The sequence below is a fragment of the Centropristis striata genome, chromosome 13, assembly GCF_030273125.1.
Source record: "Centropristis striata isolate RG_2023a ecotype Rhode Island chromosome 13, C.striata_1.0, whole genome shotgun sequence".
NCBI lineage: Eukaryota > Metazoa > Chordata > Actinopteri > Perciformes > Serranidae > Centropristis > Centropristis striata.
The window spans coordinates 4,066,193-4,192,161 of record NC_081529.1 but is presented as its reverse complement, the minus strand read 5'-3'; the positions used below and the strand labels follow the sequence as shown (position 1 = coordinate 4,192,161).

At 39.0% G+C, this 125,969-nt stretch overlaps 4 protein-coding genes and 1 non-coding gene across 7 annotated transcripts in view; 4 read left to right on the top strand and 1 right to left on the bottom strand.

Moving 5' to 3' along the window:
* The window catches only part of b9d1 (B9 protein domain 1), a 3,718-nt gene extending 2,387 nt beyond the window's left edge, over nt 1–1,331 (top strand). Inside the window, exons 6-7 of the mRNA XM_059347811.1 lie at nt 414–481; nt 846–1,331. Coding sequence (XP_059203794.1) covers nt 414–481; nt 846–1,003 — 226 coding nt within the window. The 3' untranslated portion in view covers nt 1,004–1,331. The remainder of the gene's footprint in view (nt 1–413; nt 482–845) is intronic.
* A 2,975-nt stretch (nt 1,332–4,306) lies between these two features.
* On the bottom strand, nt 4,307–28,542 carry epn2 (epsin 2). 3 transcript variants are annotated; one of them, XM_059347807.1, is made up of 10 exons: nt 28,368–28,542; nt 21,304–22,097; nt 19,085–19,239; nt 12,425–12,537; nt 12,129–12,233; nt 11,558–11,696; nt 10,864–11,013; nt 8,497–8,589; nt 6,646–6,873; nt 4,307–5,498 (listed from the first exon to the last, which is right to left on the bottom strand). In XM_059347807.1, the coding sequence occupies exons 2-10, from the start codon at nt 21,732–21,734 to the stop codon at nt 5,155–5,157; spliced, it is 1,758 nt and encodes a 585-aa protein (XP_059203790.1). In that variant the 5' UTR covers nt 21,735–22,097; nt 28,368–28,542; the 3' UTR covers nt 4,307–5,154. The 3 variants fall into 3 exon arrangements, with proteins under 3 accessions (XP_059203790.1, XP_059203791.1, XP_059203793.1); XM_059347808.1 differs by having other exon boundaries at nt 8,560–8,589; XM_059347810.1 differs by lacking the exon at nt 8,497–8,589.
* Nucleotides 28,543–41,100: 12,558 nt separating this feature from the next.
* Nucleotides 41,101–93,781, top strand: grapa (GRB2 related adaptor protein a). The gene is made up of 5 exons (XM_059347491.1): nt 41,101–41,478; nt 51,551–51,648; nt 53,855–53,974; nt 74,569–74,737; nt 92,489–93,781. The coding sequence occupies exons 1-5, from the start codon at nt 41,401–41,403 to the stop codon at nt 92,672–92,674; spliced, it is 651 nt and encodes a 216-aa protein (XP_059203474.1). The 5' UTR covers nt 41,101–41,400; the 3' UTR covers nt 92,675–93,781.
* On the top strand, nt 60,854–60,925 carry trnae-uuc (transfer RNA glutamic acid (anticodon UUC)). The gene has a single exon. It is a non-coding gene; the product is annotated as a tRNA-Glu (tRNA).
* A 10,946-nt stretch (nt 93,782–104,727) lies between the features above and the next one.
* LOC131982890 (mucin-2-like) lies at nt 104,728–123,123 on the top strand. Its single transcript, XM_059347478.1, has 5 exons — nt 104,728–105,418; nt 107,241–107,408; nt 112,556–112,680; nt 113,071–116,224; nt 119,987–123,123. The coding sequence occupies exons 1-5, from the start codon at nt 104,966–104,968 to the stop codon at nt 120,611–120,613; spliced, it is 4,527 nt and encodes a 1,508-aa protein (XP_059203461.1). The 5' UTR covers nt 104,728–104,965; the 3' UTR covers nt 120,614–123,123.
* The last annotated feature ends 2,846 nt before the right edge of the window (nt 123,124–125,969 follow it).

The window sequence follows — 125,969 nt, the reverse complement described above, 5'->3', positions numbered from 1 at the left end:
TAGGCTATTAGAGATGCAGAGGTGCACATCTGGATTTGGATCTGCACTTTAGATAGCAACAGTGGGAGCAGAGTTTGTTTTTCTACTTGATCTGAGAAAGTGTTACAAGTTAATGTAGGTGGTGCTTTCTTGCTGAAGCACTATTATTAATTGTAATATTAATTGTACCTTACATTACTTACATTAGAATGTCAAGACCACACGATTTTATGAATCAGTTTTTAACATCTGGACAAGATTTATCTTTGTGAACAATAGTTTTAAAACTCAAGAAAGAAAGAGAATTATAGCAGTTTATCAGTCTAACCCTTGTGTGTATAGTGTATTAAATGTATACAGGAAACTCAGTTCCCCTAAAAAGTTAATAAACCTCTTTCTCTCTCTCCTTTTTAACGTTTTTTCCTCTCGTTTAGCTGGTTGTTGGGTCGGCGGCCAGAGTACACAGACCCTAAAGTAGTGGCCCAGGGTGAAGGCAGAGAAGGTTTGTTGTGCATTTGTGTCTATTTTTTTTCTTTTTTAAACATTAACAGTGCCATGTAAGTTGTGCAGCAGTTCACATCTTCTAACAAACACATTTGATGGAACAAAAATGTGTGGAAAAAAATAACCAGAAAACTCCTTGAACCAGACATTTTAAAAATGAGTCACTTTGATGAATGTGGGTACTTTTGAGCTTATGTGGACCAGTTTAACAGAACTGGACCAACAACCACTTAATGGATATTGATGAGTACAATGCAAATAAAATGAAACCCTGAATAATTTAAATGAGGTACACGCATTTACAGGTTAAGATTGTGTTTTAATCTTTTTACATGCTGTACTATATTATTGGTGTGTTGCAGTGACGCGGGTTCGTTCCCAGGGTTTTGTCACCGTCTCCTTCCACATCATTACTAAAGACATGAAGAAGCTGGGGTATGACACAGGACCATCATGCACTGCAAATACACCGTCTGCCACATCTGGTTGGTCGACAGAGGAACAACCGTACACCATGTGATAACTCAAGAGACAATTATTGGACCTTTTAAAGTTTTTTTTGCCCTCAAGGATGTTTGGTCCCCGCCAAAACAAAAGCACAACACTCAAACTTACTATAAAATAACTTGTTTACTTCAAGTTTGTATGGAAATCCACAACACTACAATCCCACTGTCACTTCAGAAACAAAGAGTGCAGCTCTTTTTGTTATTTTAGTAAAAAGTATTTTGTAAATGAGATTTTATTAGATGTATTGAAATATAAGCGGTGTCAGATAATGTCCTGAATTTTTGTTTTACTATTTTTACTTTTTTAAATAAATGGCTCTGAATTGTTCCTGTTTAAAATGTATTCTGCATGCCTTGTTTACATACACTACTGGTCAAAAGTTTTAGAACACACCAACTTTTCCAGAATTTAATTGAAAATTATGCAGTTTAATGTCTCAGTGTACTCTGAAATGAATGCACATTTGCAACATTTAAAATTCTTTATTGAGCATGATAGTGTTTTGAAAGTAAAAAAAAGATTCAAAATCACATTTTATGTTGGACTAAAGGACTAAAAAAAAAAAGACACAAAATGACTTACAAAGACATGAAAATAATTAAAAAATGGACAAAATAGCCCAAGACTCCATAGAGTTAAGTTGTTAACCCATTTCTTGTTCCCTGAAAAAGGCCTACTTGTATAATTCTGAAATGTACATTATTTTTCAGTTTTGGTTCAGCTTACCTTTTTTTATTTACCTCTGGCAGTTCACCACTTACCTTTGTACCCTTTCTAGCTGTTCATTGTACTTGAACTGCTTGAATTTCAATAAAAAAATGGAAAAATTGGGGTGTTCTAAAACTTTTGACCGGTAGTGTACATCACTGTTGTTACATTTGGTAAAATAAATAAATACAAGGACACGCAGACACTGGAGTTACAGAGCTGAAGTGATACACATTTTATTTTGAACCAATGCAGCTACAGTTGTCCTCATCCAACAGGGTGCGGCCTGCTGCGTTCGTTTGTTTAAATGCCGTTAAAATACCACGGTGACTTTTCCTACAAAAACCCATTACACAGAATAATAAGGTATACAGAGGAACAGTATGTTACAATAGTACAAATGATAAATTATATTATACAGTTATAATGCCAACAGGTTGAGCACGTATCCAATAAAAAAAGCAGCCTGCTCCCAGTACTATGAGAAGGGTAAATAGATAGACATGGAAAAGATTAAAGGAGGCTGTTTATGCATATAAAGACAGACAGTCCATAAGGTCAGTTAGTCCTCTTGATAAAAGCATAGTGAATACATAGTAACACGCAGAGGAGCTCGCTACACACAGGCCACATTTTCACTGCACCATAGCCACGACTGTGAAACTGCTGCCAGGGATCAAGAAAAAGTGTTAAACTGCAGTGACATCTGACTGTTTGGGAGTGCTGAATTTGTTCAAGACAGTAAAGTTTTTTTTTTTGTTTTGTTTTTCAATGCATCTATAACAACCTTTTTCACAATCGCTGGAGTAAAGTTAAAGGTCAGGCCGCAGTGAAATCAAGGCCAGTGAGAAAGTGTCAGCTAGAATATCATAGTAGCATTTAAAAAAAAAACAAGACTTTATTAGCAAATCTAACTTTGCAAAACACATCAAGCGTTAAGTCTTCTTTTCTTTTCTTTTTTACTTATTCAACTCCAATTTTTGCATATATTTAGTTAGGATTAAAAACGTTTGCTGGTCTGCAAGTACATCCATTCATTCAGGACCCCAAGCATAAAAGTCATTATCACCACCCTCAGCATCATCATCATCATCATTAAAATCATACACACGGTTGAGCTGCCCCTCCTTTTGCCTGAGAGAAATGAAGGTCTGTGTTTAGTGGAAATACCAAAGGTCCTGCAGTGTAGCTTTCATACCACAGCAGACCAGGAGAGGGCGCCAACGCACACCAAGAAAAAAAAAAAAAAAACACCTCTTACACAGTAATAACATTGGCAGTGATATCAACAGAACTGAAAGAGGAAGTACAGTGACCTAAAGAGAAGAAGGGTCTATACAATGGGCGTGATTCATCAACCCACCTTTGTTCAACCAATAGAGACGGAGACGCTCAGCTTGCTGTCAGTAAATGTGCCGATATTCAGCCAACAGTAACACTTTCTTACACAAACTTCTGAACAAACTGTCAAATATTTAAAAAAAAATATAACAATGGATCCATAAACAGAAAAAAAAAATCGTCAGTGAAGTGTGACCCTACTGTTCAAACTACTCAAAAGTACGACATCCTCAGAAATCACAGTCGCTATGACTTTGGTAAAAGTTGTGCTTCTAAGAGAAGAGAATTACGTAGCCTACCCATAGGGTGAAAAAAAAACTACAATGACAGAAATAAAAGACAAAAAGAGAGAATGAAGATGATACATGGCTTAGCTAGTACACAGCTTCAAAACTCTGAAAGGCTTGGCTATGAATTTACATCTAAACGAGTAAATAACAACAACAAAAAAAAGTAACCAACAAAATTAACAACTGTTTTGTTTACGTGACATGTCTCGTTGTTGTTTGCTGTGGGATTCCCTGTGCTATCAATAGACCGATCCTGGAGCAACCCTGTGTGAGTGTGTGTGTGTCCATCAGGTAATCTTGTGGATAGATTAGCTGCAGGAAATCCACTCAGAGGTAAACTCTCTTTGCGATGCTGAGTGGCTCACATCCTCTTTAAACCCAGAGCTTTCTTCTTCGCAACGCTGTCACCATAGTAACACTCCTTGATATATGGTTGCGGGCACACACACCACACACACACTTAAGGCTGCAGATGTCTACATTATCCCTCCATTTTGACTTGCACTTGAGAAACAACCATCTCTAAGTCAGTCTCCACTTTGCTGAGTGAGAAATGGAAAACTTGCTCATTAAAGTACACTTGGAAGCTAAACGTATCTCTCATTCAAACTGCACACACACACACAACCCACCCTCTTCCCTTTGACCCTAAAAACAAACTAAAAAGAAAACAAAAACTGTCCCATGATGCCTCGCTGCATCCACATGTTCAGATAGCAAAATACTGACGACATCACAGTTCATGTCTTCTTCTCTAAACGCACTGTGGGGAGATTTAGTGACAAATACATCAACATGTGGCTGTTAGTATCTGAACATTAACAGTACACCTGCGCGTCAGCACACACATGGACAAAAATTGCGTTTACGCATCTTTTCGACCCCTAGGACAAGGGGTTCCATCCCCTTTGAGAAGTGTTCATTGTTAATCCGGTGACCCCTGGGGGTCAAAGTTCACATGGAAGGTCGGGGGGGGGGGGGGGGGGGGGGGTCCAAGTTGACGGGAAGTGACCAGACGAGAGTTGTGACTGAGTGGTACCGAGAGCCGAGGCAGTGTGTGTTGTTTAGGCCGTTGTAGCGGCTAGCCTCCCTCCCTTAGCTAAGGTGTAACGGTGAGCCCAACAGTCGCAGACAGAACAAAAAAAATAATAATTGTGCAAAATCCCTGCTTAGTAACACACACACAAGAGTATAAACACATCTCGCCATCTCTCATCCATACTCCAGTGTGTACAAGTAAAACCCACTGGAATATACACAGTGTAAAAGTACTGAGATGTGCGCTCAAACACGCTCGCACACACACACACACACACACCGGCTGACAGGGCTTATAAAAGATTAGCTCTAGTGAAGAGATAAGATCCTGGAGTTAGTATGGTCAGACTCTTCCGTCACTTCACCACAGAAGAAGAAGAAAAAGAGCAGTCCTAAGGTAAAAAGTAAGGGAGAGGAGACGAGTGAACGACAGGAGGAGACTGTCCTGCCTCTATGGAAAATCTGTAAACACCGCTGCTACTCTGTAAGTCTGTAGACAGATGCAAACTCTTTGTGGTCATCAACACCATCGTGGGATCGGCATGGAACACACAGGACTAGGCAGCTTGTAGCATTGAGACAAAGAGACGGAGGAGGAAGGAGTAAAGGAGTGTGTTAAGGTGGAGGGGGGGCCAGGCTGGGACTACGACCTGGCTAGGAGTCGGTTGTAAAGGGATAAATGGGATAAGACATCTCCTTGTTCATTTTGAAGCTTCTTAAGGAGCCAAAGTGGAAGAAAGAGAGAGGAGGGGTAACTGTGGGGCAAGTCGTCCCCCGGTCACCCTCACAAAAGGAACGGGTTGGTGGTTCCGGCGGGCTGCGTCCCGGCCTGGGGTTGCATGCTCATCAGGGGCTGGGGCATGGACATGGAGGCCGGGATCCCCGCAGTCATTCCCACACCTCCGACACTGGCGACCCCCATTCCGGGGATCACGCGGGCCATGGGGGTCATGCCTGCCATGGGGACCATGGTGATGGGCTGAGCGGGCCCGGTGGAGACGGACATGGGCTCCACCATGCCGAAGCCGGAGGGCATGGGGCTGACACGCATCTGGTTGAGGGTGGGAGGGGCTGGCTGGGTCACTTGGAAGGGGTTGGCGTGGGCTGCTGGAGCTGGAGCTGAGCCACCTGAAGGAATGAAAAAAAATTTTTGTTATGGTGTGATCGCACCAAAGGTGTCGCTGGGTGACACAAATAGCACAAATTCTGCATGACGCAAATATGCAATATACATGTCAGCCCTGAATTCAATCAGATTGAAATTCTTAAACTTGCACATACAATTGTGTGTGACAGTGTTAAGAAGTTTTTTTAGACATACTTTCTATCCATATTGAATTTAACCCATTGACGCCTAAAACGCCTGTAAAACCTCTGGGCGATTTTAAAATAAGCCCCTAAAACCTGAAGTTTTTCTGGAAATTCAACAGAAGTGTCAACGCTTCTACTAAATAATAGATTTTTCAGCCTCTGTAGCAGATAGAAATGAAATTCAAAAAGTATTTGAGAGCTTATACAAATACTACAAAACGACGTATCCGCTTTCCAGGATTCAATGGGTTAAATCACAACAGAATCAGCTTGGATTCATAATTCAGAAGGGGGTGAAATTCACCAAGCTATGTGCATCTCCAGATGATGTTATGAACCAATGTATGTTGGACTTCCACAAGGTTCCACAGGTACAAAGCAGCAAAAGTGGCTTGATGATGGAAATAAATGGCGGTTTTGCTTACACCACGGCAATTAAAGCAGATAAACACAATGGTCTTGAAGTTTAACTCGCACTTGGTGTGAAGACCGCATTACTGAGCTCTCATGGTGCCAGTACAGTATACAGTACGAGGTTCAAATGTTCATATATTTCTTACTTAAAGAGCTCATTTAATCACTATATTACTACTACTACAATACCTACAATTTTGTGAATTGAATCCAGTGTGATTCATCTCCCTGCCCTTGGGGTTTCCTGCTTGTAAAGACAGGGCAGGGTCAATGATTCAGCATTAAACTGTGCAGATGGGTGTGTCTAACTGTGTGTGTTCGGCCCTGCACGTGTATGTCCATGTCTCCTGGCTTACCGACTACACTTCCTGGCTAGAACACTCTTGTTATCTAATCGGTTTGAATTACCCAGTGTGTTTACCTGCTTAAAAAAAAACCACTCTGTACGTTCAAATAAAAAAAAACAATCCCCTAAACTGACATTTCTTACTAGAGTAGTAAGAGTAAGGACGTTCCGAGAACAACAGAAATTGTCTTTTTGTCTCCCTACCTGTTGAAGCTAAGAATGGGTTGATGACTGGAGCAGGCTGGGCTGGTTTAGTCACCAGAGAGTCCAGATTGACCAGGGCAGCATTGGGACCCAGGAAGGACTCTGGAGTCTTTCTGGTTGGGTTTGAAGACATAGACATGGAGCTGGGTAGGGGGTCGAAGAGGTCCAGGCTGCCGCTGCTAGCGAGGCTGGCTTGGGAGGGGAGAGAAGATGCTACGCCCCCATCACCTGGGGAACAAAGAGCAGTTGTGTTTCATAGAAGAAGAATCGTTTTAAACTTCTCTTTAGGGAACAAAAACATAATGAACACATAACATCAATGTATCATAAAGACAAGAAGACAACATTTCTTATAAGTTTTATACTGCTAATGTCATAAGAACTCTGTACTACAGTAGAAGAAGAGAGGTTCAGCTTACACAGTTACCTTTTTCACATGAATCGCTTGAACCAAACAATTTTTACAGATTTTTTCCACTAAGTTATGACTTGCCCCTCCTACCTGCTAGGAGCTAGTGTGAACAGCGAAGACAAACCGCGTTATATTAACTGTATTTGTGTTAATTACTGTATTAACCTAGCCCTGTGAGAAAAGCAGCCACTTTGGTGCTTGTTTCAAATCAGTTCTTTCTTCCCCAGCTCTCATCTCTAATGTGAAAGACTTGTTTACATTTGTGATACTGAATTTTTAAGTAAGTAAAGGTCTAGTGGTTATTCAAAGATGTATATTTTTGTCTATTCTTGCGTGAACTCCTCAGTTTGTGCTCTCACTTCTCATCATCGCCCAAGTACGCTGGAACAAAGCGCCCACTTGTACGTGAGCACCCCCACTCACATTTACTGTGAAATCAAATTGAGTTGATGCAATAAAATGATCAGAAGATACTTTTTATGAGAGGACATTAGAGGCAGACAGCCTGGCTGTTTTTTTTTTTTTTTTTTTCATCATCATCAGCAGCAGCAGCAGTCAGACAGCAGTGGAGACATTCATTAATGCACTCACACATGAACACAAACTCAGCAGCAACATACACAAGATGGAAACTATGCTGTCAGAACAGAAACTGAGACATAGCAGAGCCAAACAAAGGCTAGTGATAACATCAGTCAGGCCTGGTGTGTATTAGCGCCCCATAAAACCTATTAATTTCAGCCAGAGCTGATTCAAATCTCAACATTTCTACAAGTCATAATGCAGAATGCTGCTTCCTTGAAGTTTGTGTCCTCTACACACCGTGCTGCGACTTTCTGGGGAAAGAAGCTTTGTGCTTGCGTTCCTTCTCACCTTGTCCTTGACTGTATCAGAAGTGTTTGTGTTCAGCTGGAGCAGACACCAATGTCACCCTCCCACACCCACAGACGGCCAAACCACACGGGAAAAACACTCAAGACCTGTGTCAAACTGCTCACTGGAACCCTCTCACACACCTTCCTGAGTTGTGAATGAGTTTGATTAAACATGTTTTTGGAGTATTTGTTGTTTGTGCACCACACAGACAACAGCAGATCTAAAAGGGATTCCATAAACTGAATGACCCAGGTCTAATAATGCATTTAGCGATAAACACATAAAAGCTGTATCACATTACACCACAGTGATATGGGACCAGACCAGAGCAAACGGAGATTTCTCCCGCATTTGAAACGATTACTGCAGCATCTGATTGCATTTGCAGTGGAAAAATCATCAACTCCAGTGGTCTTTTGCTCGGGTCTGGTGATTTTTACATAGAAGACGAGACGTGTGTGTCTGTGCCCCGCAGAGACGTTGCATCTGCAGACGAGCATCATTTCAGACACAGAGGAAAAACAACACCGTGTCATTAGAGAGACGAAGACAAGGGTGAGTACCAGTAGGGACAGAGGAGGAAGAGCGCAGGCTGTCAAACTCTGAGAAGTCCTCTTTAGACGTACCGTTGGATGCATTGAACAGGTCAAAGCTACCTGAAAGGGGACAACACGTACACAAACACACAGACGAAATCATAAAAACAAACAGCAAACACACACAGACAGACAGATGGAAACAGACAACACAAGTACGAATGAGTATGGATAATTTGGTAAACAAACAAAGGAACACATTAAGCAAATGAAAGCATGCAGAAGTGCAATAGCATTTGTTCTTGTGTGTTATATGCGTCCCATTTTGAGTCTTTGAGACACTAGCCAGCCATTTATCGTATCAGAAATCTTTTTCATTTCTTAAGATCCAAAAATACTCAGTGTTTCCCCTATATGTATTCGACAGCACTGCTGCTCTATAAAAAAAAACCCAAACGCATTACACTCGCTATCTCTATTTTAAGCAGCCAAAGTCAGGGGCGAACAAGGACTATAAATGGTCTGTTATTAGTTATTGGTTCTTTAAAATCTAATTTGGTGGCAACTAAAGGCTCCGCTACCAAATTGAGTTCCACAAAGACATTTAGCAACATAGAACATAAAGTGTATTAGGGCTGGTCCCAGGGTAGGTATGTCAGTCGCCATTAACAGATCAAATATGTGGTTTATTATTCCATATAGCATTAGACTGATATGGTGTTTTCTGTTATGATTTGATTTGCAAAACTAAACTTTGTTATGTGGCAACAGCTAAGATTACTTGCCACTTCAGGAATTAGCAAACATCACCCTTGATTACATAATAGTAATTCTCACCAATGTTTTAATAAATGGCATATCTATCTATAAAAGCAAGAAGCGTGTGTGTATGTGTGTGTGTGTGTGTGTGTGTGTGTGTGTGTGTGTATGTGTGTGTGTGTGTGTCTAGGGCATATCTTGCTGACCGTTAGTCAGACTGACCTAAGGTTTCATATGTGGCTTGCACATGGCACAAAGGTGTGCATCCTCGATTTTGAAGATTTTTACGTAGGACGTTTTGTGGAGTGTCCAATCGGACGCCTTTTAAAGGAGCTCCGCCCCATTATGTGATAGGCCTACACCTGGTCAGTAACACAATTCATTTTGGATTTCCACGCCTGATTCATCTCCTCTTTAAGTTTATTTAGCCTACCTATCCTTCAGAGTTGTAAAGTGCGCTATAAGGTTCAATTTTTCAATAATATTCGAATAGTTTCCAGCGAATATCAATGTTCAATGTGTATGTTCTGGATGGTGTGTATCTTGTGATTTTGATTGATGTGATTGTGTTTTATGGAGTTGCAGACGTTGTAATGGTCTGTATGTAATGTGAAAATTCTGTTATTCACATCCATCTGTTGGTGCTGAACTTCTTCCCTCCTATATCTGTCTGTATATATGTCTAACCATGTTGAATGATGAAGTTTCTTTTTCTTAAAATAACTATTTCTGTGTCTCTTTATATCTCAATGTACATCCATGTATTACCCAATATACACTTTGTATATTAACACTACACAAGAGTATTACACCTCATTGTACATCCCACTTTAACACATAACATCATTTGGCCATAATTGAAAAATCTACTTAATCTCCGACTATATGAATACATACTTCCTATGGGCAGTGCACTAGTAAAACAAATATTAAACATCTAACATGAATTCAAATATATTCCAACTTGTGTATTTATTTTAGAATGGATGATTGTTCCTATTTGGCCAATACCAACAGATCTACATAGTGCAGAATGCAATCACTGTAAATCTCTAGTTCTTACAATAAGCTTGTTAGTTAAAAAACATTCTTTTGGATGAGTTTGTGGTTGGTAAGGAAAATAAACGCTGATGATGGCCATAATAAAGGTTAGTTGGATAAAGAAAGGCAGGTATTTTGTCTCCTGTATGTGAAATGTCAGAATGCCTAGCAGGAGTTGTTTTGATTTTCATTCTTGTAGAATGCTCAATCAAGCATTTTGCTTTGTGTATTCATATATTCGAAAGGACAACAGGTAGTACAGGTGAAACTGGAAAAGTTGAAAGGAGGAGAGGCAAAAAGTCTTTAAGCTAATATGTGTATAAAATCCTCTTCTGTCAGCAAACGCTATAAATCCCTTATGACAGCGCGAAATAAAATGAATGCACTTCAGCACCGCTGCTAGAAAATATCCTGGGGGAAACACTGACTTAACAATTCTACAAACATCTTGTAGACTCAAATACATAATTCCAATACCAACTATCAAGCCAGAACATTAACCTCTTTGAGGGAGGTACAGTTTTCCTGGTGAATACCCTACCAACTGATGCCCGAGCAGAACAGAAAACAGGCTACTTTTGCCCTGATGGTCACCTGGGTTGGAAGTCTTGGGGCGAGCAGCGGAGCTCCAGGGGTCAGCAGCAGGAGCGGGGTTAGATGCCCAGGGATCACTGCTCTTCATGGGTGGAACAGAAGGAGTGGCACCCCATGGGTCCACTGGGGCTGCTGGCTTAGGTGCAGACCCTGGGGAGAGGTTCAGAGTTGGTGAGGATAGAGGGGAGGGGAGGGTTTAGAATAATTGTGCAAAAAGTAAGGCCAGATTGGATCAGAAGAGGAGGAGGGACGGAGGAAAAGAGCAGGAGAAAGGAGGGGGAAGGTGAAGTAAGGTGAGTGATTCCATGCAGGTACTGATAGCAGGCATGTTTTTGATCTGACCCATTTGAAAACTACTGCTTATCCATGGTTCTTCATTTCCCCTTCAACATTTACATATCTTAACCACCCCACAGCTTCCTTTCCCTGCCTCTTTGTCCCCCCCCCCCACCCCACCCCTCCTTTCCTTCACACCATCTTCCTCTCACATTCTTCCCCCTTCCCCTCCTCTCTGTGCAGTAATGCTGCAGAGCCAGTGGAGCAGCATTCCTATTAAACAAAGAGTCACAGTCCTACGAGCTGCAGGTGGAGAGCAGCGACGACACACAGAGAAAAACTGACTCTCTACACAAATACTTCACAGACAGACAGTCAGTTTGTAGACATCATCTGATGTGACCAATTGTTTGTATACCATAAGACTGCCAGGGGTCTTCTGGTGCAGCGGCTGCCCCGGCTCCAGCTCCGGCTCCGGCTCCGGCCCCTGCGCCCCAGGGATCAGCAGTGGCACCAGGCTCAGGGACATCCATCAGATCCATCAGAGACGACTGTGGCTAGAAGAAGACAGAGAAAGTGAGCAAAAGAGTGCCGACAAACAGAAAAACGGGGCGAGTAAAGATAGAGAGGGAATAGATGAGGAGGAATAATGATAGGAAGGACCATCTGTTGGTCAGCCATTATCCTTTTTAAACATACTGACAGTGATCATGTTATTATGTGCCGAGATCAAACATAAGCATAGTCATGCAGCTGTACTTCTTTTTCAGTCTAGCTCTGCATGCACTCTAACTCCAGCCAGCCAGCTATTCAGGCAGAATAATGATGAGTAAACTGGGTAGTCTGCTGCCAGTTAGTGGTTTCATTACTGCTCATGAAGCAGCAGACGGTGTCAGGCAGAAGAAGAGGACGAGGAGATAGTTTCATGTGCAAGGTCATGATAACAGAATAACTGAGTCACAGGTCTCGGAGTTTGTGTGAATTTTTACCTCTCTCTTCTTCTTGGGCAGTTTCCCCGAATCTGGACCTCCTTTCTTACTCTCCTCCAAGGCCATCTGTAGTCTCAGGTCGTCCCCTCTGCGTAAGCGCTCCTCCTAAACACACATCCAGAGCGCAGTTAGCATAAGCAGCACATGCAACTTCTTTCATGATCTTTGGTGGGTAAAGAGTATCTTTTGAAATCTTAAAACTCTACTTTCCCCAGATGTAATGTAAACTGTTTGCGTGGTTTAAACAGTGAGAAAAGATAATGAGAAGCATGGATTCATGCTGCCAGCATGTGTACCTGCTCTGCAGCCTCTCTGCTCATAGCCAGAGCCAGTTGCAGCTGTAGCTCCTCCTCTCCGCTGGTCTGAGGTCTGGCCTGCTCCAGTTCTGAACCCGCGTTGGGAGATGTGGCTAACAGACACATTCAGAACATATGTTAACATCTCTGGGACTCACTCACATACTGTTTATACTATATTTATACTGAAAAACCAGTGCATGGTGTATTAACAGTCCAAAAATAAGCCCTACTGAATTAAGTTATACAAATACATATCAGTGTTGTCATATTTGAATTTCATTTGTACTGTATAGAAAATACAGTGTGTGTTGCTGTCTGTGATTAGAGGCCTTCGGTCAGCCTGCAAGGGATGACAGGTCCATGATTCAGCTTATTGGATTAGAGCAGGCCATGTGGCAGGACAAAAAACACACACGCTGCACGTGGCAAACACACACATACACAAAATATCTGGCTGGGAGAAAGAAGTGACACAGCCAAAAGGTAAGGTTCGTTAAGGTAGCACAGGTTGTGTTCTTTAATTGAGTTTGGAAACAGTGATTTTTGCTTTTTCCATTGGGACCGCGGCGTGGGAGGTGATGACAAGACAAGGCACAACTGGGGGCAGCACCGAACAGTTCGAAGCTTCATTCATAACAGCAGCATTTGAATTGTAAAACAACATTCAAATGTATTTTTTATTTGCATGTCCATTCATGTTTTAGTGTTGATAAAATATTTATTTGAAGAATTAGATTCCAGTCGTGACCTCCTCGTGTGAGCTAAGCTTTTCCACTAACCCCAGAGTGTTGTAAAGTCCAAAAGTCAAAATGTATTCCAAAATAAAACAACTAAAACAACTATTCCCCAACAAGTTTTATCAAACAAAACATTATGCTTTAATCCATATTTGTTGGTGCTTTGGTTTTAAAAAATAATATTTTAACTGTTTGCTCTCCTGCTTGATCCAAAAAAGGGCAGTCTAGCAGCTTTCTCAAATGTATTAAGGTTGGTGAAACTGACAAGTTATATTCATTAAAGGAAGTTGATATAATAAACAGGGTTCTTACACTTTTTCAGTGGTCAAATTCAAGCACTTTAAGGACTTTCAAGCTTTTCCAGTACCTTTCAACGGTTGTAAATGGTATGTTTTAGATGAGTACTTTGATACTAAAAGGGGTAATTTCTCTTAAACATACCACCAGCAATGGTATTACACTTTTAACAACTAAAAATAGTTTGCTAATCTCATAAAACATCATACTGGTATGGGAATCTAGAGGCAAGGAGCAAAAGTAAGCTCACAAAAATCATCAACCGGCAGCTGGTGGAAATATACACTACCCAAACTAGGAGAAAATGAAAAACTCCCTTCAGTAAGAAGATACAGGGTAGAGCAACAAGAAACATCTCAGAAACAAGAAGAGGGAGGCGAGACGCAGGCGGAGCGGTCTTCATTTCAGATAGGCTATGGGCTATTTGGTTTATATATTTTTTCCATTGAAAATGCGGTTATCTATAGTCAGATTGCAAGAGAAAAACAGTAAGAATTTCAAGCATTTACAAGCACTTAATCCATAAACTTTTCAAACCTTGAAATTCAACATTAAAATTCAAGCATTTTCAAGGATTTCAAGCACCTGTACGAACCTTGAAAAAAAAATAAAGACTAACTTCTTTAATCCAATGAATTATTCAAACTCAAATTTTTTTAAATGCTTTTATATGATCACAGACATTTGAACCTCCACTCAAAAAACCCCAAAAAAAAAAAAAAAAAAAAAAAAAGACAAACGTGTGTTTTCTTGGGCTTAATTTATGATGTGTTGATAAACAGTATGCACTGAGAGAAAAAAAGACTGTGTAATGTTTTGGTTGGATTTTTGGGGCTGACAATTCCTCTCAAACTTTAATGTTGGTCTGACACTGTCTCTCTTCTTCTGACTGCCTGATTTTTTCTCTCTCCTTCTCTGCTCCAAATAACAAAGACCAGTCATGACATGCCCTGCTGCTGATGTGGACACTCCCAAACACTCATCACAACATGACGATATTGTGTATAATGTTACACCATTTTAATAGCTATTCTGAATGAAACCGTTAGAGAGAGATACCTGAAGGCCTGAGAGCACAGTCAAAACAACAACACTGACATAGATAGCAGGGGAAACACTGATGGTTAGTTTCACAATTTGCCACGATCAATTGCCACTTTGACGAACATCCTGCTATACAAGACGTCTGCCACACCGGCAGCTTTCTATAAACACCACATAGTAAATATTTTGCCACAAATGTTTCCATGATGAGAAAAAGGCACAAATAATTCAATTCCTTTTTAAAAAAGGAATATGCTGACATTTACTTTTTACAGTTTAAAATGGTTCCTTGAGATGAGAGAATATATTAAGCCTATTGTGTGTTGATATCATTGTTACAAATTCATAAAATCACCAATAAAGACAACATTCATATTCTAAATAATTAGTTCATTGCTTGGGTCTTGGAACTCCATCCGAGTCCTTCTCTCCTCTCCTCTAATGCCTTTACTTGCAATGCAAAAAGTCTCTATTTCAGCACATTTTATTTGTGATAAAGTGTGTTTCGGTTGTTGGTGTAAAAATATGGAATTCCCAACTACAGGATTTAAAAGGTTGTACAGACATTTATAGATTTAAAAAAATGTATAAATGCAGAAAAAATTGTCAATATGTACTAGAATCTTAAACTGATTGTTTATGATCAGTTGGTTTTTGGTCTTTTGTTTTTGAGATAATAACATGTGCTTGTATGGGTTTTTGTTTGTTTTTTGTCTTGTTTGTTTTTGTTATTTTAAGTGTTTTGTTATAATCAAAATAATTTGTTGGTGTAGGCTACTGAAAATCCATTGTATGTGAGGTCAGACCATCTTTTTTTTTTTTATTGTTCAAGTAGGGGGTAGACAAACATAAGAAATGTTTTCTTCTTGCTGTTCCTTTCTAATCATGAAGGTGTAGAGTGTCTCTGTACACATTTTGTTGTCCACTTTCATGAAAGGAACAAAATAAATAAATAAATAAAAAATAAATAAATCTGTGTGAAAGTACTCATGACATAAACAACCGTTTGAAATATATATCTAAATGTGTATTAATCACATGGAAAAAATGCCCCATGCTGTGAAAATGCCTTCACTTGTTCCTTAGACCTATGTCTCCCTAGCTCCGTCTCCAGGCTGAGCTTCTCCAGGGAAAGTGACCAAAAGTACCAGGGGTAAAGGTGTGTTTGGTTAGCTGGTGGGACTAAAGCCACGGACTCGACATCAGCCACATGCCTGCTTTAAATAGACAGTTAACACAGAGGTACGAAGCATACACAGGGACAATGTAACCCTGCAAAATATGCTGGAATGACATGGTTTGATGTCACATGTGAGATATGTGGATGTGGATTGTGGATAAAATCCAACTCTTACAAAAAGAAGGCTCATTCATGCTTTAGACATAATCTGTATCTTCTATTCCATCATGTGTGCTAAATGCATTACACTCATTACAATCTGTCTTTAAAAGAGGGCTTAAACAACACTTTAACCTGCAAGCCAACACCATAAACACAGTTCAACACTTGACAGTAGCTAGTCAGAAAGACAAATAAACAAAACTCATAGCCAACGAAAACACAAGTTTCTTGCCCACCACTGTGGGAATGGACCATATATGGAAAATCACAATTTCTTGGATTTTCTCACAGACACAGCTCTGCCTGCCTGTAGAAAAATGCATTTAAAAAGGCTAAATTGTCTGGGTTTATGACTTTTTGCCCCTGAATTATGTGTCACCAGTTATTTATTTTCTTCTCATCTTAATTTTCTGTAGTGCCGTGTCCAATGACTGAGCAAATAGGCACATATCTTATAAAACCTTTCAAACTAAGCCAAGTCTCAAGAGCATGAATAGTTTTGGAGTGAAATAGGCTGATGACCACTAGTGTCATCTCAAGCAGATTTATGTGGTGATAATGGCGCAGAGGATTTTAATCTCAGGGTGTTGACCACCAACTACCACAACATTTACAGACACTCAGTCTGTTTTTTCTCTCGATAAAGAATTAATTGGCAGTTGCTTAAATGCACTTTCTAGATTATTTCTTTGTACATTTTGACAAACTATGGAGATGTACATTTTTCCCAACCGACGTCAAGTGTTTTGCGCAAAGGCAGGGGAGCACCAGTCAACAAAATAAATCTCCTCTATTTACACTTCAACAGAGAAAATACTTGGAGCCCTGAAGCCTCGAGTCTGATCAGACCACACATGCATGCATAAACACACACAACTGCATTAAACGTGTTGATTTGAAACTGCTGAACATTCAAGTCAAACTGAATGAAGTCATACAATGAACTATTTGAACTTTTGCAAGAACTCTTTTGAAAATTAAATGAAAAATAGAGCAAACGTTGCTTTAACTATCCACTCATTAACCTCAGGGAAGCTCTATCCTATGAATACATTTAGGGTCTTTCGCACCCATGCACAGGTCAATGCACATAGACACACAGGTGTGTGTGGGATGACAAGGTAGAATTTAAAATAAAAAATGTAGCCTAATCACATGGTTATAAATAGATCAAGCACATTTTTGACCTTTTCAATTACTTTGGGGACGGAGGCGGGTATGCTAGGTTCCCACCAACAGTCACACTTGCATGGCCGCTCATTCACACCCTGTCTGGACAACAATACTCGGAAAGTTCGACTGGAATCCCAAAAATCTCCCCTGGAAACGCCCACAGCGACACCCTAGCCTCACTCCTAATTGGTTGGTCTTTCCTTTACTTTTCTCAACTGATGACTCAGCTGCAGGAGCTTCCGCCTCTGAGCCGCACACTCAAACAGAATGCACATGCAGGAATGTGGGCCGCAAAAACCAAAAGATGAACACACGCTCCATGCAACACGTCGGATCCACGCAGGCTGAAACCACATGCATGGAAACAGACAAACACACACCGCAATCCTGCTGTGCACAAAGGACAGGGGGGGTCAGAGGATGAAAGGAAAAGAGGCCAAGGTTCACTCTTTCATTTTAACTTCTCCATTCTTCCTCTCTGCGTTACCCCATTTCCTGACTGGGATTTCTGTTTCTTTTCAACTCTACCCCTCTCTCACTGCATCTATCTTTTCAGCCCATTGAAACTCGGCTTTTATTCTCTGTTAAATTGAGCTATTGGAACTAGAAGAAATTAGTACGAGTAGAAATTCAAGTACAGAGGCACAAGAGGTACGATGACCAAGCACTTTCAAGGTGCCGAAATCAAAAATGTCCAGACTATTAAAGCCTTTATTATCCATTCTAAATAATTACTATAAAGGTAACAGCAGTTTGTCGCCCACAAGATGGCACAGAGTCGAATCGCAACTAAGGACTATATATTTCAAAAAGAAAGCTTAAGAGTTAAAATCTCATCAAATAATCATCTTTGACCTGAGATTACTTTCCTTTGAAATTTCTCAAGAAACTGTATATTCAAATCTATAAAAACCGACTCATCCTAAATAGGAATCCATTAAAAAAGTATCTTTTTTATGTCCTTTTTGGCTGCCGCAAGAACCCGTACCATAATACCACGAATAGATGAGCATCAAAATCCAAGCTGTGGCTTGCCAGCATCAGCTCACTTGACAGCAGCCAGTGGCAGGCAAGAGGCAGCCGTCACGTAGCTGTCGAGCCTCTCAGTTAGCAGAGTAATCCAGTTCTATGTCAGCTTTCACGTCCCATAGTGGCACTGAGAGAAGTCTCTCTCGACTCGCTGTCAACTCGGCAGCTACATGATGACATTGCCGCTCGCGACCACTGTCTGCAGTAGCAGTCGCAATTGTATCTCTGTGTTAATGAGGCTGATTTAGTGAGATCAGGCTGCAATACCGTAGCCTGTGTTTCAATATCGTAACACCAGGCTAGGTGACAGTTTTCACTTTCATGACGGAGGCTTCGCTCAATGGGACAAAAGCACCGTAACATTACATCAATGGGGTGAGGAGCAACTGCAATGAAAAAAACAATAAGAAAATAGTCGGCTGGTAATGTATTCATGTTTTGCCATTCAGCTGACAGCCGACACTTGGAAAACACATTGTCAATAGAAAATAAGCCTGACAAAAAATAATCATGCATATCATCTTTTTTCATTCATTTTTTAAATAAAAGGTTGTGCAGGCCTGGTTTCCATTCACTTCTTTATCTCAATCGTATATCTCTCATTGCAGAATTCATCTATCCACGTCTCTCTTGTTGTACTGTCTGTCACTGTGTGTTTCTATAACTCTTCCTCACTGTGTGTCTCTGGAGAAGTGAGCGTATCACTGAAAAGAGGAGCAGATTCCTCTGTCATGTGGATGATAGAAGCTGAGGGACGGGGGGGGGGGGGGTGAACTCTGCTTCCTCTTCTGTCTGTGTGTGTGTGTGTGTGTGTGTGTGTGTGTGTGTGTGTGCTGAGGAATGCAGCCCTACTGCGGGACTGCAAGCCAGAGACAGAACAGGGGGAGGGGCCGGTTTCAGGATGTAGGCCAAAGTTACACCAACTGGGACACAATGCTGAATAATGGAATATTCTGGATCAAATGTGTTACTTAAACATATGGAATGAGCCCTGTGTGTGTGCAGTCTATGTGGCAACTATAAGCCAATACTCACAGCCATGGTAGGAGGCAGGTGAGCCCTCTGATCTGCCGTACTCTTCGCTGTAGGAAGTAGAGAGGTTGGGCTGAGACGAGCCTCGGCCAAAACCCATCTGACTGCTCCCAGTGGACACCTGGGCCATACGCTCTTTGGTCTTCAAAGCCTGAGACCTAGTAGGATTTAAAAAAACACAAAATAGCATATCAAGAGTCATCTTGACTCAAGTCAAGATTCCATGTGACATCCAAAAGCACAAAATAAGCATGAGAAAAGGGCAATTGGTCTTTGGGGACATAGAACCAAAAATAATGAGATGATTTTTACTTTGAAAACCACCCTCAGAATCAGGGTTTTAAAATGGTTTAAAATTCTAAAATGTCACCACCTTATCACTAATTAGAATAAAAAAATCAATTAAAAATGATGCCAAGCATGATGAAGCTCTGGGTTATTATCAAATCCCTATTTTTAGTTTAGTTTTTAGAGATTTTTTTGTTATAAAAAGACAGGTGGGAGAACAAATGAGCTAATGACTCACTTTTGTATTAATGGAGTTATTAAGCAATACCTTCAAGTACAGCCACAGTAAATCACTGAAGAAGGCAACTCATGTTCACCGTGCTGTACTAGCCTAAGACTGCTCAGCTGGGAAAGACATCAGCTGTGTAGCCATCCTTCAAGTGCAGTTACTTTGTTTGCACTTCCTACCACTAGCAGAGATCTACTGTCAATTGCAAAACTGCAGAGATATATGAAGAAGCGTGACTTCTTAGAGATCAGTCTTTGTTTAGGACTCTGCTCAGACCAAGGTTATTATAGTTAACGAAAACTAACAAAATAACGAAAACTAAAATTGAAAAAACATTTTCGTTAACTGAAATAAAAATAAAAACAAGAGTTTTTAAAAAAACGATAACTAACTGAAACTGTATTGTGTGGTTACAAAACTAACTAAAACTACCTGAAATTATCGTGAAAATGTCCTTAGTTTTCGTCTTTGTCAACTTTTTTCATACATAATTCAGTGTTTCTATTTCAACATGCAGGAACACATGGTAAATATGTTTACTGAGACTGGGATGTTTACACTCCAACCAAAATACAAAACACCCCGAACTGTAAGAATTAATAACCTTATTGGGGCTGAGATGGATAAACCAAAGGAAATGAAGGCACATACCCATTACAAAAAAACAAAAACTAACACTAAAACTAATAAAAACTAAACTAAAACTAAGCATTTTCAAAAACTAAAAACTAAACTAAAACTAGCAAACTCACTCTAAAAACTAATTAAAACTAACTGAATTTGAAAACAAAAATTCACAACGAAATTAAAACTAAAACTAATGAAAAATCCAAAACTATTATAACCTTGGCTCAGACCTATTGGTTCCAAAGTACTGAAGAGATTCTTCTTCTATTGAAGCTTCTCAGTCAGTTGTAATAAACTTGCACACACTGAAAGCCAGCCCTACGTCATCTTGGAAATGCCCTAGGCGAAGGTGGTTCTTGTTATGAGCTTTACAGCACCCTTTGTCCGGATCTTGCCACTTCCCAGGTGGACCTAGTGTTCACTGTGGCCTGTCTTGAAACAAGGACCTCATCTCATTTACCATGTTTTATGGGTGTGACTTTTTTTGTCGTGTCATCCATCAATTATTTTAAGCTCAACAACTATATTTAACTGAAATTTCTCCCATTTGTGCAGGACATTGAAAGCTTCCAGATCACATGGAGTGGCAGAAAGCCTTAAGATCTGCAGCTTAATTACTGTGAGAAATGCAGGATCTTATTCTCTTCGTTCACAAGATCAATTGTTGCTTTCTGTCCCTTATGCTCGTACGGAGTTGGGTAAAAGGGCATTTGTTTACTCTGCACCTTATGCTGGAATATGCTACAGAAAGAATGGAAATTAACTGAATGTGTTTCTTTGAGCACTTTTAAATCCAAACTAAGAGTTATTGAGGCCAATTCCATAACATGCACTTGTTTCTCATGATGTGTTTAAGGTCTGTATGTTATGTAAATATGTAACTGTATTCTGTGTTTGCTGCCTCTTGGCCAGGGCTCCCTTGAAAAAGAGGTTCTTAATCTCAATGGGATATTTCCTGGTTAAATAAAGGTTAAATAAAAAGAAAAGAAAAAAAGACAAGTGCAAAATTATAGTTGGACAGGGTATTCTGTCAGAATTAGATAGGACTTTGATAGGATTTGATAATTAAAGCTCTTACCTCTCTCCTTTGAGGCGGTCCTCGTCTTTAAGTAGGACCACTAGCTGCTTGCTCTTCTCCCTGACATTGATGCCCTGGTCTTTGCCGTCTCTGTCAATGTACTGGAAGTCCTTCAGAGTCTGGATGGCGAAGATGTTCTCTTTGCACTGCAGCGCCACCCGCTCTGAGCCTGTCTTGATCAGATAGTCGAGCAGGGTGAGCGCCTTGTAGACGTGGCGCCAGTTCTTGCCGTGGTCGTTGAGCCGTTTCCAGATCATGCTCATGATCTCGCTGAAGGCCACCACGTTGTAGGTGAGGTCGGCGATCTCGGACATGAGCGAAGACGACGGGCCCCAGGGGTCGTTGGAAGTGGCCTCTCTGACTTTCTTCTCTGCGTCAGAGTAGTTGTTCACCATGTTCTTCATCTGCCGGCGGATGGTGGAGCTCGGCATGGTGGCGGTGGAGATGGGACAGACGGGAAGGAATAAAATGTGCACTCTCACACAGGAGAGCAGGTAGGACACCAATAATGTTTGGGTAGAGAGGCTTGCACACACACAGGGTGCAAAAGTGTGTGTCGTGCTTCAGGTGAAGCTTGTGTTATGTGTCCGTGCGCCTGTGTCCTTTCTCAAGGCACGGCGGTGGTGTGTATGTGTAAATCTTGTGTACAAGTTTGTGTGTGCGTTGTGTACGTGTGTGTTTTGTCTATGAGGCTTCTCCAGGCCAGTGCAGTGTTCCTGAGTCCTCCAGAACAGCGTCTGTTAAAACCATCTCCACACACACAGTGCTGGCTGCACACATGACCACGCCATCACCTGGGACAAACAGACAAATAACACGTTAGTGGAAGGAAGTGAAGAAAAGTAAAAGACCAAAAGGTGAGAGAATAAGAAGAGAGAAAAATGCTCCACATAGACAAGCAAAAAGGGCAAACACCTTAACACTTCCTTGTTGTCATCAGTTTCTGAGTAGCTGCAATCAGAATATGCCAAGAGTTTAGTTTGGTTTAACTAGTATGACAGCTTCACATTTCTCTCAAACTAAAGCCATTGAAGCATAAAATATTTAACCTACCTTTCATCAAAAAAAATATTTGGACACCGATTTAAATTTAAGACATAATAGCATGGGTCTAAACCGATTCTTTCTTTAAAAGGTGCCACTGTTATCCTGTATTCCCCACTTAAACAATAAGAACGCAAAGAAATTCTGTATTTATAGGAACAGCTGTAGTCCTTTTTGAAACTAGACAAAACAATACGTATCATACTTTCACACTTAGATAAGCAATTTCCATGCACTTACAGAAAACCCGCCTCCTTCTTTTTTACACAGGGCAGGCCAGGGTGTTGTGACCAAGAATTGTGTTTCCACTTTGTAATCTTTCTTGAGTTTACAGTAAATTACAAGGCAGAGTGTTGAAAATGAATAATTTCAGGGCAGTCAGGTCTGTGCAATGGTTAAATTGCTCATTGGGTGGGCTTGGAGGATAAGAAGTGGAAACAGAAAACACAAGACATTTAAAACAAACACAAGATTAGTGGGAGCCAATGAGAAGATCCATGCGATGAAATACACAACATAAAAATAATAATCACAAATGCACAAAATGGTCAACAAGATACAACTAGCGTTTCACAGTATAATAATGTCCTAATCTGTGTTTAACCAAGACTGCAAGGTGATGCTTTTCTCTAACTACTGAGAAAAATTATATTAATCCTAGCTGGCCTTAAATAATGTTTACTTTTGTCCATTTTGAAGCTAAATGCCATAAATGATATAATATATTAGATGCTACTGGATTTTAAATACAAAGCTGAAAACATAGTGTCTACTGGTAAGCCTAACACATTTATTTTCCCCTCCAAGCTCCAGTAAACTTCTACAGAAGCACCATAGAGAGCATCCTCTGCTACTGTGCCATGGTGTGGTATGCCAGCTGCACTGCCGAGAACCGGAAAGACTTGGTCCAGGTAGTAAAAACAGCACAGAGGATCTTGGGAGCTGAGCTTCCAAGCTTGGACACAGTATATGCCAGCTGTCTACACAATAAGGCTCGCAACATCAGCAAGGACCCAACCCACCTAGGTCACAGTCCGTTTGCCCCCACGCCATCGGGAAAAAAAATTCAGAATCATCAAAGCCCGAACAAACAGACTGGGGAACATCTTTTTCCCCAGAGCTGCAGCCTTTATTAACCCCTACCCTTCCACAGCCCAGTGGCCTTAAGCAACAGCTTATTTTAGCAAAGCTGGACTCAGAGCTCTCCTTATTCAATTTCAGATGAATTCAGGAATCATTCTCAAACAATTCATATCTAACCGAGCCTTTATCTATGCCTGTTCTCTTCATCACATGAATAACACTCAGTACATTATTGTGAGTGCCGGCAGAACAACAAGTGATTAAAAATGCGTTTCCACCTTTTGGTGGGTGGCAGGGGAGATGAACCATTTCCAGTCTGATGATGACGACAGGAGTGACTGATGACTCCTCTGTCCTGTTTCTAACAGATCAGCAGCGCAGCTACTAATCACTTCCTGACACACACAAGTATGGAAAGTATGTGGAGACTCACAGCTGTATGACCTACACATCTAATTTCCATATTCAAACTGCTGAGCATGAAAAAAGTCACTTTAGTCCCACAATAAATTATGGGGGTTAAAAAACACATTACAGTTAATGTGCCTCTTGTTTGTAAGTGGTGTCCTTATGTTTATGTGATATGGGGTTGCTTGGAAAGAAAAGTCGATTTCAATGAAAGACGATATTGTAATACAGTTTAAGCTCAGATGCAAACATGCTACACAGCAAGATCTCCTCCGCTTGATTACTCAGTCACACTTGTAAATTTAATTTATCCAGAGAACATTTCTTAAGTGCACACGTTGCTGTCTTGCACCACATTTATATAAACTGCAAACAAATCAAATCTTATTTAAAGCATCGCTCTCTGTATTAAATAGCGACTTTGGTCTTCTGAGATTATTTTGTGGCTACTGTTCCTGTGACTACCATCTAGGGAGACCCATGATGACTTATCCCGTTGAGTAATCTGATCCCTGCGCCAAGCATGCACCGACAAGCCCCACAACCTAGTGCTTTCACGAACAGAGGACAAGTGTTAAACCTGATTAGCAGTCTATGCTGCCTCTGTGCTAAATGCAACAGTTAAAATTTTTTATATGATAAAAGTAGCAAGTGGCAATGTATATTTACGCATGTATAGGACTATGCAGAGTTTCCTGCCTAGCAATGCCATGAAAAGACAGCTGGGGGGGACGAGGGTGAGGAAATGAGGAGGAGTGTGAGTGTATGTGTTGGGATGGTGGGGGGGTAAGAAAACAACTTGGCACATCCCCTAAATTTACTAAACGCTTGTGAAATGTGATTCCTGTGGAGCATGCCCCCCCAAACGATCCCTCGTCACCCTCCTCCTCACCCTGCATCCGCATGAATGCAGCTCAGACCTAATGACACATCTGCTGCTATAATCACCTATTCACCCATGGCAGACAGGACGAAGAGAGGAGAGTCTGTCTTGTCCATCCCACCCACCCCACACCCCGGAACAACCCCCACCACAAGACACCGCTGGCTCGCCTTCCTTCAGCCCTTCTGTGCTTAGATCACTCAAACCCCGAGAGACAAGACGTGTGTGTGTGTGTGTGTCCGAATGACTAAGCCTGTCATTCTTGTCAAATAACCATTATGCCTTGTTGTTTCTAGAATAGAAGGATAACCATCAAAACCATTTAGTCCAGGATCTACTTCTTGCAACTTCAGATGAACTCAACACACCTATTTTCTGCCACCACAATTACAGTATCCCACTTTCTCTGTCTGTCTGTCTGTCTGTCTGTCTGTGTGTCTGACACACATGGAGGTTGAGGAAATTTGAGAAGAAACTAACAAAATTGTGTAAATAATGGTATCTATTCATGCCAGTTCTCTTCCCTAATTTATAATAATAATTGTTATAATTCTATCAGTGGTCCTGCTCCTGGATTTGATATACTTAGGAGATATAGATATTTTGCAATACAGACTGCCTTGTGCCAATATTGGATTTACATTGGATTTCATTTAACATCATGGATTTTTCTCTACATCCTATACCTCTGCCTACATTTTGTTTCCTAATATTAGTCATGTCGACTTTTACACATTTGGCTGTCTTTTCGGCCATCAAGCTGCCAAGATGATGTAGAAATTCATGACTGTTAATGCTACAGAGCTGCAGCATCAGCAGAAACCCAACAGTGCCCAGAACTACACAAACAGTTGGTCTCTGCCCAAAGTGAGCCACAGTTTTTGAATGGGTAAGAGATGACAAGCTACCTTGTAAATATACATCATTCAAAACAGTAACCACATTATCTCCACAGTGGACAAGGACAAGGAATAGTGTTCACCATTAAATGCAAAGTCAGAAAATTTAAATTAAGCCCTACTGTGGAATCCTGTTTAATCAAATAAGATACTTGTGAATTAACTGACAACAAATTATCATATCCATGCTGCATATAGAATGGCTAATAGCAGCAACAACAAAAAACTGCCATATACTTTTTTTCTATGGCAAATAAACCACTCGGGGATCAAAGGGACTCACTATTGAAAATCTATCAACGTCACAGGTGATGTTTACATTTTAAAAATTAATTTAAAAAGTAGCTGCAGACCAAAGCATATGGACAACAATTGCAAAATGTCCTTGGGAAATTTTTGCTCACATTAAAAACAATTCAAGTATTTTCTGAAAACAAATGACATGTATCTAGTGTTGTAGTACTTTACTGTGAACAGTATATATATATTCCTGTAGCAGAGCATTTACAGCTTGAGACATCAAGATCCAATCTGCATAATTATTATCAGGGCTTGTTTGATGTATCACACAAACAATATAAAGTTTGATCACTTTCTGTTTGTTGATTCCAGTATGTCAGCTACCAAAAGTGCCCATTGCACTTGGTTAAAACACTGGAACCTTGCAGTGTTTTAAATGAAAGACCTTCACAACTACTGCAGAGCACAGTAACAGTAGATGATATGACAATGTCAAAAACTATACAAACAATTATATCAGGGTCTGTGTTGGCATCAAAAGTCTAGTGTGTGAGACAGCAACAGTCCAATATGAGAGTGAATGTCCACTAAGAAGAAAATGAACACCGGAAACAAGTGTACTGTCCGATGCAAGAACACAACAAGCAAAACCTACCCCAGTGTGTATGTGCCAGTGTCTGGGTGTGTCCTGGCAAAACCTAGGTAAACTGTGATTAGCATTAGGGTTGAGAAGCTGTACACTGAAAACAGGTCTACCTTGCCAGGCCAACACAAGAGTAAAGCTGATCTGGAGATAGAAGGCTTGCACAACCAGGTGCCTGTGTCTGTGTGTGTGTGTGTGTGTGTGTGACATTATCTTTGTGTGTTAAGAAAGAGAGAGAGAGCAGCATGACCTCAAGTTATCCAGCCGGTTCCTTCACCATCCATTTACTTCTTCTGAGCTCTATTTGAGTGTAACCACAAGCAGCATATACCAGTAATTAATCCTCAACCACTGAGCTACTCAAGGATTAAGTTCCTTCAAGCCAAACTAACAATCGTATCAAGTCTAACCCAAAGAAAATCAAGCCACTAACACGTGTCCCAAAAGCCTCAAAGTGACTAAGTGTATTTGAGTTAGGGGGAGCATCAAGCTAGAAGCAGGGAGGAAAGGACTGGAAGAGAAGCCACCTTCTGATCGGTATGTCACCCCGCCTTTTGTCCTCCCTGGCCGGCTGGGAGACAAAGCTAAGTCAGGGAAGGGAGGAGGACGGTGATGATGCATCTGTCACCCACTGTGACTGACTGATCATCCTGACAATAGACAAAGCCCTGCCCCTCTCTCAGGCCACGTTTATATGGGCTCAATGCAGCTCCGAATAGAAAGCTTACATCTAAAACACATGCATCTACCGGTTCTACACTATAGAATAAATAAACCCCACCACTGATCCGTGTCTTTCAGCAAAGAGTTAATGCCTGCCTGCCTACCTATTAGTAGGGTGAGCCGATTGGAAACCAAGTGAGTAAACAGACAGCGCCCACGCCGCAAAGAATTTCCCTAAAAATCTAAATAAGTCAAGTTTTACCTAAATGACTCACATTAGTATGGTTTAACTTGGATCTACTGGTTGCCAAAGCATGGCGTGTTAGTGGAGGAAATAGGAGCAATTAAGCTGCTCCTAAAAAAAATACAAGAAAAGGAACAAATCACTGCGTTTCATTGAACTGATGTGATTGATAGCACACAGGCTAAAGTAGCCTGAGCTAACATTAGCATCACATTCACACTTATTTCCCTCAACTGACCTGTTTTGGATTGCGAAATAATGTTGGGTGTCGCAGAGATCTAACTTTGCGCAACATCGGGTGGAATAACTAGCCCACTTGCCGCTAACGTTAGCAAGTTGAGTGCAAACTTGCGGCAAGTAGTTGTCATTAGCTAGCAAAATAAGCTAGCGGGCAGCGTTAACTTGCTTATGTTGTTTTAGTTAGTTAGTTGTCTCGGCTGGTTAGAAAAGTGTATAAGCCAGTTAAAGTTACTTTTTTTTGCATATTCTGTATAACTCGGGTTTGTCACTGATTTTGATATTTGCGCTGCTAGATACAGCCGCTGACTGAGCTAACGTCCATTTCTGATGGAGATCAAAACTTGGCTTTGAAAAAAAAGTTGGATCAAAGCTAGCTAGCAGAGCTAATGTCAGGTTAGCCAGCGGATAAAAAAACTCAACTGTTGCTGACTCGGCATGCAAATATTATTATTATTATATTATATAAATACTTTGTATTTATTGAGATCACAGTCAGCAGTGCGCCGAGATACACAACCATTCCGCTCATCTCCTAAAAACCCATTTTCAGTGCTAAGACATCCAGCTAGCATGCTAAGCTAGTTAGCTAGTTAGCAACCCTTGAAGCTAGCAGCCAAGACAGACGGGTGCTCGGTGGAGACATCACCGCAGCGGACTGGATCACAGGACACCCTGCTGGAAAAACAAAACAACTCGACTGGCTTAACGTTAACTTACCATATCTTTTGCGCTACGTCGGTTCAATTATTAGTCCAGGGATATGAAACCATAAACGAAATTCGCCAATTCCAAGGGAAAAATGAAGATAGAGTACTTATTTGGGCGTCCTGGGAGCTTGTTGCGCCTCCGCCTAGCTATGTGTTGCTAATGCTAAGCCAGCTAAAGCCAGGCTACACGTATCTCCTCCTCCAGAACATGGCGGGCAGAGCGGGAGGGGGGAGCCGGGAAGGGTGTGACCAAGGCGGCTTGACTTGCCAGAGGGGCTCAGAAAGACCCCGCTGAAAACTCCTCATGTCACCCATTAACAGTGGTGGAAGAAGTATTCAGATCCCTTATTTAACCCTACAAAGCCTGAACCATGAAATAATTGCCAGAAAATTCAATTTTTGTAAAAACTGAGTGCTTATTAACCTGCTGACGAATTTGAAAAAACAAATAAATTGCATATATGAATTCTTATTTGTATCATATTTGATACATCAGGTCTTTTTGTGCAATTTGTTGCTCACAGTTTGTTTTTCTCGAACTAACAAAAACATATAAACCCTAACATATTTAACCTATTAAGACTTTGACTTTTCCTTTTTCCTCAAACATGCAAAATACATATTTTTTCCATATAACACAACATCATACATCAGCTGATATGAAGTTTTTTAATGCAGCAATGACTGATCCACTCGTGGAACCTGCATATCATTTTTGCTACATCCGGTATTTTTGTGCAATTTGTTGCTCAGTTTGTTTATCTTCAACACATGTATACATCAGGTTTTTGATGATGTAGAGGTCTCAAAAATTACTGTATCTAATATGATACACTTGGCTTTATAGGGTTAAGTAAAAGTACTAATACCACACTGTGAAATTACTCCACTACAAGTAAAAGTCCTGCATTCAAAACTTACTTCAGTAAAAGTACAAAAGTATCAACATCAAAATGTACTTAAAGTATCAAAAGTAAAAGTACTCATTTTGCAGAATGACCCCACTCAGATTGTTAAATATATTCTCAATATATGATTTGATAATTATTATTGATGCATTTATATAAGCAGCATTTTATTTTCTCAAGGTAGGGCTCATTTTAACTATTTAATATGCTTTTATGAGGTCTAATTTAGAAAATGTCACTTTAAACTTTAAACTGATCATGTTTTTCATGTTAAATCCCGATCTGAAAAGTAACTAAAGCTGCTGGCTATATGTAGTGGAGTAAAAAGTATAACATTTGCCTCTAAATGTAGTGGAGTAGAAGTATAAAGTTACATAAAATGGAAATACTCAAGTAAAGTACAAGTACCTCAAAATTTTACTTAAGTACAGTACTTGAGTAAATGTACTTAGTTACATTCCACCACTGCCCATTAAGTCATAAATGTATCATTACAGCAACAGGGCAGACCTGTTTCAGAGTGCCACATAGAGTCACCATCAATTTCATCCAAAAATTTCAAAGGAATAACATGCAACAGGGTGGGCCTTATTTCTGGGGGAATGCAACTCTGAAATATGTCATAGTGTTGGGTTAGAATGAAGGATACTACTGCTAGATTTTAAGATAAATAGTTTCTGTCTCTTTGTTTTTAGCTTTTTAGCAACTGAACAGATGACTCAGGTAAATCAGGTTCTCCCAAGGATACTGGTTTTGGTTCCAAATTTTTTAAGAAAAGCTATGGGTAACACAATGCCTAAGCTCAGTTATTGCGTAACTATGTCATGATTTGTTAATGTCAAGGATATCCTGGTGTGTGTGTCTGTGTGTGTGTGTGTGTGTGTGTGTTACAGGTGTGTCTGTACAAGCCACAAAGATTGTAGGACAGCATTCCACTACTCAGACTTTTCCACTGTGTGTGTGCAACCGTCTCATCATTTGAATAGAGGGAGGGACATAGTCCCACATGTTTCAGACACACATGCATCACACACTGTTTGGTTTATGCAAATCAGCTTCTATGAATAGACTTGAAAGGTTCCCCCGAAAAAGTGTACACTGAGCTATGAATAGATTTTCACATGTTTTGATGGGGAGAGTGATTATTAAAAATAGAAGTAAGGATGGAAACGTCACAGTTTTAATAGAACGGTGAGAAAAGGTGCCAACACCTGAACTACAGTAGGCTACGTGATGGCCAGTGTGGTGTCTGACTTTGTTGACTTACTATTAATAGCATATGCTGTACCTCTTGGCTGGCAGTGACATTTTATTTTAGTCTTTTTGTTCTTTCATCCTCTCTGTCTTTATAACTAGCTGGGGCTTTACTCTGCTATGTTCAGAGCAGGATAAGCAAAAGAAGGCCTAAGCCAATTGAGTAACAGAAAGGAAGACAGACGTCATGGCACGAACAGGCCGTTTAAACAATACCTTTCTGTTATCAGCTAAACTACCCTTGTAGTTCGAAACAGAAAAGAGCTGACATTTGCAAGTCAGGATGCAAAAACACACAATGACTGATTATAAACTAACTCAAGACCTTTACAAAAAATGTCTTCTTGCAGTGTTTTTTTGATACTGATAGTAGCTCAAACCTGGCCACCCTTCTTTTTTTACTGTGTGAATTCAGTTGACTGTATTTGAACTGATGAGTCATTGCGAAAGACTTAAAGGGACAGTTCACCCCCAACTCAAAAATAGACTACATTTTTCTTGTCTTATCTATTGTGCCATTTATTAGATTGTTTTATAATGAATTGCAGTGTGTTGGAAATTTCGGCCGTAAAGATGTCTGTTGAAACTATGCCAGAAAGGAAATTATTTCTGGAGACATTGCTGTTGAGTTTTACAATTTTATTGTATTCAAAACAAGGCATCTCAAAGACTGATACCTCCAACAGTCGGCAGCTCACACCAAAACAGTCTAGATTTATAAGGACAGGAAGAGGAAAAAAACGTGTTTCTAAGTTTGGGGTGTACTGTCTCTGCTCCACATCTCCAAATTAAAAGCCTAAATCCTAAAACACACTGGAAAAGTCAATATTTAGTGCAGATATGATCATATTCAGGAGAGGATTATGTGCCAAAGCTTGTTTGTTCAACAACACTAAAGGTGACACGAGGAGGGCATTATAGCTTTGTGTTATTAAATATATAAATGTGTATTTCTCTGCAATACAGCTGGAAACTATCAAACAAGTATGACAAATGCTTATCTCCTTTGCAGCATGTGATCAAAGATAAATGTTAAGTTTAAGCGTGGGTCGGACCTTTTTTTTGTGTAAACAACACGTAAAACAAATTCCAAAACCATTTCCTTGCAACACCTTCATAGTTAGTGCTTTCTTATCACATCTGCCTCACTGTTATCATATTTTCCTCAGTGCTTTATCAAGCTTGTGCAAACATGGACGGTGCTATTCCACTCAAGGCAAAATACCTTCACTGCCCATGAGAGCAGTGAAGGTCATGCAGTGTGTGGGTGCCTCAGACCAGATCCCATCTTTCCCATGCAGGTACAATTTCAGCCAATAGAGGTCAGCAACACTCTACTTTTTACAACACTTCATCATAATGTAATGTAAAGGTGACTTGGGAGGTCCTTCTAACTGAACCCCTGCAGCCATGCATGTCCTTTAATATGTGATTAGCGCTGGTGACCCTTAATTTAAAAAGTCATTACAGCTAATTAACATTAAACACCGCAGCCTGCCTACTTTCATATAATTACCTCTATTCACAACACTCATACCCTTTTAAAGACTCACTGGGCTATTTGCTCTCCTATTAGCAACCTTAGGCCTAATGCACTGACTGAGGCTATTCCTCTTCACATGGAAGTGTCATCAGTAACAGGATTGGTCCAGCAGCAGAAAGCACAAGGTAGTCTCATAAGCATCTGCAGTTGATTTTCTTTTATGTTTATTGGTGTGAATGCTGGAAGCATTCAGCACCTTTGTTCTTCTATTTCTTCTTTGTTCTTCTATTTCAATAATTCTTTATCTAATATTTTTATTATTATTCTGTAGCCTTTTTTGGCACTCAACTCCTTCCGCCTTATCAGGCAGACAGACAGGCAGGAAGAGAGGCAGGCAGACAGACAGACACACACACACACACACACACACACACAGAAACGTGTCTTAGATATTTAAAAAAAAAAAAACCCATCTCTACTTTCTCACCTTTTAGCAAATATTCCACATCTTTAAACATTATTGTCAAACTTTTTAATCACATTTATACTTAATTATCCCATTACCATTATTCCAACTATTTCTACCCATTTAAACTTCTATTTTTTTTTACTTTTCAATGATATTCATACTAACAAGACCCATTCTCACTTATCCAACTATTACTGCTTCAGCTTCGTCCAACTAGTGTAGTCTTTTTTTCAAAAAACATAAAATATTTCACATCTTTTTACATATTCTGCTTTATGCAACTTTTCAATGCCAATCATAATAATTCCACCCATTTCCACTTTCTCAGGTATTCATACGACTTCAACTTCTTCTGTCACATTCAAGCTGTTTTGCAGTATAGCACGTCAGCATTCATTGCATTCTCCTACTTTATTTACTATTATTATCACTTTTTTATCTACCGGTAAAATCTTGTCCCAAGATTTGCCAATATTGCGTCCACATTATAATATTGAGCAGTTGCTTGTCCTACACCAGCATTTCAGGCACAGACTGCAGTAAATCACAGTTACAAATGTGAGTCATGTTAATCTGAATATCATTCAGCAGCATGTGTGAACACAGCGGTTCACATAAGGAAACCTGCACTGGCCTGATAGTTGCTGCATGAATTACTGGTGCATCAGTTTCAAAACCTACAAAGTTATGTAATGTGGTAAAAGAGGGAAAGACTGGCAGGATTCAGTCTTTGGCCCGCAGTAGAACACGTGGTTCCAGACGGAGCCCAAATCACAAGAACAGCAGCGGAAGACAGAAAGCATGAAACAGGATCATGTATAATACCTGCCACTCCTGCCAGCTTATTAGATAAATCTTTTCAGACGTGCAAATGGTATTATGCTTGCTGGGGGCTGGTTCAAACTCTACCTGAAGTAGGTGAGCAAGAAGAAAAAGTACTTTAACAGTTTCAACATTTACACATTTGTAGTTGATGTGAGTTAACCTCTGTGAGTTCACTTGAACCTTTTAGTTGTCAACCATTAAAGTCCAGTTTACAACTCTTGCAATGTATAGGTTTGTATGATATCTTACGGAAACTCATGGCTATTCTATTTACTTCTAGGTCTTTATACTGCACCACCTCATTTCCTGTTAAACTCCATAATTTATACGACCACTAGAGGACGCCACCTAATGACAAACGTCAATATGGGTTGAAACAAGCTGCGCCTCCTGGTTCACAATTAAGTTGGTTATTTGCTAATTAAGGACCCGTTTACACGAGGACGCTCGCGGGTAAAAACGACAAAATATTTTATCGGAAGTGCCTTTCGTTTAGACGGTGACGGCGTTTTCGGGGCTTAAAAACGCAAAAATCTGAAACCACCTTCCAAAGTGGAAAAGTTAAATACTGAAACTTTCACTGTCATTTAAGTTTTTAGAAACAAGTTCAGTTTCTGTATTTTTCCACGTGTCAAAAGATTTTGAGAGTTGTTTGACCACTGTACATGCAATGTCATCATCCAACCTGGCATCTGATAAGCTGATTCACTTTGTCCACCATCACAGAGCACCTGACAACAAATAAAGAATAGAGAGATGCACAATTTGAAGACAGGTCAGGCAGGTGATTGCAGAAAAACTTGGAATCCGGTTCCGACTGCAAAACAAATGATGTAAGAAAGATTAAACAGTAGATTGTGCTCAAGCAGCTAAACAATAACGTCTTGCTCATGTCATTCATTTGGACAAGCGCTATCCAAATTCAGTATCCAGCAGGCTTTGACTTGAATGCAACCTGTGACTGCTACCGTGATTTAGTCAATCATAAGCCTCATTTTTAACGTCAGTTGAAGCAGTAAGGGGAAAAATGCACATTTTCACAACAAATAGAATAATTAAAATGCATCAAACTCAGTGTGTTTGCACACGATGCTGTCGTTTTCAGCCCATCACTGTTGTTAACAAACTCTCAGTTGCACCACAAAATAACTGATGGGATATGAACCAACAGTTACAGAGGAAACATTAATAATACATAGTGGTTATATTAGCCAGCTGCTAAGAGCTACATTAAATCAAACACTGCCAGCTATCTCTGTATAACTTAATGCAAAATGGGATTTAAAAAAAAAAAAGTGTAATTCACCATTAATCATTGCAATCATGCATCCACTGCAGACACTAATAGCCTTGTGAAACTGCTGATGCACACAGAGGTCAATTATGTTTCCCCAAAAAAACAAACATTATAATTATAGACTGGCTGAGTAATTATTGTTTTACTTGACACATAAGTTTTCAAGGGTGAGCAAAGCAACACACATTTAACACATCCAGTATTCTATTATATTCCGTGTGGTTTCCTCTTCTCAAATTTTAAAAATAACAAACTCTTCTCTGGTACTCATTATTATGATGACTCAGTGATGAAATATGTCACTCAAATATGAACAGAAGAGTGAGCATCTGCTCCGTCTGCTCAGTGTTTGAGGAAATCCAAAGGTTTCTCAGTGAGTTCATAAAATTCAAAAATCAAAAGCCAACTTACGATATATATAAGGAAATCAGCCAGTCATTTTAATATGAATATCTCGCCAATGAGAGAAGTAATTTCATATACATAGCATCTTCAAAAACAACAGTGGTGGAATGTAACTAAATACATTTACTCAAGTACTGTACTTAAGTACAATTTCGATATAGCTGTACTTTACTTATATTTCCATTTTATGTTATTTTATACTTCTACTCCATTACATTTTAGAGGTAAATATTGTACTTTTACTCCACTACGTTTAGCTGACAGCTTTTCAGGTTAAGATTTAACATTAAAAAACAGGTTTTAATAAATTAAACCTCATAACAGCATATAAAGTAGTTTAAATGATCCCTACCTTGATAACAGTAAAATGCTGCTTACATAAATGCATCTATAATAATAATACAATAATACTTTTGGAATAAATATAACAGTCTGAGTGGGGTCATTCTGCAAAATCATGATACAGTACATTTAGTATATTTTAATGCTGATACTTTTGTACTTTTACTAAAGTTAGTACTAAATATAGAACTGTTACTTGCAGTGGAGTAATTCTGCAATGGAGTATTAGTACTTTTACGGAAGGGATCTGAATACTTCTTCCACCACTGAAAAACAGAGATAACAAAATGCTTTGACAAACAAAGTAATGCTGTAGCAAGATACCCAGAAGGCTAAAGACCAAATGAAAGCAGGATAGATTTAAGGTAAGGTAATGGTCATTTAATGTGATTAAAACAAGAGGACAAAAATCCATGATGAAGAGAAAGAGAGAAGACAGAGAGAGAAATACAAAACGTGTCATGGCAGCAATATGACAGGGGAAGAGAATCAGCGGACACTGACGACTTTATTTTTTACAGGATGTGGTGACAGAGAAGTAAAGAATTTTTTTTTTGTAGAATTTAATTTTATGAATTTCTGTGGGTCATCATATTAGGTACCAGTAAGGACATAAGAACAAAAAGAAATGAATAAATAAAACAAATATCAGTTTCATAATTTCATCAATATCAGTTTCATAGTATTTCATCAAAATCCAAGTTACTTCAGAATTTATCTGTCTTATAATGTTCAATGCTTCCCTCAATACTAATAATTGGTTGTACCGACCCTCCTTTACCAACCCCACACACACACACACACACCCATTAACCCACCCACCCGCACCGGATAGAGCTGACAACACCTAGTGCACAAGACTTCTCTATTTCAGTGCTGCATGCACTAAGCTACACATATAGATACACATACATACACATGCATACACATACACAAACGTATATGCACGTACATAAAATTTAAATAAATAAATAAAAAAATAAAAAATAAAAAATGGGTTCTGACGACATGCTCGAGAGGGCATTATAAATTTGGCTCCATTGACTATCAAATTGTTTCTTTTTATTTTTGTCTTCTGACAGAGAAGTAAAGAACAAACTACTGAGAAACTGGGCCTTCAGACTAAACAGATGGAGAAAGGCAGTGCTGTCATTGTCTTTGAAGAGAAGTTCAGAGACTTTGTGCCCACCTGCTTTTCCGCTGTGGCCCACTTGCTTCCTGCCCCACACACACACACACACACACTCACACACACACACACACACACACACACACACACACACACACTCACACACGCAAACCTGTGTGTACCCTCTGCTTCAGTGCCCCTGACAGGATGAAATGTTTCCATCACTCAGGCAGAAGAGCTCAAGCTTGCAGGTATGTTGTAGGTAACACAGCCTATGCACCAGGCTATGACATTTTTCAAGATGTAAGGTCAGAAAAAACATTCAGCCCAATAGTTCATGTGAAGTTCATAAAGTTAAGATTAAATAAAAAATGTTTCATTGGGCAGCGCGTTCACACTCGCTCTTCAAAACATCCGGCACTGTCTTGCTGAAAATGGACACAGGAAGTGATGTAAGTGCATCAGCTGAGTGAGCTGAGAAGAAGAAAAGGGTATGAACGTTGAACACCAGCATGGCTGAGCAGACAAAGAACAGAACCACCTACAGAAAATGCAACTTGACAAACAAAAGAACAATATCCAAAGAAAGAAAAAAAACAAAAGTAGCGCCCACGCTGTTTGTTTGAGAAGTGAGGCTGCAAAGTGCCAACAGAAACACAAAAGCAATGACCAATTAACACTAGTGTACTTAGAAATGAAACAAGTTATTCAAAAATATATGTGATGGGTTCTTCTGTTCCTATTGAGATATATACATGTCCTGATGTGTAGGAACTCAGGGGAAATCATCACACACAAGAAGTAAAGATCGTATTTTGGCCCTGCAGCTGAAAGCCAGTTCCACTTCCTCTCCCCTCTTCCTCTTCTATTCTTCCACCAGCCTTCCTCTCTTCCTCCTGCAGCCGCTCTTCCCATAGCTGAGTCAAGAGACCAGCTGACTGGGGATTTCCTGGACAGGTCATGCTATTCAAACCACAGTGCGTCCATGTTTTCCTGCTGTTTGTCCAGTTCTATGTAATTCTGCTCATGTTCCTCTTCATTTCTCGTGAAATGAAGGGGTTCTTTAGTCCCTAAAAGGATTGTACTGTTGGATAATCTCATGAAGACTAAATAAAAAAACTCAACTCAGCATTCTGAACAGCTACAGAGAGCCGCAACATTTCTCATGGCATATTTTGACAGGGGAAAAGGGCGAATGCTCTCTCATTCCGTGACAGCTTGCGGCCTCGATGTGCACTTTGGAAAATTCAGACCTCATAAATAACAGCTGACGTTCGTATGTTGTATTTTACACCAACAGGAGAATAACTACCATTGGATGGTATCATATTTTATGGTGCACCCATTTGTGCAATATTCTGCACTTTTCAGAGCAAGCCTCAGTGATTTTTTAGGCTAACATCTGAGTCCGCTGGGTTTCAGGACTGAATATGAGTCTGTTCTGAGCCGTGGTTGTAATTGCATTCGTTCATTCACTGTGATGTTTTTTTGCAGTTGAAATGGTTTGATGTGTGTTTGTGAAAAGAAAAAGATAACTGAGCCATTTTTCAACTTGTTTCATATGACTCTCAACAATCTCTGCTGACATCACGGACACACCAATCATAGTGGATGATTTGGAGGATTTGTAGAGACAAATGGAGGATTTTTGTGTTAATAATAACTGGGATAATGTACAGCGAACAGGTCATTATTGCAAAAATAATCCCCGGGGTTTATTTTGAAATAATGACCCGTTTGCTTTACATTCATCCCTCTCATTACACAGCTTCTTATTAAAAAATCAAGTTGATAAAAATATTGATTTAATAATGATTTTATTGCTTCTGCTTCAAGAATTGCGTCCATAGCAATGGTCTGATGCTATGAAGAATGCTGTAATTGACCAGCAGTGCATCTTTAATGTGTTTTTTTTTCTGACATTCTGTTCTACATTTGTTCTTTAAACCACTGGGTCAGGAGTGGATTAACTCACCGGAAGAATAATTTTAGAAGCAAAAACAAGTCTTTCAAAACTTTCTGTTTTGGTTAAATGTTGGAGGTGAAGTGAGGAAAAATAGAGTCGCATTTATGCTTCTGTTACACCCACAGTCTGTCAGTGTGATTTTCTCTGATCCTAAGTGTGTCCCTCCTGCAGTTTTGAAATGAAAAGCTCTTCCCTGGCAAACCTTATTCACTGTCCACTATTTCCAACTTTACTCCAGGGCACTGTTCGTAACAGTGAATTCAACAGTGTGAATGAATGAGGTTGGGACATATGGTCTGTCCACTGTTAGCCACCTTCTGCTGCTGTCGGGACCCTCTCTGAAAGTGGAAAAACCGACAATATAATGTTAAACTCAAAGCTGGATATATGCTCCATCCACTTTCTTTAACTTGCAAAGGTTCATCCAGCTGCCCACATACTCTTTTTGACATGTTGGTGTCTGTGACAATGAAAGTCGTGACTGATAGATGCTTCTTCTTGAATCTTCTTGAAATCTTGAATTGAGCTGACGCCACAATTAAATTGTAATGTAACAGGTGGAGGGCCTGTGTTCTGAAAAAAAAAAGCAGCAAAAGTGCCGTTTTGGATGATCCTATACGGAAGATAAAACATGATAAAGTGCCCTCTAGGGTGCACTTATAAGAAGAAAACATAAAGAAGTCCACTTTAGGGTAAGCTTTCAGTGGAGAAAATGTGAAGCAGTGTCCCCTGGGGTGCCCTCAAATGGAGGAAACATGATCCAGTGCTCTATAGGGTGACCTTTCAGTACATAAAATGTGACGCAGTGCCCTCTTTGGTGCCCTTAAATGGAGAAAACATAATAAAGTGCTCACCAGGGTGCCCTTCACGTGGAGAAAATGTGATGCAGAACCCTGCGGGGTGCCCTCAAATGGAGAAAACATGCTTAAGTGCCCTATGGGGTGACCTTTCAGTGGAGAAAACATGATACCCTATAAGATGCCCCATAAATGTATAGAACATTTAGAACAGGCCCTCTAAAACCCCTTTCATAGGGCGGTCCTGCAAATGTCCCGCTATATTGCCGGAAAGATCTGAGCCGGCTTTTTGCCTTAGGGCGTTCATAGTCATCCTGCGAAGGTGTGATTTTCGAAGGAGACAATAGTCGGAGGAGATCCGTTTGTTTACAACAAGCACCTGACACCCAGTGCACAGTTAGCGATGCCGGTTTGTTTACGATCAGCGGCGGACAACACATGTACAGTTAGCATGCCGGTTTGTTTACAATAAGCAGCAGCCGCAGTGAACAGTGATTCGATGACTGTCAGACCAAGTGGGAGGTGTGTGTTAGACGTCAAATATCCCGCTTCGCCCCGATGGCCTGTTCATAGTGGTCAACTCTTCCTACAGTCCCACCAATTTTCCACCTCTGCGACTACCTCTGGAGGCGGAAAATTGTTGGGATCATTTAATCCCGGCATCCCGATTCGGGCACGTTCATAGTGGAGGCGAGACATTACAGAGCCGTAAATGTCCCGGTATGAAACGGCACTATGAAAGGGGCTTATGGGTGGCCTTCTAGTAAAGAATACATGTTGAAGAGCCATTGGATTTAGCAACTTCCTGGAAAAGCACTGAATCTCCCACAGTTAAACATTGTTTTAACAGTCTTTCCAATGTTCTAGCCATGGAGAAGTTAACCTGCCACCAAGGGAAAAATACAGAGCTTTTTTAAGCTATGGGGACAATTTATTGATTATCTTGAAAGTCACCGATCAAGATGTTGAACACTTGAAAAGGACAATGAAGTGTATAAAGAAAATGTAATATTCAACACAGCAGCTACATAGGAAATACAGGGTTGTAATTTTTTTTGATTATTATTATTATTATTATTATTATTTTTGTATCTATTGTTTTTTTGTTTTACTTTGTTTTGTTCTTTGTTTTAGTGGTAATTTGCCTTGTCTGTTAGATTTTTTTTTATCTAAGAATGTGGGCATGTAAACCCTCATTAATGTATGTGTCATGTTAATTCTAAAAACCCAATAAATATAATTAAAAAAAAAAAAAAAAAGAGCCATTGGATTGGTCTCTACATGGTAGAAAAACCTTTGCATGCCAGTGCCCCGCCACATGCAGCTGGTTCCCTTTTTTTCTTTTTGCCCCTCCCGCCCCACAGACAGCCTGAGTCCACCACTGGAGATAAGGTAATGGAAAGAGGAGATGCCAGTTTAACAAACAAAATCAAGCCCTTGTTATGGCTGCTGGCCGATGAACAATGGATTGAAACTGAAACAGGAATCTGTAATTGAACTTCACATACTCGTAAATAATTCCAAAATGTTTCCATTTTTGGTTGAATCATTCCTTTACAGTTCACCTGCTCCTGACCTTTGATATAAAAGTTTATTTAAAGCAAGTATACAATGAACAGTATGAGCTGACTTTTGACCTGAAAGGTGTGAAACAAAAAGCGAACACTGTCAGAAGTGGAACAATAAACCACACACGCATACAGGCAACTGATTGAAGAATAACACACACACACACACACACACACACACAATCCACAGAAGCCACACCAACTGTGTGAGACAAATATATACACAGGAAGTGCCTCCCACTCCCTTGCCCCTACTTGCTGTCTCTCTCTCTCTCTCTCTCTCTCTCTCTCTCTCTCTCTCTCTCTCTCTCTCTCTGAGCGTTACTCATGATAGTGTGTTGCTGAGCAGCAGCCAGTCGTGTTTTTCCCCTCACCGAGCTCACTCTCTCATCCTCTGCTCCGACTCTCTCGCGCGCTCTTTGGCTCAGCGGACAGACGAGACTCCTCTCCTCTCTTACTCGTCTTCTTCTTTCTCTCTCTTCTTTATTGCCTCCTCTTCCTTTATCAGTTTTTTAACATTTCTCCCCCCCTGTGCCAGGGGCATTAGTGGGGGTCCCAGAGAGTGTGTGTGTGAGTGTGTGTGTGTTGGGAGGTTTCGGCATGGAAGCAGTGGCACTGTACACGTTTCGTGCCACAGAGGGTGATGAACTCAGTTTCAACAAGGGAGACTTACTCAAGGTAAGAGTTGCTGATTTTTCTTACTTGCTTCTATCTATCTATCTATCTATCTATCTATCTATCTGTCTATCTGTCTGTCTGTCTGTCTGCCTGTCTATCTATCTATAAATGTACAGCACATGTCTCTCACACATACTTCCAAAGTAGTGGACCAACAGATCAACCACCTCTCTCTTTCTTTCTTTTTCTCTCTCTGCCTCCGCTGTGATAATTACAACAATTATAACTTTAGCGTCTCCAGATCTTGACACTGTATCCAGGTGCTGCTGTTGCTGACTAAAGAAAGAGCAGTATGAGAAACCAGCCAATAGATGGCCTTGAACTTGTATCGAACATTGTAGCTGAGAAAGGACTTGGCAGCTAAAAACACTGTACAGTGTAAATAACAATGTGTTATTTAAACTTCCACTTCCACAACATAGTTTGACATTTTGGGAAATACTTTTGTAAATGAGTAGATTGATACCACTATCGTGTCTGTACGCTGATGTACCCAGCGAGCTTAGCTTAGCATAAAAACAGCTAAACTGGCTTCATTCAAAGATAACAAAACCCACCAAACATTCCCTCTGAAGCCCACAAATTCATACGTTATATCACATTTGTTAAAAGTCGGAAATACAAGTTTTATAAATGACTTGATGTGCTATGTTACGTGTTTTTTTGGCCGCCAGTTACTTCCTGGAGGTTCTGGTCTGCGGTCTCTAGTCTTTACGCTATGCTAAGCTAACTGGCTGCTGGCTGTAGCTTCATATTTTGCCAGCAGACATGACAAAATGAAAAAAAGAAAAGAAAAACAAGAATGGCACACAGGCAGCAAAGACTAAGTCTAATGGTGCATTCATGTGCTCCTTGGATGGTCCCATTTCCCGAGTTGAGAAGTAGTTCTTCTGACTTTGGTGCGTTCATGAGCTTTACGTTTTAATGCGGAAGCAACATGGACACCATAAAGAAGCTGTCTTGTACTTAATTGTTCTAAACAACAAGTTAATCCCTGCTTCCAGTTTTTGCTTGATAACAAAGCAAAGTAAACCGATCAATTGAGCCATGAAATATGACTGTGACCCTTATTTTTCCGATTATTCTGGCTCTACATGAATGCAGTACAAATGCCCCATCTCTCTAAAATGAATGAGTGTATCCACCCCATGATTCTGACTTGGTGTAAAATTTAACAGGTACTCCTTGGTCCATGCTGCACCCTTCCACCAAGTTTCATGAAAAACAGCTGAGTAGCTTTTCCTTAATCCTGCTGAAAAAAAGAGACAAACCACACCAAAAACATAGCCTAATTTTTGCTAGATGCTGAAAAACAAACATCTTCTGAATGCTACAGCTGTTGTATTTTTCTGATGGATACCAGGCGAAATGCAGTGCTGAGATAGCTCCCGCACAGCTGGAAATTGCTGTAGTAGAAAATTGTCCCTCTAAGACATCAGCAGTAAACCTCAGAATTAAACTGCAAGAGCTTCTCTCTAGACTTACACTATAGCACCAGCTGTTCCACGGTCATACCGTACACGGATAAATTCATGGCAGAAGACACACTGGGATCAATTTCTCCACAGGATTTAGCTTCAGAGTGCAATGCTGCTGCAGGACGAGTTTCAGGGGCAGCTTGAACTTTTTCATGACTGGGAAAACCCCCATGCTTTTATTTATTATGATATTGCTCTGGTCACTTCCTTGTTAATGGGCATTCTGGGAAATGACTCAAGGTAGAAATAAATGAGGCAGGTGGAGGGAAAGAAAAGGAAGAAAAAAACATGACATGTATTTAAGTACGTCTAAGAGGATAATAATGCCTGAGGCTGGAATTTACCTTTTATTGTATGCAGTAGACTGGTATATTATTCATCCCAGACACACTCTGTTCCAATATTAGACGACACATGAATAAAGCAGCTTCTCATTTCTGCTGCCTGCAAAGTCATTGTTTTGGAACTGAGTGTCAATGTATGATGCAGCCAAAATGGGGTGACATTTAGTTCTGCTGCTGTCAGTGCATTCTTACTGTAAATAAATGAGAATTTATGTGCAGATATTAGTCTTTTTGTCCTATTAACCTACCTGTAAGTCAATTAGTTGTTGACCTTGGTCAGTGAACTGCTACACAACACTGTACTTATCTTAATTGCGAGGTGAACAGCATCAAAGTGAACTGAAGGAGGATGCTTTATGGCCACAGCACAGATTTGCTATGACTAAACTGGGACTAACACTTAAAACACTGTTCAGCTTATGCGGCACAATTTCTTTCTTCCTGCTGTCTAGTCACAGCCAACCAGCTCTGGTTCAAACTTGGGTCAAACAGTTCTTTTAAATAATTTGTTCATTCCTGCTTGCGGCACCAGATTACCGGAGCTTTACAAAATCACAACAACTCATATATTGTCATGCAAAATGCTCATAATTTAAAATAATTCTAATCTGACTGTGACATGTTGTCCTTACCGCTGTTTTCCATGTATCATTCTATTTGGATATTTTGTTCCTGTCCTGTTGTGCACTGACTATGTGGAAGCAGATCAATCAGACCGGCTTGTAGACTTGTGATGAAATGATAAAAATAGCTTCATAGTTACATCTTTATTTTTAAGTAGATGCTATGACATTCTGTTTAAAGCTGGAAGACAGTGCAGCCAACTCTAACACAAGGGACACAAAAATAGAGCACCAAACACACGTTTGTTTTGTTCTCTAAACCCCAACACATGAATGTGACACTTTTGGATTTAAATTGGATTTGGACTGTGTGACAGACTCCTCTGTTATTGGCAGGAGTTAAAATCACAGAGTAGCCAGGTGGTACGCTTAAGAAAAGTGCTACTTTTCCATTTGTTCCCTATGTGGTGTGACATAAAAAGACCCAGGCTGTGGTGGAAAAGTAAAAAAAGAAAAAAGTCCCATTTCTTTTCTTGACCACTTTTCCTTTACCTTGATGGAAAATGTCATGAGGTCAAGAAAGATGTGAAAGACGAAATACAGGAAGTGCTAAGAAAATCGTACTGCAATTACAAAATTATACCAGATGTTATTGACGTGGGTCGGACATGGTGAAGCTATAGGCTGCAATATTCCTAAGATTGACTACTTAAAGTGCATCTTAGATACTTTGACCTGTTTGTTCTTACAGTATTGTATCACGCAGGCAATATAAACTCAATGTATTCTCAGGAACGGGTTTGTATGACGGGCTGCTGTCTAATCACATGAACTTGTGAAACTAAATTACTTAATTGGGTTTAGGCACCAAAACTCCTTGGTTAATGTTAGGAAAAAAGAACAGGGTCAGGCTACATCTGTACATTACCTACGATGGACCACAAACACTGGTCTCCTGGGTAACAGCAGAGGGCTGGTTTGATCAACCACCACCCCTCTCGCCCGCTCTATAGGAGACCGATATGGCTTTCACACCAGGTGGTTAAACCCTGGACAGAATTTGATGGGGTTCATTAGAATAGCCTGATAAATGCGGACAACCTAGTGAAAAATACAACTTCATTACAAAGGTTAGAACTAAAATAAAAGGGTAAATATAAACAGAATATAAGCTATGAGTTGTCTCATTCTTGTCAACATTAATCCAAATAAGTTTATGCAAGATAGGAATTTAATGTTGTTTACAACATCATCATTTGTTTGTTTTTCGTGAGCAGTCAAATGGTGCGCCACTTTAAAAGCTGCTGCTTCAAAGAATTGATATTGGGACAGCAGTATCTCCCTTTTCTTTCATCAAGCCTGGTCCAGTGTGTCCTATGCTAAAGGAGATAAGAAAAGAACCACTGGAGCACCTTTCCTTAGCATTTAGATGATACGACCAGCTCCTATCATGGCTACCACTTAGCTACTTCCAGGTCATGAATGAATGAATGAATTTTATTTTAGGACAGACAGTACAGAGCCATTAAACATTGCAACATGAGACATGAGAAGATGGTTGTACAAACAGGCTTAGCAGAATTGCTATATTTCACCCGGCTGTCCGTGAAGAGACCTGGGTAGGCAAGATGTTTTAGTAAGATTAAAATGTCTTGTCATATTATTAAAATAGCAAATTTAAAATGCTTTTTTGATATTAAAAAAACAGCGTTCAGTGGTTGGTTGTTTAAAATTGTTATGTTATAAAATAGCAGATTTAGCTTTTTGATATTACAAAAACAGCGTTGTTTTAAAATGTTTTTGTGTATTTGTCCCATTTTTCAGTGACTTTATGTGTTGGAGGAGTTCATTCCATTCTTTTCATCCTAAACAAAAAAAGTAGTATCACCTGGCCTGTTGCAGCTTCATTAAGGGTTCAGATATTTCCAGTCTCATGCAAATGTTCATGCCGGAAATGTTTTATTTTCTCTTGATGCATTTTGGGCTGATGATATGATTGCTATTTTAAGGGTTTATTATGTAATTGTTAAAACCATTAGTACGGTCTGGAAGGAGTTGAGTCAGTCAGAGCTGAATCAGGGGGTGGTCATGGATAAACATCCTATACATACACGCAGAAGAAAGAAAGACAATTTAACGGATTAAACAGAGCTCAGACTGTGTTATTTCCCGAGGAGCAAATAAACACAACATGGATGGTTTTGAATTCTGTGCACAATGGAGAAATTTAAGATTTATAACAAATAAAACTACTATTTTGCGTTGAATTAATAAATATTGGGGAAATATAGAAGAAAATTAGTTGTTGATGTATCTGGAATGTACCCAACAAAGTGGAATAAAGAGGCAAAATCCAAAAAATAGAAGAAGAGTCGAGTGTTAATCCAAATTTTGGTATGTATTTATGTAACGTTAAATAAAAACGCAATGTGTTGTGTGTACTGTATTGTTGAAGAGCACTTTCTAGCATTAAATATCCCTGGAACGCTGCATCTAAGACACCGTTTGTTTTTTGCCCTGCAGCTAACTGATGTGCCATTGAGCCCTCTGGTGCTCGTATCCCATTCAGAAGCTTTGTAATACAGCTTTGAACTGTAAAGAACACATCAACAATGATAAACCTCAGTCTTTTAGCTTAATTATTCATGATTCTGTGTTGAAAATGAAAAGCATTTCAACGCTTGCTGGTAACTCGCTGTCTATGGTGCCTTGGGTTAAACCTGTCAATCAGAGTCTGTTGGACAAGTACATTTGGCTTTCGGGCAAACACCAAATGTCTCAGTACACTGTAAAAAATGTCTGTAGATTTTACGGTGAAAAACTGCTAAACCATGACAGTAAAAGACCGTAAAATGATAAATGGGTTAATTCAGTTTCAGTAACAATGAAACATCGTAAATGTATATATCAGCCAAAACAGTATTTAGTATTACATTTTTTTTTTTAAATACAGTACTCCACTGTAAAATACACTGGCACCATGTTTGTCGTGCAAAAATATACTGTAATATAGATATATACAAGCCGTCATTTTAGCATTTATTTTTTGTAAAAAATACTTTTTTTCACAGTTTAATGTACTAAACACCATATCTCCAACAGAAATATACTGTAATATTTAATGGTAAAATCTGGCATTTATAAAGTGTTTCTTGTCAGTTATATGGCAGAGCAGCGTTTCTTTTGATGGAAAAACTTCTTATTTTTACGCTTAAATATGGACTAAAATGGCATCTTAAACAGGAAATAAACAGTGCTAATACAATTTTACCGTAATATTACAAAAAGTTGCACCGTATTTATAACGGTAAAGTTCTGGCAACCACAGCTGCCGTTTTTTTACGGTAAAAACAACAGGTTTATTTTTACAGTGTAGCATCTCGCCCTCCTCAGAGCACTGCAGCAAATTCTATACTGGTTATACTATACTAAATTTTCAAAATCTTGACCCATGCCTTATAATCAAATTGCCCAATTAAGACGAGAGTCTTGAAACAGTCCAATATGTTGTAATAAACGGACTAAAATACACCAAGGTGCTATTTAAAGGAACACTCCACCGTTTTTTCATATTAAAACATGTTATTCGGTCAAGTAAGACGAGTTGATACAGACCTCTTGCGTCTCAATGCGTGCACTCAATCGCCCTGGCGCGCGGCGCCACTTGGCTAGCACTTAGCTTAGCCCAGTTCATTCATTAGGATCCAAACAGATGGACAGTTAGAAGCGACTCGGCGCAGTAATATCATCACTCCTGAAAAATCTTCTCCCCTCAGGAGTGATGATATTACTGCGCCGAGTCGAAGTGCTCCCAAGTGCTATTCCGCCATACATTATAGTTATCCTTTTGATCCGCTTAGAAAAGCGCCACGTTTTATTTTGTGTCGCCATACTTGGTCGTTTAACTACTCGTGTAGCTGTATTTAAATAGGGAAAACGTGGAGGAGTTTGGTCGCTTCTAACTGTCCATCTGTTTGGGTCCTAATGAATGAACTGGGCTGAGCTAAGTGCTAGCCAAGTGGCGCCGCGTGCCAGGGCGATTGAGTGCACGCATTGAGACGCAAGAGGTCTGTATCAACTCGTCTTACTTGACCGAATAACATGTTTTAATATGAAAAAACGGTGGAGTGTTCCTTTAAGACGGGTTTCTTCTTATTCAAATGAACTGTTGTCTGGCCGACATTGAAACCAGGAGCTGAGTGAAAGGGCAATCACTCAGGTCTGTGATTGAACAATGATTGATGCTATGAGCAGTAAATCATTCCGTAGCCTGCAACACATTTTAAAATGCCCGTACAACTGCACAGTGCAACCATTAAAGTAGGTGGTGCATGAAATGAAGTTCCTAAAGGCAGAGATGGGGAACTTTTTTGGCAGATGGGCAACGTTGCCAAAGGAAGGAGTTTTACCATCATACAAAGTCCCATTAAAGGCAGGACACATATCAGCTGCACATGTTTTAACTGCATGTCACGGTCTGCTTGCTGTCAGTTATATTGTCTCTAGTTGAGTTTATGTGAGTTTGACTGATAACACATAGCAGCACTGTGATAAAAAAAAGAGATGAAGCTCAGCTCTGTTGGGGAGATAAAGAAAATAAGGGGTTTATAAATCACTGGAAACCAAGCAGAGCAAACAAAACAACAGCTTAAAATATCAAAATGACAAGGAATGTCACAGCTGGATTAGAATACTGAATAAAAAAGTGTCAACAGAATAGAAAGAGACAGCGACAAGACCAATGAAATGAGACAGGATGAAACTGGTAAACATTAAATGTCCTCCGCTGCAAACCTGGCCTCCTTAAAATGATGTTTCAGTACAACGAAACTGCATTGTCAAATATGTTTTGAGGGGAATTGATGATTTTTGTTTTTGACATATCAGTGTCAGAGTGATTTGTATGATGTCCTACGAAATGTGACATGTGACGAGTAAAACCGTACCTAAGGTTATAGAAAAAGAACAGGTTTAGGCTTAAAAAACACTGTTACAGAAATAACTTCCAACAACAACAGGACACAAACGCTGGTATCCTGGTTGAAAGACCAGGGTTCGCTTCATCCACCTCCCCTCCCATCCCCCCGATAGGCAACCTGAGTGGATTTAACATTACCCTGCTTAGTCAGTGAACTATAAGTGCCTATAAACTCCAGTGCATTACTTTTCATAAGAAATCATACAAACTATTCATCAATTCCTCAACAATCACCAAGGAGACTGTTCCTGTCCTCTGTGATATTGTAACTTAACTTCTGTCTTGCATTACAAACATAACATACTTAAAACTTGCACAATACATTGAGATTAAGAACCTCTTTTTCAAGGGAGCCCTGGCCAAGAGGCAGCAAACACTAAGTTACATATTTACATAAGACACAGACCTTAGAGAGAAACATGTGCATTTTGTGGAATTGGCCTCAATAACTCTTAGTTTGGATTTAAAAGTGCTCAAAGAAACTAAGTCAGTTAGTTTCCAGTCTTTCTGTAGCATATTCCAGCATAAGGTTCAGAGTAGACAAATGCCCTTTTACCCAACTCCGTACGAGCATAAGGGACAGAAAGCAACAACTGATCTTGTGAACGAAGATAATAAGATCCAGCATTTCTCACAGTAATTAAGGTGCAAATGTATAAAGGCAGCAGTGCCAATATTGCCTTATAAAGTAAAGTATAGCAATGACTAGCCCTTGGGGTGGCCAGAGCAGGCCATCCTACCCCAGAGTGTAATTCATAATCTTACAGTTAGTAATGAACCTCAAAGAAGCTGATAAACACTATCAATCATTCTAAGACATTGAGCAGCAGCATTCATGTACAAAAGATCTCCGTAATCCAACACAGATAAAAATGTTGCAGTGACAAGACTCTTTTTTACATAAAAAAAAACACAACTTATTTCGAAAATAAAAACCCAATTTTAGCCTCAGCTTCTTTACAAGATTTTCTATGTGTAGATCTTCAAACTTCATTAACAGAATAAATGCTTACCAAAAGCATGATCTCTTCCATAAAATGACTTTTGTTCAAATTCTCAGCATTAACCACGTGTTTAAAACTACAATTGTAATCTGGGAGAAAAACCTGGAAGACCTGGAAATCTAATTAAGAATGCACATTGATGTATGGGAACATCATTTTTAGGAGACAGGGTTGCAGCTGCCCATATGTTTCTAACAGCACGTCCTCCTGTCAAAAACGTCAATATAGGTTGTGTGTACAGGCAGCGAAAAAAAAGCTATATTTACATATTTCAATTTCGGCTGTATTGCGGCCGCCACCATCTTGCTGACGTAGTAGTGATTGACAGCCAAGTGAAGTTTAAAAGGGCAGATCCCCGCAGTTGTAGGGTGGGGTGGAGTCAAACAAGCAAGGGGCTTCCACCTGGGAGAGCGGGGGTCGTGTCCCGTGTGAAAACATCAGTAAACCTTTTTGGTAACACTTTACAATAACCATCATTTATAAATGGTAAACAGATTTTATTTATGTTTAATCACCATTTATAAACAGTTTATAGGCCATTTAGAATGGTAAATACATAATTTATTAATGTTTAACTAACTAAATCATTTATAAACGGCTAATAGATGGTATATTAATGTAAGTTTATAATTAATTTACCATACACAAACAATTAGATTATAATTAATAGTTTATTAATAGTTTTCGTTTCACTCATTATAACATTTTTAACACCATATTTAGTATGTTAGTGATTTTTGAAATGATTCATATACCTTTAAGAAATTGGTTGAAACCATTTAAAGATTAAATATGTATAGCACTTTGTAAATGGTTTATATTCGGTTTATAAACCATCTATAAACATTTCTTAGATGGTTATTGTAAAGTGTTACCACCTTTTTTTAACTTAAGTAATGATCTTTACGTAAGTTAGGTGAATCACATTTTTAAACGTAACCTATTTTTGTTTTTTATGTAACACGTTACCCTTGTAACTACTTCATTTATGGCATTTACGTACATTTATTTACGGTTTAATCTCTCTTTTATAACACTTTAACAGACGTTTTTGACCTAAACCTAACATCAGTGGTTTTACAACATAAATCCACAGAAACTGCAGTCTTTTTTTTTACAATCACAGACCTTATGTGTTTGTGTAATGTGCGCCATGATACGTTAATATGTGCCCTGAAACGCGAGACACGATACACGCCTACGTGCTGTGATTTGAGGTCCTGACACGCAACCTTTTCTGCCGTTTATGTTGGAGGACTTGTCGGTTTTTAACTTGTCTATAAACTGTCCGTCAGTAAATGTCACTTAACATCAGCACTCCCAGTTAGATTGAAAATGAAACTGAGGTTTAGATCCAACAATTCTGCTCTGTTATGTTCCGCGACATGGCTTAATACAGTTCAGATCTGTTTGCTGCCCCTCATGTGTGTGTCTGTGTGTTCTGAAGGGCTTTATGTGACATTTTGAACTTGCCAATAATCTCGTGTGCTTTGGAATCCGTGTGAGTGGACGAACGGCCTCGCTTCACACAGCGATGGATGAAAGCCACTGTAGCGGATAATAGAAGAAGAGAGGCCTGGCGAGGAGATTGATATACAGCGAGCGGGAGAGAGAGAAATGATAGTGGCCTTTCACCCGATAGTAATAGGCTGCATCAACATCATTATGGGCAATATTTCATCTGTGTGTGTGTGTTTGCTTCTAGATCACCAACATGGAGGATGATCCTAACTGGTACACAGCTGAGCTGCACAACAGAAAAGGCTTTGTGCCAAAAAACTACATCAACCTGCGGCCACACGCGTAAGTACACACACATACACACACATTCATGTCTTCAAAGCAGATGAATACATTTCACACGTCCACCACTGGTCTATCTAAACAGCTCATCAGTGAGTGTGTGCCACTCGAGGCGTTTTCTGCTCTGCTTTGGACATCTGCACTCCGGCATAAGGCAGCCTACCCAAAGGGACACACTCACTCGCTGCCTTACGTAATCACACATGATACAGCCATGTGTGTGTGTTCGTGTGTGTGTGTGTTTACAGTGAAGCTGCTGGTACTCGCTGTATCTCCATCAGATGGTCATACACCAGCTGGGCTCTACTTTTTTGCTGTGACAAACACTTAACTGGCAACACAGCTATCGCGGCGGCTGTGGCTCGTTAACCCTTGTGTGGTGTTTGGGTCTGTGGGACCCGTTTTCATTTTCTATTAAAAGAAAAATGATACAATTAATTAATTTTTCAAACTGAGACTCACTGACTTTGGCTCATTTTCTGTGAAGAACATATATCAGAATACATATTTAATGACCACACACCATACACCCCCCCCTACACATTTCTATTACATATAAGATGTCCGGGTCCACTGGACCCGGGGCTAATAGAAGTGTGGAAATTGATGTTCAGTCTGTCTTGACTGATATGTTTACTCTGTGTTCATGTGTTCAGCTTGTGTTGTGCATCATCTGTTCAGTATTTTAACATAAAAGTATTTGATTGTGAGGCATTAAAAGCCACAAAATGCAACGGGTCCATCAGACCCACAAACACTGGCTGAGTAACAACAATATGAACATTACACAAATAATAAGTTATAAATGTGACCTAACAAAGGTAAAGGGCAAATATTAACCATATATATTGTTTATACTGCTTGTAATTGGGATAAGGTAAACATCTGTTCAGTATTTTAACATAAAAGTGTTTGATTGTGAGGCATTAAAAGCCACAAAATGCAACGGGTCCATCAGACCCACAAACACTGGCTGAGTAACAACAATATGAACATCACACAAGGGTTAATGAACAGCGATGCGCGGTCCGGTTGGTGTTTGTGCACAGCGTAAGGAGATGTGTGTGTCTCTGAGTGTGTTTTTCTCCTCCACATTGCTTCACAGAGCCAGAATTCTGACCCCGTGACCTAAACCAAAGAGTCCCGTAATGTGCTCTCCCCTCGTTTGCGCCATCAATCTGACTGCGGAGCACACGCTCATGAAAGCAGAACGTCATTTATGCAAACGTTGCATCCAAACAAACTGCTCTACTAAGCAAGACTAATGAGCAAAAAACAGCATGAAAAATGGCACTATTACTTACGCTCAGCGGATGACAGCTGAAATCCAGCATTTTGGGAGTCGTTTCGCGTGCATATTTAGCAGCGTGTTTAAAAATAACTTCACAAATGTGCTAATTTTACTTTTTTTCCCTGTCCACCTCTCTTTTATCTGTCTGTCAGCAGAGACAGTACTGTTGTGAAAGGCTTTTCTTTTAAGCCTCACAATTTCTACTGAAAACACAACAAAAAAAGTTATGACATACCTTTACATATTATTTAATCATGGATGAAAAACTAAACGGGCCTATGGGGCACAGGCCCCAGGGACCAAAGAGGCCACAGGTACTGACTCACCTAATGTTGCTGAAAATAACACAAAACAATCAATAAGAGACAATAATTGACCACAGATATACACAAAATGACTACAAAGATGCAAAACGACCATAAAGAGACACTAAGTAACTACAAAATAGACACAAAAAACGTACACATAATGATTTCAAAGAAGTGTAAAAGAAAAAGATGCAAAAGGACTATAAAAACACAATCACCACAAAGTTACTAGAAAGAGACACATAATGACTAAAATAGATGAAAAATCACCACAAAAAAAGATATGAAAGACTAAAAAAAGATTTAAAAAAACTCACAGAGATGCAAAACATCAACAAAAAAGACCACACAAGGTACTAAAACACTTAAAATTGTTGTTAAATTACCACATCGTGGCTACAAAGAGACACAAAGTAGACTTCTTGAGACTCAAAGAGTATCTTTCTGTTCCCAGGGGCCCATTGGGCCATAATCTGTCCGTGAACTTAATGTGTGCAAAATTGCAATTATACCTCAGAATAACACAGTTCACACGCAAAAACTGTAAAAAATCAACGACTAGTTTCTTTCTTTCTAACTTGAATTCTGTTATCTTTCTTGGTTACAGCTGGTTTGCTGGTCGTATTTCTCGAGGTGTGGCAGAAAGTCGACTCAGACACAGGGAGTGTGGGGCTTTTCTGGTTCGAGAGAGCGAGAGCGCCCCCGGAGAGTTCTCCATGTCCGTCAGGTAGGAGCTGAAGGATCAATCAAGGCTTCATATTTTGCACATTCCTTCACTGTTATTGCCTTAGGTTGATTTCTACACACCGACACCAACACGACAAATATATATATTTTTTTTATTATTATTCATGCATCCTCTTATTACTGCATCAGCCCTGTTTCTCCGAACCTGGTCTCACAGAAACCTGTGAAATAGCCACGGATTTCGCTTAACTCAAAATCCGTGGAATAGCCACGGAATCGCTCAAATTTCCGTGAAACTGACACGGATTTCGCTACAATGCAAGTTAAAGACAGTCATATCCCGTGGCTATCCCATTGATATTTTTCACGTGTCACGTGACTTTCAAGGTCCCGGCGGTCAGAACAAAAAACATGGCGGACAGTTCTCTCATTTTTAGTGAAAAATCAATATTTTGACTTAGTTTCTGCATAAAAATGGATTTTGATCACATTTCTAGCGAGAAATATATGTTTTATTTTCTAAATATTCACTCAGTGAATGTACATAATCACTTTGTATGTTGGAATAGCCACGGGATATGACTGTCATTAACTTGCATTGTAGCGAAATCTGTGTCAGTTTCACGGAAATTTGAGTGATTCCGTGGCTATTCCACAGATTTTGAGTTAAGCGAAATCCGTGGCTATTTCACGGATTTCTGTGAGACCATGTTGCTTTCTCCACAGGGATCATTAAAGTTTCATTCAATCTCTCCTAATTCAATCTAATTCAATTAGCAGATCTATGCAAACATATACTCTATGCACAAATGCACAAATGCAGGCTTCATGTCTCGTTGTTTGATCGATAAAAACATTTGAGTGTGTGCATGTAGACTTTATGTTGGTGGCAGGGGATCAGAGGAGCAGGCAGAGGGGGATAAGGTGTGGGGAGGAGGGTAAGAGGATCTGCAACCCCTCTGGCCTGATGTGAGCTAATCCTGTCTGGCACACCGCGGCATCTGGAGCTGCTGATGGGGCCGATCGGTTGTCTTGTCGGGGGGGATGACGGTCAGGGATGCAGCTGAGGCTTGGTGTTGTGCTCCTGGGGGCTCTGTGGATATTGGAGGTGGAGGATGTGTGTGTGTGTGTGTGTGGTGGAGGGGACTCTGGACTCTGAAATTTTGGAAGTAAGGGTTGGCTCTTCTCTGTGCTGCCGGGGCTTTAAGAAGAACTGGCTCAAGTCTGGGGTTAAGAGTTTGATTTGTGGGTTGTTTTGGGTCTGATGTCTCTCTCCCAGTGGATTTAGGACAGGAGTTTGGAAGCATTAAGGCAGGAAAGGAAAGGAAGTTGTCTGCATTAAGGGAATCGAAAGGGAAAATTAGAAGGAAGGAAGAGCAGGGAGGTGCTGTGTGTCAAACAGGTTTGCCAAAACGGGACAGAGAGGATTTTGATGCTACTTGTTTTTTTTGGCTGCTTATTGATGCCTCTCTGGCTGTTGTTGCTGGATGGTGCAGCAGCTTGAAAATTGGGTCAGGTGTTTGTGTGAGTGTGTGTGGTCCTTGTGTGCTGACAGCTCCCCTGTCAGAGGAGACGCCCTGACAGCAGTAACTGTGGAAACTTCAGCCCGACTCAGCTCGACCCAGCTCGGCTCAGCTTGGTCCGGCTTTGACGTCAATCCGCGGAAATCGGATCCACTTCCACTGCCTCAGAGGGAGCCAAAAGGGACTTTGTTCCTTAAGTCAGAAACCATGCAACACTGTAAATCTGTTGTAGGGTTCAAATATAAATTTGTGTTGCCTGATATCAGACAGAATTGTCAACTTGTTACACTCTGCCTCCACTCTAACTGATTTCCATGGGGAGGGGGATTACATTTCCACCAGTGACTAAAGACCAACGTATCTGCCTGAATCTAACATCATTTCAAGGCAACACTGATGCAATGCCATGCAGGCTCATTCACTATTCAAAGTCATACCAATGAAATGTGATGGACTATAGTTTTCAGACAACCCATGTAATCGTGAGCCAGGATATTGACATTTGTTATTATGATAGGGAACAAAGGAGGACATAAGATGTACTATAAAGAACGAGAAAGTCTGTTAACCCATTGAAGCCTGGAAAGCGGATACGTCGTTTTGTGTATTTGTATAAGCTCTCAAATACTTTTTGAATTTAATTTCTATCTGCTACAGAGGCTGAAAAATCTATTATTTAGTAGAAGCGTTGACACTTCTGTTGAATTTCCAGAAAAACTTCAGGTTTTTGGGGCTTATTTTAAAATTGCCCAGAGGTTTTACAGGCGTTTTAGGCCTCAATGGGTTAAGGGCACATACTGTAGGAGCTGGGAACACAAGAACAGCAGTTGAAACAGCAGTCCGGTGTTGAGTCAAAAAGTCAACATTGTCTTTTAAATGAACTTGTTAATAAACTTCTACATCATGTTCTACATCAACTATGTAACTAGTTATGAATCGAAGTAGTTATTTTAAACCAAACCCTGATCTTTTTCCTAACCTTAACAAAGTTTCAAGTTAACCATGCCTTTAAAAGTTGTCGAGGGCATCAATTAATTATGTTGGTCTTTTCCGATTTCTATTGCATGTCTTTCCATCCTGGGAGAAAGATTCCTCCTCAGTTGTCTCTAGGGGTGTGACGATACTCTCAGCTCACGAGACAAGACGAGATTTTAAGAAAACTACAATGACATAATATATGACTGGACCAACAGACTTTTATTTAACCGAGTTGCACGTGCATTTTGAAATGTTTTATTATAACTCTTTACATGCATGATGTAGGCATGAGCTTTTAATAAACTTCTTCTTCCACAAATTGAAACTAAAACTAAAATTTATGAAAATTTAAATAAATAAAATTAAATATTTCTTTCTTTTTTCAAGTGCAAACAATATGAGCCAAACGTGTTTCCCTTAGGGGGAAAAGTGGCCACCGGGAATCCCAGGCCACGCCCCCTCAAATGTCCCCTCACTCTGCGTGTCTCCACTACAAAAAGGCCCCCAGAGGGATTTACGAGACTCCGGAGGTTTTTGATTGTCATGTAATCATATAAGCACAGATTAAACACGGGAGAAGCAACTGTGGCCACTGTGCACAAAAAAGCAGCATGGCTAATTATGCACAGCATCTCTGCTGATCATAAACCCAGCTGGGAGAGACTGCTGCACTTTGCCGCTTTGCTTCGTTCTTACTCTTCTTATGAGCCGCCGGCCCCTGCGACGTCATTATGGCTGCTTGCTGCTTCCCCTCCTTCTCCTCCTCTTTTAATTTTCCTTTTAGTGTCCCAACAGGTCACAAATAGAAGTTTGGATAGCTCACAAATCTTGCAAGACAGATTTTTTAACGCAACGAGAAATATCTAAATCTAAATATAATATCTAAATAAGTTTAATCTCGTGGCATGAGATCTCGTCACACCCCTAGTTGTCTCCATTTCAAAGAGTTTCTTTTGGGAAAGTTTTTCCTTATTCAAAGCGGGGGCCAAAGGGCAGAGCGTGTCGTATGCTGTAGGCCTACAGATTGTCAAACCCGCTGAGGCAAATTTGTGATTTGAATCAGTAAGATTGACTTGACTTGACTTTGATCACCTTCGTCTATCTTGGAAGTACTTCATGGGGTTTAAGGTCTTTTTGTAAGGCTGTTAGTACCGGCTGTCACTATTACATGTTGTGGTGATGAATAGTTCTATTACTACAAAAGTATTTGTCATAAACATTCACGTCATTGCCTCTTTAGTGTTAATTTGTTCTGGTATTGCATTTCTCAGGCTTCATTTCCAGCTAAATAAAATGTAATGAGCCATCAGAAAGCTGTTAATGGGCTATCGAACACAGCAGCCTTGTTTACCAATCCAATCCTATCCAATTATGAAAAATGCACACTGGGGACCAGGCCGCAGCAAGGATTTTTAGAAATAGTAAGGTCAAGGTGACGATGCAATTTTCAGATAATCGGGTAATTAAGAGGTTTTAAAAGCTTTATAATGCCCAAAGAAGTTGGCTCTTTTTCTCAAGCCGTGAATAAACACTTAATCCTTGACTTTAACCAAACACGTCTGAAGATACTGGGTTTTGGATCAAATTAAATTAATCTTATCATTATTCATGTATCTATTTGTAGATCTTAATATAGTAAGTGTCAAAAAATATGTAAAAATATATATATATATATATATTGACCAATGTAGATTTTAAACTTACTGCAGGTGTCAGAAAAAAACAACAAGAACTAAATCTCAGAGACAGCAACAGTGATTCTGGCCTTTAAGGTAATCAATCTTTTAATATGTATTAAATTATAGATGTAAAGTCCACAGACAGGGTAGAGGGGGTCTTGTTTAAGTATAGTTTTCGTTCAGAATACTTTTTTTGAAAGGTGGTTATGAAGGAATATGTGGCTGGGGACCAGCTTCAGACTATGCCAGTGAAACTGTCCCAATGGGTTATTTAGTAGCTTATTTTTGGAAAGTGGAGCAAAGTGATGCCAACCTAGACTTTTACAGAGAAAGATGAGGAATCCATTTTGCTTAGCTGGGCTTTCACAGTTCTCTTTGACTCAGCAGCAGATTCACCCAAAGGATGTTTTTTTTGAGTCTCCCACATTGCTGTAATATAGATCTAGTTTGAAAAAGAAAAAAATGTGTGAAGAAGAAGAGTTGTGGTACATCAACATTTTTTTGTTGGTGGGGTATGTTTTCAGACTGACAAGGGACATAACTTTCACTTTTTCTCAAATGGAAAATTTCACTTCCTTGTTCCACTCTGCAACAATCACTATCAATATCAGCCTTCCACCTACATGTATAACTCACCGCTGAATGTAAAAACAGTTGTGCACTGTCTCTGTGATTCATCAAAAGACACTCTAGGAAATCAGTAAGTGAGGCAGAAGGTGTGCACATGGATACAAGAGAGAATTATAATAATCATGACACAATATCTGAAGCAAAAACTTTAATTATTTAAGCTGTGTGGTCATTTTGTCTATCTGGGGCGTGTCGTGGGCTAGATTTTTTTCCCATGAAATGAATCAAAATGTTTTTTTATTTTCTTTCAGTCAAACTGTAAGAGCAGACGTCACTTTCGTTTTGATTTCTGGACATCTTGCCGACTGATAGAGCTCAAGGTTGTTTCACCGCAGCTTATTCCTCTGTGTGCCTCTGACACACAGGATGGTCAGCCCACGCGTGCACACACACATTGTTTTTTTCCCCCCGTGGTCTTTTTTTCGTATTCGCTATCACGCTCTGGTTTGTCTGAACCAAATGTCTGTCAACAACTTTGTGAGTCTGACGGCTTGAGCTCTGTGATTAAAACAAAAGTAACTTTTGCAGGCACATTTGAAAAGTCGGCTGTTTTCTTGGCCTTATATCCTCTTTAAGCCACATTTCAGACACAGTAAAAACCCTCCAGAAGCATCTCCTACTCTGAAAACTGGGAGCTCTGTTGCTTGCACTGCCATTTGTCTGTTGTTGTCGCATTTCAGTGTGGATGCCACCATTTTTGACATGGCCTCAGATATCACTGACTCATGCCTCCAGTGACTGATGGCTCATACAGTAAAGTGCTGAATCGGGCCGTTCATTCAGCTTCCTTGTCATCAGTCATCATTAGCCTCTTAACAGGGTCGTTATTTCAAAGAGGAACCATAAAGGGAAATGACCCTTAAGGCTGTGCTTGTTTTACAGCCACATAATCTTCTTTGAGCTTCAAGTACAACGCTGCAGGTTCAGCGTTCCATGAATGTCATAACCTCAGACGAAAGTAAAGTTGAGTTTTTTTTGGGATAAATGAATGCATTAGTCCGGTTGACAGCCCCTAGACCCCCATTGTGAAAATGGGAAAAGTTGAGTACACCAAAGTTTTATGATGGAAATATACAGTATGGGTTCCCAGCATGCAGAAACTGCAGGATGCTAATTTGTATATGTTGGGCAATTTGTGCAATTGAGCTAATTAGCATAATCATCTACTATATTGGTCATATTATGGAGCTGCTTGGCCAAATGATACAATGTTAGTATGTTTTTGGGGGTTACTTGGGATGCTGAATCCATTTGCGACATTTAAACATTTGAAATGGGCATTTTAAAACAATTTGTTATTGATCTGGGCAGATTTAAATTAAATTCCAAATTAATTTTGATGTAATTTACATACCTATACATTGCACTTTCAAGAGAGTTAAAGTACATCAGTGTAAATGTTGAGACATTACATTTGCTCAAATATCTTTGTCTTTATTTGTCATTTTTTGCTGCAAAACAGTGTCATAGACCTTTGATTGTTGCTTCCCAGAATGGGAACGATATCTAAAAAAATAAACGACGTTAGCATCCCCATGTTGATTAATGTGATTGCTAACATTCCACAGATTTAGATTAGCTGACAACTATTTATCATCTGAAAATCAGTCTGGATGTGATCCCCAACGATATCGTTCTTTATTGTTGTAACTGAGCTCTCAACGTTCATCACGTGAATTTGAGGGAGGGGCTTGAGTTATATTCAAGTGCTGGTATAATCATTCAACATTAACTGTTATTGCAGCTCTTACATGCATCGATACATTAGTCTCGTAACAAGTACATTTAAATCACACAAAGGTGATTTAATCAGTTCAAAAATGAAATGTCTGTTTGAGCCCTGCGATGGCAAGGAGGACGACTTCAAAAAATGAGAACTGGGACCAGACATGTCTAGAGGAAAACCGAAAAAGACAGTTTTCTAACGGATCGTGTTTTTTTTTTTTTTTACTACAGACATGAAACTTGTATCAAGGTGTTCAGTAGAGACTTTTCTGTCTGATCATAGGTCTATTATTCAAAATAAAAGCTCCACAGTCACTATATTTTAGTAGTTTAGCATGCTAAAAGCCTGAGACGAAACTGTCAGGTAGTTAGATATAGTGACTATCCCATATGGTCTAGCGGTTAGGATCCCTGGTTTTCACCCAGGTGGCCCGGGTTCGACTCCCGGTATGGGAATCACCCCTTTTGGGCAGTCCGTGGCCTAGAGGTTAGGAATCGGAGGGTTGCCGGTTCAGTTAAAAGTTAAAATACTGAAGTGCCCTTGAGCGAGGCACCTAGCTCCCCGGGCGCACAGATATGTGCTGCCCACTGCTCCTCAGCATGGTGTGTTCACTGGTGTGTTCAAAAAGGACGGCTTAAATGCAGAGTTTGAATTTCCCCATTGTGGCACTAATAAGTTAATCTTAATATCTCATTAGCTTAATAAAATAAAACCATGAGTTCACAGTGTCTGAACAGGAAATGCAGGAGAAGGTTGTTTTTTTTTTCAAAATGAAAGCCCCACAAATTTTATGCGGAGAAAATTTGGGAAATAACTGCATGAGAGAGGAAAGAAGTAAGCTAAGCTAACTGGCTGTAGTTTTAATAATAATAATAATAATAATAATAATAATAATACATACAATTTTTATAGCGCGTTTAAAGGTACTCAAAGTTGCTTAACATAACAGGAATTTGACTTACACAAACACAAAATGCAGAAGAAAACAGAACTAAACAGAGATGAGAGATAAGAGTTGAGGTCTTATAAGCTATTTTGAAAAGGTGGGGTTTGAGTTGGTGTTAGAAGGTGTGAAGTGAGTCTGAATTGCGGATGTGAGTAGGGAGGGAGTTCCAGAGGGTTGGGGCAGCAGTGGAGAAGGCTCTGTCGCCAACGTTTTGTACATCAGTGGTATCAATCTTCTCCTCGAAAAGGGCAAATGCACTGAAAGGGTTAAATGATGCAGCTAATTTGACATGTGTCAGCTCATGCTCCTATGGCACACTGCAGGCATCAGATCTGAAATGCCACCACCACAGAATGAGCAATATTTTTTTGAAAAATATGGTAACATTTTTGTATATTAGACATGCCCATTAAAAGGCAAGCATTGGGCCAATAAAATATTCCAAAACCACAGCTCTTTTACATTACATTACATGTCATTTGACACTTTTGTCCAAAGTGACTTACCACAGAAATCAAGAACCAACTGTAATCGAAATAAATTAGGCGACCATGACTTAACCGAGGTATTGTTGGAAGAGGTGGGTCTTCAGCCAGCGGCGGAAGATGTTCAGGCTGTCTGAGGTCCTGATGTCGGTAGGGAGCTCGTTCCGCCATTTGGGTGCCAGAGGTTTTGAGGCGAGTTGATCCACACAGGGTGGGAGTCGCCAGCTGTTAACCAGGGGTGTAGGGTTTGACAAGATCCTGTATGTAAGCAGGGCATGAGCCATTAGCAGCGGAGTACGCCAGAGCTAGAGTCTTGAAGCGTATCTGCGCAGCCACTGGTAACCAGTGGAGGGACCGGAGGAGTGGTGTTGTGTGTGAAAATTTGGGAAGATTGAAGAATAATCGAGCAGCTGCATTCTGGTACATTTTGGGCCATTTAACCCATAAGAACCCAGACCCATTAATCCTTAAAGTAAAATTATGGGGGATATACCACAGACCAAGTGAACCACATAGAACACATTTATGATGTTTTAATTATTTTTTTTAAATCTACCCCTAAATGTCAAAGATCTGTGATATGACATATATGTTAGATTGGGCGTTTATGGAAGTTATGTTTATGATATTTCTTATTTTAAAATAAATAAACTAGACACCTTTTCTGCTCACAGAAACACAAATTTGCCTTTTTCTTTGCATCTCCACAACATATATCGAAATTGTGACAGGATAGGATAGGATTATTTTTTGTTTATATTTGGTCAAATGTATGATTAGAATAAGAATTGTTAAATGGGTTTAAACTTAGCCTAGTAACAAAAAAAAGCTTTTTGAAATTAGCTACTTTTCCACATTTCTGTTTCCAGTCACACACATATTTTGGAGAAGTCACTTCTTGTCACAGTCACACAGTGACACAGTCTTGCTAAGGGATTTAATGAGTTAAAGTGAAGCATAAAGCTGAATATGGGAGATTCTAGAAGATTTAAAGTGTTACACGCGTGTCAACATGGGTTCTTATGGGTTAAAGTCGAATTCTGGTGCGGTTGAATCCTTTTTGCGGTCTGTTTGGTCGCTTGCGAATGCTCCAATCGTACTCTACTGCGGACCAAAACAACCGGTCCGAGACCACTTGAGAGAGGGGATCTCTGTCTGTTTGCAAACTAACCCTAGTGCGGCTGGATTGCACTGTGAACCCAATACGACCCGATTACAGGAAATGGACCAAAACGCAGCAGATTGTGGGCGACCTGCGCGGGCATTTTGTGAGGTGTACACAGAGCGACAGGTGCAACAAGGCTGGAAGAGGACTGACTTTGCTTGACATCTGGGTCGAAGAACAGAAACAGGAGCTCCTGAATAAAGTCCACAAAAAAATATGTTTATAAACTCATTCGAGATCAACTGAAGGAGAAAGTTTTAAAATAGCGTATCAGATAGTTCCAGTGCTTCTCAGAAAGGCTGCCGAAGGGTTTGGAAATATGCCCATTGGCATTTTTGCCAAAATTTGCTCTGACCATAGAAAACGTATTATACCTTTTATTTTATTTTATCACTGCTACGTAAGTGGACTCCTTTTTCTCAATTGTCCAGGCTTTCACAGCTTGCACCACAGCTCAATGGCACCAATTGAATACCACAGTTCAGTGACCAAAACACAATTGAGAGAGACTTGAGAGAGACAGAGACATAAATACAGAGAGAAACAGAGGGAAGAGAGGAGAATATAAAGAGAGATGAGGAGAGACAGAGGGAAAGAGCAAGCAGCAGCTGCAGATAAAACAGACAGGAGAAGAAAGAGCTTATGGCGGGTGGATTGGGGGTGCATGATTTAACTTTTTTATTTTTCTGTTTTCTCATATTGACAGTGGAGCTGAAATAAGACCAGTCAGTCCTCTGGGAAATAAACCCCCCAGAGGGTCTCCTCCTTTTTTCTCCATCTGTTTTTTTTTTATATATATATAAAAATGATTTCACTTTATTCTATCCTTACTCTATCCTAGCCGTTTCTGTCCCTCTCTTCTCTGATCTACTGATGTAATAGCACGTAAAAAAGTGTTGTAAAAGACAAACAAAAGAAGCAACTGTTTCATAAAATCATAAATGCATGATTTTGTTCAACCTTATAGGATCTTCATATCACAGACTGAAGTTAACTTAACACAGTAAATGCAACAAAATTAAAGGAATAGTTTCACATTTCAATGAAGATGCTTTTTCCCCATCTTGCAGTGTCAGATGAGCAGTATGATTCCACTTTAATCTCTGTTTGATAATTTATACAGCTAGCAGCAGGTTAGCTTAGCTTCACACAGAAACTGTAAACGGGGTAAACAACTAGCCTGGCTCCCTCAGAGACAGTAAGATCCACTTCCTTTAGCACCTGATAAGTAAAAATGAGGTTACGTGGCTTTTTTATTTCTGTATTTCACTTCCCTTTTTGTGCTTATAAACCGAAAGAAAAAACCCTTGCTGGTGAAGGATATTGTTATTTTTGTACTAAGCTAACAGTCTGCTGTCTGTCGCTTCATATTTACTGTGCAAATATGAGTGGTATTGTATTCATCTTAACAAACTGTCTACAAAAAAGCATATTTCCCAAAATGTCCAAGTTTTGCTTTAAGACTAAAAAAGATTGCCCTCCCCTCAAAACAACCCCAAGTCATTTGTACAAACAACTCAATACGACCCTTATTAACGTTTATTGTAAGGCAGCGACCTCTCGTGCCCATAGTTATTGTGATAAAGAGCAACAAAGTCCGTGTATGGAGGAGGTACGAGTGGATGGATGGGTTAAACAAACATACTTTGACCCAGGACAACACCTCTGATCTTTTCCTGAGCCTAACAAAGCAGTTTTGTTGCCTGAACCTAACCAAACCACAACTGTTTCACAACATTAATGTCTTAAACTACAACCATTATGCTTAGTTATGTGGACATGTTGATATTTTGCCACTGGTGGTGCCCTAAGTTAGTAGGATTAGAGAATAACAACAACAAAAACTATGTGGTCATATGGGTTGGAGGACTTCATGCTTAAAAAATGTGGAAGCAGTTTTCACCAGTTTTGCATCGTAATAAATCTAAAATATTGAAATGTTGCATTGCTAACTAGTGTACCCAAATCACTTCAGGCTAGTTTGGCAACTCAGAACTTGGAAAGTCAGCTTGACAACATAAGTACGGTAGAAAATGTTAATACTGTAACTTTTAACAAGACCAAAGGGCTTCAAGTCATAGTACTTATTTTCTTCACTTAAGTAATTTACCTGTGTAGCTTAAGACTAGCCTAAGGGTGTGTCAGGCTAAGATGACTGAACTAGAAAAGCTCTGGCTCTGTTGAGATTGAACTAAGCCCCATTGGATGAGTTGTTTCCTTATAGCATCTCTGGCTCTGAGAAACTATTATACAATTACTCAAATCTATATTTATTACAATAATCCCTTTATTGGCAGTTGCTGATATAGGCCCCACCTCCTGAAATGTATCTCAACCAATGACAGCAGCTCTTGTCTGAACTCAATTATTTCAGTTTGTCCTAGTTTTCACACTTGCATAAATAAATTCATGGTTTAAATTCACAGCATAAGGAGCTGAAAGTGGAAGGTTATCTTTCCAAAAGCACAAACTAAAAAAATCTGCTCTTAAATGTACAATCACAACTCAGTGGTTACCGAAAGTAAAACATGTCTACATGATGGAATATATGACTGCCCAATCACAGCTAAAAGTACCTGTTTTTATGAGAAGGTGGGCCCCAGTTACAGACTATATTGCTTATACACTCTTATACACTATTATTATCTAAATTAGCCCTTTTTATTTATTTATTTTTTTTTTTTTTGGAATACAGAACCAGATAAAATATGTGTAATACCCTTTACAGTGCCATTTGTGTGACAGATGAAACCCAATCTCAAGATGTTTTGATTTGTTTTCCTTTGTTATAAATTGTCTGTAAATGTGCATAAAGGCAATAAAGTAAAAAAAAAAAAAAATGTACAATCACTTAGATAGGTGGTTGTTTTATTTATGATAACTGACTTGAGAAGAGACTCTTTCTCCCTCTCTCCAGCCCGTATCATCTCTGTCTGAAAGGTTCCTTATTGAACCATCAACACACTTTGGACTAAATTGCCTCCACCAAACATCTTTTATCACTCTTCTCCTCATTGGCTCCATCTCAGCACGCTCACACACTTCCTCCCTCTCTCCTCATCCATCTAGCCAAACAGGTGACGGCGAATATTTATCGATGCTGCAGGAGGAGCTGAACCTTTCACTCGATGACACGCTCGCTTGACACACTTTTCAAAATCACACACCTGCACACAGTCACGGGCACCATGATACACGGGATAATGGGCAGCCAGTCGCACACACCACACTCAAATAAAGCAAACTGGGTGTCTGTTACCTTCTCCTTAGTCTAACATGTAGCTTCTACCTAATAAAATTATGTTTTGTGGTTGAACAGTTTTAAAACATGTAGTTTTAGCATAAAATGCAACACTTTAAAATTTACTAGAATACTTTCTGTTAAAACAACCTAATTAAATTGCTGAATATAATACTCTGTCTAAAGATTCTTTATTTTCCGAATAATTACTATTATGTTCATTTTCATATGATAAAGGTAATCTTTTAGGCTAAACCACTTCAACCTAACTTTGATTTATTGGCTCAGCACAATTAATTCATGTCCTGCACTATTTTAAAAAGTAGTTGTAACAACCCTATTAAATAAAGTAACTCTTAATAATGTCATACACGTTTAAATGGCCCAAGAAAATTATGTTAGTATGTTACAATTACCCTTACAAATCTAGTTGTACTGACCCCAATACATCATGCTGACCCAACATATTTAGATTTTGTTCACTCAACAAAATTGTTTCTCGCTAAATTAAAGCATTTAATTTAGGTGGAAATTATTTCCATAATTTTATTTTGTTCTGGGAACAAGTTATTTTTTTGAGTGCAACAGACCCTCACGAGAGCTCTGACGTAATCGGTGATTTGCAGCGAGCACATGGCCTGACACACACTCCTCGATAACTCCTTGACACGACCATCAGTTAGCGACGCACACACACAGTCACGGAGTTAAATTGACAGCTGGAGGTGTCAGCGCGGCTGTGTGAAGTATTCCAGACATCTGCAGCGGTTTAGAAACTGAACAGCAGATTAGAGAAGGGGGGTTGGCAGGATGAGAGACAGAGCGAGAACAGGGAAGTGAAGACTAGGTTGATGGAGAGAAAGTCGAGAGGAAGATGGACGGATGACCTTCACGCATCTTGAATTGTGCTGGTGCAGAGTAAAAGTTTTATAAATAACTTCTCTCCTCATCTACGGCGTATCGCTCTCAGTGCGTTCTATCGCTACATCTATTTCATTTTCTCTCTTTCAATCTTCCTCATTCTCGTTTAATCTCTCTCTCACCCGCTTCCTTTTAGTTGGAAAAAGAAAATAATCTCTCTATCGCTGTGGGCCTTAATTACACTGGATCAGGGAGATGAGAGGGCACTTGGAGAGTGTGCTCCGTGTGTGTGTGTGTGTGTGTGTGTGTGTGTGTGTGTGTGTGTGTGATCAAGTTGAGACAGATGCTGTCTGTGTTATGCACACTGGTTCTCTGATGTCTCTGGGTAATAATTAATAAAAACGTCTACATGACATCACCTCACACTGATAGAGCTGCAACATTACATCTGTTTTCTCATCCTCCTTTTCCTTCCTTTTCTCTAAAGTGTTCTTTTTTTAAACTTTTATAACGCTCTGCTGGTAACTGCTCATATAAATTTGACTTTTTGCTCCCTACAATGAGTTTGTTGACATCTAGTCAGTACTCATATTGATGTTGTAAACAACTCTCAATCTGCACAAAAGTCAAATTAAGGTTATAAAATGCAATGATTCATTTTCTATTGTTTATATATAATATTACAATAGAGTGTAGGAGGTGATGCATGGTCTTAACTGTGAATGTATGTGTTTATCTCTGTGCATTAAGGTGCTTCGTGTGTGCAAGCTTGAACCTTAGATTTTAACAATTTTGGGTTCTTTTGTTTCATTGTTCCCATTGTTTGTGCTCACATTTCGAAAGAGCTTTACTTCACTCTAGTGACACTGAGGTGGAGTAGTGTTTTGCACTTCAGGGCAAATTGAGCGTAAAGATGTGATGTAGTTTAAGTGTTTCTCTTTAAATATTTAAAGTGATTCTGGTCAGCTGTACGGAGACGCTACAGGAATTTTTGGTTAGATGTTTTTTTTGCAGGCACTGTGTAGAATTGATATGCATGATTCAACATTAAATATATTTCAGATTGATTTTGGTCTCATGTATTAAAAACTTGTTTGGTACCCAAAGTGTACCATGAATCATTATCATATCAGTAATAAAATGATCTTATAGATTTTGCAGAGAAAATTTTATATCTGGAGATTTGAGTAAGCGGCAACCTCTGGGGCTATTAAAAGTTCCTCAAATGGCTCTAAAAGCAAGTCAATCCCTATAGACCAGTAGTTCTCAACCTTTTTGAGTCGCGACCCCCAATTTAACATGTATGTTGTCCGTGACCCCCGCTCACTGAACACAATCTCACACGCACAGTTCAGATCACCCAAAAAAGAAACAAAATGACCAAAAAAGACACAAATTGACCACAAAATGATCAAAAAAGACACAAATTGACAACAAAATGATCAAAAAAAGACATAAAATGACCTAAAAAGACTAAAACACATTAACACTTTAACACAGTGGAGACAGAGCTGACTTCCAAAATGATTTGGCGACCTGCAGAAATCATCTCGCGACCCCAATTGGGGTCCCGACCCCATGGTTGAGAATAGCTGCTATAGACCCCCATGTTAAAATACCCAGCTTTAAAGCAGAAATAAACATGTTTACAGGTACAACAACAGTTCTGGTCTCTATAGCTATTTTTTGTTCATCCTCCATCCTGTCCATTACAATTGTAGGGCGGTAAATGTTATATAACTATCGAAAGATATACATAAGGAAGGGCATGGCTGGTTTGTGTGCTGGTGGGTGCTGTTTGGTGACAAGTTGCTGCGATGGCGAATGTTGATTCGTTAATGTAGCCATGAAGTCACAGAGCATAGACACAGCTGTAGCTATCGCTATTTCAGTGTATTCACAGTTCATTAAGTTTAACTCTAACATTTTGACTGCCGGAAAATGTCTATGATTGAACTAGAAGACCCCTTAAAGAGTTGGATGTCGAGTTTTTCCAGTAAATGCTTTGTAATAATTAGTTTGAATAGGTTTAAGCCTGTTTTTTGTGAGCAGAAATTAGCATTAGCATTATCACAGTTACCAATAGGCTCCAAGCTAGAAGGTAGCATTAGGGTTAGCTTTATGCTAGGGATGGGAATAATTTATCGATGATCGATTTATGGTCGTAAAGAATTTGGTCGATCACTTGGAATTTTTACACGATATGTGCATTTTTTTATTTTATCTGTGACTGCGTATCAGCACTCACTGAACTGAAACAGGGCTGCGCGTTCAGTTCTGCGGCTGTATGTCAATAAGCCAATAAACTGAGAATTAAGTTGGATAAAGCTACAGTTTACAAACTGAAAGTTGCAATAACAATTATAAAACACAAAGTATTAATTTGAGCAACACTAGCTTACTGTATCAAACCTTGCTAGCATGAATTACCCGGTTTCATTTTATCCAAAACACATGTAAACACAAAACACACTTAAAGATTGCAAGATTACTGTGAAAACTAACCTTGTGCCTCTTCGGGGGCTTAAACATTAAACTCCTTGATGTTATCTTTACAGTATAATCTCACTTGATTTAGTTTTTACAATCAACAGGAAGTCTCTTTTCGTCCTTTCATAATAAAAGCGTCCTTTAGCAGAACAGGCTTTTGCATTGTACTGTATATATATATTTTTATTTTTATTTTGCCCATGTATGCATGTTTTTTATACTGTAGCGATGCTGTCATACTTCCGGGAACGCCCTGGACTCAAGCACGCCCTCTGTTCAGCAAATCACAAACATGCCGGGCTGGGGAATTCAAGATGGCGGCCCGCAGCTACTGAGGAGGAAGAGGTCTAGTCCGTCCAGTGTCTGCTCCGTTAGCTTGCCAATCCCTGGCAGCGGGTTTCCAGTCCGTGTTGTATTTTGTAGTGTTCGCTTCTCACCTTTGGGTGATCCACTTGCCCCAAAAATCCAGGCTTCAACCGATGGTCCTTGTGTGTGTGTGTGTGTGTGTGTGTGTGTGTGTTTTGTGTTTAATGGGTCGCCTTTGGAAAAGGTTTAATTTCTGGTTGTTAGTAGGGTCCATGCATGGGTAGGCATGGGTCCTGTGTAAGGTTGACAAATCAAAAATACAAAAGAAAATTGTCGGATTAGCTCTGACTGGCACTGTCAAACCGCTACAATACGTACTGAGGTATGTTAACATTATAGATAATCGAGTTGGCAGGTTTCTTCCATTGCCCATCTCTACTTTAGTAGCAGTGCTAGTAAGCTCTTTTGTGACTCAGGGCTCAGCACTTTACAGGCTCTCTTGAGGAACCTGATGTTTAAATTTATGTCTCGACTTGATGAGTCACAAAACTGTATTATAATGATGCTCACAAGTCCCAGGTGCAGCTCAGTCAGATATCAATCATATCTGTGGAAACATTGGTATGGGTGCCTTTTAAAACTCTCATGAATAAGAGTATGTTTGAATGTGTTTATGTATCTGTTGTTTTTTGTATGTTGTATGTCTTGCTATTGGGTCTAGAGCCTGTAATAAAGTTTATATATACTTTATGCTCATGTCCAAATATAGTCATTTCCGTTGACACAGTTAAGATTAAGATTAAGACAGTCAGAATTTCAAATTCAAGGCTTCAAAACTGTAGTCCACAAACCAATAGGTGACATTGCATCCATTACTTTAATGGATATTAGGCATTTTATATTTTATACAAACATGAAAACTGCCCTTGCTGAAATATCCGTCTTTTTGTCATTTTTAGTGACATAGAAAGAGTTACAGAGTTAAACTACAAGCCATGGCATTGTTACTAACACATCTGCAGGAAATGTACACTAGACGTGTTGAACAGGCTACAGCAGCTTCCCCTTTTCTTCCTTAGAAGTGTTTGAAGTTTTTCAGTCGACATTACATTGTTGTGAATCCCCCCAAAGGGAAAGTCCTTGCCCTGTCTACATCCTGTCTTTAATCTAGAATCTAAATTCTCCTTAATTTTCTTAGTCATCCATTTTCCCATCCGCTGAGGGCACTGGTCCAGGTACCAACGCTTTGTCTCACTCAGACAAACAGCTGCACAGCTGGCGGCAGTAACAAAGCCCCGCCAGTAGGGCGCAGCAGATGGCGTCAGACGGCTGGGGACAGCGACGGGGCTGATAGGGATCATTTGCAGAGAAGATCAAAACTTTGTGTGCGAGTCAGTGGAGGGACAGGGCTGAATCTGGGGAGGCGAAGCAGACAGAGTGGAGCAGATAACAAGAGGAGCTGCGATAGGGAGGGAAAAAGTTAGATAGAAGTCAGATAATAGAGAAGAGTGAGATCAACACAGAGAGGAATACAGACCCCAAAGGCAAAGGAAAAGACAGACAGATAGCACTGCTGCTCACACAGAATGCGTCAGTTTTCAAAGACTACAAAGGCTGGTACAGTGTCAATCCAAATTTGGCTTGAATTTATGTTTTTAACGAAAAGCATCCTCTATTTTACACTTCACAATAGTTTCATCATTTTCCGGGAGACTTGGTGAGGGCGAGGTGAGGGAAATGAGGACACAGAGGGTGAAACGGAGACGGCAGAGAAAGAAGGGCAGGGTGGAGGTGTAGTTGAATGCCATCCAGTCATCAGGGACTCAGCCCTGCTTGTTCATAGAGCTCAGCGTCTGAATAGAGAAAGGAATTCTGTCTGAAACAAGCCGATGCTCATTTACTTTCTCCGAGCTTGGAGCAGCGCCAGTCACACTAGATAGAGGAGGAGTTCGGCGAGGTTCAAACACAATGCAATGTTGTGTTTATTCCAGAACAAGGGCATGATACACTTTATTTTACAGTTTTTTTAAAAATATAATTGGTAGCATTTTTTCCTCTATTATCTTCTTTCCAACCATTGGAAATGAGATTTTAACCATCATTAACATAAGCCCTACACACACACACCTACTTATGTGATGTGTTTAGAAATATGGGGGAGTTGTATTGACTTCCGCTGCATATTGGATGCAGTTATATAACCGTATGATCATGGTGAGGTGTCCAGATTTCTAAAGATAAGCTGGCAAGTTACTTAGCAACCACCACAGAGCAGGATAGGGGAGCAGGTAGGATTGCCAATGAAAACTGGCCAAACTCTTTTAATCATTACAACAAGGCGCGCACTCCAACACGGTGGCTTTTTAAAGCTTTTGTTTATTATCACTCGAAGCTGCACTAAATTATTTTGTTCCTCTAGTAACTCTGTATTCATTAAAATATGATATGAAATGGACAACTCAGTCCCTAGAATAAATGTTGGCAGTGTATGTTTCTGCAAACCACAGATAATGTTGAATCTCTACATTTTTAACCAAAAATATGTTGAATATCAACATTTAGAAACCACCACAACCTGTTCTTAGTCGACATGTGACGACTGCCACTTAAAAAAACAAACACGATGACAAAAAAATACCTTTTAAACATGTGACAATCACTGTTTTCAAGACGTGTTTTAAACACTTTAAAAACACTTTGGTTTGGCACCAATACCTCTTGGTTATGGTTAGGTAAAAATAATGGATTTTGGTTTGAAAAACACAAATTCCAGCGATTGCTTCCAACAATGGGACACAGAAATACTTTCAGAAAAAAACTTCCAACAATGGGATTTGAACTCCCGGTTTAAAGTCCCGGGTTAGTTGGTTCAAAAACATGATGGATTTACGTGTCTGTGGAGTCAAGAAACCTACAATACTGACATTTTTTTGCTGCAGACTGTGCTGGAAAGGAATACATTATTGTGTGATAAATTATCACAATATCTAATAGATACCAATATGCCTTTGATAATGGGTCAACTGACACATCATTTGGGCTCTAGTAATTATTGTTTTTAAATGTCCTACAGATACAGTTTTGTTAACTTTTATTGTTTGTTGTAAAACGTGTGTGCAGCACAAGAACAGTTTTACCAAATTTAGTGTTTGCACTTGGGACTTCTACACTGTAAAACCCAATGTTGCGTGTTTGTTATCATAACTCATTTTCCCTTTTCAATACAACAAAAATATGTGCAAAAAGTCATTTTAACTTAAAATATTGAGTCAAATATCAAGATTCATTTGAGTTAACTCCATTGTCTTTGTTGTCATAACAACAAATAAATAAAAACAAGACAAAAAAAAAAGACATAAAATTATTTCGCAGCATCGACACTCATATTTAAGTTGAAACAACAAGTTGGGTTTACAGTGTAGGTTTAGTGAATCACTTGAACGAGTCAAATAATAACTTTGTGACCTATTTAATAAGAATGTGTTGTATCATGGCAAGATAAGATAAGATACGGGTCCAATGTTTTTTAAGGAGACAAATGAACAGGACCGCACTGACTGCATGCCAGCCCCAACAGCTGACAGCTGAGGAGTTGAAGGGGCGGCTGTGAGGACTAAAGGCCGAGACTGTTGGTATAAACCCAAAGCTGGTCAAAATTTATTGTGTGCAAAAAGCAGCGACCCTGGTAAAACCAGATTCTGTCAGACTTCCTGTCAGTCTCTACTAATGCAGACCATTGTGAAGTTGCAGCAACATGCTCAAGACAGATGCTATCTCAAGTGCCCTTACACAGCATGACTCACTCATGACATGGCAACTATATCAGGCAGTTTCTTCAAAACACAAATGATGAACACAGGTATGAAGAAAAATAGAGTGATTTTTGAAGTATGAACCTGAAAATGTACCAACCTGGTCTCACAGAAATCCGTGAAATAGCCACGGATTTCGCTTAACTCAAAATCCGTGGAATAGCCACGGAATCGCTCAAATTTCCGTGAAACTGACACGGATTTCGCTACAATGCAAGTTAATGACAGTCATATCCCGTGGCTATTGGTTTGTTCCAAGTCACGTGACTTTCGAGGTCCCAGCGGTCAGAACAAAAAACATGGCAGACAGTTCTCTCATTTTTTGTGAAAAATCAATATCTTGACTTAGTTTCTGTATAAAAATGGATTTTGATCACATTTGTAGCGAGAAATATATGTTTTATTTTCTAAATATTCACTCAGTGAATGTACATAATCACTTTGTATGTTGGAATAGCCACGGGATATGACTATGTCATTAACTTGCATTGTAGCGAAATCCGTGTCAGTTTCACGGAAATTTGAGCGAATCTGTGGCTATTCCACGGATTTTGAGTTAAGCGAAATCTGTGGCTATTTCACGGATTTCTGTGAGACCGGGTTGAAATGTACACAATACGTCTCCTTTTAAAGTATTTTTCTGAGGCTAAAGCACGTCCAGAGAGTGAGAAGGTTTTAGTTTAACCTCTATGATTTTGTGATTGAAATTAATCGTCGTTTCCATATCAACCCATGAATAATGCTCATTGAACATGAGAAATTATTTCCAACTTCTCTTTGTCTATTTTGCAGTTATGGGGACCATGTTCAGCACTTCAAGGTGCTGCAGGATCGTTGCTGTCAGTACTACGTGTGGGACGAGCTCTTCTCCTCTTTAAATGAGCTGGTGGAGTTCTACCATAGCAACAGCATCGCTAAGGAAAGGACCGTCTTCCTGAGAGACCCCGAGCACTTTGCCAGGGTGAGCATGTTTGTCTGTTTACCTCTTGTTCTTTCTTACTCTCTTTCTGTCATGCATTTTAACTGTGCCAAACACAGTATTACCACACTTTTTTCTTTTCTTCTTTTTTAATCAAAGCAGGTAAAGTAAAAAGCACAAATATCTTATCAATAGACAATTTAATCAGTAATTCAACTGGACTTCTTCTCTTCACTATCTAAGTGTGGATAGTTCATACATGTTCAATAAGAAAAACTGGAGAGAAGCTGGACAGAATTTAAAGGCAATGCATTGTTGATTATGATTTAGAAAATGTTTGGCTTGAGATCATTAGTCGTGTTTCCATCAACAAATTTCTCTGCACAATTTGAAGATTCGCATGAGAAAAGTTTGATGGAAACACCAAGATTTGATAAAACTTTTCGGTAACACTTTACAATAACCATCTATGTGATGTTTATAGTTGGTTTATAAACCAATTATTAACCATTTACAAAGTGCTATACATATTTACACTTTAAATGTTTTCAAACAATTTCTTAAAGGTGTATGAATCATTTTGAAATCATTTACATACTTAACATTGGTGTTAAAAATGTTATAATGAGTGCAAACCTATTAATAAACTAATAATTATAATGTAACTATCACCTTACGTTAATATACCATCTATTTGCCATTTATAAATTATAGTTCAACATTTATAAATGGTCTATTTACCATCTATAAGTGATGGTTATTGTAAAGTGTTACCAACTTTTCAAACTACACATAAAAGTTTTATGCTCGCTTGAAGTCTTTTTTTCTTTTTCAAAAAGTAGTTAATGAGCTAAACAGGAGATGGGAACGTTTTTTTCCGAATAAGTTCTGACGTATTGAACATTTACCTCACATGAATGATCAGCTGTTTCCGCTCTGCCGGTCAAGACGAGCTGACATGAAAGAAGTTAAGTTGCCCAACTGAATCTAATTCCTGAAGACATTTCATTCCATTTTCTCTCGTGGGTGTCCAAAGTTGTCTGATTAGCAATATCTTATTTGTTTTTTCTTCTTCTACTGTTTACTGACAGATTAGCCTACAGCAATACATTACACTGCCATCTTCTGACCAAAGTATGTTTATGCAGCTTGGTTTATTTGCTCTTAACCAGTTGACGAAAACGTGCCAAATTGACATTTTCTTTAATGCGACATTTCAAAAAGTCACTTTAAAAATTTGCTTCAACTTTAATGGAAACACAGCTACTGAAAATGTTTTTCTTAGGAACGGGAAATTTGTTATTCTCACTTTTTTTCACTTAAATTATTAATTTTATCAATATAATCTTCACCAGTTTATTCTTCGACTTTCTGTCAAATGAAAATATTCTGTAATTCCAATTTTAAAGAAGCTATTTCTGTTTTATTCATATAGTTTTTACAACAGCTCTGCTCCATCTCTGTGCAGTCTCTCTTTTCCCCCAGGAAATCCACCTAAACCCACAGCAGTGATGTTGCACAATTTATTTAGCAATGACTTCAATCTCCTCCCTAAACCATTTAAAACACATCTGTTCTTGTTGTCATAAGTCCCTTTAGCATTTAAGCCGCCAGAGATTTAGTAAAGTATCTAACGAGATTTGAAGCAGCATTTTGACAAAATGTGTGTATTTTTTTTATCTGTTGTCAAATCAGTGTGTTCTTACAGACACCACAAGCTACCCAGGTGTTCATATTTCATTTCGCCGTGACTTTGAGACGTAACCAGTTTTGTTGACAGCTATGGGAACGCTCCATATGTTGATGGAATTTGTGGAGCTGTGACTGTTGCAGCAGGGTTTGACGTAGAGGTGCAGCTTGTAATAAAAGATCACAGGACTGCCGTCAGTTTGGAGCGGAACCAAATCAGTCATCTGAGGCTCCGAGCCAGAGGGAGTGAGAACTGCAGTGCTAAGAAACCTGATTTAAAAGGCAATTATTTACAAAAGTCATGATAAAGCTGCTACATATCAAGTTTGGACAGAACATTTCTTTAGTTAGTTGTGTTTAGGCGACTTTCCCTTCGTGCTCCAGACACCTAATGAGCCTATTTTTACTTCCATCTGCACCATTTATAAGCTAGAAATTTACAAAGCCCAATATCTAAAATTTGTCTCAAGAGGTTTTACTATCTTTGCAGCAAACAACGCCCTCTATTCTCCTGTTTTTATTTATTGGGAGGTTAATTAGGTGAGCGTCTGTTACCCAAAGGCGTATCCCAAATTTCTGTCAGGTTCAGTGAGATAAAACCTAAATGACAGGTAGTTCCCATGATGATGTCGCCATGGGAGAAGCTGTTGTTGTTGCTTATTGTGAAGTCATTATGCAGACAGGATCACGTTGCATGTTAAGTATTCCTGGGAGTGGCAGGCCAGCCGCGCCCGCAGGCGAACCCGTCCGCTGTGGAGGGATGTGATCCACAGCGATCCTGACATGACAGCATGTTCGTATCACTGCAACACAAGCCGCGTGCTAATACGCATCACATCAGGCTCACTTCTGAAGACTGGCACCTGAGAGCACACTGCCACTCGTTAGGGAGCTGAACACGCAGCATCGATCACTGAGAGAAGACGTGTTAAATGATATCAGGGTAAGAAAAGGATGCCACGTGGAGAGCATATAAGACTTATATTAGGTAGGGCAAACTCATATTTGGACTATAGCATGGTTCTTTGGATGGCAATGCTGGTTGGTAGGTCACTTAGGTTACTTGGTCAGGGTCTGAAATGTCTCAACATCCAACATGGTCTCACAGGAATCCGTGAAATAGCCACGGATTTCGCTTAACTCAAAATCCGTGGAATAGCCACGGAATCGATCAAATTTCCGTGAAAATGACACGGATTTCGCTACAATGCAAGTTAATGACATAGTCATATCCCGTGGCTATTCCAACATACAAAGTGATTATGTACATTCACTGAGTGAAGATTTAGAAAATAAAACACATGTTTCTCGCTAGAAATGTGATCAAAATCCATTTTTATGCAGAAACTAAGTCAAAATATTGATTTTTCACTAAAAATGAGAGAACTGTCCGCCATGTTTTTTGTTCTGACCGCTGGGACCTTGAAAGTCACGTGACTTGGAACAAACCAATAGCCACGGGATATGACTGTCATTAACTTGCATTGTAGCGAAATCCGTGTCAGTTTCACGGAAATTTGAGCGATTCCGTGGCTATTCCACGGATTTCTGTGAGACCAGGTTCGAGAGAAGACATGTTAAATGATATCAGGGTAAGAAAAGGATGCCACATGGAGAGCATATAAGACTTATATTAGGTAGGGCAAAGTCATATTTGGACTATAGCATGGTTCTTTGGATGGCAATGCTGGTTGGTAGGTCACTTAGGTTACTTGGTCAGGGTCTGAAATGTCTCAACATCTCTTGGATGCATTGCCACGGCATTAGGCGTGTATCCACTGAGCACTTTTTGGAAAGTGGCTGATTGTTTTGGCTACGCCCACTGGTTAGTTCCCCTCAAGCTCTAATCCCATACAGGTACTTCTCTAGCAGCTATCGGAGTTCCAATGTGACGTGAATAGTTCTGCAACACTTAGGAATTATTCAGCGACAATTTTGACCGTGACGTCAGTGACGCAACGCTGACAACAGTTCTCGATTCTCTCGTCTGCGCTGCTTATTTCTTTTTTAAAAATCTACCCAAGGCTGCTACCTGAGCCGCTAACCGGTGAAGTTGGGCGGATCCTCTCTCCCAAGCCACACCCATAGCGGCCCACTAGAGCAGTAGTTCTCAACCTTTTTGAGTCGCGACCCCCAATTTAAGATCACCCAAAAAAGAAACAAAATGACCAAAAAAAGTAAACAAAATGACCAAAAAAGACACAAATTGACCACAAAATGATCAAAAAAGACACAAAATGACCAAAAAGGACACAAAATGACCAAAAAAAGACACAAAATGACCAAAAAAAGACACAAAATGACCAAAAAAAGGAAACCAAATTACCAAAAAAGACACAAATTGACCACAAAATGATCCAAAAAAATTACACAAAATGACCTAAAAAGACACAAAATGAACAAAAAAGACATTAAGTGAAAAGACTAAAACAAATGATTTGGCGACCCCCAGAAATCATCTCGCGACCCCAATTGGGGTCCCAACCCCAAGGTTGAGAATAGCTGCACTAGAGGTAAAAGTACCTAATGGAAATGTGTCTATTTTGTTCCCATTCGTGGTTCACAGAGGATGAGCCCCAATAGTGTGTTCACACCAAACATAAAGCAAAATATTTGTATGGCATGATTACATCCAAAGTTAATGCAAAGACGCAAATAAATGCAGGATTCCCATCATTCATGTTGTCCACCACTGATGATGTGAATCCCACGACACAAATGACACAGAATTTGCATATTAGCATATACACACAGGTTAAGACTTTTCAACTCCAGCCAGAAATTCACATCCTAATTGAGATGTTCCTGCATAGCATAGCCCCGGTTGATCCGAACTCCATTCAGAAAACAATCTTTTTAAAAGTTGTTTGCTTATTGTCTTGCGGACAGACCTGACAAAGCATAAATTCAGACTTTTTATAAGTCAGCATCATGATAAAGTTATTTCTGCATACGTTTGACCAGTTTATTGCTTAAACTACTGGATGGGTTGCAAGAAAATTTCATAGGGGTATACAGTACAGGCCAAAAGTTTGGACACACACCTTCTCATTCAATGCGTTTTTCTTTATTTTCATGACTATTTACATTGTAGATTCTCACTGAAGGCATCAAAACTATGAATGAACACATATGGAATTATGTACTTAACAAAAAAAGTGTGAAATAACTGAAAACATGTCTTGTATTTTAGATTCCTCAAAGTAACCACCCTTTGCTTACTAGAATATAAGACATGTTTTCAGTTATTTCACACTTTTTTGTTAAGTACATAATTCCACATGTGTTCATTAATAGTTTTGATGAATTTACAATGTCAATAGTCATGAAAATAAAGGAAAAACATTGAATGAGAAGGTGTGTCCAAACTTTTGGCCTGTACTGTATATGTCCTACCATCAGGATGATTTGTATTGATTTGCAAAATTGTGACTACACAATCATGATTGAATGATCATTTTACATGTTTTTGTTGCTGCAAAAAATGTCATACACATTTACTATGCAGCATCAGAAATTTGTTTTACTGAGGAGTAACCTATACTTCTCCACAGAAGAACTTTTGACATATTCTCACATGACAGCTGTAACAACATTTATGTAATATCAACATATTCTGATTCGCATGACCAATTATTTCTTTAAATTCACCCAGTAATTATGGCGATACATATTCTTTATGCTATTGCTCATGAGTAATCGTATTGCACTATGCTTCCTAGCGTGTTCACGTCAAAGGATAACACGATGTGACAGCATACATTAAGGTCACATTACTCATTAGAGCTGCATCTCATTACTTGTGCCGATTTATCCGTGGTTCTCGTGAATTAGTAAACTAGATTAATAAAGAATGTCCAAGTCTCACATGACCTCCATGGTCTGTTTCCAGTTCTTCAGCTCTCCAGAATGCAAGTTCTTCCAAGACTTGCCAAATGTTGACTAAATGGATCAAATTCTGATCATGAAACGAGTGATTTCCTGTAGGTTGTTACGCAAAAAAAAAATGCATCTGCTGATTTATAGATATCTCTTTGCCAAGTAAGTCGAATGGGAAGACGTATTTGTGGGCCCCATGGCATCACACAATGTTGTAAATCAGCCATTTGGACACTACAAAACTTCAAAGCCTGGTTGGCTACATGTAGCTACATGCTAACATCAGGGAAAGCTTTTGGTTGCCAACATTGTTAATTTCTCTCTGATTTCAGCTCAGTTCCCTGCCGGAACTTGTTTAATTGTGTATTTTTTATTTAAAAGCTGATTTTTTTTTATTTTTTTTTTACAGTAGATTGTAAGTAAATTGACAGAAGCATGTCCGACAACAGCTGAATAAAGGTGCAGCAGCTTAGGAAGTATGAGAAATATACATACAATACATTAAAAACATGTAAACATGTTCTAGTGGAAACCCAAAATACAAGTATGAACACAATAGGTCCCCATTAAAATCCAGTCTAAAAGCAGAGCCGCATTTTCAGATGAAATTGAAAAAAGAAGTTGCCAGAGGGGTTTGTATTCTCTTATAAGCACATGGCCATTTTAATGGGCATAAGCATTTTAATAGCCTCATTTAGAGGGCATCAGCCCAAAGCAACTCAAAAAACAGATGAGCACAAGACTTTGCTAGCACCTGTTAATGGACACAGTTCTGCAGATTGGGTCAGTTTGTAACCACTTCTTTGACTCTGCTGGTTCATTTAGCTGGAAATGAAATGCATTTGACGATCAGTTGCTACGCTGCATGCAAGTAAATACAAAGTAGTTAAGAGGCTTTGGCATCTAAGGTGCTGGCCTGCAGATAGTCAGCCACTGCTGCTTTATGCTGTTTCTGAGGGTGATCAGATAGGAAGTGAGCAAGAACTGAGGGAGGAAATTACACAGAAACACAGTTATATATATATATATATATCATCCTGTGTTTATGACATTATCCAGAAGGTATTTTTAACATTTCGAACTGGTTTAGGCAAGACAGCACATTGTATTTCTTTCACCCAATGCACTACCTGGAATAATCTTTTGCATTTTAAAGAACACATACAACGCAAAAACAATGTGTGGGTGAATAGGTGCATGAGTTCTATAAGAATAAAATATAAATATATAAACATATCAATATGAAAGAGCTAGGTTATAAATAGATTTGATCAGTTAATTAAATGTAATGGTTTGGGATGATGTTTAAAATAAAACGAGTTCTCCCATCACAGATTTTTTTTTCTTACATTGTATTGTATTTCAAGCACCTCATTTATGATTTTGATACATTTTTAATGTATTTCTCTTAATTTTATAGATGTTTTCAAGAGGTTTGATCAAGCGTTTGTTCATCATTTAAATTAAAACCATTGTAAAATTCTTATTTGAATAATTCCTTTGTGTTTTTAGTTTGATTTTAAGGAAAAAAAAATCCAACCTGAGATTTTATTTCAAGCCATATCACCCCACCCCTATAATATAATTCAATATGTTCATGCCTATACCATCATCAGCGTATACTTTGAATCAGAAAATTGATTGAAATGTTGAAATTCATTGAGCCTCTCTGAATCGTCTATTCTTTAGAACAGCTATTCTCAACCTTGGGGTCGGGACCCCAATTGGGGTCGCAAGATGATTTCTGGGGGTCTCCAAATCATTTTGGAAGTCAGCTCTGTCTCCACTGTGTTAAAGTGTTTATGTGTTAATGTGTTTTAGTCTTTTTGGTCACTTAATGTCTTTTTTTGGTCATTGTGGGTTTTTTTTGTAATTTTGTGTCTTTTTTGGTCATTTTGTGTCTTTTTTGATCATTTTGTGGTCAATTTGTGTCTTTTTTGGTCATTTTGATTATTTCTTTTGGACATTTTGTGTCTTTTTTGATCATTTTGTGGTCAATTTGTGTCTTTTTTGGTCATTTTGATTATTTCTTTTGGACATTTTGTGTCTTTTTTGATCATTTTGTGGTCAATTTGTGTCTTTTTTGGTAATTTTGTTTCCTTTTTGGGTAATTTTGTGTCTTTTTTGGTCATTTTGTGTCTTTTTTGGTCATTTTGTTTCCTTTTTTTGGTCATTTTGTTTCTTTTTTGGGTGATCTGAACTGTGCATGTGAGATTGTGTTCAGTGAGCGGGGGTCGCGGACAACATGCATGTTAAATCGGGGATCGCGACTCAAAAAGGTTGAGAACTACTGCTTTAGAAGATGATCCACATTGAATGATCTTTATGATGTGTGAGCTCTACTTAGATAAATTAGCTCGGAGCTCTCTCTTTATAAAGTTGCTGTTGGAGTAAACTGCGGCATTAAAGTTAGCAGGATTTGATTTTCTTGATTTTACAATTCAGCTGGGTTTCTTACAATAAAACAGTGGTTTTTCTCATAATTTCAGTTTGCTGAGCAGCCAGACTGTTTTTCACCTGGTGGAACAGGACACTTTCAGATGAGGGTGACAGGTTTTGAATCTAAAAATAGGTTTTTGTTTCACAAAGCAGCTTTTGGCAAATGTAGTCCGTGTTTAGTAACATCCTGCCTCACACCTAAACAGTGTCATGCATGGTCTGAATCACTGGGGATGTTGCACAGTCCTCTGAACCAATGCAGCTGGAGCAGGTGCTAGATGAGAATTTAGCTGCAGGGCGTTACGATGGTAGTTAAACGGGAGATAACGACAGTCGTCCCATGGGAGAGTGAAAAACTGCATGACCCAAATACTGTCACAGTCTGAATCTCTTTAATGTGAGCAACTAACACGTGAAAACAACACCAGCATTTCAGTTTCCTGAGAATCTTGTTTTCTAATGCTGGGGTCATGACCTCTGTATTAGTGGCATATGAATAATTGTTAAAAAACGACAAATAATTTTCTACACTTCTGCAACTGGATCTATCGGCCTGCCATGACCTCTGCCAGACCAACATGGTCTCACAGGAATCCGTGAAATAGCCACGGATTTGCTTAACTCAAAATCCGTGGAATAGCCACGGAATCACTCAGATTTCCGTAAAACTGACACGGATTTCGCTACAATGCAAGTTAATAGTCATATCCCGCGGCTATTCCAACATACAAAGTGATTATGTACATTCACTGAGTGAATATTTAGAAAATAAAACATATATTTATCGCTAGAAATGTAATTAAAATCAATTTTTATGCAGAAACTAAGTCAAAATATTGATTTTTTCACTAGAAATGAGAGAACTGTCCGCCATGTTTTTTGTTCTGACCGCCGGGACCTTGAAAGTCACGTGACTTGGAACAAACCAATAGGAAAAAATATCCATGGAATAGCCACGGGATATGACTGTCATTAACTTACATTGTAGCGAAAATCTGTGTCAGTTTCACAGAAATTTTAGTTATTCCGTGGCTATTCCACAGATTTTGAGTTAAGCGAATCCGTGGCTATTTCACGGATTCCTGTGAGACCAGGTTCGCCAGACACAAGTAAAAATAAAACTTGTAAGAAATGTGAATACTGGATAAATGAGTCAGACAGATGCTGCACTCTCTTCCTGTTTTATGGGCATTTATTGCTGTTATAAAATGTTTTTTTATTTTTATTAAGGACCATAACAGAATGTTTATGCTTGTTAATTTAATAGCTTTTTTACACTCCATTTATTATCTCCTTTATTTTTTTAATGAGCTGTTCCAAGTTAGTCATTTTGCCCGATGAATAAACAGGTATTAGATATACTATATAATGTATAATATATATCAATATCAGGTCTGAATATGTGGTCATAGGTCACCTTACTGTTCTATATCATCATTAAAATCTAATAAGGGTTGCGTGCCAGGTGGGGGTTGTTGACTTATATGACTGTACAACCCTAAAAATGTATCATGAGTCCATTATTGGGTTGCAAATAGTGTATTTGGGATTTTTCCAATCAACAGACTGAAGAAGGCTACTGAGACAAACCTTTCATTTTTACTTTTCTCACCTTTTCATCATATCTATATCTACATGTACAGCGTACTTTTATTAACATTAGCTTGCTGGCTGTGACTTTTCCTATACTGTAGGTCACCATGTTGCTCTGTGAGGGCCTTCAGGTAATACATTTGTATCACAACAAGCCCCATAGCTGAAGGTGGCGTGCTGAAGGTGCCATGTTTACATGCATGGCCACGTAGCCTTAGAAATAATCCGCCATTCCACATCATATCACAGCAGCTTAGTCATACCTTTATATCTGTAGCTCTGCAACTGCTTTAATACGTTTTATGGGATGAATTGTACATTTTTCGTTGTGTATTTTAACAACACAAATAGAAAATGTTAGATTGAATCTGACAAATATTCAACCTGACTTTGGCAACAAAGAAAAATGGGTAACACTTTACAATAACCAACTAAATGATGTTTATAGATGGTTTATAGACCAATTATTAACCATTTACAAAGTGCTATACATATTTAACCTTTAAATGGTTTCAATCAACGTAGTAAAGGTATAGGAATCGTTGCAAAATCATTAACCTACTAAATATGGTGTCAAAATGTAATGATGAGTGAAACTAAAACTATTAATAAACTATTAATTATAATTTAATTGTTTGTTAATGGTAAAGTAACTATAAACTTACATTAATATACCATCTATTTGTCATTTATAAATGATTTAGTTAGTTAAACATGAATCAATTATGTATTTACCATTCTAAATGGCCTATATACGGTTTATAAATGATGATTAAACATTAATTAACTATCTGTTTACCATCTATAAATGAGGGTTATTGTAAAGTGTTACCGAAAAATGAAGCAGAGATCATACAAAGTCCTTCCTACCTTTTCTTCATTAGCTGAGGATTTTTTGCATATCACTGTCATCTGCAGTTCAGTTCAGTTGTCTTCATTCTGTCTTCATTTAAACACACAGGAAACATGACATTTAGTTTGGATCCAGTCTGTACAGTCTGTCATTTTATATAAAATCATGGTCAGCTGGTCTTTGTATCTGCAGGGCTTCGTCTTAGCCTTCGGCATCAACAAAGCTCCAACGCCCACTCACCCAGCATGTCTGGAAAAAAACCTGACAACTCAGTCTCCACTCCACAAAAGTTACAATTACAAAAATTATGATGCCAGAGAGGTAACAGGATAAGTTCATATTTCAAGATGCAGTCAACCTTTCCTCGTCTCATACATTATATCTCAATTCCTGCAAAGTTATTATTCCGTAAGCCCTTTCTCTTCCTTTGCAACCTTGTTGTGTATGCTCTCTGTGTATCTAAAATATTAATAGTATACCCACTTCTTCAATTACCAGCACACTATTTCATCTTCACTTCACAAAAGTGTTATGTTGTGACACTAACAGCACAAAAACGCAAGAAAAAAATAGATCTTGCATCGCTCCCTTTAGACCTTTTGATTATTAAATGAATACATGAAAAGTTGAGTTGTAGAGAAATCATCTTAACTTCAACCTAAGCGCTCTAATGTTTCAGGAAAATAGTGTTTTTTAAATGAATTTCCTTGCTATTTGATACCAACACTTTTTTTAAATTATTTTTGGTAACACTTTACAATAACCAACTAAGTGATGTTTATAGATCTTTCTGTTCTTAAAGTTATATGAATCATTTCAAAATAACATACTTAATATGGTGTTAAAAATTTTAAAATGAGTGCAACTAAAATTATTGCTAAACTATTAATTATAATTTAATTGTTTGTTAATGGTAAGTAACTATAAACTTACATTAATATACCATTTATTTGCCATTTATAAATGATTTAGTTAGTTAAACATTAATAAATTATGTATTTACCATTCTAAATGGCCTATAAACGGTTATAATCTGTATAATCTGTTTACCATTTATAAATGAGGGTTATTGTAAAGTGTTACCTTATTTTTTTACTACATGGGTCAGTTTCACACACATAAACTGAGCTTTAATCTGCATCTCGTTGCTGTGCTTTTTCTGCTGTTTCTATTATTATACGGTTGGTCTTCCCAAACTAATTCCACATCAGCTCATTAAGTGGCCCTAGATCACTTCTTATCTCACCGTGGCAGTGGGAAATAATTTGCAGTGTGATTTTTTTTTTCATTTCTCCCTCGAACATATCCCTAATGTCCTCTTATCCCGAAGCTTTCTCTTCAAAGAGAAGGGCTGTTCGTGCAAAACTTCGACCTCTTTTTGACACCTTGTCATTTTCAAGTGTGGACAGAGGCAGTGTCTGTTCCATCTTATATACCCCGTGTATGTGTGTATGTGTGTGTGGAGACAAATCTAGTATAAAGCTGTAGTCCATTGATGTTCCAGAGTAATTTGTTCCACTGTCAGCGCTCGCTCTGGGTCGGAGCGAGCGCTGAGGAGGACGTTGATCACAAGGCAGCCGAGCGCAGCTGATACGGACGGACCATATTTCTCCTTCCTCGCAAACTGGCATGGAAAAATGAATGGGTTTTCCCTGCGCTGTCACACACACATGCACATACACACCAGAGCAAATAGAGGCACGCTCACACCCAAACACACAGGAGCACAGCACACAGACTAACAAGAAGTCTAGACTAGATCAGCGAGACAATTAAGGATAAGTCCGTGAGGATTTTATAGATTTGTTGGATTGATAGATTGTGTCTGTGTGTCTTGATCCTAATCCTGCTGTCTGGTTAGTGTGTGTGTGTGTGTGTGTGTGTGTGTCTGGATGCCTTTATACTGGGCCTCAGTCTAAGACAAAGCAGTCCACAGCAATAAAGGCCAGAATTGCATCACAGATACCTACACAGAAAGAAAAAAAATTACAATTTCGGTATTCTTTCCAGATCTCTCAGATCCCTCCCCGTTTATATCACATCCACTTTTCTCTGTGGGAGTGCAACTGACAGCTTAGAGGTTAGTTAAGTTCAAGACGCTCTCCTTAAAATAGCCACTTTTCTTCTGCTACTCTTAAACTGCTTTTACTTCACCAGTCAACAGAGATCAGAGGAGGCAAGCTATCAGGGGAGAAGAAAGATTCTACTGTTTGTGATCTCAAAGAAAAACATAGTGAGACACAGAAAGCACGGCATCTGAACTGCACCTCACCGCGAATCGTTGTAACACGTTACACTTTTTACGGAGTGCTGTTTTTAGTAGGTGTGTGTACAGTTGTGCGCTCAAATCTCATCCTCACACACATCAATCTGGACTTATTACTCTCTGTCTACCTGTCTTTGTCTATTTCTCTCTCATGACCTCCACAAATTCAGTTTACTGTGTTTAAAGCTGCTCTGCCCTGATAAAGCCAATGTGTAAATAATGAACAAAGCTAATGAGGAGAAGAGCTACACTGTAAAAAATAATCTGTTTAATTTACGGTAAAATACCGGCAGCTGTGGTTGCCAGAACTTCACCGTAAAAATTACAGTGAGTGGATTTTCTATTCTAAATTTAAATGTAAATATCAGCAAAAACTGTAATTTACTCTGAATAATCCTGTTATTTTTAGGGTAATTGTGTCATTCATTCACACATCATGGTATTTCTCCATAAATTTTGCATGAAAATGTTATATTTTACAGCAAAACTGTGTGTTTCTTCCAGTTTATGACAGAAAAAAGTAAAAGTTTTGCGCTATTCTTTGATTTACGGTAATTAAAAGTGTCTAATACGGTGATATACAATTTTTCATTTTATGCCCTATTTCTGATGTATTTGACAGAGTTCTGTTGTCAGAGTTCTCTGTTCAGAGAGTACTGTTATTTCTACAAACCTTTTTTACAGTGTATGTATTTTAACTGCACACCAGCTTAAAACACAAAGTGCAGCTGCAATCTAAAAGATCCTCCTTATTAAGATTTATTTATCTATTTGAACAAAGCAAAAAATTTGTTGTCAGGTGGAGTTGGGAGGTCTGATGGTTTGAACAAATACTGAACTTTTAACCCATGAGACTGGTGTTCGTGTCTCGTTTGAAATTAACCTCCCTAAGTCACATTCTATGTCACTTACGTCACTTGTAAGTACTTTTTCCTAACCACAACCAAGTACACAGTCGGCCATAAAGTTGGAATAAAATATTTTTTACCTCTTTCCATGAAATGATTGTGACAATGTGATTTGTTCTTGACAGATAAAGTGCATATCTTCTCAAAACTTTATTAATCAATCCAATCCAAACTAGGGCTGGGCGATATGGCCCTAAAAGAATATCACGCGATAACGATATTCTTGACGATATTACGAAATACTTAAAAAGATAAAGAAAATATGATTTTTTTTTTGTCTGTATAAATAAATAAAAATCTAAAATGTAGTGTGAAGTGCAAATCTCAACAGTTGCCAAATACAAAAAAAATTACTCTTGACTCCTGAGTATGAGAAAATAATAAAAATATCCATTTAGGGGTTTCGGGGGCATATTTTAATGAAATTTTGTAAAGGAAAATAAAGGTTCTTGTATGTTTTATTTAAGGCATCTTATTTTGACAGGCTTCTTGTAAGTTCTGTGGTGGATTCTGTTAACACACTGTGCTCTTATTTTGAAAGCTGCATGTGTTTAGCGACAGAGAGTAAGTAGCTTTTTGTGATTAAAACAACTTTAATTGTTAGTTAATATTAACCTTACGCCACTACATCAATAAGTAGGAACGTTGCCAATATCATGATATGCATTTTTTTTAACCATAAAAAAAATATACCAATATTATCGTGAATGATACGATATGGCACACCCCTAATCCAAACATATCAAAATGAAAATGAACCACAATTAACAGAGGATTATGTCTAAAAACAAAATTATTCCAACTTTATTGGCGACCGTGTAGTTTTGGTTCCATGTGTCTAAATGGCAATTTTCACATGTTTAAAACAAGAACCATGTGTTTCATGAACTTGAACAGAATGGTTATATATCATAAGATGAACATATTCATGAGGATGGATAACATAACAGGAGTTTGTCTTCATTATACGAGCAAACAGAAATTTAAATATTATCTTAACCAAGGTCGATCGTGCTATGCAGCAATTTTCTTTTCTCTTATGAGGTAATAGTTTGACGTTTAACGACATGCTCTTATTCTCTTTTTTGACAAGATGAGAGGATTCTTGGTATGATCAATCTTCTCATCTGTTTTTAATGTGGAACTATTCCTTTAAATGAGTCTGACCTGAGTCTGGCTGATGTTAGGTAATTGTTTATTGTTTATTGTTAAAAAGATCCCCATTAGCTGTCACCAAAAGTGGGAGGAGCTAGTCTTCCTGGGGTCCACAAGACAAAACAAAAATCACTTAACAATTAAACATTGTAGACATTATTATATACGTCATCAGAAATCATTCCGAATAAGTTATTACATTCATATATATTACATTAATTCTCACTTTCATACAGTAAATGTGTTAATTCACTACTCACAAATTTAAATAGTGCATTCTCAAGTAATAATTAAAAGATACTTTACTATTCAGTTCACGTATATTCAGTGGGCAATTATTCCAATAACTGATAGCACGATAAATAACTGTAAACTCTTTAAGGCATTTGATTTTGGACATGGTAACATCATCTGACCACCATTAGCTGACCTTGTCACATAAGAATGAACCTGATCACATCTTACAATTTGGTTATATGAGAAAATGATTTCTGACATTACTTTTCTGAATTTCCTGTTGAAATATTAAAGGAATATCATCTACGGCGATAAGCAGGAACTGCATGTGTGTTTTGAATCTCACTTTTTCTTATTTTTGACGTTTCATTGTCTGTAGTCATCTCTTTTCTTTGTTTTTTTTGCCGTTTACTCAACACCGGAACCGGAGCAGAATGTCACTTCACACAAGTTGTTTGAGTTGAAGAGCGAGTCTGTTGTGCAAAAAGGCCATTTCTGTCATCTGCATGAAATCCATTACTTTATATCAGGACTATAAATAACCAAGCTGTCACCTGCTCATGGCAGTCTTGTATAGAGAGTAATGTAGTATTAGTTGTGTTCAGTTTGCAGCTTTTTCAGACCTGTTCCCCTGTCACAAAGGCTGAACAGCAATTATGTTAATGGCCAAGATGAATCAATAGAGATTATTATGAGTCGTTACTGAAACTGACTTCCATGTCTGTATTCCTCTCCCGCCTATGTGCTGCTGTTTTGGCCAGACCTTTCTCTTCGTATCAATATTTAATATGAATAACTGACTGACCATGGTCTAGCTAAATAAATGTTAAATGAAAAAGATAAATAAAATATAGTTGTACTTTAAAGGAACAAAGAGTGCATTTTTTATTAAATGGACACAATGTCAGATGGTCCCTTAACGGCTGCACGTGCACATGCTCTAAATCCATCCATTTTTATTCCATGTGGTGTTGCAAAAAATGTTTTGTTTAATACAGCCATAGACATAATCTGTACAATACTTCAAAGAAACTGCATCATGGCTGTTAAATTAAAGAATAAAGTTATCAGGAGCTGATAACAAACCATACAGGCCATCATAAATTCTTTAGATCATTCAATGGAGAATTTTCCAAACAGAACAGAAACAGAAACAGAACAGAACAGAAGATCATACAATCCTTAAACAGAGAAAATATTTTCAAAGACTGCTTTGAATTATTATTTTAAATCCATGTGGAAAATGCATCTGTAAAAAAATGTTTATTTATATATTTAATATAAAATTAGAAGTAGAAAGCGGCAGCAGTTTGGTGTTTGGTTAATTCTGTGAGCAAAGATCATTTTTATTTATTTATTTTTATACTTGTTCCATTATGTTAAGTTGCATAAAATAGAGACCATTTTGAAGTACGTGTTGTTTCCCTTTAAAGGAGAAGTGTGTAAGATTTTGTGGCATCTAGCGGTAAAGGTGGTCAACTCAACTGAATAGCCCTGTCTTGCCTGTCCTGTCTGTGGGCAGTACATTTTACATTTTATTTTATTTATTTTTAAAGGGAGAGAGGATCTGCCCAACTTCACCGGTTAGCGGCCCAGAAAGTACCTGCCTCGGGGAGGTACTTTCTGAGCCGCTACTAACTAGTCAACGCTGATTGGATTGAGACTAGGGATGGGCAAGATTAATCGATTATCGATTATTGATCATTAAGAATTTTGCCGATCACGTAATTGTTTTATCGATTCGAGGTGTTATAAAACAGAGTTCATGTTTTGTGTGTGTCTCTGAGCAATGTAACGAATTTCACTATGTGGCGGTAATAAAACATCCTAGCAGCGGGGGGCGATATAGCCTACAGACAGAAAAAAACGAATCCTGACCTGCCTGCGAGTTGCCGTAGCCGCGGGTAAACATCATGGACATTTTTAAAATGAAATGTTTAGGATTAAATCGATAATTGATCGTTAATGTTCGTGATTATCGATCAAAAATATTTATTCAAATGCCCATCCCTAATTAAGACGGCGACATCGCACATGTGTGATTCATTACAGACTCTGAGGAGTTAACAGCTCCTGCTCTGTCTCTGACTGCAGCTGGGAGAGACTGCTGCGGGAGGACTGGGCCGCTTGTGAGTGCTTTTGGCATGGCACTGCTCGTTAAGAAGAGTAGGAACGAGTCTCCAAAAGTCTCCAATGACACCAGAAAAAGTCGCTGGATTTGTCACTAGTCACTTTTTTAAAAAAATGAGTCGCTAGAGGGGTCTGAATAGTCGCTAAATATAGCAACAAAAGTCGCTAAGTGGGCAACACTGCTTGTCGCGTCGGTCTGTTGTCACATTCTAACTCTGTTGGTTAGCCGCTACAAAAGTACCTGTATGGGAACAGAGGCCGAGGGGAGCTAACTAGTGGGCGGAGCCAAAACACTAAGCCACTTTCCAAAAATTACTCAGTCGAAACACGCTTATTGTCAGTTCTGGGCTACTGTAGAAACATGGCGGGGCACCATGGTGTGCTCTGAGGAAGAGAACCTGTTGCCAATATAAATAACTGGGGTTACAAAAACACAGTAATTATAAGTTTCAGATGATTATACACAAATAAAAACATATTTATGAATATTGTGCTCAATTTCTGTCAATAGATCCCTCCTAAATCCTACACACTTGTCCTTTAAGAAAAGAGTTTGGCTCAGTATTTGTAGTTTAGACACGGACTGGATCAAAAGTTGCAGTTTTTCATTAACTCTCTCTCTCTTTCTTTCCTTTCCCCCACAGCGTCCCCATCACGCCCACGCTCTCTTCGACTTCACCCCGCACCACCCATCCCAGCTACGCTTCCTGCGAGGCGATGTCATCGAACTCATTGACTGCTCCGATTCGCTGCGCTGGAGGGGCCGTTGCCACGGACACGTGGGCTATTTCTCCCCGGAGTACGTCCAGCCCATTTACCACTGCCAATGACCTGACCCGTCAATCAAAAACACAGCCATTCCCACAGGTTCTTCGCTGAGCCGCCGTGACCCCGCCCCTCACACTGCCCCCCCGCTGTGCACTTGAGAACTGACGAGCTGCAACTTGAACATGATGTAACTGACTCCTCCCGTTCCCCCCTGTGATGCCACCTGTCAATCACAAGCCTTGACCAATCAGCTGCAACAGGCTCATCAATCGCTTCCACCTGATCCCATGACTCCACTTAGTCTTTAATCATGTAAAATATAAATGAATATGGACCTATACACTGTGGAGAAATCACATACACACACAGACTGACAAACCCACACACACACATAATCATTTATTAGAGTTTATCAGCACTGGTGCAGGCTAAATAAAAGCAACACACTCACCTGGTGAAAGAAGAAACAAGTGTGCAGCCCATGGGAGGTTGTGGAGGAAGGGCGAGGTTTTTCTCCGCAGAAGATGAGTCAGGATTCGCCTCAGTATTTTGCCGCCGTTCCCACGAAAAGATCCGGTGAGCTGAGTGGAGACACACAGAGAGTCATTGTGTTGTGAATATTTGGGCCAGACACTCTGAGGATACTGACACAGCAGATTCCTGTCCTGCAGCACGGATGTGTGGGTAAATGTGGGTCAGAACACATGTAAAACCTGCAAACTTTATATATGTGTGTAATGTATGCTGAAGGAAAGTGAATGCATGTGTGTATGCATTTGTGTGTGTGTGTGTGTGTGTGTGTGTGTGTGTAGCCCTGTGCTCTGTGGACCAGTAAAAGGAGGTTACTGTGTAAAAGTGACCAGTGAGATAAATACTGCCCGGACGACACTTTTTGTTTTAAAAAGACACAGCTTACAATGTAATAAGCTCAGTTTATTAATCATTTGTTTGTTTGTTTCCATGTATTTATTCTTATTCATGTGTAATCTTAGAATACATATATTACAAGTAAGATAAAACATTGTAAAAAGGGTTTGTTTCTGTTGCAACGAATGGTGTCAGAGAAGAAAAAACACATTTTATGTGATTAACAGTAAGAAGTTGGACCGATCTTCCTTAACATGTAATGACAAATCATTAAAATAAAGTGATACATTTACCTCTTTGAACTTCAAGCTTTGACATTCTTGTTCAATTACATTTATATTTCTGTATTTTTCTGTTGAAATGTAATACGAATGTACGCAAAATATGAACTCTTTGTGAAATAAATGAGTAAACTAGAAACATGAACACAAAGGTGGTGGGTTATATGAGGTTCTACTTGATCTACTGGAGCCATTCCACAGTATGTCCGTCGTATTACTACAGTTTCACATCATGCACTGTTCCTCTTTGTTGATGCAGCTTGTGTCTGCCAAAAGTTGCTGACTTGTACTGTCTGGCAGACTGTGCAATGCAGTCAATTTTGTGTTTTTCTTGCTTTTAAGGTCACATGAAATTTCGTGCACAGTCGCTTATTTTCATGTGTAAATTGCAATTTCATGACATTTGCTGTGACATTTCATGCAAAATGCATCTTAACAGCTAAGAATGGAATCAGTGCATTTTGTGCATTAAGGTACGGTAACATATAATTTCCATCCTATGAAATTGCCCTAGCACTCAGCCCAGAAAAAGGATGTGATGTCATATGACTGAAGCAAATCACATATAAATATCGGTCACAGTGTATGAAAGCGAAGGCAGTTAGCAGTGTGATAATGTTCTAAATATTAGGGTTGTTTGATTCTTGCCCCATTTGATGCAATTTTTTAGCGTGAAGAAACCCAAATTCATAAGGACACGTTTCTTTAATCTATTTTGAACAGACAGTAGTGTAAAGCCTCTTCCTGGGGATTGGGACAGTATTTTGCCCTCTGGCAACTTTGGTAGACTATTAAAAAAACATTACAAACATTTCTGCATTACAGTGTACAAACAGACTAAAATACTGAAAAATGTCTGTTATGGTATGAAATTGAAAATAAATAGAATGATAAAAAAAACAAACGTTACTTAAGTTGCAAATACACTACTGGTCAAAAGTTTTAGAACACACCAACTTTTCCAGAATTTAATTGAAAATTATACAGTTTAATGTCTGCAACATTTAAAATTCTTTATTGAGCATGATAGTGTTTTGAAAGTAAAAAAAAGATTCAAAATCACATTTTATGTTGGACTAAAGGACTAAAAAAAGACACAAAATGACCAAAAAAAGACACAAGATGACAAAAAGACACCAAAAGACACAAAATGACTAAAAAAAGAAGCAAAATGACCAAAAAAAGACACAAAATGACTTACAAAGACATGAAAAGAATTCAAAAATGGACAAAATAGCCCAAGACTCCATAGAGTTAAGTGTTAACCCATTTCTTGTTCCCTGAAAAAGGCCTACTTGTATAATTCTGAAATGTACATTATTTTTCAGTTTTGGTTAACCTTACCTTTTTTTATTTACCTCTGGCAGTTCACCACTTACCTTTGTACCCTTTCAAGCTGTTCATTTGACTTGAACTGCTTGAATTTCAATAAAAAACTGGAAAAATTGGGGTGTTCTAAAACTTTTGACCGGTAGTGTAGTTCAAAGAAAAACATGTGATCGACACAACATTGTTACCCTACAATGGTGGAGCAATGCTGACAGTACACTAGGGTTGCAAAATCCTGGGAATTTTCAAAGTTGGAAACTTCCCATGGGAATTAGGAATTTATGGGAATTAGCAGGAAATGTATGGGAATGAATGGGTTTAAACCAGGAATTTCCAAAAATTGAAGGTTGGCCCTTAACAGGCAACTTAAATATAGTTGGGGAAATATATTTCAGCATAATCTTGACTAAAACAACCAGATTTCATGCAAGTACACCTAAATATCTTTGCTATTCCTCACATAGCATACTGCTCACTGCAGTGTTCATTCCTCCATCACATGTTCAATTTAACATTTACATGTTGAATGGGACTTTTTCGGAGAGAGAGAGGCTCTTTTAATTTTTTTCATTTAACATTTTGAAAGGGACTTTTTGGGGATTTACTTAATTTTGGAATGGGTGGGGTCGGGGGGTGAGTGAAATTTAACTCAACATTCATGTTTTGGTTGTTCAATGAAATAATTGATTGTTCAGTAAAATAATAAAAGCTTGATAAAGCTCTACTTACTTTTTATTTTGGTTTTTTTTCCAAAATTCCCTAGCTTAACTTCCCATGGAAAGTTTCTGGAAATTTGCCAGTAATTTACTGGAAATGCTCCACCCCTTTGCAACCCTACTCTTGTTATTTACACAAGTCTCTCTCCGACTGACTGACTTACTTACTGGGAACCTGCAGGCAGAACTTCCATCTGTGGCCTTTTATTTGCACTCACCGCAGTGTGACTGACTCAAAAGCTATTGTGTTTGTTGTGCTAACCTAATAGTGCACGACTAAATGTTTCAGGGCTGAACTCATGTTTCTGAACTTTGGTTTCACATGCATCAACATGTATCCCTACATATGTCCCTTTATTCTGGACTTTCTTTTCATTTATGCAATTTTATACTTCTACTTCACTACATTTCAGGAGCAAATCTTTTTACTCCACTACATTTAGCTGCAACTTTGGTTACTTTTCAGTTTGAGCTTTTACATGAAAAACACGTTACATTTAAAATTATTACACATTTTTATAAATTAAATCACTTAACAGTATATAAAGTAGTCAAAATGAGCCCTACCCTCACTACAGTAAAATGCCGCTTATATAAATTAATCAATAATAATAATACACAGTCGCCCATAAAGTTGTAATAAAATATTTTGGTAACGCTTTATATTAAGGTCCTTGTAATAACCATTAATTAACAAGTAATAAGGCCCTTGTAAGTCCTTACAAGATGCTTATTAACATTATTGTGTGTTTATAAGCTTATATAAGTGTTAATAATGGCATTACAAACACCCATGACCCACCCATTATGTCTTTGCCATGCTTTTATTAATCTTATTTTGTTTGCTTATTGATATTAAAATATACTTTATTGCTCATCTATTATAAGTTAACTATAAGTTAACTATGCTTTTTGCAACTACCGGATCTAAAGCGAGAACAATGCCTTATTACTTGTTAATTAATGGTTATTAAGGACCTTATTATAAAACGTTACCAATATTTTTTACCTGTGTGATTTATATATTATATTTATTATATATTTATATATTTTATTAATCAATCTCTTCCAAACATTTCACAATGGAAATTAAATCAGAATTAACAGAGGATTGTGTCTGAAAACTAAATTATTCAAACTTTATGGTCGACCGCGTATAATAATATATTTATAATATATAAAACATTCTTAGTGAGTCCATTCTGCATAACAAGTACTTTCACTTCTGATACTTTAAGAACATTTTGTTGCTGATACTTTTGTACTTTTACTTCAGTAAGTTTTGAATGCAGGACTTTTACTGTAGTGGAGTAATTCCACAGTGGTATTAGTACTTTTTTTTTTTTTTACATTTTGTCTTTATTTAGAATCACATTTCAATATCACATTACAACAGTCATCACCGTTTTGATAATAGACACTGTGATCCATATTTTCAGATTTTTATAAACAAACGAACGAACAGAACTTGGGGGTGTTTCCATCTACAGTAAGTAGTAAAAAACAGATTAAAACATTTTTTTTAAAAGAAAGTTACACAATATTAAACAAAAGAAGGGCGTTTCGGGGCGATGTACAATCTCCACTTCTCCCAGATTTCCTCAAATTTGGCTTTTTGAAGCCTCACTGAGAAAGTGATTCTTTCCATTACAAAAATTCCATAGATGATGTCATACCACTTGTCTATAGATGGGCTGTCTGGCTTAAGCCATTTCCTTGTTATGGCTTTTTTAGCAGCTACACTCAGTATGCCAAAAAGGTATTTTGTGTTTTTATTTGAGGATCTAGAGTGCAGAAGCCCAAAAAGAAATTCATCCCAATTAAAAGCAATGTTTGTCCCAAATATTGTCGGTATTAGTACTTTCGCTTAAGTTAGGAAGCTGAATACTTCGTCCACCACTGTTTGCTATTAACTGTTGCAGCCCCAGCACTAAATATGGCCATGAAACAGCCTTGCATGAATGACTTCTAGATTTCAAACCGCAGTGCATGAGGGTTTCTATTGGCTGACTGAGCACATCTGCCCAGACACAAGGTGACCTGGATTGCACTGGAGAAGAAAAGGCATTCTTGGACTCGTCTCTCGTGCTGGCTTTAATAGAAGTGAAACGGAAATGAAGGACAGAAGTTTAATGTGACCAGATATTCCCTGTATGCACAACGTGCCCTGACAGTGTACCAAGGTTATAATAGTTTTGGATTTTTCATTAGTTTTAGTTTTAATTTCGTTGTCAATTTTTGTTTTCAATTTCAATTTGTTTTAATTCGTTTTTAGAGTGAGTTTGCTAGTTTTGATTAGTTTTATTTTTTGGAAAATGCTTAGTTTTAGTTTAGTTTTTATTAGTTTTAGTTTTTTTGTAATGGGGTATTTTTTGGGTGCCAGATTCAATAAGGTCATAATAAATGTTTCCTTTATTTCCTTTGGTTTATCCATCTCAGCCCCAATAAGTTTATTAAGTCATAAAACCAAATAGATGAAATTGATTTCATATATATATATATATATATATATATATATATATATATGAAAAAAGTTGACAAAGACGAAAACTAAGGACATTTTCACTATAATTTTAGTTAGTTTTAGTTAGTTTTGTAACGGCAAAATACAGTTTCAGTTAGTTACCGTTTTTTAAAAACTCTCGTTTTTATTTTTATTTCAGTTAACGAAAATGTGTTTTCAATTCTAGTTTTCGTTATTTCGTTAGTTTTCGTTAACTATAATAACCTTGCAGTGTACCTGTGTCTTCGTGCACTCAATTGATGCTAAAACCCAAATTCTAAACAGAAAATTAACTATTTTAACAATGAATTAATAGTTAAAATCCTGTATCAAGCAGAAGGTTAAATTCTTACATTATTTTGTATGGTTAGTTGTATAAAACAGTAATTTGCAGATATCACCTTTGGCTCTATAAACTTTGTTCCACTGTTCATTGATATTATACAATAGTGCTGCTGACAGTTTATTAGAAATGAATCACAACTTGCAGCCATGCACACACTTCTGTCCAAGTGCCACTTAAGTCCATTTAATAATGTGTCAAAATATTTACATGGTAATAATTAATTATAGTTTGACAACCTGATTTTATATGTCATTGTATCTCACGCCAGGAAAGATCTAATCGGCATGTAACTCTTGTTGTCAAGAATCATTACGTCTGTATTTATGGGTGTGCGACTGAACAGCACCCGATGACAGACAGACAGACAGACACACACACACACACACACACACACACACACACACACACACACACACAATATATATTTTATTAAGGATGTCAGCACAGTGTGCTATGCGAGGAATGCAGCGCTGCTCCTCTCACCAGGATGTGATGTTTTAAACGAAGCAGGAAACAGAGCTACGTCCTACAATTCCTCTGCACTCAATCACTTGTGTTCTGTTTTCTTTCACTCTTTTGTCTCCTATTATGTTTTTCTAACCAACCTCTTCTCTCATTCCCACTGACAGAGTCACCTCTGGCCTGCCAATGACAGTTAGTCAATAAACCACCGGCATCCAGCAGGGGAGAAGAAGAAAGGAGCTAAAGGTGTACCAGAAATAGTACTGCTGCTTTCTTCCTCTGTGCTTTTTTTAAAAACTGCTGAGTCACTTTGAGGTGTATGTGTGTGTGTGTGTCTGGTGGTTGCGGTATGTGTGTGTGATAGAGACACACATTCATAATGACATAATTGTGTCATACGCTAGAAGTGAGACAACATAAGAATACTAAACGTCACCGACAAGCTGTCACGGAGGAAAAAAGTGCAAAGTAAGAGATGAGAGAAAGAAAGTGAGATAAAGAGGAGGAAAACTGAAGCAGAGTCATGAGGCAGCAGAGACAGGAGAAAGAAAAAGAAAGGTGTGAGAAGTATGCAGCAGTGAGAGATGAAAATAGAGAGAGAAGCAGATATTAAGGAAAGATGGAAGGCCGGGGTGAGAAAGCACTGTGTCACTATACGACCGAAAGTGACAGTAAAAGGGCAAGGAGTGTGAGCTGTGACATCAATGACATTCACAGGCGTCACAAGCAAATACAACAAAAAACAGTTGAACCAGTTTGACTCACTGACAGCCTCTGGCTATTGGGGCCCTGACAGCAAAAGGAGAAATAATCTGGAAACCAGTCCAACGCCCAATAAAGCATCAAAACAGTTCATCAGTTGGTCTCATTTTGCCAATCAGCAAGTCCATAAATCAAAAGATGAGTCGAGCAGTCGATGAGTCAGCGAGATAGAGATTCACCCTGTAATTTGCTAAACGTGTGATCAGCAGCGACAGCCAGACAGAAAGGGAACTGAGGAAGTTTGAAATATTTAAGGGTACCTCGAGTATTGCTGCCCGTCAGGAAGACCAGCCGAGCTCTGTCACTTTCCTCTAATGTCCCGTTAATGCAGGCCTGGAACGGTGGGTCACCTAATCTGACATGCTGTGTGCAAGTGACTGCAGGGCTCCAGAATAACTTTTCACACACTGGTGCGCATAACTTTTTCATTTAGGTGCACAAGCATATAACTTAGGTGCACCCATACTTTTTTACTGCATCTTTTGGTGCAGCAATAATAGATTTTAAGCCTTTCTTTTTTTTTTTTTTAGGTCCCATACACTCCTGATTGTGAACTGGTGGCCTGCCAGCAACATAAGGCCGGCCAAAGCTTCCCATCTGGCACGCAGAATATTAATAAATTCAGAAAATGTTGTTGTAACATCACAATCCTTGCTGAAGTTACAAAGAAAAACTGTGTTTCCATGACGCTCTGCGGTAAGTAATGCTAGTTACAAGAGATTCAACAACAAGATCTCCAACCTAAATGACAGAACAGTTAATACCACCCATAACAGAGCAGAGTGTTCTAAAAATAGTGCACACACATCATTATATATATATACATAGTATATTGGAGACACTGGCGTAACAGTTTATTTTGGTCGGTCTGAAGATCATCTTTTTGTATTTTTTGGTTTCTGTCATATTTTTGTCTGCTGTGTAATTTATTTATTTGTATTGTTCCTGTTTTTAATATCTGTCTCCTATGGACCCTGAGTCTTGAATAAAATTTGATTGATTATACATACAGGTATGGTTTGTGGTTTTAAAAAAAAAGGATGCAGTTTCGTTGAATTGAGGCTACAAAATCTCCTGGTAAGGCATTCTAAAAGACAGTTTAAACTAAAGTAATGTAAATAATTAAGTAAATAAATAAGTGAGTAAATAAATGTACATAAATGCCGTAAGTGACGTAATTATGAGAGTGACATTACATAAAAACACAAAGATGCACAAAGCACGAGGCACAGAGGTTCTGTGATGTTTCAATCACATAATTTATTTTTGATTTCACAGGGGACACAAACTCTGTTCTCCTGGGAGAACATTTTTCACTGAAGTTGCTTTGTGTAATTTGGGGGAAAAAAGCCATAATTTGCATGCCATGTATAAGCTTTGATGCTCATAATACCAACCTATGAAACTGGACATGGCACAGGATTAAATGCAACTCACATGTCTAGATAACAATTACCTTGGTAGTAGCAGTGTACTATGAGCGGAGAAACAGTGAATGACCTCAGGGCAAACAGCTGTTGGCGATCAGATGATAGAAGAATTTAGCGATAGAGTTGTCAGGTGTTATTAAATGTACACTGTAAAAAATGTCTGTAGATTTTACGGTGAAAAACTGCTAAACCATGACAGTAAAAGACCTTTAAATGATAAATGGGTTAATTCAGTTTCAGTTACAATGAAACATCGTAAATGTATATATCAGCCAAAACAGTATTTAGTATTACATTTTTTTTTAAATACAGTACTCCACTGTAAAATACACTGGCACCATGTTTGTCGTGCAAAAATATACTGTAATATATACATACAAGCCGTCATTTTTGCATTTATTTTTTGTAAAAAATACTTTTTTTCACTGTTAAATGTACTAAACACCATATCTCCAACAGAAATATACTGTAATATTTAATGGTAAAATCTGGCATTTATAAAGTGTTTCTTGTCAGTTATATGGCAGAGCAGTGTTTCTTTTGATGGAAAAACTTTTAATTTTTACGCTAAAATATGGACTAAAATGGCATCTTAAACGGGAAATCAACAGTGGTAATACAATTTTACCGTAATATTAGAAAAAGTTGCACCGTATTTATTACGGTAAAGTTCTGGCAACCACAGCTGCCGGTTTTTTACCGTAAAAACAACAGGTTTGTTTTTACAGTGTACAGTGTCACAAAAAAAGCACACGCACTTTCCCACCTTTTATATGACCTCAGGAGGCTTTTTACCAGCAGCTGATATCTCCATCGATGATGTCGAATCTGGGCCGGGGACAAAAAAAACAACAACATGAAATCAATAGTGAATTGAATAACTGGTACACTGTAAACAATTGTCTTGTAAATTAACAGTAAAATACTGGCAGCAGGGTTGCCAGTATTCTACTGTTAATTTTACAGTTCCTCTACTTTTATTTACTTTACAGTATGTTACTGTGATAAAAACCACATACTGAATTACAGAACAATCCTGCATTTCATTGATTTTTACAGTAGACTAAAGCACAGTATAGCGTTGAAGCTAGTTGCAATATTGTTGCAGTATACAATGCAGTCATTTTTTGTAAATAGAGCATATTACTACGAATTAAGCGCTGTCTTCATTGTAACCTCAGTTATTTTAATAAACCATATACTGAATGAGTGAGTTAAATGAAATACAGCCAATATAAAGTGTACAAGAAGAGACTTAGAAAATATCATATATATATATATATATATATATACACTACTGGTCAAAAGTTTTAGAACACACCAACTTTTCAAGAATTTAATTGAAAATGATGCAGTTTAATGTCTCAGTGTACTCTGAAATTAATGCACATTTGCAACATTTAAAATTCTTTATTGAGCATGATAGTGTTTTGAAAGTAAAAAAAAGATTCAAAATCACATTTTATGTTGGACTAAAGGACTAAAAAAAGACACAAAATTACAAAAAAAGACACAAAATGACAAAAAAAGACACCAAAAGACTTAAAAAATACACAAAATGACTTACAAAGACATGAAAAGAATTCAAAAATGGACAAAATAGTCCAAGACTCCATAGAGTTAAGTTGTTAACCCATTTCTTGTTCCCTGAAAAAGGCCTACTTGCATAATTCTGAAATGTACATTATCTTTCAGTTTTGGTTAAGCTTACCTTTTTTATTTACCTCTGGCAGTTCACCACTTACCTTTGTACCCTTTCAAGCTGTTCATTTGACTTGAACTGCTTGAATTTCAATAAAAATGGAAAAATTGGGGTGTTCTAAAACTTTTGACCGGTAGTGTATATATATATATATATATATATATATATATATATTTTACGGGAAACTGCAAGCCACCTACATATATTGCCCGGAATGCATTGTTTTCTACAGTATAATACCTTTTTAATCAAAAACAGTATGTTACTGTCACAAGTTGGCTGTTTTCTCAAAGCAATCTGTTACAGTGTATGTTCAGGAGTACAGGGCGTGGTTTACACACACACACACACACGCACACACACACACACACACACTCAAACACACCAAAACGGTACATTCAAACCAACAACAGCACTGTTAAAAAATGCATGAAGAAGAAAAAAACACTATCTACAAAGACCAGTTTGAGCAATATGTACTTGACTTTGAAGGCTTAACACACAGCGCACCGTCTTTTTGTGACATTTTACAACTCTGGAAAGTCACCGTTACAGTCAATGATAGAGGAAGGGTAAATTGTACTTTTTTTTGCAGCAAAACTACCATTTACCTCAAGGTCTGACCACTCTGCTATTGTTTTTCCTTTTTCCTGTTCGCCTGACAACACATCCTGGGTAATCACAGTACACCTGCATGTAGACACAGTGACTGATGAATATGTCACAGTGAGCAGCAGGTTATAATGCCGACACCTGCAAAGTAATAGCCATGTCACCCCCTCAGTCTTTTTAATCTCCTTTTCTCACACTGTTTTATTGAGTATCTAATGACATGTAATTACATCACACACAGCTGCAGAGATCAATGCAGGCTGCATCATGTGACTATGATTTACTGATTATCCAATGTACCATTTTGAAGTAATTTAAAGTTCAATTACGGTTATTAAGATATGTCTTATAACCTTGAGGCTGTGAGTTTGATTTGTTTCGATTCTTGAGATGACTTGTTTCATTGTCTTTTATTGTGATGGGTTGCGTAAATCTAACTGCAATTAAATTCTTACCGGTATTATCAAGTCCTGGAATCTAGTTTAGGTTATTGCCCAATGTGATCTTCAATTCCTACAAACTTATACAAAAGAGTTCAAAGATCAGTCATGGTGCCCTGCAGATTAACATGTAGTTTTGGTTTGAGACTTTTCTAATTTTGAAGAAAATATAAAAAATAAAAGCTCAGTTGCCTCCAGTTAATGTTTTCAGATCCAATTAATCTTATCCTAATCTTTTCATGTCGTTTTTTCTTTTCTATAAAGTCATTATGGGCTTCATTTTGATCTTTTTTTTGTTTTGCGGTTCTCCTCTCCTGGCAGTAACACACACGAAAACATGTCAGAACAGGTAAAACACACAAAGAACAGTTCTGCTTAATCTGCTGATGCTTTTCAGGTGATGTCTCATCTCGGGGATGGGTAACTGGCACTTTAATGATTTAATGAGGTTTTGAAAAGGGAGGGACTGGATCATTAATCACCTAATTCCTTCAGTCAAACTCACACACAAGCCGGTATCTCCATTCTCTGGTGGAAAGCCCTACAGGTCACGTGACATGCGTCTGTGTGGGTGTGTGTTTTGCCTGTCAGGGTCACACCTGACGGGCGGTGCCGCTACCGGGGTGTCACTCACTCACTCAGTCGCTCTTTAGCCGGTAAAGACGAATGACAATGGCGCGGTGTTAATGCACTATGGCCGGTCAAAGGAGTTACAGAAGTAGGGGAGAACATGAAGTTTTGTGTAGCAACTGTGGAGTTAAACTGCTCAGCTGTTTAAAGCACGGAGGAGCAGCTGGAACACGTTCAAGCTGTTTACTTTACTCCAACTCCGGAGAAGTTTAGGAGAGGACCTGTCACGTGAAACTTGTTGGATTTTTAAAGTTTTATTAATAAGCTCGCGTCATGGCTCTGTCCCAGATACAATGTCTGGACGATAACCACGTCAACCTGCGGACCACTGAGTCCAAACCGGAGTTCCTGTACTGCGAGGACCAGCGGCTCGCGCTGGAGGCTCTCCTGCGGGATGGTCGCGAGGCGTTTGTCAAGTACCTGGGGGCACGCGGCCTGCGCGGCTTCCTCTCGGACCCGGAGCTGGAGGCTCTCACCGAGACGGCGGAGCCCTATGACCCGGGCTCGGAGCTCTTCCTGGAGGATGCTGAGGAAGACGAGCCTCCGCTGTCACAGCACTACTGGCCCGACTTGTCTGACACGTCCATCCCGCAGATGGACCTGGGCTGGCCGGACTCCGCTTCTTACCGCGGGGTGACGCGCACCGCCGTGTACACGCAGCCGCCCCTGGAGGGTCACACTCACATTAAAGAGGTTGTCAGAAAAATGATTGCGCAGGCGCAAAAGGTATGTTGGCCCACTGTTGGACAGCAAAGGTGTTAATCTAATTTAGCAATGTCTCATTTAAGCCCTAATTTTCACTTTAGACGTCAATTAGACTACTAAACCTCTATACAAAAGTTAAGTAATTCCCTATAAAACAATATAAAGCCACACAATAACTGACAATTAAACATATACGTTTAATTGAGTGGTTCCCCTATTTAAAATATTCATGAAACTATTAATCTCTGTTTGGCGCTATCTTCTTTGTATAAGGCTTATACTCTATATTGGCCTGTAGAGTCACATTTGCATCTGTTTAAATTCAATTCAAATACGTTTTATTGACATGAATGTTTAAATTACATACATACACATTATTGAATAATTACATTTTACACCAGAAAAACTAAATAAATTATCACAAGATAACCAGTATGCTACATTTTAAACACATTTCTTTATACATGTAAGTAATCAGAAACATTTACTAGAGGGCTTGTTTTTACAAGCGTATAGTAAAGTCAACATATTTTGCAGCAAATATTGATTTTTACTCCTCACATAAATAGGTCATGTTCTGAGGATCAGTGAGTTCTATAAACTCAGGATATATATTTTTTATTTTCTCAAAGAGAACCTCTCTCAAATCATTCAAATCTCACACAATATTGAGAAGTGAGTTCTCATCTCAACCTGTCTTTTTGCTGAAAAAGTAAAAAAAACAAAAAAGAGTCCACTCAGTCTGGACATTGTCCAGGCACCCTACTTTCCAAAGATTTCTCTGTCTGTAGCCGTTCAGAAGATTAACTTTAGGCCTAATGTTGACATTAGAGCAGCCGTGGCTTTTAGTCCGGATGAGGTCAGAGTACAAGCTGATGACTAAATGAGACAGTCAAGAGTAAAGTGCAAATTGATTATGCTGCTTTATCAGGGACTAAAGCAAGTGCTGCACACTGTGACACGAGAGCATGTCTGTTAGGTTGGACATTTGCATGATTATGTGCATTACTGCCCCTGTGCATACATATGAGTGTGTGCTTCTGTCTGTTCATGCAGCTGACTCACCTGAAGCAACAAGTTAATGTGACATGCATTCGTTTCTTAGCAGCCGTCCTCAGCAGAATGTCTTACTTGACTTAAATATCCTATGGGCATTTTATTTCTGACAGCTTTTGACAGAAAGAAAAAAAATCTATAGGTCATATAAACAGGCAGAACATGCATATCTTCACTTAATTATTGCCTCCAGAATTTTCTTTTGCACAGCATAACTTGTCTGACCATATTTTACTCAAACCTGTGGAACTTGAATCATATTTGTTTTTGTCAGGAAAGAGGTAAAACTGTCATGTTTGCCTGAGACTGCTTTGTAATTAAGTGCGTGCATGTTTTTATTTATGCATAAACTACGTACAGTACAGGCCAAAAGTTTGGACACACACCTTTTCATTCAATGCGTTTTCTTTATTTTCATTTACACTATTTACATTGTAGATTCTCACTGAAGGAATCAAAACTATGAAAGAACACATATGGAATTATGTACTTAACAAAAAAGTGTGAAATAACTGAAAACATGTCTTGTATTTTAGATTCCTCAAAGTAACCACCCTTTGCTTACTAGAATATAAGACATGTTTTCAGTTATTTCACACTTTTTTGTTAAGTACATAATTCCACATGTGTTCATTAATAGTTTTGATGAATCTACAATGTAAATAGTCATGAAAATAAAGGAAACGCATTGAATGAGAAGGTGTGTCCAAACTTTTGGCCTGTACTGTATGTATGCAAGTTTATATCCTAAAATGGGGAGTCCGATTGTGTGTGTGTTTGTTTTCAGGTAATAGCAGTAGTGATGGATATGTTCACTGATGTCGACATCTTCAGAGATTTGCTCGATGCTGGTTTCAAGAGGAAGGTTTCTGTCTACATCCTGTTGGAACACAACACACTACCTCATTTCCGGTCCATGTGTGAGAGGGCAGACATGCACGCCGGGCACCTCAAGGTGAGTCAGTGGCGGTATGACATTTAGAATCAAAGAGCAAAGCATTTCCTATAAAATCGAACGGCACCATTAATCAACCTGGGAGTCGATAACTGCATTCCAAAGAGCATACTTTTACTTCTTACTTTCTAGTATGTACTCTGCCCTTACAAGTACATACTGTTGCATGCAATCTGCATACAACTGGGACACAATACTTCATAACATGGCGCCCTTAACTTTGATCCTCCAGCTGATATGCTGTGCAGAGGATTGTGGGTAAGAATAGCCCGAAAAACATGCAGGCTTGCATACTTCTAATTGCGACAGGACATCCTGGTACTTTTGGCATTCTGGATTTGATTCTGGATATACTAAATATTTTTATGGCATACTAAATAGTGTGGTAGTATGGGAAACAGGACACACAGAATATTAATTTGTAAATGCCAATTTGCAAATTAGATTTTGTGAAATTGTGATTTGAAGGCTAACAACATTCATCCCTGTGGGAAGCATAATCAAATTTAATGGCAATCTGGCCATATTTTACCCAAGACTAGACTGTTTGACAGACTCACTACCTAATATAACCTCACGATAACCAAAATTATAAGCTGGCAGAAAATGAAAGTTCATTGTCAACTGGGTCAGAATAAAATGTCATAGTTCCAGTGTAAATCTTCCACTCATGGAGAATGAATCTCTGAACTTTGGATAGCAAGGAGGGAATTTCCAGATGTTTGGAAATTGAGATAATTATCACTTTATTTTGAGGCTGGAAAATATCTATCAGGCCCTATTGTAGAAAACAATTAATACAAATAATCTTTTGAAAGAAAACAAGAAATTCAAGTCAAGAGGTTTTCGTTATGCATGGATAAGTGAAAGCACATGCCATTTCACTCGTTCTCTCTTTCACACACACACACACACACACACACACATACCAGAGCTGAACAACCAGCAAAACCTTCCAGCTGGCACTGTACCATAGATGAATCTTTTATCTCGTTGTGTCTACCTTGAGTGTTTTATTCCATACTTGGCTGGTGACCATGAAAAACACGAGTCAGAAAACACATTTTGGTCATGTTGGGACACATAGAGGTACGTTTCAGGGAGTTAAACTTGCATATTAATTTAAATGTATTCTTGAAACATAAATCTTTTCTCCATCAATCCAACATGCAGTATAAGCAGGGTTGTGTTATCCCCACAAGTGCTCCCAATGTGCTGAGCTAATTAGGTTTAAAGTGATACAGGATATACAATGTTTATTTGGCAGGCAGCCATTGAAGATGCAGAGAACTGTGTTAAGCAGACCTTAAGATATGTTAACAGAAACACACACATGCATTTACATATGGGCTGTGCACACAAATGCATATGCATGACATATTGACACACACACACTTGTGTAACACACACTCTCTCCTCTGCCAGTGTATGTCTTGGAGGAACAAAAGTGAAACTAAAGGTCTGACAGACTTCCAGTACCATCTGGATTAAAGGCATAACAGCAGACATGTTCACGGTCTCATGTGGCACTTTGTGCTATAAATACATAAACATATGACAGTTACACATTACAAATGACAGAGGAGGTTGTTTTAACTCTGCTGTAGCTTTTTTTTTTTTTATTACCCCTTTTAATCGTTATTGTAACTGCTTGCTTCTTGAAAAACCTGGGGATATCTGTTTTATGTGCGTTCTTAGGGATGTGATTATGTTTTTGGCCCAAAATGGAGTGCAAACCTGCCGACAGTATTGCAGCTGCACAGTGCAGATTTAGCTTCAAGCTGCCCTACATTTCCATGAGTCAAATGCAGAAATGCTATGCATTAATGAAACACAGCCTAGGTCACAGCTTCCCTTTATGGTTTCCTATTTTGTACAATAATTTTCTGCAGTGTTTTTAATGCAAATATGTTATTAGAGGAAGCTTTGAGCATGTTTTCAGTTAACATGCAGGTATCAGACAACAGCAGAACAGGTGTACCTGTCAGGCGTGGTACATCTGAGATATTTTGCAGGAATACATGCAGAGCGTTTGTTATTTTAATCCTAATCCTAACTCTGAAGGTATCACATGTCAACGCTTGTTGTCAGAGTGAATTGGATCAGATGGCTGATATTTGTTTTTCTCTGCCACTGTGTTGTTCACATGCTCTCAGTGCTGTGTTACATATAGAGTGGATGTTTAAATAGAGCTCAATAAAGGCATTATTTTTAATTGGCCAGGCGCCCAAGCTCACATGAGGTCCTGTGCCCTGACTAAAATGGTAAATGGTAAATGAACCTGCATATATACCTATATAGCGCTTTTCTAGACCACTAAAAGCGCTTTACACTACAGACTGTGCTCATTCACCCTTTCACGCACACATTCATACTGGTGGCAAAAGCTACCCTAAACGGTCCCACCTGCCACCATTGGGAATTCATTCACACACTGATGAACAATTCGGGAGCAATTTAGGGTTCAGTATCTTGCTCAAGGATACTTCGACATGTAGGCTGCGACGGTCAGGGATCGAACCACCAACCCTTCAGTTGGGGGGCAACCCACTCTACCAACTGAGCCACAGCCACCCACTAATGGCCTGTCCTAACTTTGACCTAACCATTCAAGGCCAATGTCTAACCTCAACCAGTTGGACTGCTACGCTTCTTGCCAAAAGACAAGTTGGATTCATAATTTTAATGAGGTATGTTGGACAGTTGGCACACCTCAGTCATATACTGTGTCTAAGCTGTGATCTGACCTCTCAATGCACTCTCAACATAAGTCTCCAAACAGAATCCTTTCACTGTCGTTACTATGTGGCTTTCCCGGGAAGTTCGATAGCCCGGGATACAGCTGTACAAGTGGCAGCTATGACCAGGAACAGTGATTAGCAGCTAAGGGAAAGTCTCTCAGTCTGTCAGGGAGTTGAGTCTGGGCTACTGAAATGAGAGGATGACTGGCAGGAAGAGTAGAGCACAGGTGTGACAACTTTTGGACAGTTTGAGTTTTTACCGTACTCTGTAAGTGACGAGAGAGGAGGTGGAGGAGTGGATAGACAGGATGGGAGGAGGAGTGGTGAGTATGTGAGCAAAGAGGTGCCAGATTCCTTTTACTCTACAGGCGTCTGACAAGGTTTCTGCACACAACTCTGTAACAGTGTGATCTTTGACCTTATCAAAAGATGAATGACTGAGAATATTTTGTAGCAAATCATTAGTGTCTCAGATAGTTTGGATGTTGTTCTTTGCAGAGCTCTGTGTTTCTATACTCTGTAGCTTTTTGTTATTAAAGCATGTTTGGTGGTATGTCTTCACATGAAATTCTTTCACATAAATTACTTTATAGGACAGCTTAAGCACTCATCTTCAACAGTTTAGAGCTGAATACACTCAGAGGTTGGAATTTGCTGATTTTATCGAATCAGTTGGCCAAAGGAATGCACTGAGGGAAAAAGAAAGTTAAGGGTGGAACCAAAGGAGGGAGGGAAACATGTGTTTTTACTGTGAGACAAGTCACACCAGTAATAATCTGATGCTTCAAGAAAACTGCTTATGAAATATTTTGGCTGCACCCCAGTTTGGGACCTGGAAGCTTGAATGAGTCAGAGGGGACCTCAAACAACCTACAAAGAGTTGGAGATCTACTACCAAACAGACAACACACATATTGAAAAAGGGCTGCATATGATACTGCCATTAATAGGATAGAGGTTTTTTTACTTTCAAGATTGTCTGTGCTCAAGAAAGAAAAGAAGAGAGGACAGAAGAAACACAGAAACATAGTGAGTCAGAGTGAGAGAACTGAGAAAGACTTGATAAAGAAAGTGTTTTGCTCAAGGGACCTTTCATGTGTTATCTCTTATCTGAAACGTTGTTACAGTCTTTTATGACTACAGCACCCTATACTGTACCACCCATTTATTATCATGTTAGTTAAATGTTAGCACTCGTTGAATATATTGTTTTATAGCTGTACAGACACAACAGTAGGCCTGTCAGAATGGCTTTTTACACGTGCACAATGCCACAAAAAGAAAATCATACAAACTAAATGCTTAACTGTATTAGCTATGGGATTTTGTTGCCGTCATGTTTAATGAAAGCATGCTCGCCTGGCTTGTCCAAAAAAAAGACAGCTTTTACTTTGCCCTCATGTGCAGGAAACATTTTAAATGGGCTGGGAACTGAGCCCTGTGGAATACCAGATTTTAATCTGAGGGAAGCAGATGTTGATTTACGGTAGACATGCCCTGTTCTTCAGACAGACACGTAAAAAAGGCAAGTTCCAACAAAGACCAACAAAGTCGGTCAAAATAAGCGATGAGATGGTCCAAGGAGTTCAATGCAGCTCTCAAATCAAGTAAAGACAAGACAGAGATTAAATCAGAATCCATCGTAATTAACATCATGTTGGTTGAAGATTTCATCACAGTACTTACGTTAGATGTGGTAGGGTAATTGCTCAGTGGTTTGAAAAAGTGGAGCTACTTGCTTAAATAAAGGGTGAGAAGTGATAGACTACTGCTACTACTGTTTATCAAATCAATCAATCAAATCAAATAAAAAAAACTACAGTCTGTTTAAATTTCTATTTTATACAATTAGGTGTGCAACTGAAAATTTCAATCACAGCTCGAATACTGCTTAAAATGCAACTATGTCCTAATTAGTATCATACACAGGTTTGTGGCGTAAATGCCTTAAGACGGGGGACAGCCCTTGTCTTTTGCATAGGTTGTCCATACGTCTTTTCAGTCCATATCATCAACACAATATGCCAAGAAGACCTAGAGGAAATTTGGCAAAAATGTCCACATGGACTCAAGATTGAATTGATTCAGTTTTGGTGGTAAAAAGGTTACTGTTACCTAATGTATATACTGTATATATGTCCCCCCAATATATAAATGGATGTGTAAATGCTGATTTGTAGTGCTTACAAATGTTAGTGCTATACAAATGCAGTCCATTTACTATTATTATCAAGGTGTCATACACTAATATATTCAAATTATGTGGATGCCATTTCTTTCTTCACTTTAAGTTACAAGATGAAGTAATCACTGTCATTGTTTTGCAACCTTACATCTCACAGGTTATACAGTTAGCGCTGAATCTGGAGAAGGTGTAATACATCTGTCTTTTTGTGTGTGTTACAGAACCTTCGTGTACGCTGCACAGACGGAAGAGACTTCCACACTCGGTCCTGCAAAAGGGTCAGAGGGCGAATGGGACACAGATTCATGTTCGTAGATGGAGACAAAGCCGTGTCTGGGTCGTACGGGTCAGTGCACTTAATTCCTGTTTGTCAGTAAATGTGTGAGAAGGAGATAAAGAGAGAGATTATCTTTGTGTCCTCCACCTGTCTTTGTTTCTGTGAGTGTGGAATGGAGAGATGCAAATAAAGAATGCACTGTATCTGTAAATGTTCAGCAGCATTGTCTACACACTGGACAAACAGGTTGTAAATGTGTCCAATGTACAAGAGAAATAAATGCAAGCACAGTGCAGTCCTTAAGTAACTCGACAATAGAGCATTTCTTTTTGGCTCTGTGCTTCCAAATACAGTCGTCTGCCTGGTTCAGTTATTGCTGTTTACTTTTCAGTAAGGTTGTGTTTGTTTTGTAATGACTGGGTGCAGTAAAGAAGTCTCACTCTGCTGTTTGTTTTGTAGTTTCACTTGGATGGCATCCCGGCTGGACAAAAATCTCATCACAGTGGTAACAGGCCAGGCAGTGGATGCCTTTGACAGGCTGTTTCGGGTCCTTTACGCCTCCTCCAGCTTCGTTGACCTCCGGCAGGTTGCCACGGAGCCTGAACCTGAACTGGAGCCCGTCCCTCAGGTGGCCACAGTGCAAGCTTCTCCTGCTGATATTGCTAGAAAACTGTACAGCCCCAAATATGCCCTGGTTGCTTTAAGCAACCCCAGTCCCACTCCTTCTGCTAGCCCCAAAGAGACCCAAGATCCAGAAGATGACCCCAAGAGCCCAGAGAGCAAGAAGAGGAGGCGGCGGAAGGCTAACCAAGAAGCCGCACAAGAGGCTCCTCCCCTCCACCCTGGACTCATCGATCTAGAGAAAGCATCATTGATTTCGTACTTGCCCATCTGGCCGGAGCCTGACCCCCCAAGTGATGTTATTGGATTCATTAACGTTCGTGATATCAGCAAACCAACTCAGGTCCATCTACAGAGATCTGAGATGTTTGAAAAGAGCCAAGCGATCAGGTTTAGCAGTCCGGTCAGCATGCCGAAGGAAATCCTGCCAGATGTTGCCAAGCCCAGGCAGTTTTCTGTTAATCCCATGGAGAAGAATAAACGGCAACCAGCACAAGATAAATCCAAGGCTAAAGAGTCTCAGGCAGCACAACTCAATGCAGGAGTTGGCGACATTAAAAGTAAAGCAGAGGCACCTGGACAGAAGACACCTGCATCTGGACCAAAGTGTGATTCCAACAAAGACACTATGAAGGCTCTTAACACTGAGAATAAACTGCATTCAAACACACCCAAGAACCAAGAAGCAGGCCACAACACCACACCTCAACTCAACGCACACACACCTCGCCAATCCAGCGGGAAAGCACCCACTCCTGACACTAGAAAGCCTTTACAAACTGTCACCACCCTGGCTGGATTTAATACAGAAACTAGTTTAAACACACATCGTCCTGTTGTTGTCAGGACAAACACCCTGGAGTCGAGCAGTAAACACACCTCACACCTGCAACGTAATGCTGACACAGAACCACACACACAAACAAAGAAGGTGCTGCCAGACAAAGATTCACACACACAGCCACAAAAGATCCCCACCTCTCCTACTTCAGTGAGTCCCACCTCCGTTTCTGAAAAGAATCACATCTCCATTAGTAAAAGCACGACTCCCAGTTCTCCTGTGTCCTTCATCCCTTCTTCTCCCTCCATCCCTCATCTTATTTCTTCTCCTACAGCTCTCAATCCTCCCCTTCCTCCTTCCTCAGCATCCCCATCTTTGACCTCAACCCCTCCCGTCCCTAAACCTCGTACTGTCCAGCTCGTTATGACAGGCGTCATTGGTGATAGCGGGAAGCTGCCGGAGTTCAGTGTTGTCAGGAAGTCTGAGACAAACACCGGGTCACTAGTGGTCCTCAATGAGCCCACTGTAGCAAAAGAGGGGCAGCCATCGGCAGAAAAAGTGCCTGAGACTGTTCCAGATCTGCACAATAACAATGGAAGCCAAACATTGGCACAAAAAGATTCGGAGAACAAAGAAGAAGCTCCACAGCAAAATCAGATTGGAACTACCCAAGAGGTAAAGAACGAGGAAGAGATTGGTGGATGTGATGACAGAGCAGGAATGCTGCTGGTTGCTGGAAACAACCTAGATGCCAAGTCAGATGTTTTGATTACTGGTACACTCAAGGAAGAGAGTAGCAATATTCAAGAATTAATTCCAAAAGATGTTGATGTTAAGACTTTGATGTCAGTAGACTGCAAATTAACCCCACAGGTAGACTGTGCAGCCACAGTACAGACAGAGATAAAGGCTCCAGAAAAAGCTTTACCAGGGTGTGAGTTTTCTGAAGTGCCAAATGAAAAAACAGACCTTTCAAAGGCACATCAGGCACCTCAGAGAATATCACATAGTGAGTTGACTCCACAGGATACAGATGTCTTAGACACTGTGGATTCTTTAATAGCTCCAACACACTCTCCTGTTCCTTCCACACACGTACCTAAAGACAGTGCTGGTGATGGCACACACACTTCTGCTGCAGACACTCGAGGTCAGCAAGGTTATCCTAGTATTACACCAGCACCCGGCACAGACAGCAAGCCAAATACTGCAAAACAAAACACACATGGCACCTTTCAAGAACAAACTCCTACAGCACGGGGAAGCACACACACACCTGAGAGACCCCTGCGCTTGCAGCTCACTGAGGTAAACGTGCCAGACCTGCGCTCGCCAACGCCTGAGAAAGAATCGTGGTTGCTCGGGGCGCTCACACGGACTCCAACTCCGGACGGATATCATTCATGCACGCCCACCTCAGATTCACGAACGCCGGACTTTCGAACGCCTACGCCCGACGGCTACTTCTCAGCAAGAACAGACTCTGCTCTCTCCACCAACTCCGAGGAGTATTATGAATGCAGCGGTTCTCCTCTGAACGAGGCCGTTTTGGACCGAGCGGCTTCCCGCAAGAACGGGACGATCGAAGATCATGTTTCTTTCACACTCACAAATACTCCAAATGCTACAGGCATCACCACCAGTCCTGCATATATAAATCATAACAGTTGTGATGCTACAGTAGGCGCTACAGACAGAAATACCTCCAGCAGTGAAACACAGAGTGTGTCTGGGCCTGCTAAAGTCTCCTCTTCCTCCTCTTTACCTGAGAAGAAAGAGGTGGAAGAAAAGGAGAATGGAAATGAAGAAAATGGGAGGAAAGTGGATGAAAAGGGGACAAGTTTGGTAGAGAGTAGGACAGAAGGAGATTACCAGGGGTCAGAGAGAAAAGGCAGCGAGGAAGTTAAGAGAACAGCAGAACATTTGAACCAAAGTGTGGATTCGACAGAGACAAAAGAAATAAATCAGGAGACCCAACCTCCTAAGAGAAAGAAGGTGCTAAACCAGTCAGCAGCAGAGACTCCAGCTGAATTAACCAATGAGAGAACAGAGCCAAAGCAGCTGTCCACAGGTGACCCACAGCCAACGAAGGCTACATCTGAAGTCAAGAGACCTGACAAAGAGAAGACGGTGGACAAGGCGGCATTAGGACCCAGCAGCGTGGAGAGGAGAGACAAGCCCCAGCCAACCAGAGAGGCTGACGGACAGAAGGTATGACAGTAAGGTGTCAGGTGTATTTATCTTTATATTTCAAATAATTCTCCTCAAAAATAAAACAAAAATAACAAACAAAAATAATTTTGCAAGTTTATCTAACCCAAAAAATTTGACTTTTTAATTTTCCAACCCATTGCAGTATTCTGTTCAGCGTACACCAGTGACATAAAGGGTAAGCACACTTAAGTTAAAGGAAGAGAAAGTATTTTATCTCTCCATTTGGTTTTGTAGTTTCATCATTTAGCAGTTTTAAAACTGCAACCCACAACATTTTGCACATAATACAACACAAAGTGACACATTTACAAATATTTTCATCTTGTTGTTGGCAGTAATCATTAAGATGGGTGAATATTGAATTAGGTTATGGGACTGCTTCTCCATTCACTGGTAATTCTGATTATAATCCTGAAATATGTTGCTTTTTGATAAATTGTAGTGAAGAATGTGTCTGTACAGCAAATTTGAAGCTACTAACAGCAGTTGGCTAACAGCTAGCCTGGGTCTATGGGCCAGAATAAATCCCTGTCATACTGCGCTTCCGCAAAAGTGCCGTAACGAGCCCTGACATTATTTGGCCTGAGGACATAATTCATACTGATTCCACAGGGGATTACTCAGTTGGTAAAGTGGCCACCCAAGGTGGTTCGATCCCTGACCATGTTGAAGTGACCTTGGGCAACGTACTGAACCCATGAGTTGCTCCCAATGCTGCATTCATCAGTGTATAAATTAATTCCTGATGGTGGCAGGTGGCCCCATGTAGGGTAGCCTCAGCCCCCAGTGCATGAATGTGTGTGTGAATGGGTGAATGAGCGCTGTCTGTAGTGTTACAGCGATTTGAGTGTCGACAAAAACTAGAAAAGCGCTATAAAAGTGCAGTCCATTTACCATTTACCATGATTCTGCAATAGCGGAATATTGGCGTCCAATCACATTGCAGTCCTGCATTGTGGGTACAAAGTGGAAGGAGACAGTAGTGCTGTGTAACAGAGCAGTAGGCAGTACAGTAGGTGTAGGTGTACAATAAGAGACGGCAGCAGAATCATTCAAAATAATAATGGCAGAAGAACTGCCTGTAGTTCTGTAGAGATTCTACGTAGCAAAGTTATTTTGCATTTTGCTGGACATGATTTGAATTCTCTGAGACTCAAGTAAGAGGTGTGTTTCTTATAATACGGTCCACGGTCCTTATTTCTTATTATCCAAGTGTTGGTCGCACAAATAATGACTAATCACATATTTCCCATCTTGCCGGCTCCACTGGTTCACATTGATCCCGCCTCGTCAATTTAACGCCTCTGTTACAACCTCCAAAGGCGGTACAGAGCCTGTGGGACATTCAGATTGAAGGAGAAACGTCACAGAGTAAATATCGTGGCTTGAAACAGCAGTGTAAAAGGGGCTGTTTGGTTTTACATCAAGTTTTTTGTACAGGTTAAACAATCACGTTATAGGGCATGTAGCATATAATAAAGTGCATGGCACAAGTGCATTTAGGTTGTGTCTAACATTATTTTTGCTTGTTAAATGGCACATAATCTGGATGCAAAGTAGACAGGCGAGGCAAAGGGGTTGTGTTGACTCACTTAATGAATCATCGGTGTGTTTTAGGTGTAACATGAATTAAATCAATCAGAGCCTCATCTCCCACTTGCTTTAAAAATCAGGTGGTCCTCAGAGGTGCTGGTTAAATGTTGTTATCTTTGCACCGAGCCAGCTAGCTGTTTCCCCAGGTCTCTAGTCTTGTTGTAAGCTTATTTACCCGCAGTAGCTTCGTTTTTGGACACCAGTGATATCAATCTTCTAATCTATTTCTCAGAAGAAGATAAAATTCTTGCATTAATTGACGAGTTTGACTCATGTTGTGCATCATTTAAAATATCATTAATATGTAATCATAAAGTAATTACCTTCTGAGAAATTATTTAGAAATGCTAAAACAAGGTTTTTGCTTCCCTGTAGTAACCCACATTACTTCACTCTGCTACTCAGACTAAGCCAACAGAAATCAGCAGTTGGTTTCTCCAAAAAATTAAACGACCTGTTGCAAAATGTCAGCTGCTGATCTGTTGGAGTTCAGTCAATTCGAGAGCTGGCTGGAACAGTCGACTCCTTGAAAATGTGTCAAATATTTAACAGTCAGTGTGAGTGTGTTGCAACTTCGTGCATCCATCCATCCATCCATGTCTCTTTCTTTCTATTATATTTCTGTATCTTGCCATTTCTGTTGCGTGTGTTTAGGTCTGTGGAGTATTCACCAGCAAGCTTCACTAAGCTGAAACACACGACACTTGTTCATTATTGAACAAGGAGACTGTGTGTGAATTAAAGTGACACAGTTTTAATGAAGCGCCGCATGCGTTCACAATGATGCAATATTGATGAATCGGTAAAAGATTAATAGTCTCACATTTACTGCCATAGTTTAAGTCACTCACCGTTGAACTTATCTGTGCCTTCTATCTAACAATAGTCCTGTGGAGTCAGGGAGGTGTTGCTGGCTTGTTTTAACTCTTCTCTGTCATGTAATATTAACAAGAGTGACAGTAAAACACATCTCACATCTGATCTTCTTTTCCATTTGCAACAAAGCTTTTATGTAACCCGACACTCAGAGGTGGGTAGTAACGCACTACATTTACTCCGTTACAAATACTTGAGTAACTTTTTGGATAAATTGTGATTTTAGGAGTAGTTTTTTTGGACCATACTTTTACTTTTACTTGAGTATATATTTGAAGAAGGAACGGTACTTTTAAGCCGTTCTATTTGGCTACGTGATGGTAGTTACTTTTTTTTTTTATTACATGCGAGATCTATTTCTACGTCTTCAGCTTTCAACCAATAAAAAACATTAGAAAATGATCTTGCCAATCAAATGCAGCTACTTGGGTCAGATGACAAGTGTTGTCATGTTGGTCATAGCCATAGCAACAGTGAACGCGCACTTTTTAACGGCCCGTCACCTGCCTTGACTCACATATGAACTAAAGTGACATCCCATTCTTAATCCATAGGGTTTAATATGAGTACTTGTACTCTTGAGTACTTGAGTAGTCTTTTCACTGCATACTTTTTTACTCTTACTTGAGTAATTATTTTTATGAGTACTTTTACTTTTACTTGAGTAATTATAATCTTAAGTAACAGTACTTTTACTTGAGTACATTTTTTGGCTACTCTGCCCACCTCTGCCGACACTGCATTTGAGTGTGAACATTTTACACTGCATTGGTGAAAGGTTGCCAGCACACTAATAGAATACAATATCGTTAGCCTCATAGCATAATTGCCTAAGTCATTTTTTGGCCAAATTGTGATATCTGCCTAACTTTACTCTCCTACCACTGCTGCATCCTATCAGAACACTTGTTAGAGTCCAAAATCACTTTCTGCCTTAGTCATCTCTTTGACCGCTACATACAAACCAAACTACATTATTTATATGTAAGAGAAAAATTGCCTTAGTCAGGGCATATTCTGCCTAAGTCACTTTTATCTGTTATGAAATCGATGTGTTTAATTTTTTATGCAAACTTGTTCACACTTCTATTTGAAATTACTGTTACAATATCAATTAAAAATACCAATGGGCTTACTAAAAATTGTGTTTTTTCTTCCCGAAAACGTTCAAATATGACTTAGGCAAATATGCTATGAGGCTAACGATATGAGAAAGTACTGTAACAAATGCCAATCAATGTTTTGATACCTCATTATTCATACTACTATACATTTCTTCTCTTTTTCTAGCTCTTGCGTACTCCTAGCAAAAGTCCACGAGCACAGCAGCAGCAGGGGAGTGGATCCTCCTCCCCTTCCCGACCAGCCAGACCGGCTCGACCCCTCTCAGCCAACCTGGCTCCAGGGCCCCTTCCCTCTGGAGGCCGTCAGCTGAACCAGACCGAAAGCAAGGTGCTCCACGGTAGTTTCCAGGTCTTGGATAATGCCTCATCTCCTCGCCGACCGCCAACCAGACCGCCTCCTCCAGCGACGGCGGGCGCTGTCGGGTCTGCAGCAGGACGGAAGCAGGCCGAAGTCTCCCGCAGCCAGCAGAGCCTCCTCACTCGCCAGCCTCTGTCGGCGCAGGGCAGGACGAGAGCCGGGCAGCCGCAGAACCAACATTCTTACCCAAAACCCCCGACCTCCTTCCTCCACACGCACTCAAACAGAGAGCAGCAGCTCCATCATCATTCCCAGAACCAGACGGCAGCACCGCGGGAAGCACATTGGCAGGAAGAAGGAAGGACTCCATTTAGCTTCACTTTTAGCAGGCTGTACAACCTCAAGGGCCTGAAGGACAGGATGGGCAAGCTGCCATCACAGAGCAAGAGAGGCAGCGCCAGCTCTCCGGGACAGGGACGCAAGAGCACGAGCTAGTCTGGTACCGTCAGTCTTCCTGGCGTTCATTTTTATGTAACCGTTTCACATCAAGCCAAAGAAAAGGCTTGTTAGAGTTTTATTAAGATAGAAAACTGTCTCTCTTGACCCAGTAGGTGTACCATGAAAAAAAAAGCCAAAAATAACATGTTTCACAGCATTTTTTTCCTGTGAGCAAAGCAAATACTTGGCTCTGCAGCATATTTTCACCCTTGGGTTACTTCTTTCTGGCGCTTTAAATGAATCTTTGAACTTTGACCTGTGACCCTGCTCCTGTCACATCTCATGGACTTTAAATTTTTTTCTACATGTCACAGTATGAAAGCGCTCCTGTGCATGATGTTGCTCATACTGGACCAAACAAAGAGTGATTGGAAAGGTACTTTTCTTTTTCTGGATGATTCTTATTCACATTGTTGCATGTCAAATGAAAATCTAGCAGCCTTTTCTGGCTAAACTTAGAGCTTTGCACTTTAACCTCTTTAACCCGCCTGCCCATACCTCATACATTTTTTTAATAAACATTGTATAGTTTTGGAGAGGTTCAGTTGCACTAGACACCAAAAAATAAAACTCCTTTACTCTCATATACTCACATGTATACATTTTACATACATTTTCAGCTGTGGCCTCAGTTATTGAACAACAGAATAATGGAGATTTTCACATGAACATTTGGATATCAACTGTTAAATGTTTTGTATGACCAAAGTAATTAAACAACAGGGACATAAGGTTTATACACATACATGGGGTACTTCACAGTAGATAATCTGTGATCAACTGTACATACACTACTTTCAATTTAGCAAAAACAAATGCAGCTGCTTTATACGTTTTTTGTGAAATGTCTTAAAGGTCCTATATTGTAAAAAGTGAAATTTAAGTGTCTTTTTTATGATTATAAAGCAGATTTAGGTGCAATAGAAATACTGTGAAAGTATCAAAATGCTCAATTTATGCACACAGCCCATATTCAGAAACTGTGCCTTTAAACGAGCCAACGGGGCTTCTGTCAGGCTGTGATGTCACAGACATACTGTATATAGGTATAGCACTGTATACAGGCTATTGTGCTGTTACAGTCCCCAGCTGCAGTGATGGTGCAGAGGTACTGATAGTGCAGATCATGCATATATAAAAATAACTGAATACAGCATCAGAGGCGCTGCCCTGTTCATTCCTATGAAAGTTGCTCAATGCTGTATGAAGCCAAATAAGTTAGAATTTTTCCAAAAGAGATGACAGGAAACGTTTCAGACAGGGTGAATACAGGCATATTCAGACAGAGAGTATGACATCAGCATTACATTATTTTGAGTAGAAACCTTAAACACAAGCATGAAATTGAAAATGAGCATAAAACGCCCCCTTTTAAATCAACTGCTTCTTTTTTTTCTCCCTTTTTTGTCATTTCATTCAGAAAGATTTCAAATATTCTTTGCCAACAGTAGTATGTTGACTAAATGAGAATAAGTGCTTCCAGTATACAGTAATGGTGACCCTAAATTGCATGTAAATGATCAGATTTTGAAACAGGTACTATCACGTTTGATAAAGCAAACATAAAAATGTACACATACTGTATTTATAGATAGATAGATAGATAGATAGATAGATAGATAGATAGAACTGTATTTAGTGTGATACTGTACAATGCTGAAAACTACTGAATGTCACATTCTGTCTGCTTCTTCCAACATGGTGTTGCATAGATTTATATTCTCTACCATCACTTTACATCCTGTTTACCAGACGAACAGGTACATGTTCAAGTGACTAACCTCATAACAGTGGCTGTTTATTGTGTTTATATGAGTTGATAGGGAGCATCAAGCTCTTCCTCCTCTGTGCATTTAAGTGTTAACGATAGAATTTGAACGCTACAAGTGTTGATACAGAATCTTATCTCGTTGTTTTTTTTGATGTACCAGACTTTTATTTTGCTCATTTTGTATTCTTCCATTGTGTGCTGTACATTGAAACACCAAAGGGGTCAGGTAATTGATTTATTCTTTGTTTACACCAAATCCCATTTACATTCAAAATGCTTTTTGCCTTGAAGACAAAGTCACAGCGACTGTGCCCAAACAAAGCATAAGTTATCTTCAGGGGCGAGCACAATAAACACTGCACAGGACGGGACTCGTTACAAGGAAGACAGATACAGATGTCCTGCAGATTGTAACGACAGTGTAAAAGACGGTGCCCTTGAGTTTTTACTGAAGGAAAGTAGGATTTGTGCAGAGGTGCTGTTTGCATGACGAATAAACTCATCAGTGACATCAGTGAAATGGCTCATGTGCACATAATTCATGCGTTGTTAGACAGAAAAAACTACCGTCTTTTCTTTGAATGAGAAAAGCTCCAGTCTGTCATCTTGTTATGGGATTCAGACAATGAATTTGTGCACTTGCTGAATGTTTGTGTGCGCCTTTACTTTGAAACCAGCTTTATTTTCCTGCTGCTCGGCTCTGTGAGTGCTTGTGTTCATTTTGTTTTTCGTTGGATTTCCCCACTCTCTTCCTCTGGGAGGAAAATAAAATTCTCCAAGTGCAAACTTTGGTTGAATTTTCGTTTTTCTTTTAATGAAATATAGATTATGGATCAAGGACGGCTGCCCTTTGGAGCTGTGAAAGGCTGCTCAGCATGCCAATTGAGATGTCTAAACATCTGATTTATCTCAGTGTTTTCCTTCCAGCTTCAGACCTGTCAAAAAAAAAAAAAGTCTGAAAGAAGTGAGCAGAGATACTGTATGCTCCCACGGTGCCTCTGTGGTTTTGGAAGCTTCAGTCAGCTTTCACAGCACGTTGCAATTCTTGCAAATATCAGCTGTAATCCGTGTCAGCTGTGAGTTGTCACCAAATTTCCAGTAGTAAATAGCACATTCAAGTCAGTCCCGAAGGACATTTTTCATCAGATGTTACCTAATATTCACACATGGAGCACAGAAGCTCCTCCGACTGAGGCTGTGTGAGTTGCATGAAAATCTGCCGCTGAGGTGTGATGATTCAGAATTTATTTTCACAGTAAAAGAACTTGTAGCTTCAATGTGTGACATGATTTGTTTAAAGGTATCTAGTGAGGTGTGAAAGCTGATGGCATAGCAGGAGAGACGAGTGGTATCCGATGGCTCTATAAAACCAGAAAACATGTTATTATCATGTACATATATGCAGTGTTGGCAGAAGTATTTAGATCTTTATTTAACTAACAGTACTAATACCACACTGAAATTATTCCAATACAAGTAAAAGTCCTGCATTCAAAACTTACTTAAGTAAAAGTACAAAATTATCAGCATCAAAATATACTTGAAGTATCAAAAGTAAAAGGACTAATTGTACACAATGGCCCCACTCAGGTTGTTATAAATATATATTCCAAATACACTACCGGTCAAAAGTTTTAGAACACCCCAATTTTTCCAGTTTTTTATTGAAATTCAAGCAGTTCAAGTCAAATGAACAGCTTGAAAGGGTACAAAGGTAAGTGGTGAACTGCCAGAGGTAAATAAAAAAGGTAAGGTTAACCAAAACTGAAAAATAATGTACATTTCAGAATTATACAAGTAGGCCTTTTTCAGGGAACAAGAAATGGGTTAACACTTAACTCTATGGAGTCTTGGGCTATTTTGTCCATTTTTGAATTCTTTTCATGTCTTTGTAAGTCATTTTGTGTCTTTTTTTGGTCATTTTGTGTCTTTTGGTGTCTTTTCTTGTCATTTTGTGTCTTTTTTTGGTCATTTTGTGTCTTTTTTTAGTCCTTTTGTCCAACATAAAATGTGATTTTGAATCTTTTTTTTTACTTTCAAAACACTATCATGCTCAATAAATAATTTTAAATGTTGCAAATGTGCATTAATTTCAGAGTACACTGAGACATTAAACTGCATAATTTTCAATTCAATTCTGGAAAAGTTGATGTGTTCTAAAACTTTTGACCAATAGTGTATATTATTGTATTATTATTAATGATGCATTTATGTAAGCAGCATTTTCAATGTTGTCAAGGTATTGCTCATTTTAACTTCTTAATATACAGTTATTAATTTATTAAAAAGCGCAATCATTTAAAATTGAACATGTTTTCATGTTAAATCTCAACCTGAACAGTAAAGCGGGCAGCTAAATGTAGTGGAGTAAAAAGTACAATTTTTGCCTCTAAAATGTAGTGGAGTAGAAAGTTACTTAAAATGGAAACACTCAAGAAAATTGAACATTAGTACATTACTTGAGTAAATGTACTTAGTTACATCCCAACACTCACTAAAAAAAATTGTTAGATGATGAATTGTCCAGGAAATTATTACAATAAATGACATTATTGTAATTTTAGGATCAATTTTCCCCCCATATATGTACATCAGTGATGGAAAGTAACTAAGTACAATAACTCAAGTACTGTACTTCAGTACAATTTTGAGGTACTTGTACTGTACTTGAGTATTTCCATTTTATGTAACTTTATACTTCTACTCCACTACATTTAGAGGCAAATATTGTACTTTTTACTCCACTACATTTAGCTGACAGCTTTAGTTACTTTACAGGCAGAAATTTAACATATAAAAACTTTTTTACTTGTCATTTTACTTGTTTTTTTTATTTATTTTATTTTAATCAAACCTCATAACAGTATATTTATTAATTAAATGTTGCTTACATTAATTGATCATCATAATATTAATCCAATAATATATCTAGAATATATAAATTATAGTCTGAGTGGGTTCATTCTGCATAATGAGTACTTTTACTTTTGATACTTTTAGTACATTTCGATGCTGATACTTTTGTACTTTTACTTCAGTAACTTTTGAATACAGGACTTTTACTTGTAGTGGAGAAATTTCACAGTGTAGAATGAATACTTTTACTTAAGTAAATGATCTGAATACTTCTTCCACCACTGATGTACATCCTTTCAAAAAGCGATGACGTTTTAATTCTTATTATCTTAATATTCACACTTGTAATGAATGCAATTATAATATTAAAATTTGAGCAGAAATGACAGTAAAATGTGCCTCTATATACTAAATTTGTATTCATTGGGCTCACACGCTGCGCCCAGGTCTTATAATAGTCGGTAAACTCCTGCTGTTTGTTTAGCATCATGTTGGCTGAAGTGTTGGGGACATTATTAAGTAAACATGTAAACACATTGGCAAGGCAAGGCAAGGCAAGGCAAGTTTATTTGTATAGCACAATTCAACACAAGGTAATTCAAAGTGCTTTACATACACATTAAAAACAGCAAGACACAATTGAAAACAATAAAAACAGTCAATTAAAACAGGGAAGATACAGCAGGATAAAAAAAAAAGAGATAAAATAATAAAAAGCACAAGTCA

Excerpts from the sequence above, each read along its gene's own strand:
- epn2 (XM_059347807.1), bottom strand. The coding sequence starts at position 21,734 with ATGCCGAGCTCCACCATCCGCCGGCAGATGAAGAACATGGTGAACAAC. Across the intron at positions 8,590-10,863 it reads CCCCAAGACTTCCAACCCAG|GTAGCTTTGACCTGTTCAAT; the intron begins GTGACCATCAGG and ends GTCCCCTTTCAG. Across the intron at positions 6,874-8,496 it reads TTCCTCCTCTGTCCCTACTG|GTGATGGGGGCGTAGCATCT; the intron begins GTACTCACCCTT and ends TTTGTTCCCCAG.
- grapa (XM_059347491.1), top strand. The coding sequence starts at position 41,401 with ATGGAAGCAGTGGCACTGTACACGTTTCGTGCCACAGAGGGTGATGAA. Across the intron at positions 51,649-53,854 it reads ATCAACCTGCGGCCACACGC|CTGGTTTGCTGGTCGTATTT; the intron begins GTAAGTACACAC and ends TCTTGGTTACAG. Across the intron at positions 53,975-74,568 it reads GAGTTCTCCATGTCCGTCAG|TTATGGGGACCATGTTCAGC; the intron begins GTAGGAGCTGAA and ends TCTATTTTGCAG.
- LOC131982890 (XM_059347478.1), top strand. The coding sequence starts at position 104,966 with ATGGCTCTGTCCCAGATACAATGTCTGGACGATAACCACGTCAACCTG. Across the intron at positions 107,409-112,555 it reads TGCACGCCGGGCACCTCAAG|AACCTTCGTGTACGCTGCAC; the intron begins GTGAGTCAGTGG and ends TGTGTGTTACAG. Across the intron at positions 116,225-119,986 it reads GAGAGGCTGACGGACAGAAG|CTCTTGCGTACTCCTAGCAA; the intron begins GTATGACAGTAA and ends CTCTTTTTCTAG.